The sequence below is a fragment of the Colias philodice genome, chromosome 15 (genome assembly GCF_061535455.1).
Source record: "Colias philodice isolate Cphi_HAF_F1 chromosome 15, ilColPhil1 Martin Lab GWU primary, whole genome shotgun sequence".
Classification (NCBI taxonomy): Eukaryota; Metazoa; Arthropoda; class Insecta; order Lepidoptera; family Pieridae; genus Colias; species Colias philodice.
In genome coordinates this window covers 6,966,187-7,070,687 of record NC_143100.1, presented here as the reverse complement: position 1 = coordinate 7,070,687, position 104,501 = coordinate 6,966,187, and the positions used below count along the sequence as shown (strand labels likewise).

Genomic DNA, 104,501 nt, shown 5'->3' with positions numbered 1-104,501 from the left:
GGGATTGAGTACAAATATTAGAAATAAAACGTAATGAGCCCTTTTAATATTACAACTGGTATACTCTAACTGATTACAATTTAACATTAGATAACATATAACAGTTGTTTTAACAAAATCTATAAAATTATTCAGGTGTAGCGTTCACTGAATATAAAGTAAAAAGAAAATCTCATCCAGTTTCATTCTCGCTAAGTGCTCAGTAAATGCAAATAAGAGACGAGGAATAGCTTTTTTGTAGTCAACAAAGTATAGCGGATTCATGCAAGGATATTCTCGGAGCAATCAGCAACATATACGTTTGTCAGCAGAGTCCCGCGTGGCCCATAGCAGTGCCGTTTTGAATATTGCATTTAGCAGTGTTGTCTCCCCACTGTCTACTCTTGACAACGGTCTCACTCACACACCAACTGAAGTATGATTGTATCATAAATTATTTCATTTGCGAGAGCTAACACGAGATGTTTGTGCTAACTTTTTTTGATAGCGTCATACAATATGTACCATAATATGTACGGTATTATAATGAATCCAAATGAATTACCTACATTAATTAGAAACTTAAATTGACATATATAATCAGTAGAGTATAAACATGAATATTTTAATGTATTGTAATATAATGATACTGGACAGTGGACTGGTGGTGTGTTTAGTTTCAGATCTCGATTCAGAACCTTGACATTTTATTGACGTTTCATTTCGCAACCGACATTGTTTGCAATTGGATTCCAAACAGTAGTGATCTAAGTTGCTGTTAGTGGAGATTGTGGAGTAACTTAGACGGGACTATGGACCGGAGCGTATCCATTTAACTAATGCATTGTCCGACTATTGGTCTTGGTGCAAACGAGGCACTTTGTTCTGCCGACTAACATATTAGCTACGTTCCTTATTCTAACTAAATCTACGACTTGTAACTGTTTACTCTGGCTGCGCAGTTTAATTATCGTCTCTTGATTAAGTTGTTTGCGCTCACTTTTCTAGGTATTACAGGTATAATGTTATTCTGTTATTTATTTTACGTTATAAGTTTTTAATACTTGGAAGAATGATCAATACGTAGAAATATTACGTACATCACTACACAATCGTCAAATGTAGTTTTGAATCGCAACTAACAAAAATTGTTGTGTATCGCGAGAAAAATGAAAGGTTAGGAATAGCAGAGAAGCGAAATAAATAACGACTTCATATACTCTTACAAATAAAAATAAATAATAAGTTTATATACAAATGATTTATATTCTTTATCCGAAAAATTGTTGAAATATATACATATTTTTAAATAATCTATTTAATTTCTGAGTAGGGATATCATTATTCATATAATTACGAATTATTTGCATCACGAACTAAATTAGCAATGAAGAATTACAACGTTTATTGAAAAGTCCTTCCAGTCGAAACATCTGTAAATGTAAAATATCCAATAGTTACAGCTCTATGTTTATTAATATTACGCACCATAAAGGCCACAGAGCGGTAAAATTCATCAAGATATTGGTAACACAATTTATTTCATGTTTGGCATAAAAGGGGCGCAGCAACATTATTAGTTCCAATTAACGTGTAACCTCAGCACATATATGGACAATTAAATGGAGAGATACCTTACTTCCATTAGGAGTTGCCGCGCTGTTTACATCAATTAATTGCCAGGTTAATTTTAATGCTCGCATACAATGACCAGCTCATAAATGGCTATTTCATTACAGCATACACTAGACAGGCGTGGACTCGCAGTATAAAAATATCCCACTGGGTAATATAAATTGTTTCATACTGTTTGAATAATCTGTGGTTTATGTATGGCAACATCAATACATTTCTAATCCGTTCAACCATTTTAGCGTGAAGGAATTGCATACACATTAACACCTACAAACATTCAATAATTGTATAATAACAATGCTGTATATGCCACATAACCTAGGTTTCAATGCGTTAACTTGTTTTATTTGAAAAAATGTATTTTATATTTTCCACATTCGACACATTTACAACATGAACCTATTATTAGATGGTTTACTATTTTTGTACATAAATATCAGATGAAAAAGCACCGTAATACAACCACTACTTTTTATAAGCAGCATTCCGAATCTCTCGTGTATTTATCCACTTTTACGTTTATTCTAAAAGCATTGAGCTGTAACATTGTCTACCTTTACAATATTCCAGACAAAAATAAAGCCATTATCAATGTACCCAGCTTAAATGAAACTTCAACGGTGTATGGACGTTGAGGCAGGAATGCAATGCCACAGGTCGTCTTTTTATGCTTCCTTTTAATGTTATTTTCTCGTTTATGACACTATAAAGACGATACCGGCCACTACGCGTAATGAAATCTTGTGTTCAATACCTGGTGATAGCGTTCTTGCTATTAACAAATATAAATGTTCGTAGAGCAACGTTCTACTTGTAAGGGGGCTGATCTTGTGTGTTGAAAATGCTATAATAATCGCTACTTGTAGTGCAACATTTTCTCGCTGACTCTACAATTATTATCATTCGATTTTTGTAATAAGGATATTGTCCTTATTATCTCTCAAAGGTAATAATAATAATCAGTTCTAGACTTACTTATAAAATAAGTTATAAAACATAAATAACTGTTTATATTTTGGTAACGGTATTAATTAACAATACCAATAATATATTATACCAATAATACCAACAATACCAATAATATATTTTAGAAATATTAATCAATTTATTTGATACAGCAAACATCCTAACTCCTTTTCTAAAATCCAATTAGTGTTATTTCTGTATAATATAGTTTGACTTTGAAACTCGTCAAAGTAAACATCTGGCATAGTGTTAGCACAGTATTAGCGTGTTGGGCCCGCATCCAATAATAGTTTATCTTCTATATCAATACACATCAATATTTATCACTAAATAATGCATTATTAATTGTAAAACAAACAGGTAATCGGTGACTTGTATCCACAGATATTTTACATCTAAAACGTTACAAGGACCATCAAAAATATCCAAATGCCAAAGCCAAAGATATTATAATATCTAAATTACATAAGTAGCCTTTGTAAATTTGAATAAAAACAAAATTTCTGAAGAATATTAAAAATCAGCATAAGTAATAAACATAAAACTTTTTCTTGGCAAGGGCTTTAATGATGGACGATTAAGTCGCTTTCTGATGAAAGTATTTGAATTTTAAGATAGTTGTAAGTAATAAGAAATGAGACTTCTGCTTAAGCACTTCTATAAAATTAACTACTTTTTAAAAGAAAATACATTTTACGAGAAATATAAAAGTAGAGTTCGGTGTCTCCGCGGGCGATTTTTTCAGAAAATTATTATAAAGAAAAGTTTTATTACTGTTTAAGGTTTTCTACTCTTTGGAATATGTTACGTTATTCCGGTATATTTAAACTTTTTGTAAGTTATGTAATTTTGTTACAGCTGACTAAACACTGTGATAGGGAAAATATTCTATACGCTGAGCTTGACACGTAAATAGCAATCGCAAGTTTTATAAAAAAAGGCAAAAGATTACAATAATCCTAGTAAGATAAAATTTTATTTAAAATTAACTATAGGTACTTGATTTCGTTTATTCTTATGTTAAAATATAAATAAAAAGTAGGTACTATTCTTTCAAAAAATACTCGATCATACTTTTAATGACTTGATCCTACACGAATAAAACATATTCATAGAAAAAATTACAAGCTATAACAAAACTTTGGAAGAAATGAAGAATAATTTTTCCCAACTGCTAAGACGGGGAGCGTACATTGCATTCGGATAGGGAAAATATACTTGTATCACTTTATCGTTGGAATTGACAATGTCGTACACGTTCGCTCTTTAATCCTCAACTGTTTGAGTTTATGCCGTATTTCACACTATATTTAAAAGAAGTTTCTTTTTTATACATGTATAATAGTAAGTACGTGTTTATATTATAGAAATGTGAAAACACTTAGGTATATAAGGATTGGTAATTGTAGCCTGTAATGTACACAAATGACCAGAATATTAATGAAACATCAAAATAATATCTAATAAATTAGAAAAACTTTATTCAGCTAATTAATGCGTGTTTAAAAACAAGAGGTAAAATATATTCCTGCAAACATAATATGTCAGGGATGCTCCACAAAGTTTTGGGCGGTTAACTTTTCTGGTCTCTTACCCGTAGCGGGATTAAATTTTAAACTTGCACTGACTATCCTCATAAAGTTGATGAGTTGAATTTATGCTTCAAGAGGACTTGTATGGTTAATTTTTCATTTGATTCACATGGTCTCATACGTATAAAACATTTAAAAAATCATATAATTCATAATTCAACGCGAATTTGCATAATTGAATCGTAAAGAGTATATTTCTTTTTTCATTGTCATAGTACCTACAACAACTATGGTATTAAAATATATTATGTCAGATTTTTTATGATTATTATTAAATCTTTACCATTTTGTGCATGCTACCAAAGTCACTTACATAAACAATTCATCATATTTTTTCAAGAAGTTGTTCACGAGACAAATATATTCGCTATTAGAAAACTTTGTTAATTCAATGTTGCCGAGAAATAATATTTAATATTTCAAGCTAAACAAGTCCTAGCAACTCGGACAATCTTCCTCTATTATATAATGGATTGGCGTTATTGCACAAGTTCGCGACTTTATTGATAGAGTTGCCAAAGTAATTTCGATAGACAGCAATGTGTTCCATTGATATTATTGGAGACATCAAATGATGATATCTGTAAATAACAAATGTGAGGAATCACAAAGTCTTCTTCTCACATGTGTAACACAAACGTGCTAATCGATTGGTTTATTTCGGTTTCAGATGGTTATATGATAAGTTTTACTTTTAATAAACAGAGTTAAATTTAATTTCTTATTCATATAATACTAAAAAATTCGATTAAATTGCAAATAATTATATTGAAGATGAAACTATTACAATAATTCAAACTGTGAATAAGTATCTATCATTTGCGTTAAATCTATACTGATATTTTAAAGCTGAGGAGTTTGTGTTTGTTTAAACGCGCTAATATCAGGAACTACTGGTCCGATTTGAAAAATTAATTCGGTTTTAGATAGCCCATTCATCGAGGAAGGCTATAGGCAATAAATCATCACGCTAAGACCAACAGGACCGGAGCCAAGCGGGTGAAACCGCGGAGCACAGCCAGTGTAATATAATCGCTTAACTTTTCAAGCTTTTATTGTTGGAAAAACTTTGCAAAGAAAAATATTCATGATGAATATAAATTAATGTCGTTTTGTTATGTTACTAAATAAGTTACAACGCGGCGTACGTAATAAAATATAGTAATATACAAATGGAATAAATAAGCAATATGAATCAAGTTTGTTACTTAATTCGTTTAAACTTTAAAGCAAACATAGAAAACCAAATTGCATAATAAACAATCATTGCATAATATAATTAAACTTTAATTTCAAATAGCTAGGTAACACCATAGATAAGACTGAGTGTATTAAAATTTAAAACATAATATGTTAAGCTTTTAAAATTAGTGGACTCATGGTTTTGTTTTCCACATAAAAATTGGTTGTGTCCGTATTTGGAGGGAAGCGAGTGCGTCTTAAGTGTTGCTAAATCAATACCGTTTTAATCGCCTCTAACGAAATGGCTTCGGTGCATTTCATCGGTCGTTCTAAAGAATTTTCTCTTTTTAATATGAGCATCGATTCCAATTACAAAAGATCAAAGAATCGCCGCGCGGCCCACTTCGTCTTTGTTCAAACGAAAGATGAATTATTCAGAGAGCTGGAAACGTTTCAATTGGCCAGCTATAAAAAAGGAAACGGTTCGTTGCTTTTTCCACTAAATTAAAATTTTTCTTTATTTTCGATCACGAAATTTTATTCGTCAATGTTTAATTTTCAAATGATTTTCAAATTTCGTTCTTTCGTTGGCGTTAAAGAAGGGTATTCTTTACAAACCTGTCAAGGCGAATATTCATCAGTGAGCTTTGGGGTGTTGTTCTTCAGATGTAAGCGTTTCCAGGTAATGTAGCAAAGTTGTAGATTTTCTTTCGTGTAGACTTTGAGTTTTTTGAAGAATTTCTTAAGTTGTGATATTAATTGAACACTCCATAGCAACACGGTAGTAGCCACGAGAAATAGAACTTTTTGTTCTTTATATATTTTTACACAATAATTAATTAAGCTAAATTAATAAAGATCTAATTTTAATTTAACTTCTATAAAATAAATTTGTAACATCTCTTTTACAATCGTTTAAGATATATACATATTATATTCATTGACACAATTTCAACCATTTGTAGAAAAAAAGTAATTTTAAGTATCATTAATTGATGGTCACGACACCTGCATTTGGTGATTGAGGGAGCAGCCTGTACGGGAAATTATTAAAACATAATTTATGCTCGCAATTTGTACGTTACTTCAATTCCTTGTGTCATTCATCATGTCTGCCGAAAGCGGAACGATTAATTTTGACAATCATCAGTAAAAACCATTCAGTTTATGGATGGTGCCACACAAACAGCCACTAAGACATATATGAGTATTAATTTTAAAATAACAATCATTGTTGACTCGGTTTATTGGTTTGTTTATGGTATTTGATTTGGCTATGGTAAGAAATATCTAAAATATTGAATGTGTATACAAAAGTTTATTGCAATTGGACTACCTAATTATTCATCTCAAATAACAAGAAAATTAGTACGGGATACAATTTAGTTGTTGTATTTTTAAATTTAATAAATTATGAACTTTAATTAAAAATAAACGTCTCGCGTAATTAATTTAGAGAACAGCAATAAACTAAGCAGATAACAGTTTTCCACCATAACCACAAAATTAACGACAAAATCATATAATTTTAGATGATTTCGCGAAGTATATTAAGATTTGGAAAGAGATATAGATAAGTTGTTGGCAATGACGTCCCGCTCGCTTCCTGGCTTGGCTTCCGTTGGAAACCCCTCGCTAATTTTATTTTCGTACCGCCCTAATTCAATAATGAACTCGAACAATATTACTTTTCAAAATTTAAAACTGTTTAGAATATAAAATAACCTTTAAGTATCTAAAATTCTAAGATTACAAGGGCTTTGTTATGTTGCACGACTTTTAAGTCGTGCAACATAACAATTTTTTAGGTTTTTAAACCTGGAAAATATTATAAACCTGACTCAACAAATAATATTTTGCTAACATAATATAGGCAGGTACTGAATTAAATAATAAACATAATACGAGTATAATAATATGTAAGTTCATATAACAGCTAATTATTATTAGGCTATTCAATTCCTTTTAAATATTCAAGTAAATACATATTATAGTTTGTCATCTGACAAACTATAATAAAATTAACATAATTTATAATAAAATTTCCTAATTATAAATGTTATTCACTATTCATAGAGCTTTATCTTAACAACGACAATAAAAATTATACAGAATTTTATTATCTTCCGCTTTGGGTTCATAAGTCATAATTCAAAAGAAATATTCATGAAGAAACTTTAGTTCGAGAGTATTTATGGCGAGAGGAAAACATCCCACATCCTTATTTTGTAGTAACCTAGTGATGGAAATGGTAACAATGTGATCGTTTTAATAAAAAAGGGGTTTCTGAAGTCGGAATTAACACTTAATTCCAAAGTCCGAGAAAAGTCAAGGTTCGATTAACACCCAAACTGCCGAAAATTTTCCAATCAGCCTCTGTAAATTGGAAAACTTTTATATGCGTTCAAACGTCCAGGTACCCATTTCTTTCGTGGGGTGCAAACTTTTAGACCCACAATGCTATTTGTGCGAAACATTATGGAAAGTAACTGATTCCAACGTTGTTAATTGCAATGTTTTTATAAGTTTTTATTTTACACGCTTTGTTCGTACATTCACGGATGTATTTCGGTTCGAATATCGCTATCAATAGACACAATTTTCAAGCACTCGCTGGCATTCGATTGGACTGAAATTTGGCATAACTATGCAACTTCAGTGATAATGCACTATCGGTGAAAATATATCTATCTGATGTTATAGCCGAAAGCCAGATATAGAACTTTAACTGCGTTTCATAAGGCGTCCTGTTTCGCTTTCATAATTACGTATTGGTACTTCTCGAGAAAATATTTTATTTAAATGTTATGCTTTTCTTTTTGACACCTTAAAATGAAGCACGATAGTAGAGATTAAAATAAAGCCTTTTCACGCGCTGCGGTTTGCTAAGCTCAGTTTGAAATAATAAACGAATTATCCAAAACTATCGTCAATTTGAACTCAATAACCGAGCATTATAACAATGTTGTTATTAGTGTTGGAAATTGGTTTTTGGCTCGATATCGTGCGCGACCGCACGCCGTTTCGCGGTCATTAGCAATTTTGGCAAAGCTACATCAACCGGCTTCTAACTTATGACTTTATGAGATTCCCACACGGATAAATAACTTTTCGTGTGTGTAAAAAATATTAAAATAACTGTAATAGTTTTAAAACACCATATTAATATACAGTACGGCTCTAGGTAAAGCAATTGGAACATCAAGAGTTTTTAAATTTTTAGAAGAATAGCAAAAAATCTCAATTTGAAATGTCTTTTAATGCCTATGTCGCAGCGATACAAACGACGCAACATGCAAGTAAGGTAGGCACGTATATGCAAGTAAGCAAAGAGCTTGTTTTTTCTTTTCACCTAAATAATATATCAACACATTTTCACTTTCCTAGTTCCATGCCAGCGTTGCTAAAAGACCTAACTAACATTTAACTCATAACAAAATACAGAGCTTAAAAGCAAATGAAAACAATAACCTTAATGAAGTATCGTCGTCACTCGGAAGCTGTGGTTTTCATGTAAATATTACCTGCTAGTATTTTTAATTACATATTAGTATTCTAGTCCTGTACACCTCGCTCTCATTAGTACACCTTTGTCTTTACAGTTTATTAACACAAGGGGACGTTGGTTTCTGTACAGCTTAATCATAATTATGTAGGAATTCAGCTTGTTTTCCACAAAGCGTTTTCATGAGAACTAAAAATGTGGGTTGTGATTTTTAATCACACTGACGCTCATTGCCCTCTTTTACTAGATTGTTTTAATGTTTAGTCTTATAATTAATATTGAAATACATTTTTACACCATAATCTCTGAATATTATCCTAAAATATTGTGAGACAGATAGCAATCGAATCAAATCATATTGTTATTTATAAAAATCGTTAAATGAAAAATCGGTTTGCAAACAAGAAGATCAAAATGGATAAGACCATACAAAAATTCTAAGATAATACATACATTACAAAGAATATTATTAAAGTGAATTTTATAGGAAAACTAGCGGCCCGCCCCGGCTTCGCCCGAGGTACATATGAAAAATAGATGTTGGCCGATTCTCAGACTTACCCGATATGCACAGAAAATTTCATGAGAATCGGTCCACCCGTTTCGGAAGAGTATGCAGACTAACATTGTGACACGAGAATTTTATATATAAGATATTCGAGGCGTTTTTATTCAAAAGTTAAATATCACAGCTAAATATTTTTTTTTAATATATGAGCTCTTTAGATAATTAATTGTAACTTCACATTTCGTAGGAGTGGGCAGGATTTAGAGCAGAAATATTATAAATTTGGAATTAAAGAGCCCTTAGTCAAATTAGAGGGTGCACTTGAGAATATTACGGAAAGGTGGTCTTAAGCACTTCACCGACCCATTCAAAGATTTGATTTGAAATTATCTGTATGGGCGTACAAATATATGAAGATATATGTACCTTATAATATGTACCTAGTAGTTTTGAATATTTTGCAATTAGTAATTTTGTAAGTATTCCAATTAATTATTATTTTACATTCTATGTATTTTATGACAATTCATAGAATATCTAATGAATGGATATTTTAGAAGCAATGAACATTTGATTCGAATGCAACATAATATAATGACAATAAATGAATAATAATATCGTTAATTAAACACGAATCAAACGAACCCAAACTCGATAAAGTTAAGTCAATTAATTACTGAATTACTATGGCCACCTTCCGATTCCATCATCAAATCAGCAGCTCTATGTCATGATAATTTTTCATCGCTATCCAATTTACATACGTATACAAAATTTCAGCTCAATCGGTAACCTGGAAGTGAAGCAAAGTTACTTGATAGATTTTCAATTAAGTCATCGAGATCAGACAAAAATGATCATAAAATAAAAACTATTGGGCCTACCCGAATGAAATTTTTGTGGGACCAATTCGAAATTATTCCGCATCATCCAAAAAAAGAATCATGTAAATCGGTTCAGAAACCTCGGCGTAATCAGTGTACATTCATTAAAAAATATATATACTGGTCGAATCGATAACCTCCTCCTTTTTTTTGAAGTCGGTTAAAAAAGCTTACATATCGTAATTTAAAAAGAATTTCCTTGCCTAGCATGCACTTATATTTATAATTTTATCCATTGTGTATGGTTCATTATTTATATTAATAATAAATTATATTATGTTTAATAATCTTTTGAGATTTTAAATGAAAATTTTCTTTGTTAATATCTTTTCAATCACTACATAGCAGGGGCGTGCACAGAGAGGCCGGTCTGCCAATCGAGTATGTTGAGAAACTTCACTTATTCGATGGAGGAAATCACCTTCCTTCCTCCACAGTTGCGTGACCCCGACGTGCATTGAACACGCAGTTTTCTTATGAAGGGCGCCGGGCGGTGGAACGGGGAATGTAATCCATCGTCCGGTGCGGTGAGGCGACTTGAGACGTGTTCCGCTCATGCCGCCAACGGGAGGGAAGAGCAGGCAAACCACCTTTCCTGTTCTTGGCTTGCGCCTGGCCTGGAGATGGGCTGCCGCCGAGGGGGTCGCGGAAGAATTCCAACAAATACCCGCGGCCCCATCATTAAAGCGGCTCGACGGAACACAGTGGGGTTTTAGTCGGTAAGAATCCGACATAACCCACGGCTCCTTCCCCGGGGGCCGTGGGTATCTTTGGAAGATTTCCCCACTATAAAAAAAAAAAAAAAAAAAAAAAAAAAGGGGCGTGCACAGAGTTTTTGGACAGGGTAGGCAGAAATATTGCAATGATAATAAGTCATAAAAACTAATATTTCATATTGCAGTACTGATATTTGATTGGAGATATATAAGTAGTATTTCCGCAAAATAATGGAAAACATATCACGAACATAGGTCATAATATCACTACATAGTATAAAACAAAGTCGCATTCTCTGTCCCTATTTCCCTATGTCCCTATGTCCCTTTGTACGCTTAAATCTTTGAAACTACGCAACGGATTTTGATGCAGTTTTTTTTAATAGATAGAGTGATTCAAGAGGAAGGTTTATGTGTATAATAACATCCATTAAATAGTGGAGAAGTACTGTTATTTTTGAGGTTTCTAATGTGATGTCGTAAATAATTACATTTTATCCGCTTACATTGCAAACGTAGGCTGAACCCTACGAGTTTTATCAAAATAATGTACTAAGTATTGTACACATTGAAAAGGTCTACAGAAAAGTCCGCGATGGCATATGTCTATCTCTTATGGATAACCCACAATAACTTTTTTTTGTCATTTACTTTTTACGACAAATAATGGCTAATTTTCGAAGCGATTTTAACCAATACAGCATTAATCCTTAACCAATTAAATACCTTGAATACATTGTTCATTTAATATAGATCTATATGGCCCTTTACACCGTATGATTTAAGTGAATATTTTCGAAGATATTACAGATTTAAAAATTGCGGGGCGTACCGTTTGCGGCGGTACCGGCCGGCCGGGCCGCTATGTTTTTATATACAACGTTAAAAGTTATTCTGTAGTGTATTTAGTATCAGCATTGCACCCGTGCGAAGCCGGGGCGGGTCGCTAGTTATCTATAAAATAATTGTCAAAGTAGGTATGATATCCTAACTAGTATTCTATAATATTATGTAATTAATGATTAACTTTACCTTTGTGTATTACAAATTCCGGTATAGATCCATTTATAGATCGGCCTTTTTCCTATCACTCTCTGTTTGATAAAAGTTTATTCATAAAACAAAAATAAGAATTTTTCGTTAAATTAGGTATGCCTTATTATTATCTTACAAAATACACTGATGATATACATAATCTATTTAGTTACTCTCAAAACACTTCACTTGCAAATTGTCGTAGTAAACATTATTAATTTTCTCAAAAAACAAATTTAACCTCAAAGTAAACGTTTGTTATTACTAATTATTTCCAAAACAAAACAAACGAATAATGATACTATTTGCAGATGGTCTTTAGTCTTTACCGCTACAAAATTGTATACATTATCACACTTCTTAAATTGGTCGCATATTCAACTTCAGTTTCGACCACAGACATGTATCAAGATAGACTAAGCGAGTGTATGTACTTCCCGTGTCCAAACTAAGTTTATGAACCTTACTTGACGCTGGCCTACACTCAGTCCGCGCTTGCAGTTCGCCAAGGAAAGACGTGAAGCTGAATAAAGTAAAATGCCGAATTGCGCCGTTATAAACTGTAGAAACTCCACAGCTGTGAGTGGCCGAGTTAGCAGAGATGTTTCCTTCCACCGGTAAGTAATTTTCTAATCAGAATATGCACTATTTATTTTAAAATCAAATAAAGAATATCTGTGAAAAACGATCGTGACAAACACGGATACCAAATCATACGAAATGATTCGGAATACATTGCGGCTTTTACTTGGCACGGTAAAGATCGCGTCGTATGATAACAAGCAATGAATAGCGTCTTCTCATTTTTCTGTTCTCATTTTTCTGTCCAATTTTGTGGTTAATGATGTTCATTTGATGCAACAGTTCTCGATTCTAATCGATTTTATAATCGAACAGAAAAATGATAATTTGAAGGAGCAATTTTTCAGAAAAAAGGGCATAGATTTTTTTTGTCATTTAATACGACTTGACCTAGAACTTTTAAGTATTTTAATACAAAGGTACTAAAAATAAATATTATGACATGGACGCCATTAGTTAAAGTGTTATCTTGGGAGTTTTTTAAGAAAACTCCTTATTGCTTAGACTATGTTTGTTTTTTCACTTTTCCAAGTAACCCGAACATAAAAGGAAAATGGATCGATGCAACGGGACATAAAGATTGATTGATTGACAGTTTCATTACTTTCTTTCGATGGCCTCTCTAGTACGAAGTACATGGTAACTCAATGGGCATATGTAAGAAAAAGCTAAAACACATTAGTTTACTTGTTAGAATATTAAAAGGTTTATAACTTTATTTTATCATCCCTCTGTCTATGGTAATTATCATTTTTCTGTCTTGAATCGATTTTGTAATCGATTACGATTCATTTATTTGACTACCTCTTATGGCTGGTTCACACTTTGATTAGTGCGAGTGCAGGTGATGAGTAGTACTACGTGTGGACAGCGACTGTTTAGTGCGAGTGTTTAGTAGGCTGTGTAGTAAAGTGAATAGAAGCGTATTCTATTTTTTTGCGAGTGGACTGCGAGTAGCCACGTCCCGCGCGCCCTCCCTTCCCCCTCACTCGCAGTGTGCCTGCCTAAACACGTCTGGACAGGAGTGTTTAGTGTTTAGTGTTTAGCGTGGTGTGTAGCGTCGCGAATTTCACCATTGTCCTGCACTCGCACTAATCACCTGCACTCGCAGTTGAATTGGACACTACTCGCACTACACACCTGCACTCGCACTAATCACCTGCACTCGCACTAATCAAAGTGTGAACCAGCCATTAGACATAGATCTAGTTTGATCTGATTTCTTTCGATTTACTTCGATGGGATAGGACGATACTAGAATCGCCGCGCGAGTGGCGGCCTAATCGATTTAGCGTAAAATGAAATTAACATCACTAAAAAGCGCTCGTGACGTCATAACGCGTCAAGGTCAGTACAAAAAATATGACACGCTTGGTTTTCATACAGATCGCGGTACTTGCGTTGTCTACTTAAATATACATGTCTGTGGTTTCGACTTTCGATGTAGTTCCGAATTCGGTTCGTACCTAATTCGTATATCTTCGTAAAAAGACACTGCCTACCTTGTGTGTTTGTGTGCGTGGTTTTATTACATCAGTGTGCCGTGTTTATAGGCACGCACACATATAAAATTTGCGTAGACACGCAGAGCACACATATAAAAACTTAGACACGGATAGTTTGTGTCTTTGCCGTCCCGTGACGTACTGGGTCCTGTGGCGGCGCTAGTGCAGCGCATGAATAGTGACTTGAGCCGAGCCGGTGTTAAAGAAATTAGATAATAATGCTACCAAAATACCGATAGATGGATCTAAAATATATTTGAAATATATTTTTATTTCATAACTACATTGCGCAATTAATAAAATTTAATGACGCTGTGAATTTCATTTATGCATATAAAATATTGATCAGAGTTTGGTAAATGGTAGGGTAGGCAGTGTCTTTATGTCTTTATGGAATGCACGCCACTGCTACATAGTATAAAACAAAGTCGCTTTCCCTGTCCCTATGTCCCTATGTCCCTATATCCCTATGTCCCTTTGTACGCTTAAATCTTTGAAACTACGCAACGGATTTTGATGCGGTTTTTTTTAATAGATAGAGTGATTCAAGAGGAAGGTTTATATGTATAATAACATCCATTAATTAGTGGAGAAGTACTGTTATTTTTGAGGTTTCTAATGTGATGTCGTAAAAAATTACATTTTTTCCGCTTAAATTGCAAACGCAGGCTGAACCCTACGAGTTTTATCAAAATAATGTACTAAGTACATATTATACACATTGAAAAGGTCTACAGAAAAGTCCGTGATGGTAGGTATATGTCTATCTCTTATGGATAACCCACAATAACTTTTTTTTGTCATTTACTTTTTACGACAAATAATGGCTAACTTTCGATGCGATTTTAACCAATACAGCATTAATCCTTAACCAATTAAATACCTTGAATACATTATTCATTTAATATAGATCTATATGGCCCTTTACACCGTATGATTTAAGTGAATATTTTCGAAGATATTACAGATTTAAAAATTGCGGGACGTAGCGTTTGCAGCGCTACAGGCCGGCCGCCCGGCTATCTATTTTATACCCGTGCGAAGCCGGAGCGGGACGCTATGTTTTTATATACAACGTTCACAGTTTTCTGTATTGTATTTAGTATCAGCATTGCACCCGTGCGAAGCCGGGGCGGGTCGCTAGTATTTAATATGACCTAAACTAGACTCATCATCGTCATGTTCCGAGGCTCTACAACCGCAAATGTTCAGGACTTTCTTCCAGCTTTCTAGATTCTACTCTTTCTCCTTTGTCTGGGTTCCCATTATTTTTACACCTTATTTAAACTGAAATATTACGAGATTACCTATTGATTACCTATGTAAATTGGACCGGGTTATTTATATTATGTAAGTATAAATAACCTACGAATTATTATATTACTTGAACAGTAGCTACAATTAAAATGTCCCAAATAAATTACTCTTATAATTTGATATTTTTATTCACTGCCCGTAATAAAACTTAATTTCGCGTAATTTAATTCTTATCTACTGCGGCAAAGCATATCTAAGAATAAATTTCGTAAATTATTCATGAAGAAAGTTTTAACGGCGACATGATTTTAAAACCGACATTTGTAAGCCTTGGTAGGTACGCAGATTTTTCAACCTCAATATACCTAGTTTTTATTATGTAGAATGTAGATCAATATACATTAATAAAAGAAGAAGTAGGTATGTGATGAAGGTACCTAGTTAATTAAAAACAGTAGGCGCCGTGATGGCGCTCCTGGTTTCCTGGAGGAGATCCTGGTTTTTATACCCACGTGAGGGAATGTATGGGCTCAGTTATAATTCTCGCAGTCGTAGGTATTTTTATTTATTTAGAACCTGGACAGATAGAGCTAGCTAAAAAAGACAGTGAAGCTAATCCACAATTTTAGGTATTTAGTTAGTGAAAGTAATATCTTTAAAATTATGAAAAAGAAACACATTCACATACACAGTTCAATAAGAATGATGATAGGATACCTGTAATACAAAAATCGGTATCACACACGTCTTTTCATAATATGTAAATACAGTAACAGTTGTTCGTTATTCATTTAATTCTGAATCTCAGCTTTAATTTACGCTATAAGATCGGTTGTTTCAACTTCAATAACAAAGTGAAATAAGAAACTAAACAGTGGATTCGGAATCATCGTTTACGTTAGACGTACATTTTGCTATAAACAGCTTCAAACATGCTTACAGCCTGAACAAACTCCCAGTTAGTTTTGCCTTTAACTAACAGAACATTAAACTAAATGAATGTACAAGAGCATTACCGCAACGTTGCTTGTTTTACTTTTGGTGTTTTTACTTTTTCCGTTTTATTTGTGTTCCACAATTGGAAGTTGTGTAAAACATGTTGATTAAGGATTAAAATACACATAATTGTTGCGTAAAGTAGTTATATGCTAGAACATTTAGTTAACATTTTTGTAAATATATTTTATTATACCAAATGCATGCAATATCAGTGAAGGGCAAGATTCAGCCTAAATATCAGCATTACTAGTGATTGAAATACTGGACCTACCTTATAGTAAGCAAAATTTAATGCCGTGTACTCACTTGCATATAAAGAAATCTATACTAATATTATAAAGAGGAAAAGTTTGTAATTATGTATGTATGTATTGTTTTCACGCATAAACCTCTTAACCGATTTTGATGAAATTTGGCACAGACAATCTTTAGACCCTGAGAAAGAACATAGGCTACCTTTTATTGCGAAATATGTACCACTACATATAATATAGAGAAAGGCAAAATCCTTCCTAAATCATACTCATTACTTTAAACGGTGCGCTTTTCTTCACCAGAAAATTAACCATAGGTACACTAAATTGTAGTTATTACATCGCAGTAAATCATTACATTTTATCGTGTTTTACATAACATTAAGAGGGGTTAAGAGAATTATTAGCCCTTGTAAAAATAAACAAACATAAAAACCATCACAGGACATCACTTTTCTTCACCAGTCGTGATGAAAATGATTCACTAAACATCAGATAGTGCGCAGTAAATGATTAATTGTTTCGAGCGTGATTTACAGGAAGCCTATTGTGATTTAAATGCAAATCCGCTTATGTGACAAGCGTGGCTATTGGCGTGGCTACCGGCCTCAATAGGAGTCTAATTTGTGCAAAGCAATCAAATTTCTATTAATTACCACGTCCTAATTATCTGTATCAGTTTATGAATTATAGAGCAGTAAGCCAAATGTGAAATGACGTGATAAAAATTGATTACAAACTGCATTTACAATATCAATCTATGTCTTTTTTAATATTTTAAATGTATACTAATTTCAAGCTATAAGTTTCAAATCGTAATGTAACATACAATATAGTATATAATAATATTACCTTTAATTTAAATTGAAAATAATAATTCCTGTAAGAACGATGTGGAGAGCAGCATACATATTACGCTAAAATCGAGAAATCTAATTAAGTTTTCATAAAAATATTTAATTATACATATTAATTTAACAACCAAGATTTCCCACCGTCACATTATTACGTAAGCTTATTAATGCTAATATATGACTGAGGATAGCCTGAATATCAGGAATAACGATGACGCTCGGAACGCGTCTGAAGATTCATTGTGGTTAACCGCAACACGCTGCTACATGCCAGCGACACTGTCTCTATTACCCGTGTACCGAAATATGTACCACGCAATCTACGTACATCCAATAAGAGGAATACCTGATGCATTGAGAGAAACGGCACGGCTGTTGAAACCTCCAGTCTCTAGATCTAATCGTACCTAATAAGTGTTAATTTGTTTTAAAGCAACTTATCTAGCAACTTTAGTAAAAATCAGTATCTAATAGTACATAGATATTATACTCTCTATATCTTGTTATCATTAAAAATTACATATCATATCTATTATGATAGAGATTTATAAGATGCTTCTAATGTCTACGTTTCACTCAGTGGATTAAGAAATAAAATATATCATTCACTAATTTCATTTATTAGATAAATAAAATTACGATTATTCTAATTTTCCAGCCTGACTTCTGAAGAAAATATATTGTTAATACGGATAATATAACTGATAAATTACGTTAGTCTCTTTACCTATTTATATTTCTCTAATGTATAAGTATAAAATAGAAATATTTTATATCTTACCTATTTTCTATCTAATATAAATATTTTACAGATTTTTGATAATATGGTAATATTATCAAAAATCTGTAAAATATTTATATTTTATACTTATACATTAGAGACTAACGTAATTTATCAGTTATATTATCCGTATTAACAATATATTTTCTTCAGAAGTCTTTTTTCTTTCAAGTACCTTTTTTTCTCGGTAGAGGCTGGAAAATGAGAATAATCGTAATTTCAAATAACCGGTTTATTTCTAATTAAAGCTATATCCTTAACAGATAATATTAGGTACTTAAATCTACTTTTATTATATTTATCAACGATCAATCCGATAAGACATAATATTTGTAAATATCGCCCAAATATTGACCTTTTGATTGGCGAACGTGAAAATAGTGAGTGAGCAGCTAGAAAAGCTGTATAGGAAACAGGCGATTGAATTTGAAACAAAGCTAACGAACCGTTGAATCATGTAAACAGGGGCAAGACGACCGTCTTGTTTACCTAAAGAGCCTTTGCTTCATTAGGATCCAATTTACTGACAACAAATTAATCCCCTTTCGCTTGTATTGTACTTATCCGTGGCGGAGTGATTCGGCGATCAGATCGTTTGCTGCAACCCGATACTTTTAAACACTATTAATGATATCCGCTTTATTGATGGTGCTTCATAATAATTATTGTTACTATGCTACTTGATGTGTTTATAATAGACTATCTTTGCAAATAGATAAGATGCTCGAACAAGCATTATTGTTTGAACGTATTAGGTTGATAGTTAAATATTTTTTACTTTTTGTAAGTACACTTTTCTTCGTACGACTTTTTTCATTAAAAAAATCCAAAATATGACATCAGTCTAATTAACCATAACATGCAATAAACAACAAAAAAAATATTTATTGTAAAATAACTTCGTTATTGCAACGTTTCATATCATAATATCCCGACGACAAATAAGAGGCATTTATTATTATAAGTACTACAGTCAGGAATAGTATTACTAACTTCATACCGGAGTCCAACCATTGCAATAATACATTTACATAATATTTTATCACAGTTAGCCGAACTAATACCTATCTCATTCTACTGAGATATATCTACCTAGTTTTAGTTATAAATCCTGAAGTAGACATCTAACATACCAGACAATAAAATATATCAAAGGTTACAAATAACATTAATAAATAGGTACTATCTACTATCTAATAAATAGGTACTGTCTATGTATATTATGTTTATGTAATTATGTATGTAATATATTCAATAAGTATGTATGAATAATATATTTAGTATAATATATGTTTAGTATGTTTATGTATACTGTATATGTATATATTTTATTGTAGTTATATACATATAGTGTTTTATGTATTATGCTTTGTTTTAATTCATTTTAACGTTATTATTGCTAATTGGCTACCTTAAGTTATAATTTGTCCTTTGCCTGAAGGTTGCCTGGCAGAGATGGCTTTGAGCCATAAGGCCGCCGTTTGTACATTTTAAATTGTTTTGTTTTATGTACTTTCATTGTAATTTATTGTACAATAAAGAGTAAATAAATAAATAAATAAATACTATAATATAGTTTAACAAGTGATATTTAATTAACTTTTGACATTTCGGATAACAATAGTTGAATTTCTAAATTAATAACCCAATACAAATTAATTTATAATTCAATACTAACCTTGCCGCGTATTCAATACGAAGCTAATAAAGGAATCATTGAATAAGCTCCAAAAGCAAAGAGCTAAGGAGACAACAATACCTTAAGAAGGAAAACTTTCTATTATGTAGATTAAATTATACGGCACTAAATAAGCAATGTAATGCAGAGGAATTCATTATGTTTATCAAGATTCTATCGCTATTAAAAATAAAGAAATGTTAGTCAGCTCTAGAACTAACAATAAACCGAATGATACAATAGATGTAACGTTATGCAATTGAATAATGCAATGTCAAAAATCTAGCTCTCCAAATTCGCAGAACAAAATCTAATTGCTTGTCGAAATTTGCAAATTAATTTAAAATACGTGAGCGTCGAGTGAAACAGTCTTGTTTGTAGTACCTGCAATAAATTGCAATTAGGAAAGCTGCTGTTGTGTCTTGTTATCGAGTTAGCAGCCTTCAAGCCCCTTCCGTAAAGCACTTCGATATAACTGATCTACAATGAATACATAAACTTTTGTTTTGTTACCAGTATTCTGTCACGTACTTGTACCTAATGACTAATCGTTGTTGATAGAGGTTTATTTTTTTTTATTTAATATAAGTAGTCTGTTAGAGTAGGTCGGTGCCTAATATCTATTATAAAAAAGTAAATATTTTATTTACTAATGGTTTACTGAAAACTTGTCCTTGTAAAAAGGTGATAAAAACAGACAAGAAACAGTTGTAATCGATTCAATAAAAATATGCAGATTTTTATTCCAACCCTAAAAACAAAAGGAAAAAATGAATATGAAATTATTTTTCGAGATCTTGTTTCATTGCTTAGATCCAAAAAGAAACATTTACAGTTAAAATAAACGCCGAATATTTCGTCGTAAATCTGTCAGCAAAACAATTCGTACCCTTTCACGAGCAATAAAATGCTACCAAGAACAGGCTACGAAAAAAGTATCATAAATATAAGATTTATTTATATTCTTTCAGTCACGACCCTTTACAACTAAACCACTGGAAGGGCGAAAATTTAATACGAAACTCTTTAACGGTGAAGAATTCGCAACACATTTACAATAAATTAATTTTTAACATTCGTTTGGGATTTCAAAAGACCTAACTTTAAATTAAAATTCATTGAGACCGTAACAAGTTTTGCATTCAGTCATCGAATGTTTCCGGCTCTTTACGCTATTGATTTTCGAGTTCTTTGATCTATTCTAATTTCAAAAGCTCTCCGTTGGTTCTCCGTAGTACGTACCTACTGAGCCAATAGGAATAAAGGGAAGGAGAGGAGTATTTCGATTAATATCGTATTCCAACTCGTCGACTGATATTATTTGCAAGCTTTTCGTAATCGACTATCCGTTTAGTTTAAGCTCTATTACCTATCTATTTTTATTTTATCGCGTAGAGACTTATGTATGTACGAAAGTACTTACCCTTCACGATTCATAATATCATTCCCTAATTTTATAAGGAAAAAATTCAACAATTTCATAAATATCACACATTATTTATTAACACATCAAAGACAATCCAATTCCAATTGACTACATTACTAAATTCAACTCACTACATATCGAGAATAAACATCCATACCTGCACACATTACGCTAATTACCAAATTAATAAGAGACCATATGACAGTAGTGTTGTGCTCTAGTTGATTGTGTGCGCTTTACAAAGAGAATCCGCATGTCACGGCTGTCAGGTGCGACGGGCACCCAACAGATTCATACGATAGCCTCTGCTCATTGTATGCCATGTAAGTGCATAATTGACAGAGGCTTAAGCCAACCGCAAACTCTAGAGATTCCATCTACTTCATTATTAGATAACACGCGTCGCATGCTTCTGTATCGTGGAATAATTTAACAATTAATAGCATTTTCATATAAAATTCATATAAGTAATCATATTTTTAAGGAGGAAAACTATTTTTTATGTTAAATTTTTTTCACATAAAAATCAACAACAAGCTAGTCTGTTAAGCCAATAAAATGTTTATAATGCCTCTTTAATATTGTCTGCCATTAGAATGAAGCAATCGTGATCAAATAAATAAAGATAAGGAAACTTAAACACAGTTATAAAAGGCGCTAGCGTCGGCAGAAATAAGACATTACCATAAGGGTTCCCGAGAGCCATTGAAAATATTATGATGATCTTGACCTAAGCTGACTTATGGTTCCCTGCCGATTTAACATTACACACTGGCGAGGAAATAGAAGCTTTCTAACATTAGATTATTGCTTCATAGAGTCGACGTATTATATTATAGCACTTAATTCATTCTTTGATGAGATCCAAAAGCGATCTACAAGAACTCAATATAAAATACATAAAATAAAAATATAACATACGATATCACATAAGTTCCAGTCAGGCTAGTTTTCCAGCGTACAACAAGAACACCTTTAATGTTTTAATGAAAATATAAACTAAAAGGATGCACTTTGCAACAAGGTGTTAGGAGCTGTTTTAAACTTACAGCCCTAAAGCGCATCTTTGAGTTGAAGCAAAAAGGCGACGGAGTTTAAAAACAGGAAGCCAACAGTTCAGAGAAGTTAAGTGGAAAGTTAGCGGTCTCAGTTTTATTTTTATTTATGAACAGTTTGGCCGAGCACTGATGTAAGTAATGCTCTCTTTAGCACTTAAACTTTGCATACGCCAGAACTTCGTACAATTTATTACCACCGAAATCAATCGTGACAATGAATGCAAATTGAAAATAAACGAACATTTTATGGTATCTTTAAAGTTTCAATGGCTGTTAAAAGTATGGCGAACACGTTTTATCGGAAAGCGCGAAAAGGACGATAATGGCGGCTCATAAAGAAACTGAACGGGCGCCGATAGATTCCGCAAGTTACCAACTTTTCGGCGGACGTACCGTCATTACTCGGGATCGGACTGGGGTTTGCTGTCCACTGCCCTTAATGTTACTCTCTATCGGATATATACTGCTATCGGATTCCATTTTAAAAACGCTAGTCATTAGAATTTGTTTTATTATAACTGCTCAAGGAAAACAGAGTGTCCGTATGTGGAATTACACAGTATTTATTTATTTTTCAATAAAAATATAATTAATTAACAAAAGATTCCTTTATGTATAAAGCATGAAAATAACTGTGTTTTGATTCTACGTGTTATAATATAATGGTGAAGTTTTAAATTCAATTTTTTAATAAAACAGTACTTATCTAAATATATCTTTGATATTTAAAATGTAAACCTTGACACATTTGTGTAACGGACACCAATAAAAGTACAAACTCCGGTATTCATATTAATACGATTGGTAAATTTTATTACTTTCCTTGGATGTTGTTTTTACAATGCAAACAGCCATACCCATAGGTCCGCTTTGATTCTCTGAACGTATTAGCATTGGATTTGAATAGAACAAACAAAGGGATTGCTCAAGACAGTATGCTTTCGTAGGCAATTGTAAATTCAGCGTATCGTAAAAATCCGAGCTCTAGAATACTATCAAAGTATTATCTTTTCGGATTTGTTTCAGACTAAGCGTATGGAGCTCAACATAAATGTTTATAAAGTAACCTGATTTATATACGACAATAATGTTGTATAGTGCCGGTGTGGAACTAAGGTCTCTGTAATGTTAGCAAAACTGAAAAGTGATTGAGAATAAAATAAAAATGCCGTTTGATAATTTTATAAGTCATACAACTTTTACATTATAGTTTATGGGTTCGTTTTTTGGAACTCTACCACTCCTTTTAGTTAATATAAAAGTACTTTAAAACAAATTAATATTACATCAATATAAAAATCGAAAATGTCTAAACTCTTCAGAAATACAAATGTTATACCTACATCTATATAATATTATTTAAGTGAAAAATATTTGTTTATTGAATGTTCTACTTATTTCAGTTGCAAGCTATAAATATAACAGCATTTATTTCCATCAGTTTAACGAGTTTAGAAAGCAGAATAATGTATGCCTTTGAACAAAAACTAAATAAAAAGCAAAACCTCTGACAAATCCCACAGAGGACGACAAATATAGTAGGCAAAACCGAAGTCAAGCTTCTACGTGTATTGATAAATCCTACAATCGTTTTGGCTTTGCAAATACGCTCTGCCGATGCAACTTGCTCCTTGTATTACATTCCCTTTTAGAAGATTACTGTTTTGTTGTAGATATCTACACGTATTTCATTTTAGCCTTGATATAATAAAACATTAATAATAAAATCTAAATAAGATTTGACGAAAAATAAAATTCTAAAAATAATTAGTTAAAACTTAATTACGCCAACTATTTTTCCAGGAATGTAATTACTTTTGCAATAAAGTTCGTAATTGAGAGATCGAAGTCACGTTCTCTATTCGGCGAAGGCATAAAGCTTCCTAAGGGCGTTTGTCCACTACAAGGAATTTTACGGTCCGGCATTCCGATTTTTTACGGTCCGGTATGGCACGCCATTAATCTATATACTAGCTTGTGCACTATACGTAATTTTACTGTCCGACATTTTACTTTTCCCTATTCCGGATGGTTTTTTGTGTCTACGAGTCGCTGTAGGTATAATTGTTTTCGAATGCCCACTTGCTTGGATTTTACTGTTTTTACTGCATATGCCAATTAAAAGCAAGCTCTTGTTTTACTTTCTTTTAGTTGGCAATGAGATTTGAGAAGTCGGTATTGTTATTTTATATACATTGACCAAGCCTATAATTATTATCTAAGTAAGTGTTGGTAAGTTAAAGTTCAAGTGGGAATAGCTTAATTAGCTCCTCGTCACCGATTAAAATAAATAAGTGAAACACGCATTTTAAATCTCTTACGGAACTTTACTTTTTATTATAACGAAGTAATATAATTCGAAGAGTCGAGTCGAAGAGTCGAGTCGAAGAGAGAGTAAGATCTGTCAAAGTCTGTTGAACGCGAGTCATTACGCTCCGTAAATTTTAATCCCATTTTCGCAAAATGTCGCAGTCTAAGCTGGAGAAAGTGGTTTCTGAGCTGCACAAATCCATTGTCGAGCTCACGAAAAAGGTGGAATCGTTGGAAACTATAATAAATGAGCAGAATACTTTGATTAAATCTCAGGCGGATTCAATATCGAAGTTAACAAAGCAGCAAGCAACTGATTCAAGTACCTCCAAGTTGCAAGAAAACAATGAGGTGTCATTAAAAAATAGGCCAATCCGAGCCGCTAGACTTCGTGTACCATTGGTCGCCAACGACGTGCGCAAGAAGCGTGATGTCCTGCAGGGCGCTGCGTCAACGAGCGACGCCGCTTCTGCGATGAGTGCGAGCGAGGACGACTGTGCCAACTCCCTCGCACCTATGCAAAACGCGAACACTCTCATCGACGCAAACGCCGTACAATCAACGGACAATAATAACTGGATTCAAGTTAAACATAAACGCCCAAAAAATGTAATGCGCGGGAATGCAGCCCCGGGTAATTCGATGATCGAAGCTTCTGAAAGATGGAAATACTATCATTTGTTTTACGTAAAGGCGGGAACCGCTTCCGAAAAAATTACTGAACATATAATGAAAACTTGTAAAATCGATAACTGCACAGTTGAAGTATTAAAATCGCGAGGTAATTATTCGTCTTTTAAGATTGGCGTACTTGCAAAAGTATCTCAGCTGATTATGGATGTCAACAATTGGCCGGAGGATGTTTGTATAAAGCCGTGGCGCAATAACTTTCGTAAACAAAGTAGTGATCAATAAGTTTTGTTATCTGACTATTACCTATCAAAATTGCAGAGGTTTACGCAGTAAAACTACGGAGTTTAGAAAGTCGGTGTTTAATTCTTCATCACACATCTTTGCATTAACAGAAACATTTTTAAACGATTCTGTGTGTGATTCGGAGTTATTTCCCAATAATTATACAGTTATAAGGAAGGATCGTGCAAATAACACAGGTTATGGAGGTGTTTTATTAGCGGTACGCAGTGAGTATTTAGTGAAACGTATATACGATGTAGATGGGCTTTCAAATGATAAAGAAATAATCCTGGCTTTGTTATCATACAAAAATATTAGGTATTTGTGTGTTGTAGTGTATATTCCTCCGAGTTATAATGATAACCAATTTTCGAATATCTTATTTGTGATAGAAAATGCAATATGTAAATTTTCACCGATAGATGTACTCATTTTAGGAGATTTTAATTTATATTCCATGAGCAGGCACTCAAACGAGACATTTAATTGTTTTACAGCCTTTTGCAAACTAAATCAACATAATAGTGTTTTAAATAAATCGGATAGAATGTTAGATCTTGTTTTGAGCAGCATGTCATTGCAATGCGTATCTGTGAGCGGTGATATACCACCTCTCGTACCCATGGATGCACACCATCCACCACTCGAAATAACAATAAAGTGTAGGCGAGGTACAGCCCTCGTTAGTAAGGATGAGGAACCTCCTCCATCCCAGGAATCTTTAAACAAATCTTATCAATATTTTTGTGACTGGAATTTTCGGAAAGCTGATTTTAGTTTATTATATTCTATTTTTGAGAATACAGATTGGTCTGATATTTATGCTATAACAGATACAAATGAAGCCGTTGACTTTCTTTATTCTAAAATTTGCAAAAGTTTAAGCTATTGCGTACCTTTAAAAAATGTTAACAAGCCAGTTAGTCGTTACATTTATCCTACTTGGTATACGGCGGAGATAATTTATAATATTAAAAATAAATATTATCACCACAAAACATACAAAGCAAGTGGTAATTTAGTTAACTTTGAACTTTTTAAATATTATCGTGCCTTTGTAAAGAAATTGATTAACAAAGCGTACCAAGATTATACAAATAGAATTGGTAGTGAGATTTGCAATAATCCTGCAAATTTTTGGAAATTTGTCAAAGAACTTCGTAAAAGCAGATGCGCTACGGGTTCATATAATTATAACAATAAAACTTTAGTTGGACAAGATGCTGTAAATTCGTTCGCTGAATATTTTAGTTCTGTATTTTTGCAAAATTCTCCCCGCTTAAACGCCGAAGATGCTTTACAAATTTCTGATTCAAATTTTAATAATTCTTTATATGTACAAATTGATAAATTTAAACCTTCTGAATTAAAACTTGTCAGTAAAAAATTAAAGTCGCATTCCGCCGCCGGACCGGACGGTATCCCGCCCTTCGTAGTTAAGGATTGTATATCGGTTTTTCTGAGTCCCTTGTTACACATATATAATTTATCCATCCAGCAGTCATTATACCCCACTGTATGGAAAATTTCCCGTGTGACTCCCATACAAAAAAATAGTGATAACTGTGATATAACTAACTACAGACCCATAGCCGTGTTGTCGACATTTGGTAAATTATTTGAGATGCTACTTAATAATAGAATTAAACGACAAATTGAACCTCATTTAAGTGATTGTCAACATGGGTTTAGATCCAAGCGATCGACCACAACTAATCTCACAAATTTTTTAAGCTATGTAAACGCACGTATGGATGAAAAGAAACAAGTTGACGTCGCCGATTTTGATTATCAAAAAGCTTTTGATAAAATAGACAACGACATACTATTACATAAATTTGCTCTGTTTGGCTTCAATCCGAGGCTTTTACAATTTTTCGCTAATTATCTAAAAGATAGGAAACAGTACGTACAGTTAGGAAATTATAAATCATATATGTATTACACGAGATCGGGTATAAGTCAAGGCTCGAATTTAGGGCCAACCCAGTTTTTAATTTTAGTAAACGATTTGCCAAATGTAGTCAGCACCGCTAGATGTCTGATGTTTGCTGATGACCTCAAGTTATACTTAACAGTTAATAACTTTACCGATCACCAAATGCTTCAAAATGATATAAATTCTGTTGCCCGGTGGGGTGTAGAAAATAGTTTGCTTTTTAACACTGAAAAGTGCAAAATGATGACCTTTTCGCGCTCCCTAGTGCAACAAAACTTCAATTACAAACTAAATAATTTAAATTTACAGCGTGTTTCAAATATTAAAGATCTAGGTGTGACCTTTACAACTCGCTTAGATTTTAAAGAGCATATAATAAACTTGTGTAACAAATCCCTAAAAACGCTTGGATTTATAATCCGTACTAGTCATAATTTTGATAATATAAAATGTGCCATCTCTCTTTATATCGCATATGTACGAAGCAGCCTCGAGTATAACTGTACTATATGGGACCCCTACGAACATAAATATATTTTAATGCTCGAAAAAGTCCAAAAAAAATTTTGTAGATTTATTTATAAAAAGATGTACGGATACTATCCATACATTTATCCCTCCTTATTTGTTTACGGCATGACGGGCTTTATGTCACTGGAGTCACGACGCAAATATTATATGTTAATACATATGTACCAACTGTTACACGGGGGCGTGGACAACCCAGACGCTCTAGAGCAGATCTGTCTAAACGTCCCGCCTAAGATCATGTACAGCGTGGCGGGTCCTCGGGACGTGGGCCTGCGACGCCTTCGCGACTTGTTCACCGTCCAGTCGGGAGGGCGAACGAAGAGTGGTGGGAATGCTCCCCTTATACGAGGAATAAAGCTGCTCAATGACATGCTAGCTCACAGCAATGAAAGCGATATATTTTGTATAAGTTTGTATAAATTTAGAAATATGATATTGTTATTTCTCAGTTATGAAAAGTGATGTAATTTTGGTGACTTGTAATGTTTTGGGTATACATACATACCTGTAAATTACTTGTGATGAAAAATAAATAAATAAATAAATAAATAAAAAATATAATATTTCACCTTCTATATTTTTTACTCGTTTCTTGTAAAATACAAAAACAATCATTTATGATAGCATTATACCGCCAAACTTCCTTGAACTGTACCGCACTGATCCGAGTAAAGACGGACAGGTGCACAAGCAATTCATCGGTTTTTTCATGCCACACCGGACCGTAAAAAATCGGAATGCCGGACAGTAAAATTCCTTGTAGTGCACAAGCGCCCTAATGTCGAGTGAACTGTCCAACTCCGACCATTTGCCGCGCAAACTTCTCTTGTACACCTACAATTTATAAAATAGCGCTGAGAATTAACCCGTTATCGCGTAAAAATAGAGAATACTGACTTTTATGTGTTGGTTGCGCTTTGGTGGTGCGTGAGCTGAATCCATACTTGTTAGGGACCTGGATGCTTAAACATTGGGTTTAAAATTTATCTTCCTATTAAGTAAGTATAACGCGAATCATGTAAAAAGAACGCTGGATGAAAGTGATTAGGTGTGTTTTGGCATGTATCGAGTTTAGCACGAAAGTTATTTGCTGCTTATTTTATTTTTGAAGTAGGCTCTCGAGTCGTGGCTTCGCAACTACATAGTTATTATTCTTATACCACCTCATAACACCAAATAGACCAATAAATCGCCAATGCGCAGCTTAACCGTCAGCGTTCTTTTTACATGACGCGACCTATAGGTAGGTAGATCTTTAACCCTTCTTCAAATTATTTAAGCAGCAAAAACTGTGTAGTTAACTACTAACTTATTTCGAAATTTTTAGAGTAAAAAAAAAGAAAAACTCATGGATTTAATTTATACTTAATACCTATTATGATACATTTTTATATGATCTTAATACTATTATAAAGGCGATAGTTTGTAAGTATGGATGTATGGATGTTTGTTACTCTTTCACGTAAAAACTACTGAACCGATTACAATGAAATTTAGCACACATATAGAGGGTAACTTGCATTAACACATAGGTTTTATCCCGGAAATCCCACGGGAACGGGAACTATGCGGGTTTTCCTTTGAAAACGCGGGTGAAGCCGCGGGCGGAAATCTAGTAGAAAATAAAGCATTTGTATTCTATAAAACTAAAAATTTAATAAACTTTTACCATTATATTACATCTTAATTATTTGCTAAAATAAATGTTTTATACCACCAAAATCAACATACAAATTATTGCCACAATGCCACAAAGTTATGTTACAGATTTACGGTGTTGTCGAGATTGTTCGCGGCTGGATTCAGATCACGTTTCATCACTTCGGGTATCAAATTTACATTGAACGCATATATTTGTGGCAAGCGAAGGTAAGCCCATTTGGCATTTGTAATGCAAGACATTTCAAGACGCAACGAGGCTTGTTGTTCACCAAAAATATAAAATAATTTGGAAAATCCAAAAGTGCACGCCTCATAATTTTTTTTAATAATTATTTATTAATTATTATTTTTGTTTATTTAATAACAATTAAACCACATCGAATCAGACCCTGAAAAATGAAAGGGTTCTATTCCTGAGCATACTCAAGCGTAAGAGAAAAAAAAAGACTCGATTAGTAAAGTATTTCGGTCGCTATCGTGTTAACAAGAAAATCCTCCGCACATACAGACACACGGACGTCCAAGACAGAACTTTTTTAAACTGTTTTTTAACTAGTTTAAATAACAAAAATGACATCAAAAATATCATTAATGATAAAAAATAGTGTTTTTTCTTAATATGTGTGTGTATGTATTATCTTACAAGTGCAATGTATGATACATAAAGACATTTTAAGTTTGAAAAATCAGATGTTTTGCGCGAAGTGACAGTAGTACCCACCTCAACGCTTCGCATATGAGGCGTGCAATAGTCAAGAAACTTTAGGTACTGAGGGCTTGCTTCGGTAAGCTGATTGCTAAATTAGAGAAGCTACCTTCAGTTTAACTTCTTCTCATAACCTTTCACATTAAAGTTTTGCACAATTGCAAATTGTATAATATTTAAATTCAAATTTATAATCTCTGTGTTACAAATTGTCTCAATTAGAAAAAAACAAGCTTTGCTTAGGTAATTAATCAGATCGGTAAAGTTTTTCAAATTTGATAGATGCTTTTTAAATTGTGGAATTTTACTTATAACGGAACGGAAACTAAACTTGGCTGTATTGTAAAATTTTATAAAATGAATAAATAAAGCAGACAGTAGTTAAAAAATGCTTTAGCATTAAAACATAATGTATTCATAATTATTATAACCGATATTTCGAACGCAATAAAGGCTGCACTAACAGTTTAATTAATATGTCCGTAACCCTGCTAATTCTATAGAAAAGCATTCCGACCGGCGGTTTTAATAATAATGAATAAATAGCAATATAAGTCCATTGAAGTAAAAGCATAATACTTAACATGAGATTGAAGATTATGAGGCGTACTAATAGCATGATTATGCTGTTTTTTATATTCAATAATTTGTATTGTTTGATGGTGTTATTTGCTACCTGAAAATAATTTTATTATCATTTAACAAACACAAGCCAAACTTTGTAACTTTTTAAACGCCCAGAATGACAGAATTCCCAGTGGTCCCTACATCACGTTAATTGATACCGTGCATACCTATTACATTTTAATATCTGTACTATGTGATATTTATACAACAAACACGTGCCTGTCGCTGTGAAGGCAGTGTTAATGGAGTTAGTAATTTGCATAAACACATTTGCTCAGATTTTGACACCCTCACTATGCTTGACATCTCAAATCACTGACAGCGCTGTAGCTTGGAAATTCTTCCTTTGTTCAAACTTGATGTACTAATTACTAATGGTAATTTCACTCCTATCCTCCTATTTTTAAATGATGTCTACCAAACACTCTTCAGATACTTTTTCAAACTTTTGAAGCTTCTTTAGAAGATACTTAACCAATTAAATTATATTACTCGTAGTCTTTGATTTGACATAAACAAAATAAACAAATTAAAAGTACTTCATAGTTATTCCACAGAGGGACTTCATTAGAAAAGTTTGTTACTCTCAAAGCCTAAGCCGTCGCCGGTATTAATAAAGTTTTGTTACGGAGCCGGTGGAAAAGAAACGTGTTAATTATCTTAGTTGAACAAGCCTTCCTCATCTGTCACGAACTAGTGAAAGGCAAAACCAATCTTATGCATTAAAAGTTACGAAATTTTTATGGTATTTTTCAGTATCAAAAGAAGCTTTAACAGTTGTTTCACTTTAGTTAGTTAATAATAAATATTTAATAATTATTTTGGTTTTTAAATAATAGGAGAATAGATACTAATTTATCACATAAATTATTATCAGCCATTTTGTGAAAGGAAGCATCTGAAAAACACCAAAAGTCTAATACAAGTTACAATATTACATTGTAAAATAACCTGAACATTTGACTTGATTTGTACCCAAGCAAAGTCCTCGAACAGGGATAAAGTGATAAAAGCGAGTATACAAAAGGCCTATACACAGGTGATAAATTTTAAACTTAATGCGTTCGCGCTAAAAATGAAGTAATTTGTTACGTCGACAAGAGGAGATGAAAAGCATTATTTTACTAGACGTGTTTATTAAGTTACGTATTTATCAAACAACCTGGTGAAAATTGAACGCGTAGTCCAAGTAAATATACAGAATTTAAAACTCTTGTTCGTAATTTATTATAATAAGCAGTCTTTGGATTTGAATATAAAGCAGGGCAAAATGTAATCTATTGTTGAGATTTTGGGAAATTTGTCTTTATAATCGTAAATATACCATAATACCTATCTGCGTGTCAAAATGATGTTGCCTATGTTTGCTAAATGGCAAAAATTCTATATTATAAGTATGTGGGGGTATTTTTTTTGTGGTTGTTCCCCACGAATTTAAATATGACAAGCTAATGCTTACATAAAAAATGGAAGATAAGCAAGAATTATTCGTTTCGTTCTTTACAAACTGTAAGTATAAAGTCTGAACTGTCTCGTGCCTATAAATTAAAAGAAGCATCTAAAAATATGGTGAGATTATGAAATGAACAAAATTATACATTATACATTTCACTGATTATTTACAGTAAACGCCCAGAAAAAGCTTACGCTTTTGCATCTTTTGGAACCCTATCCGTGAAGAAAATCAATCCCCAGCACATGTTGATACAACGCGGCGCCGGCGACCTTATACAGCTTACAATTAAGTTTATCGCTATTTTTATTGAAGGAAAGGAAACGATCTAATTTAGTAATAACGTCGCGTCGAGTCACCTGAGCCGAGACGCTGTTCCAAGCACCCGGTGCACTGATGACTGTAATCAAAGAAAACACGCTAATTAACTTCGTGCCCCGGGCCCGAAATATTTCTTGCGCCGACTCACATATTTTATGGCATTTTACTTTAACGACGTTGACATTTAAAATTAAAATCTTAAACGCTTATTTGAGGCAGATGTTAGGGGTTTATTTTGCTATATTTTTAGTATATTATCTTTAAGAGTTTTTAGTTTCCTATTTAAGTTTTCTTTTGCTACTTATGAATTTTAAACATAACATATAAATTAAACAAATTAACTGAGAATTTTAAAATCCCTATATTTTAATATCAATAACAAGCGGAAACAAATTCTACGACTACTTCTTTCTTTTATTTAAAAGTTATTATAAAATATTATATTTTAGTAAGAAATCGCTGATTCAGTCTCCGACAGGTGTTTGCTCTCAAATCAGTCGTTTAAATAAAACTGTTTCGTTTTTTTCGTCGGAAAACTCAATTCTCGTAGCTTCTTGAAATACGTTTAGTGATGTTTATCTTTCTTACTCAACATGCCGGTCTTTAGTGATGCTTGCCATTCTAGAACAAATAATTTTACTATGTACATACATAAATTCTTACTTTATTAACAAACAATATTTGTCCGCAAAGATTAAGGTATAGTAGGTAATATAATCCCATAAACTCAATCTATACAAATAAATGTCTTTTGTCAAGGTTTTACACTCCCGCTACTATATCTAAAGCTAGATATGCTATAGCATACTTAAAGACCTTAAAAAATGGAATTTTGATGCAAAAAAGCAAATTATTATTTTTTTGTGTTTACTCTATCGAATACATAAAAATATATGTATCCATAATTACACGTTATTCTATACGTAGACAAGTGATAACTGCGTTAAAAACAACCGACTTCAAACTTGCACTTGCAACATTTACAAATACAGACAAAAATGCTCATAAAATAAAAACTACTGGGCCTATCCGAATATAATTTTTATGGGACCAATTCGACACCATCCCGCATCGAACAAAAAAAGAATCACGTAAATCGGTTCAGAAATCTCGGAGTAATCGGTGTACATACATAAAAAAAAACATACCGGCCGAATTGATAACCTCCTCCTTTTTTTTTGAAGTCGGTTAAAAATAAGTTTCAACCTACATAAGTACGCAGAGTGATTGATAGCTTCACGAACTCGACTAGCCGCAAGCTTATTAGCTCCAGGCAATCATAGACTCGACCAAAGGATCTCTTTGGAGAAACTGTCGTATTTCCTCATAAGGGAGCAGAAAATGCCGTCATAACTTACGGTTACTCCACTCCCTGGTGAGCAGTAAAGATGCCCTTAACACTAGTCTTCATTTTCCAGAGACTACACTGTGATGAAGTTGCGATTTTCCGCTCGCACAATAAAATATTGTAATTTTTAGAGAATTTACTCTGGATTACTGTATGCTGAACATATATTCCGCACATGTTAGCTGAGGGTTTTTTGTTGGAAATGAATGAATGTAGCTCACGGTGCGTACTCAATTGATTTATATGAATGTGGCGGAAACTGCAGGAGCCGCATTATGCTCTATAAAACGACAATAAAAAGCTTAAAAGCAGCCGATGGTTTATATTTTTAATTTATGTTTTTTTTTATTATAAATTGTTATAAATCTATCTTTCTCTTTTAATTTTTAACCTATTTATAGACTAGCTGATAATGGCATACGTGATTAGGGCCCCGTTGAATGGATTTTAAATAGACAAGTCTACAAGTTTTCAACAAGAAACTTACCGATTTCCTACTAAATTAACTACTAATCCAACTAACCCTTATAATTCTCTTTTAGGTAATAAAAGTATTGCAAACAATATTTTTTAATTGGAAGTAGATCATCATAATATTATACAACTATACTGTCTAGGTTTTGTTTGGATAATGCATCTGCCCCTTACCCCACTTGGGGACACGGGACTTCACTATACTGTCTAGGTAGGTAACCTTAACAACCGGAGTCTTTTATTGAATAATAACAACTTATTTGTACGTCAAAAAGTGTCAATCACGTATAGCAATATAACGAAGTCCTCAAACAGCCATTCGGCTCAATGATGTGGGTACCTAATATCTCCTTTCTCTATTTCCTACTTAACAGGTGCTGTGTTTCCCACGTCCACCCACTAAAGGTTATTGGGCCTGCTTTCACGCTTTTTATTGCCTAAACGTAGTTTGAACTCAATTATTTTTATGGTCTAGCAAATTGCTATTTTGTTGCTTTATCATGATTATTAAGAAAATAATGTTCCGCCAGTAAATAGTTAAGGTTATATGTATGTGCAGTGTGCTGTTTCAATGAATTGTTTGTGTATCAGTGGAAATAGTTTTACCATATCCATCATTTGTCATTGGAATTTGAGTTGAATATCAAATTATTTTCTAAGGGCCGATTTTTCAATGCTTGGATAAAACTTATCCGTCCAATAAAGTATTACACGATACTATTAAAATGTCACGTAAACTGTCAAATACGGGCAATTAGAATACGTTTTTAAAATGGTAGTTTTATACATTATTCATTATTTATAATAAGTTTTATCCAAGCATTGAAAAATCGACCCTTAATCAACGTACCCAATTCAGTGTTATGTTTGCGTAGATACTAAAATTAAATAGGGAGTCTTTGTGGTAATTTTTTTTTTCGTTTAAATCCTCAAAATTGTGTGATATTGGTCCAGATATTATTAGAACATTAAATAAAACATTTATTAGAATCAATTCCACTTAATGTTACGTAAAGTTTGTTGTCTAAGAATTAAATTCGTTTTTTTTGTAGCATAATTATTATAAGTAATTCGCTGAATTGATCATCTTGTTTTTTATCAGGAATTACTAGATATTTTACTTTGCTTGTTAAAGGTGAACAAAGGAAAAAGAACGTGATCAAAAATAACCTCTAGTGTAAAGTTTCGTTTACATAAAAGGAAAGGTTATTTCAGACGTTTTATAAAATCTCTTATATAAGATCTCCATTTTTGTACTGAAAGTACGTAATGATTAATTTATTTTTATGTATTTCACTTTTGTTTCAAATTCATATAAGTACCACTAACATACTCCAAAGGAAATTAGAAACATTAATGAGCTTTTACTGTTTTATATCTCATATATAACGAAGGTACACACGTTCTTTTTATTCGCATTTTAAGTAATCATATTTTTAGTTTCAAACCTCTAGCAGACACAAAGGAGTCAAAGGTAGGCTTTTAAAATGTTTTTGCGTAACTCTTTGAAATCCACCTCTTTTCGTGTCACAACAATCATGTGCACGCTCCAGAAACGCTTTGGTCATGTTAATTTTTGTAACCACACTCTCGACAGGCCATTTTTAATCAGAGCACAAAACAATGTTTTCCTATTATCTTTGTACTTTGCGAATCATGTGCTCTGGATGAGTGTCAGCTACATATTAAAAAGCTCTAGCAATTTTAGTTATCCCAATATAAGTTTAATGGGACAATATATTTTGATTTGATGTGTGTAATTGCACGCCTCATAAGCGAAGCGTTGAGGTGGGTACTACTGTCACTTCGCGCAAAACATCTGATTTTTCAAACTTAAAATGTCTTTATGTATCATACATTGCACTTGTAAGATAATACATACACACACATATTAAGAAAAAACACTATTTTTAACGTTCATGATATTTTTGATGTCATTTTTGTTATTTAAACTAGTTAAAAAACAGTTTAAAAAAGTTCTGTCTTGGACGTCCGTGTGTCTGTATGTGCGGATCCTTTTTCTTGTTAACACGATAGCGACCGAAATACTTTACTAATCGAGTCTTTTTTTTTCTCTTACGCTTGAGTATGCTCAGGAATAGAACCCTTTCATTTTTCAGGGTCTGATTCGATGTGGTTTAATTGTTATTAAATAAACAAAAATAATAATTAATAAATATTTATTAAAAAAAATTATGAGGCGTGCACTTTTGGATTTTCCAAATTATTTTAATTTATAATGTAATCTTTCTAAGAGGGTTAGCAGGACACAGAATCATTCCATTGTGCATCAATAAATAGCAACAAAATAGTTATACTTATAAGTGTGGGACTTAAAGCTGATTTCACTAGAGAATCTGCTTGACTTTATTTCTGAAACTTACATTTTTCCTATAAATGCTATCTATACATGAATCTATATTGCTTTTTTTGAGTTTGTCTAAAATGATAATTTTTTGAAAACACATCAAAGTACATTACGAGAAAAACTCACAGGAGACATACATACCTAATCAGCATTATCTTAGTCTGCCATTTGATACGTTCACAAGCACCTAGTTCTCAGTTCGATAGCGACGAAAAGGTTTAATGCACCCTGAGTAGGAACAAATCACAGTGACCAGATCGGCACGTACGAGATACGGGCTCCTACATTTCCCGTTGATATATTTCGACGTTTCTAATGCTTTTACATTATAAAACGAAATGGCTTGTTTCACGCTGCTCTTTTTTTGTAAAACGATCTTAATCTAATCAGCATCCAGACAAAATTTAGTATAGTCCGCTCCGATCACGGATTAAGTAAACCTTTATGCACACAAGATAGGTAAGCTAAAGTTAACTGTTCGTACAAATTGATTTGTCAACATTTGTTGGAGAGTGCAGTATTTGATTATCACAATGAAGGTGAAAGTGAAAAGACCAAGCCGGTATAGTATAATATAATACCGGTCATCTTTAATGAAATTTGCAGCAAATTATACACTTATTAAGAACCATAAATTATCTATGAATCAAAAACTTGAGAACATGTCAATTATCGCTTATGATAAAACAATGGTTAATGATTTAGTTCCATAAATATATTAAAATTAATAAAAATCATTTCTATCCTCGTTACATGTACCTATATATTATAACGTACTTTCCGTAACACCCTACTTCCTCTTATACGTTAACAGACCATTTAAATAATAGTTCGATCATATTTAACGAAGCGCTTGTCAATTCAGAGGATCACACTCGTCCATCGCATTATGCCGTCGAACAAAGCAATTACGGAGAGCGCATTGGCTCCAATACAGAGGCTGGTGTAAGCTGGCCCACGATCTAATATTCATCATCGGTAGACGTGCCCGTCTACATGGCAAAGCATAATGCGTAATTAGATACGGCAAATGTTCCCTAGGCTCGTGCTTGCCGACCGCATGCATTATGCACGAATCTAAATTGAATGTGCTGTTAGCTGCGTGGATGAATCTACTATGTATATATATTTTAATTTGGGAATTATACCGCAAATCTTCCACAGTTTTATGATGAATGATTTATACTCCATGTTCAACGGAAAATTATTAAAAAATAAAAATTATAACAACAAATAGAAGTGATAGTTTTATAAGCAACAGTAAAGCAAATTTGGTTTTGAACGTGCAATCCCTTAGTTTGTTGACTGTATTTTTACATAGAAACTAAGGCATAAAGGCAAAAGGCAAAGAAATGTTTCCCATATCGGGATCAAGTTAATGGAGGTCTAAAAATTCAATAACATGTAAATGCCCTTACACTGCCTAAGAGCAAACTTTAAAAGGAACTTCTTGACGGAGCAAATTGACTGAAGAGCTTTGACAACGTTGTAAGCTTTTAGAATTTTCCTATATCAGTTTCGCCATCCTGTACATCAAGTATTTAAATTATTTCCAATAAAGCTTTATCCTTTCACATTTTAGTTCGGTGCATATTGAAGTATTTTTCATTACCTGAAAATGTGAATAGAATAAATATAGAATTTCTTTTAATTGAATAGGGGTCGGTATTGGACGAATTTTGTTTCATTTATTTCATATTGAACTAGTGGATATTTTTATTTTATAACATTAATTGATATGTAGCTTTATTTGAAATATATACGACTAAACTCTAAACCAAACATTGAATGTGTTTAAAAATAAGTTAAAGAAATGGCTGATTATTAATTGTTTTTATAGCCTAAAAGAATTTTTTGACCTTAAATGATAATTGCTAAATCGATTGTATAATATGCATGTGTAGTGTATTAGATCTAGTACCTATCTGTTTTACGCATATATTTGCATGCTTTATACAAAGCGAAACATGTTGAACAATTATCTCTTCACACCTCTCTGTACCATGTTTTTGGCAAATAAATGTTATTTTATTTTATTTTTTATTTTAACCATATGGGGCTGGAAATGTAAGAAAGTTGCCCGAATACAGGCGGTCTCTTGTCATTTTTCTCCAAGGAATGAGAATTGAGAATAATGGTATAAAAGTAACAGGCTTAACTGATAGAATGGACGGCTGGGATTATTGCGCATCCACGCTCGAGATTACACCTCGGGCTATATTTAAGTGTGAGTTATGATCGCCTTACTCCTGTTCAATCTCGTTGGCGTCTATGAGAAAATAGTATTGCTGCGACGCTGCTGGACTACTAACGTTGTGTTAAGCGGGAATCAGAAATGAAAGTTGTAAATGTTACTCAACAGTCGCTGTTCGTTCCATTCTTCTCAAGAGTTATTGTTACTTTAACACTGCATATAACGTTTAATGTTCTTCAGTACGGTTCAAATACGTATGGTATTTATTAAAGCGCTATTGCTATTGTACATAAGTTATCCTCCTTGTTTAATTCCTTAAACACAATGGTGTACAATCAAGTATATTTCATTTAATTTCTTTTTGATTTCTATTGTTTAAAATTTAAGGTACTTGCCGGTGAGTAAAGATCGTCACGATAGTGGTGTTACAATTTTTGAATCTAAATAAAAAGTATATTTGATCGAAATTCGTGATCTCTATCTGCTCTACAATGAAGCTGTCATATCATAAAAACAACATAGACGGAATAAATTCTCTCCACGCTGATACAAACTAAGCAAAGAAAGCAGGCAAACAATTTTGAAGGTACATGTTAGAAAAATATGCGGATGCCATTTCATTTCGCCTGCACCTCGTTAATGCAATAATGCGCCGCCTGTAGCGATGCTCTTTTATTATGCTAACAGGCGTTGTAATATTTTGAGAGCGTCACCGCCGGTGACACGTTGCATATTTAAACAAAGGCATCACGTCGGGACAACGCTATATTGTTTTACCATTAAGCGGTTCTTTTAATACCTGCTTGGATCTAATAGCCATTTCGTTATATTGGATCAATCTCTGCGAGCATTAAATAGGGTTCATGTCGTAGTTAAATGTCCTGCTAAAAATTGTATTTGATGCGCTATCCTTGCCGTGAAATTTATTCTACTGGAATAAATTGTTATAAATACATATAGATAGATTTTTTGTAATATGGATTTAAAATTTAAAGTACCTACAACGCAAATAACAAATTAAATAGAATTATGTATGTAGTAATAATAACCTTTAAATCAGAATTACGCAATTTGCAAACCGCAACTACGCAAAATGTTTAAACAATATTATAGTAATATTTAAAATAACACAATTAAATATTTGTTTTTAAACGTTAACATAAAAGTTTTCCTGCAGTTATTAAATACTGCGAAGGATAAATATGACATTGTTATGGTTTGAACGACATTGTAATTTTTAACTCAGTTTTCATTTTGATCACTGAATTTATAATTAAATTAAGTGGGTTTGTATTTGGAAGTACCTAGTTACCTACAGTTTCTAATTAAATTAAATAAAAAGTTTTATTGAATACTAATTAAATTTCTATGATTATTTCATTTTTATTTAAAAACGTAATTCCTTATACCATTAAATAATTCATGTTGAAGAAATAATTCGTTTGATTTGAAGAAACGACATCATTGAGAAAAAATCGTTCCAAGATCTCTCGGAGAGCGGTTGTTTTTGACAGTCGGGACACATCGCGACCTGAACGATTTACATATTACGTGACACTTTTCCAAAGCCCGTCATTGACTCCTGGGCGATAGACTGAGACATTGAAGAAGATATTGTTTCTCAAATGCATCGGAAAACCCTTCGCGTGAATTGTTTTTTCCATCAACCCTACTGAAAATTCTATCAACGCTCGTGAATTCCAACGACATTTACCCGTATATAAACTCTATCAGCCGTACAAATAAACGAGTTATAACATTTTATGCAAAGAATAAACTAAGAATAAGGAAAAATCATACAAATAAACACGAAATAAATGTAACCTAGTATAACTTCGTAATAAGTATTCATACTAATGCTATTCCGACCTTATTACGGCTACCACCCTAGTATAATAATATAATAACCGAGTTATAACATATCTTTTAGTACATTGTGCTGTGTTTTACAAGTTTTAGAAGCAATTTTCAATCTAAATTTGAGATAATAGCAATGAGAGTAATACGAGAAGTAGAAAAAGTTGAGCAAATTAATAATTTCATTACGTACCTATTGAAATGGAAAATTTTGTATGAAATGTCAAAATATACGAAATTATGAAAAACCCTTTTGATATTTATAATGATTTATTTATTTACAACATGCGCCAAACCATACATACATAAAACTTATTTCTAAACTTATCACAATAATATACACTTTCGTTGAAAATATAAATCTTCTAAGCCTGGAGTTGTATGTTTTGAGTACCAGTTATTTGGCAACTCTCTATCTCAAAGTGGGTTTATCTTCTGTTCTCCAGATATTGGATAGCGTTATCTATCATTTGCTTGCATATTTAATGATATATTTAAATTATTTCCAATGAATATTTAAAAAATAAATAAACAGAACATCGTATGATGAAACTTCACAACAAATTCGACGAAGTCAAACGAGCGTCAGCAAAATGACAGCACCAAGGCTTAACCGTAGACAATTTCAATGTTTTTCATAATTTTGTGAATGAATTGCGACGTTGCCGCTTCGCGCCTATTGCATAGCGTGAGCATAGATACATCGACGTTATTCCAAATTTATTTGTAAGAAATTATGACATCCTTATTCTTTATTTATTCTTATCATATCTATGCATTGCATAAGGTTTGAATAAGCAAGTTTTTATTTGTACGGCTGTATTTTATTATCTTGACATAAACAAATCAGACGTTTCATAATAATGGCATTCGCTGTGCAAATTTAATTACAACATATTCGAGCACAAGCATATTGATTAATATTATGAGACATACACTAAATGCCTGTTGTATTAAATTATTTAACACAAAACAAGGCGAATACTTTGATATTACGAAATTTACATCTAAGAAGTTACATGTATACCGTGTCTCGAGGAATGATAAACATCGCTGTAAGATATCACTTGCTTTGATGATTTAATTATAAGCAACATTCTGAGCTCAATTTTAAGCTATTCGTATATGATATGTATTTCAATTATCGACTATCCTTTCTCTATACGGATGAGTACATTTGTGGGTTTAAAAAAAGCGCGATATGCAAATAGGAACATTAAAAGAAACATGAAAAATTATAATTGAAGACTTTAATTTTGAGAAAGAGCTTTTTCTTTTCGTCTGGAGATATTTATACATAAGTGATACAAAAAGATAATCTACAATTATAAAACGGAGGCACTGTATTTTATATTAGTTAAAATTTATAAGTTTCTTACAGTACATACATATTTATTTATTTATTTATTTACATAATATTCTAATACACTTAGCTAATACATAATTGTTTTTAATTTTTAAATTCAAGTGCAATATAAAACTTTGATCTTCATACACTTCATATAATTACGTAAGTGCTTTAATTATCTAAACTAGAAAGAGACCAGGAAAATCCTCATTAGAGCTTTTAGTTTGTATCAACAAGTTCTCGTTATTCCTAGAGTAACTTCAAACAAATTTATAACTCATCGTTCCCTAGCAACGCCAATGGGTTTCCTAGCAACACGAAAACACTAGAAACAGTTTTGAGGAGCGACTCTCTTTTCTCTTTTATTTATTAATTTGTAGTTCTGTATTTGTAGCACATAATATGGGGGTATTTATTTCAAAAGCTCTCATTCTAAATATGAAATTTATAAATGCACGTTGCTCGCTAAGGCTTACTCCGGATTTAATCATTTTGGATAATCTATACTAATATTATAAATGCGAAAGTAACTCTGTCTGTCTGTTACTCAATCACGCCTTAACTACTGAACCAATTTGCATGAAATTTGGTATAGAGATATTTTGATACCCGAGAAAGGACATAGGATAGGTTTTATCCCGGAAATCCTACGGGAACGGGTTTTTCTTTGAAAACGCGGGCGAAGCCGCGGGCGGTAACCTAGTATCTTAATATATATAAATCTCGTGTCACAATGTTTGTCCTCAATGGACTACTAAACCACTAAACCGATTATAATAAAATTCGCACATCATGTGCAGTTCGATCCAACTTGAGAGATGGGATAGTTTAAACATGGAGGTACCACGGGCGAAGCCGGGGCGGACCACTAGTATATAAATATATTTAAATATCAATCTAGGCTACATTTTAATACAAATGCAAGTGCAGTTATTAAAAATAATTACTCTGTTATTCTGCGACACATTTTTAGATATTCATTATTCACCCCATTATACATCCTTTTATTTTCAACGTGTGAGTATAAAATAAAAATAATTTGGAAAATCCAAAAGTGCACGCCTCATAATTTTTTTTTAATAAATATTTATTAATTATTATTTTTGTTTATTTAATAACAATTAAACCACATCGAATCAGACCCTGAAAAATGAAAGGGTTCTATTCCTGAGCATACTCAAGCGTAAGAGAAAAAAAAAGACTCGATTAGTAAAGTATTTCGGTCGCTATCGTGTTAACAAGAAAAAGGATCCGCACATACAGACACACGGACGTCCAAGACAGAACTTTTTTAAACTGTTTTTTAACTAGTTTAAATAACAAAAATGACATCAAAAATATCATGAACGTTAAAAATAGTGTTTTTTCTTAATATGTGTGTGTATGTATTATCTTACAAGTGCAATGTATGATACATAAAGACATTTTAAGTTTGAAAAATCAGATGTTTTGCGCGAAGTGACAGTAGTACCCACCTCAACGCTTCGCTTATGAGGCGTGCAATATTAAACTTCCTATGTGATATTGTAACAGACGTACCTTCTTACGAACTCGGTAGCGACTTTAATTAAATCCAATTCAAAACGGAACTCGATTCAAATTGGTTAAGAAAAACCTACCAAAGCTAAAGCGAGTGTATTACGAAACTCTCGAATGCATTTCAACTGCATTTGCTTAAAAGTTGTAAATATTAAGGGAAAACTCTAGCCAATTAAGCAAGCGGCCGTATTGCTTCGAAGTTTCGAGAGTCTTACTTGTGCTGTTTGTTCCCTGAATAGAATAGAGCGTATTGCCTTTTGATTTAAATGAGCAAACCTCTTTTGGAATACGTACTATAAAACTGACTGAAGGTACTAAACCTTTAGTCAACGTTGAATAAATAAATCATTTTTATACTACTGTTTATTTATTTATTTCATTGTTAAAAATAACCCAAGTCAACGAACGCAATTCTTAATCTTAAACATATTAAATTGACTGAAGTATTGTAAGACTATATGTCTTATATATAATAATTAATGGAATCAATGAACCTCCTACTCTATTCATTACATCTTATAAGCGTATACAATGTTGAAAATGTAGGCTTAAAAACAAAGCGCGAGCGTCGAGTTTTAACGCGACACAGTACCTGCCCGTGAACAGATGACTACACCATTTGTTGTCGGAGGGATGTTCTGGGCATAACAGCCCTGTTTAATTGAGCTATTTGTGTTAGTCCGCCGTGACACAGCCGCAACCTAACTTTATATCCTGCTATTGTTTACGCCCGTGTTTATCTAACTTATCGATGAATTAATCCCAACTAGTTGTGGAAATACAGTGAAAAACATTTTCACTTTTGCCAAAATATTTTGTTGGTATATTTATCTGTAGGTACGGCTCTATTCTTTATTTTCTCAAACTATGGGTATTTAGAAAGATAAAGAACTAATAATTTTTATTCTTTTATTTGGGTTTAATACACACAGTACATTATTAAATTGTAAATGAAAACCATTTTTCTTGGAACAAGGATTTTAGAAATAATGTATATTTAGTAATCATTATTACATAACATAAACACATTACTTACTTGACGCAAAAAATTAAAACCATAATTAAAATTTGCATCGAAAATCTAGACAGCAATTTATTAAGGAAGACTATAATTTACCCGGATTACCCAGGCAGGCAGATAGAAAGTAAATTTCTGAGCGAAAAAGTAAAATTTGTTTTGTGTTGTTCCCGAGAGCTCCCTCGGGCGCCACATAATTCGAGAGCTTAACAAACGACCGGGATCTCGCATGGGTTTCCGAGGAAATCATCACGTTTCCATATTAATGTGACCTAACCTACACACTTTTCATGATATCCCATTATTTTTTGACACCTTAAAATTGTTTGAGAAAAACACCTACTGTACCGAATTATCGCCAAATTTTGCTTTACAAGCTTTCCGCTCTGCTTTTTTTCAAAGACAAAACTTGCATAGTTTCTGTCCCCGTGGGATTTCCGCGATAAAACCTATGTGTTACACCAAGTTACTCACTATATGTGGGCTAAATTTCATTGTAATCGGTTCAGTAGTATTTTCATGAAAGAGTAACAAACATACGTACACATACATCCATCCTCACAAACTTTCAAATTTTTAATACACAGAGTACATAATTACAGTAGGATAGCTGTAGGATTAATAGGATAGGATTATAGTCATTTAAATTTGAGGAATAATAAGTTTCTACAGGTACATTATAATCAAAGACATCAAAACAATAGATAGACTATACTGGACTTTATAAAAAATATTTACAAGGATCCGTGAACCCATCCAGGGAATAAATAATAAAGGTTGATTTCATACTGATTTAAAATAATAATTAATCACTGTATATTATATTAAGTACAATATCTCTCTAATAGATGGCGTTAGTAGTAAGGGACTAGTTTAGGCATTGCATTGTAATCTAGTACATACTCCTTATTGTTGTTAAAAGGTTCCATAGATGGCGTGAGTTGTACAGTAACTTGCAATAATATTGTCATTAATAATTATTACTTTCTGAATTTGAATTTGTTCATTAAGGGGGGTTAGGCGGTCAGCGAAAATTCAGCTATTCGGGCCTGAGGTAAGCGGTGAGGGGGTCCGCCTTTAGTATGGAATCAACGTGCTCGAAACTGAAAATCGTAAGCGCCATTCACATTTTTATCAAAAAGTGAATGAAAATATTTAGTATTTTCTAAATCTAAAACAGTCACGAAATCGAGAAGGTAAATACCTATGTATTTGTGATTTTATATGAATTATTATCGTAAAATACAGTTGTAATGAGAATTTATATGATATTTTAGAGGTAACTTCAGGATTTTTTTTTATCGAGCAAAATTTTTCCAATCGTGTTTAAGAAACAGTCATCCCATCACACATACGTTCTGTAATATATTTTAGAAATTTCAGTGCGAAAAAACTTCAATATTTTCAATTATAGCTCATAGAAAACAGTCCATTTTTCGGTTTTCACCTACTAAGGGCCCTTAACTTTCGTTTTAGCTATCTACTGTTTCAAGTTCAAGTTTCTAGTAGTCTATTCAGTTACTGATGATAAAATATGATGATCATATTATTAATATATCTAATATCATGATCATGTTCATATTACGAATTATAACAATACATATTTTAATTGATTTGTATTTAGGAACAACAACGTTACAGCGTACCTATTTAAAAGCATAAGAAGGTTTATTACACTCCAAGAACTTTAATTATTTGAAAATATTAACTTGGGATCCTTCGAGGCCATACGAAGACGTCTTCGGACCGATGCTGCAATATACTGTCAGAAAGTTCTCCTTCATTTAGTCCGAACTTAGTAAGATAGTTTTCCGCCTGATTTCGGATTGTTGCAAATTTAACGCAGTCAAAGCGCTGCTCCGATCGCAAAGGCACTAAATTAGATACCAGTTTAGAAACTCTTCGCTGACTTAGAATTATTTACCAATAAAAATATCTTTCTGGGTTTAATAGTACCTACGTGGAAATAAATTTAGAGTAACGTTCTGCATTCTTACATGTTTTAATTTTATCTTCACAATATTATGGCAACTCGAACTTTATTATGAGTATGATCTCCTACTACGCATTCGGAATATCGAAATTATTAAATTAAATGTCTTAACCAAAACTACGATTTTAAATTAAGTCAATACATAAAATGGTAAATGGGATTTTTGTTATTGGTACAGTTAAATCAAAGCAAACGAACAGAAATCAAATACATTACTTAGTATACATTGAGTTAAGTAAAATACAAATTAAAGTCATTGAACTAAAATTTTCAACTGAGAACTATGGCCGCCAAATCGAATATATTACAATTAAAGCACAAAGATCGCCGGGTCTATTTAGGACAGGTGTCTCTACGTCAAGCAGAATAAATAGCTGCGGTGCGGTGTCTGCCGGAAGGTGTTATCAATTTGTCGCACTGAATGAGATTGTCGCCGCTTTCTGTATTGTGTACTTAGCTTTTATAGTCCATTTTACAAGGAACATCTTCGGTTCAATCATACACGCTCTATCTTAAGCGCGTCACACACGGTGAAGATACTATAATATTTTATCTTAAGATACTGTAATATTCTATATTATATTATAATATTCTATATTACAGTATCTTAAGGTATCCGGTATCAGCGTTCTGACCATCATTTTTCTTTTTGTCATTGCGTACTAAGACCCCTGTACAACCGCCATCCTGGTACAAATGACCCGAAATTTTGTGGGTATATAAAATATTACAGTATCTTAAGATAAAATATTATAGTATCTTCACCGTGTGTGACGCGCTTTACTATGTAGTATGTACATGTATTAACAGAGGCTCTTCGGCGAAGGACATCTGGCTTTCATAAAAGTATGGACTCTTTTGTATGTTATCTAATTCCTTCATCCTTGTGACAAATTCAAATTTAAAAAAAATACTTATTCTACTAGACATATTTTATTATTTTTCGCTATAGAAACATCTTTTGGTCTTTAGGAAGATCTGATCTAAATTCACCTACTAGATACTAAAAGTAGTTTTAACTTTAGTCCGAATTTTCTCTTGTCAGAGTTATGAGTTAAAAAAAAATATTTATTATTTATAATACACATATGAAAAAAATATAATTATTATTATGCAAACAAAAAAAAATAACCTATTCCAGTTACTATTCCACTGTTATTTTCAACTATGACAAAATAAAGAGGATAACGGATGCACAATACCGCCTAAATTCAGGGAATGTATTATTTGCTGGCAACACCACGGTTATTTAAAAGCATCGTCTTTATAAACAAACCGGTTTCATACATAGTACTTCAACAAGGAAATTTTTATTGTGCGGTATACCGCCACTATATAAACTTGTCTTATTCTGAAGCTCTAAAGTAATATTTAAAATGATTTTCAAGAGTAGTATTGTATTATTTTGTGTATTATTCGCCGTTGGCGTTCTTGGAGGAAAGAAAGGTATATTTATTATTAAACAGAAATACATTTTAGTCGTTAACTTTACAAACATTTATATTGTTGAGTTAAAATTTATTCAAATAATATCAAAAGCTGTCCTTAATGAAATTGATACAATTAGTTTACAATGTGATTAATAATATAGGATACAACATAGTAGCGTATCATGAATTAAAAAAAATAAACATTGAGTAAAATAAATTTAAAGTTTAAAATATTTGAAAATCAAAATTGTTACAGCTCTACATTAAATAGGTTACAGTTACAGTAAATTAAAATTAAATATTGAACTAATTTATATCTCTATTTCGTACTTTTGCTAGCATCTTCAACAAAGGAAGCCCAGGGAAATGACCAAGGTAATTACGGTGAATTAAAGAATTATGAAGGATCTAGTCGTAAAGTCAGACAATATCCTTACTATTACGGCAAGTATTAAACTTTACCAATACAATCATCATCACGGGATGGCTACTAAAACGGTGGTATAATTGGAACAAACACACATTTTTCCTAACAAATTCTTTGTATTTACATGTATTTAATCTGTTACATTGTGTCTTTGCTTTGTTTTCGTGCGCAGGGTTCAATGATATTCTTTTGAAACTTCTTATAAACTACATTTTTATGTACATTGGAGAAAGGCCATCTTTCACGTTATCATAGAAAATCATTGGGCAAAAGCAGTAACCATTTCACCGTCATTTCGATTTCCTGTTCTTCCCCTTAAAAAATTTCAATATATACTTATCCAGTAATATAATTTAATTTTGAAAATAATATTGTATAAATATTGTATTATATATAATAATATTGTATAAATATTGTATAATAAATATTATATTGTATGTTTTTAAGATGAATTTTCATTTTTTAAATTATGTCATTTCTTAGATCTTCCCTAAGTTATTTAGAACTATAAAAATGTAATCACTGAATATAAGTTTCTTAAAATCATTTCATTTACTTACAGATGAATATGCAAGTCAAAATAGTTACGATCAGACACAGCAAATCTATAACAATCAACCGCAAAACAAGTAAGTAAAATTATAAATACCTATATCAAAGATTAAAATTATTGCGTTCCCTAAATCTGTGCCTCCAGTGAATAAGGGAGTAAGACGAGTTATTCCCTTTGGTTTTTATTGCACCATTGGATTCAGCTCGTCAAAATACACAACATATCAAAAGGTCATATCTCTAGCTGCGTCCTAACCCATTTTTTCGAATGAACCAAACGGTATAAGTAGGGTGTGATTAACGGTATAAGTTACCTTATCCATCATTTTAGGCAATCGCAAAGGAACTATTCGTCTCGAGTCAAAAGTACCCACGAACACAAAGACGTATGTGTAGTTATACTTTTTGAATAAAGACTTAATTCATTTTGTTCCATCAGTCCTAACACTATTTTAGTATAAACGCATTTGTGTCATTTTTCTAACATGAGCATAAAGGAACAACTCTTTTAGTGTCATTGGTTCAAGTGACGACATGAGACAGTTTGGCATTAATGCCGTGTTGCTATTGGTCTATTAATTGAATACTGCACGGAAACAACACACTATACCTATTCCTTATTATTTTTAAATCGTTTTTTTCAATAAATCTCCAACAACAAATCTTTATATTTTTTAAAAAAGGTATTTATCAGTTAACTTGGGATACTAATATATTTCTATGGAAATAAGGAAATTAACTTTTTTTTGCAATAGATATTAAAAATACAGTTAACACATTAAGTGCATTTAATGATATTATACTCTTTGTTTATATAAATACAGAACGATAATTGAATCATCTAAAAAAAGCCAACAAAAATGTTAAACTTATATTTTCTTCTTAATATAATTGGGTAAGTTTTTAAAAAATAACTCGTTTTTAATCTTTTTTTAAAAAAAATTATCTAACTACAATAATCAAGACAATAATATTATAGTCTATAATAGTCGCATAAAAAAGTATTTATAACCAGTCTTGACAATTATGAATATTGTTTTCTCCGCATATAGCGCCACTGTGCTTTGGTAATTTGTCTTTTTTATAGGAAAAAATCCGCAATATCGATACTTCTTTGGTCCTAAACATTTTATGGATACTCTGGTACCACATATTTTGGAAAAGTTGGGCTATTGTCACGTAGAGTCTCTTCAAAGTGCGTGCCACAAGTCGTATTTGCATCCAAGGCACCTTCAAATCTGTGCTTAATTTTTTCATAAAATCTTTGCGGCTCATTGTATTTTCTTTATTTATCTACATTATTTTGATATTATATGATATAGACATTGTTAAAATTCTATATCATGCCGTAAAAAATCGCCACTGACCACCTATAACTTTTCCTGTATTAACTGAACATACAGGAATATGGTTTTCGGGTTTCTCTTATCTCTTTATAAGTAGTGCTTGTATCCTCAATGTATACCACCATGACATTGTGGCGTTGCCACTTTTATTATCTATATTTTACGAAACGGAACGCACTTGATCGAATTTTAAATTGATTCGACGATTAATTTTCACTAGGACAATAGTTAATACGCAAAACGCAATACGCAGTTGATACGTATTTAATACCAATAATCAATGATTGTCTCTTGCTAACCTGTACAGACTGGACTCATTGTGGTGACTGGTGAAACATTGTATAGCATTAACAACATAGTACTGTATTATTGAAAGATCGATTAAACGTTTATTTTACAATCTACGACTTTCATTATACATGGGTTATAACAAAACCCCATAACGTATTATTTTTACTCCGGACAACATCTTCAGCCACCCAATCCCCTTGCTTGAAGTCCAAATCCAGCGGAGGACAATAATCGTCATTTACTAAAATTGAAGGTTTTTCGTCCTAGTGTAAAAGTTGTCTGGATCCCATTTTATACTCAATCTATAGTATAATACTATAGATATCATGTGAAACGTGACTTGGAAAAAAATTATTCAAATAAATCACAAAATAAAAATTTGAAACAATCTTAAAAGTTACGAAAAGCCCAATTATACGTCAAAATGACGCACAACATCCTCTTTACAACCAAATGGCGGAATTTACCTGGATGAGCCAACTATGTACTGCTAGGTCTCGACGGCTAATAAGTTGGTTCTGGATTTTGCAGCGATTCGATGGTAAATATAGAAGAGTTCATACGTCAAATTTACGTAGATTGGACTTCTAGGGTTAAATGCATAAATACCTAAATGTTGCTTTGTTTTTATTATCTAATAACGATAAAAAAACCCGTTGATTTCATTCGTTTTTCAAGCTACGTGCATAGTTTTTCCACTAAAATGCCTCAATTGAGTCATAAACTACACAAATTTCAAGCATAATAAGTCACATCATTTCTATAAAACCAAAACTGGCAATAATATAAGTCGTGTTGTGTGATTATGAACATAGTGCATAAGGGCATAAGTCGTTATATTGCAAAGAGTAAAAAAAAAATTATGTGAATACATTGAGTTATTCCATGAAGTACTCGTTCATAAGGCCACAACTACAAAAAAACACGAAAAAAGTATATTTATGGGGTTGTTAGAATATGTGTTCATATGTAAAAATATAGTTTGACATCATATCTTACACAAACAAGCTTAAAATTTTGAATTAATAAAGATTTAGTATTGATATATAGTTTTTTGTCTCTCCTGAAAAGTGCTGTTTTTGAGTTATTCCCTTATTCACTGGAGGCACAGAAATTATACTACCTAAATAACTTTTATACAAAAAATTTACAAAGTGTTCTTCAATACTCTATGATTTATACTCTATACCTAATTTATATCTAGGTGTATACAATGAACTATATGAACTATGTATATTGTAAAATATTTTATATGTAAATACTTGATTTCATTGCGATTTAAATTGAGTCGCTCTTTACTAATCTTTGATTACAAACGTTCCTTATGATGTGCAATATTTTCTTTTTGTTTTGTGGAGGCCTTGCCTTGTCTATTAATGTTGTTCATGGGAAATGGGGTATATATACAAATAACAGGTATGATTTATTCACAAACTTTAGAAAATGCCATCAATTTAATAAAAGAATGTGGAGATCCTATAGCTAACTTCCTGGTTCAAAATTCGTAGTTTGTAAATTTCAAAATATTAATGATTTATTTATTGATTTCATTTAAAAATAGTAAAAAAATAATGTATTTAAAATTTAAATTGCAATACAATATTTTCGTCGCCATACATAAAACGAGCAGTTGCGCATGAGGATAACTTGGCTATTTACTTCTCTAAAAAGTGACGTCAATATGAATACATCCTCAATATGTTATATTTGTAAACTGGTTTATGCATGGTTTAAATTTCTTCATATGTTTTTATTTTAAGTTGGTTTATCGAAAATGAATAAATGTATTTTTAAAGTTAATATTTACCATATTTATTTTCAGAAATGATTACGGTCAGTCCGGACAGAATGATTACTATGGCCAGAACACAGTAAGTCCTTGACTTTTATATTTTGGAAAGACATACCTAATACATACGTGAGCAAAATAATTACATCTGTTTGATAACAATATCATATGGTTAACAATTATTATGGACCATGTTGATAATTATACATTTTTAAATAACGAAATTATTGTTAGTATACAACAGCTATAAAGTAAAATTTCTGAATTGGACTCGTCTAACTTTATTGTCAGAGCTTTTTAATTTATCGTATATGAATGAGTATGTTGACGTGAAATTAACCTAAGTAATATATTTGTTCTGTCACTTTTAGCACAGATTAACAGGAAATAAACCTGTGATCATAGGTAATGGTCGAAAAAACACAAACGTTGTCGCCATATCAGGAAGCGACCCTTCATACATAGTGGGATATAGTCAAGGTGAAGAAGATTACGATCTCTATAATGATAAACGAGGACAACAGTACCCAGGCTCAAAAAGTAACAGTTTTATTGCGGTAAACCAAAGACCTGGTGAGCCAGAAACTGTTATACTGTCGTCTAAATCAAAAAACGGACATCAAAGTACTATATTTGTCAATCAAGAAGGAGCCGATCAAAATCCAGGTCCGTACAACAACTTACCAAATAATAACAAACACTATAATGGCCAACAAAACTACAATCAAAATGCATATTATAATACTCGTCAAAGCCAAGGATTTAGAGGTTTTTGATAATATTTATTTAAGTATTAGTTAGGTTCATTAGGGAATTGAACCCCTAAAAATATGTCAATGATTACTTTTGAATTGTCAAGTACTAAAACTGAGGTACACAATACTATACTTTTAATTAAGACAAAATATAATTTGGAAAACTCCCTGAAAGTTTTCGGATTCATGTACAGAAAACTGTAGTGTCATATAGTATTTTTAGGTATTTAGAAACGTTTTTATATCACTAAGTGTTTGTTATGTAGGTTTCCTATATTTATTAGGTACATTCAAAACAACCTAGATAGAAAATAGAAAATATTTGCATTTATAAATCTTTCTAACAGGATATATAATATTACATACCTGCTATAATCATTTTCAAGTTACTTTTATAATCGATCTTTTCCAATAAAATTTCTTCACTTACTTTTGTAAAACACACATAGCAGTACAAAGATCAGTTAAATTATGCATGAGTGCATCATGAAAATAACTATGTATATATTTAAATTTACACATTAAATAATTAAAAAAAAATATTTCTTTTTATTGATTTTTCTCATGAAGCTGTTGTCAACAGTACACCCCGAGACTTGAAGCTATAATAAGTTACCACTTATCGTATAGGTAAATATTTATCCACTCTGTGCTTATACCAAATTGATAACTTAGATTTTTTCAACCTCAATAGAAATCTATATATAGAAATCTATGTATATCAATAGCTAACCTGAAGGTAAATATAGGTAAATAGGTACATATATCAATAGCTAACACTACAGTTTGATTTGACTAGTTACAACTTACATTTTAATTCAAGTCAAAATCAAATGAGAGATTGTTTCGCTTTTTTTCTGTCAATTAATTATTTTTTTATAATCAGATCACTGTACCTTTAACTGTACCTTTTTATAAAATTAGTGTAGATTTAGAGACTTAGTTACGTTCCAAAAACTAGAATGCGATAACTAGTAGAATGAAAGAAAGGTAACAAAACAAAATTCTACGTTTGAACATTTTAAGAATGGTAAAATATAGGTAGATATTGAAATACACATCATATTAATATCTTACAGTTTATTATTAATGAGACATCAGTTTGTTTAACATTAACAAGTTATTAAAAAGTTGGTAGGCATCTTCCATCAGCAGTTCTTTTGAAACCAGTGGAACACCCGCCTCCAAAGTTTTCACGACCGTCTTTTTTTTCTGTTGTGCTAGCAGATGCAACAGTTGAAGAAGGTTCCATAACATCTGATTTCACAGTACTGGGTTTTGTTTCTTCTGTATCTGTACTGGGAAAAACAATTGCCGTTTCACTCGTATCCACTTTTTCAATTGTATTCTCCTTTTTTTGTGGTGTGGCTAATGTTGTGCTGGTAGTTATTTCATTGCGTGGGCTCGCATTGGTTGGATGTATTACTCTCCTTATGTCATCTCCTATTTTGTGCGATGTTTCATGTAATGATTCTGCGAAATCTCTCAAGAGCCCCGCATTCGCTAATGCACAACATAGAATAAGACAGAGTCCAAATAATAAATTGAATCTCTTCATTTTAAGCACAAATATTCCACACAAATAACTCAGCCGTATTACTGGCAACTGTGATCAATTTACTCAACTAAATAAAGATATGTATGTGACCTTTTGGCCTCGGACCAACGAAAGCGATAATATGGCGTTTCCAAGAACAATTTGATGTGGTAGGTAATTTAACCTAACTTACTCAAATTTTTATTGGATCTGAAATCAATATATTGTACATATGAATTAAAATTGTTAAAAAATAAAATTTATTGAAATAATCTAAAAACCAACCTTCATAACTTTTGTCTACAGTTTCTATAACGATCACGTCTGTAGCCATCAGGACAATCTAAGTCCGGCACTCTTATGATTTGGCTTGCATCCACGCTTTCCGTCGTTGTTGAAGTAGCCATTCGTATTTTATCATGAAAATTAAATACAATTCCCGATTCTACTGATGTCACAACGCCCAACAATAAAACTGCTAATACTATTGCAAATTTTACGTCCATTTTAATGAATCGTAGATAGCAAACTGCGTCATACAAACAATGGGAAATGGGCAATCCGCTCACTATCAAAAAGGACTTCGACATACGCCGTGTCTGTCTTTCACCTTTCCAGCTTCACATGAAACAATGTTTGGAGGCACATCAATCATACTTGTATCAGATTTATCATCTGTGCCACTATTTCTTTTATTTTTCTCAATAACACTTTGTGCGTTTGGTTTCAAATGTGAAGACAGTCCAAGAATGTCTTTGAGAGGATTAGCGAAAATACTAATAAAATCTTGAGAGGAAAATGGTAACGAATTCACACCTAACAAAAATTGAACAATAATACTGAACACTACTATATGCAAGAACGATCGCGTCATATTATATGAATAGACTCAGAGAACACAATTCGCTTATCAGTCACAACTTCCAACCGGTCAACAAGAATCGTTATCTATTCATATGATTAATATTTAACCTCGTTATATATTCTAGCACGTATCATTCTTAGAAATGATTAAAATGTTGTATTCAAAAAGTTTTATATTACGCTGATTGTGTTTTGTAATCTCATACACCTTTTTAACCACATTATCACTCATAATATCTATTAAATAGAAACACAACATGTTAACATCTATCTACCAACCTTATCTATTCTCCTAAATAAGGAAATAAACACATTTGCGTACGTATTTATTAACCATTACATTGTGTTTCATGGCTATTCGAATATTCTTTATTCATCATTGTAATATCTCATCAGAAAAGCTCGCAATACAAGCTCACCTCAGTGATTCCAACCGCTGAGGGAAAAAGATAGTTAATTTTGATCCAGATTTACGGCTAGGTAAGTTTTAAATAATTATTAAGGTTTTTGTTGTTTGTATATTCAAATATTTGTTATAAAATACAGAGTCGCACAACTTATTAATTCATTGATTCGCGTGATATTTTATTGTTTATCCATTCTGATAATAGTAAAATCCCAAGCATCCTTTGATAATAATATTGCCGCTTAATGAAATATGTCGGAAACGCAGTGTGAGCATCAAAGGAATTTCATAATTAAAACGTCTACCCTTTTGGATCATAATATCAGAAGCCGAATTTCTATTACAGATACTTTTTAACGTGCATTGAAATAAGATATGCATAATGTTATGACAGATATTATGTACAATCATCTCATAGTTCAGATTTCATAGTTACATGACGTCGTTTAAGGCTTTCTAATTCTTATCTATCGAATGATATAACGCTTGGGATTGCACAAATCTCACGTTTTTGCCAATGCGATAAAATAAATGTATTGTTTCACTTTAGTTTCGTGAAGTAGATTTGTGTATCCAATATTTTTCCATGTGAATATTTGCGTACAATTCAAATTCAACGCACATTCGGACGCAGAACGTTTCACCTGCCATAGTTTATTACCTATTCAACGGACTCGTACAAATAAAATTATATAATGCATAAGCGAATGGCGAATGGAGAGTTTGATTTACGAGGGAGCGGGTGGCCGCCCGAGTTACGTGTTGAATAACTAACATCAAGCCATTGCCCATTGGAACGCTTTATCATATCTTATAGGGGATGGGACCCTACTGCAGCCTAGGCCAACAAGCTCAGTTACCTTTGTATTCAAATTAAATAAAAACACATAATTAGGTATAACAGATTACAACAGTTCCAAAATTTGTGAAAGAAAGGTGAAAATTTGATTAACAGCTCACAAGAAAGGTGAAAATTTGATTAACTTGCACACTGAATATCATGTTATATATATGATATTCTGTGTGCAATTTATATATCTTTTATCTAGGAATGGAAAACATGCATAAGTGCACATAAGTGCACATAAGTGCTATGCATGCTTTCCATTCCTTTTAATATTATGTATTTTAATTTGTAATGGTACATTAAATTGTTAAATAAAAAATGTTGTGTGGTTTTATGAAACCACGGTAAAAGTGAAACTTAGGCACAAAATTATCGTATTTGTACGATAATTATCGTACGGTTCGACCGTCACACGACATGCGCTATACAGACCAAAAAGTTTGAGACGATGTAATAAAAGTTTCACTTTAATAAATAAAATAAAATAAATTCGAGATAAAAGCAGCTATGATACTATAGAGTTTTAGACAAATTAATGCGTTACAACAAAGTGGGGTGTTCAATTTTAGCATCAGTAATTAATAACCGATGAACTACTAGCAGATAGTAGATAATATTATTTATTAATATTCTTACCAATTATTACAATCCTCTACCAATATAACATCCAAATTCAATTATTTCTCGTTTCACCTTTTCATTTGAACGTCCATCAAATGACCTTCACTATACTGCACACTAAACCAGTTTCATTATTATTGATACTGTCTACAAGCCTTGGGAGTATCCTGCCTCCACATACTCGAATAATTATTAATAATTATTATAAAAATTTTAACAATTTTTATTCCAATATATTTAATATTATATATAAAAAATCACTGTTTCTTTCTAGGATCAAGACTTTATTCGAACACAGGAACCATAAACAACATTTTCTTCTATCCTACAGTGGTGCTTGGATTCATTATTTTATTGGCATAAAAACATTGTGTACATTTAATAAACATATAAATGCATAGTAACATTATTTGTTTAATACCTATTACATTTATACAGCAAAATACATCCTTGTTTGGTATTTTACAAATTCTTTTTTTTATGCATAATGATTACATTTACTTATGATATTATAAATAATAATAATATTTAGTCAATGATTTTTGCCTATAGTTATTATAAATAAAATCAGATTAACTATTTATTGCAACACTAAATATTAAGTACTACTATTTTCATATTTTAAGAATTATCGATTAAAATAGAGCTGAAAACAAGTAACAAGTACAGTCAACCAAAAGGTTCAATATTTTATTTTTATTTGTGTCAATCAAATACAAAGAATATATAATTGATAATCTTGTAAATTAAACACACTAAAATGGTAATGTAATGCATAACAAAATAAAATACCCATTTTATAATTATTTATTAACAAACTGGCTTATAGTGCTACACAGAAGACGATGCAATAAATAATAATTAAGAAAATACAGCAATAAAAGTTCAAATATACTAAGTGAAATCGTTCTTTCATTAATGATTTCTCTTTTTTATACTTAACTAGCGACCCGCCCCGGCTTCGCACGGGTGCAATGCTGATACTAAATACACTACAGAAAAATTGTGAACGTTGTATAGGTATAAAAATATAGCGGCCCGCTCCGGCCTCCGGCATCGCACGGGTATAAAATACATAGCCGGGCGGCCGCAAACGCTACGTCCTGCAATTTTTAAATCTGTAATATCTTCGAAACTATTCACTTAAATCATACGGTGTAAAGGGCCATATAGATCTATATTAAATGAACAATGTATCCATGGTATTTAATTGGTTAAGGATTAATGCTGTATTGGTTAAAATCGCTTCGAATTAGCCATTATTTGTCGTAAAAAGTAAATGACAAATAAAAGTTATTGTGGGTTATCCATAAGAGATAGACATATACCATCGCGGACTTTTCTGTAGACCTTTTCAATGTGTATAATACTTAGTACATTATTTTGATAAAACTCGTAGGGTTCAGCCTGCGTTTGCAATGTAAGCGGAATAAATGTAATTTTTTACGACATCACATTAGAAACCTCAAAAATAACAGTACTTCTCCACTACTTAATGGGTCTTATTATACATATAAACCTTCCTCTTGAATCACTCTATCTATTAAAAAAAACCGCATCAAAATCCGTTGCGTAGTTTCAAAGATTTAAGCGTACAAAGGGACATAGGGACATAGGGACAGGGAAAGCGACTTTGTTTTATACTATGTAGTGATATCTGAAAATATATATTTCGATGAATCATCAGGAAACTATGATTTTTGCATCATTAGAAGTAGTAAATAAAAGACGAGCAATTTAATTCATAATTAAATTAATTCTGATAATAATCATTAGATAAGATTATTGAATAGATTAAGTTCAACCAAATGATATATGTATGATAACATCTTATCAAATGTTATGTTTGATCCCTTCAGCAAGAACTACTGATACGTCTTGGAAAGTATAGATATTTAATCAATTCTAATTCAAATTACGTGGAAAATTCAAATCGATATAAGCCTAAGGTTATCTTGAATGGAATTGTTTCGAGGTATTATAAAATACTTATAGTTTTAGATATTTTAACATCCCCAAAAGTTCCTATCATGCCATAAACATAAGAAAGTCAATCTTCTCAAATACTGACTTACATAATAATGTGCTTACTTAGGTGATTACTCTTTCTAACGGTAATCATAAAGATGATGAGGAAGAATGTCAATAATTTTTTATGCTGCACTTATGAAAACTTGGGTTCAAGTAGTCTTTTTGTTCTAATTCACACAAAAATTTCCATGATCCTGTAAAGTTCATGTTTTTATGTTTACGCAATCTTAATATGAATGATGTGGTATGAAAAGAATATAATGAAAACTGAAATTGTTTTGTTGTTGCATCGTTGTATTTCTCTGAAGCTGAACGTGCATATGAAGACTACGAAGAATCTTGACTACTTGTAAGATTGCGGTACCGTCGAAGTGTGATACCTACTAAGGAAAGATGGAATTTATTAAAAAGTCATTAGTTCATTGTTTATAGTGTTTCTATGCTCGATTACCCAACCTATACCTGTTCGCAATACGCTCGACTGAGGTGCAAGTGGTAAATTATGAACTCTTAAGTATAATTCAAAGTTTCTTAAGGAATAAATATAAAGCCCTGTTTCATTTGTGAAAATTTATTTCTATGAAACCTTCATCTTTGAAACCGCCAATACAGTTGTATTTATCAACAATAACAGGGGCCTTAGACAAAGTGACAATTAAAAAACGATAACGAAGTTAGAAAAGGAAAAATGTATGGGATTGACATTAGATAGACCACGTGATCTAACGCGGCGTATGTCAATCTCATACATTTTTGCCTTTTCTAACTTCGTTATCGTTTTTTAATTGTTACTTTGTCTAAGGCCCCAGAATCTTTAAATAATAAAATATAACATAATAATATATCTTATGTTGGATTTACCTTGAAAATAAATATATTTTAAAAACACGTTTTAATGATGTTTAGCCATTTTCATCAGGATAGATAAACTCATGAAATGAATATGCAACTACACAGATTTTAAATTGCTATTTTCTTATCAATATCATCATTATTTTCATATTCTTGTAAATAAATAGGAAATTAGCTGGGCCCACACAGAACGAGCAGCCTTTCTAGGCAATTGCTGCGTGAAGTATATCTCGTTTAGTGTAGACGTAGCTCAGCCGATCATTTTCCTGTGCAGCACACGCGTTTTCCTCTATGTAGGTCCGCCTTATTAATTATATTGTATTATTTAAACAGTACCAGTCAATTTCCTCTTCAATTTTAATTATATGTACAATTTGCCCATGTCCCAGTTACTATAATGGTTTTCAGACAAACATTGCTTCGATAGTACCTAAATTATTATCCCTAAAGGAACCTTAACACTATCACTTCTTTGGTAATATTTGAATTTAATTTTATTCAGTCAATGTCAGCAATAATTGCACTTTTATTTACGAAAAACTATATCGCCTTTTATCATCACTGCATAGTATAGTTCACTGTCTATGTGTCTATGTGCCCTTATGAATGCTTAGATCTTTAAGTGTGCAACGGAATTTGTTATTATTCGATACATAGAGATTAAAGAGGAAAGTTTATACATATTACTAGCTGTGCTCCGCGGTTTTACCCGCAGTGCTCCGCTCCATTAGTAAGACGACCAGATGAATTAACCTTTTACCAACCAACTCTAGATTATGTTATCGCTTATGTACCTATATTATTTAGTTTTCACCTTGACATGTTTATCAAGATTTATATTGTTTATATATGCTAATATTATCATAACTAATTTATTTGTTAATGATAATATATTCTACAATTTACTTATTTATGATATTCGTACAATCCATTTACTATCTTCATATTTTAAAAACTATAAACTTCGTTAAGGAGTTCAATTCTGAGGAGTTCTATAGGCACTTTTTCCGATGTATTTAGAAAACGGCGCTTTTAGAGCAATTTTACGTCACTATCACAATGCACTTTCGCATGAATTTTCGTCTCTTTTGTACCTATCGATAGAAAAACACTCATTTTCAGCAACCAACGATCAGCAAACGTTGACCAGATTCAGAAATATAAGCCCCAAAAACAGGCATGAACGATTGGCATTATCTTATATCAATATTTTCTTTTTACTATCTAATAGATACAATCATGCTTACCTGTAAAAAGTATTACTGAAGTGAAAAAAGAGTACGCATTAAATGCTTTTTTTATTTCAAGCAAGTTAGCAAAAAACAAGCGTCTTAAATACGAATAGAAGGGATTTTAATATCCTTAAGTAGTGATGATACTGGTTTTCTCTCTTATAAAAGACTTGCAAAGTAATCCCAAGAAGGCGTATAGATATCTTGCAAATCTGCTTGAGTCATCGCATCCTTTACAAATAAATAGGGTCCAAGAAATGTTTCAAAAGCGGTTTCCATCTCAAAAAAGGGATTTTAACCTAAATTTACAAACAAACATCGATTGTAATTACATTATACGTAGGATATACTTCCCAAAAATTTACTTTCTGTTAGATATGATTCATATTTTTTATAAATTAAATACTTAAACAGAAATTAATAAAAAAAATTGCCAATTTATAAAAATAATAATCAATAAATTACAATTATATTAGGATAGCTGGAAAACTAAACATTATCCTCATTGTGAATTTGCATAAAATATATCCTGCAAAGGTTTGAAATGGAAATTCTCATTTCCAAATAAAATTAATTAATGCGGTTAAAATGCATCGATACTCCATGTTAAGGAAAATGTTTTGTGTGATATGCTTTTCCTTTTCAATATTTAAATTAATTATTATATTATCATTATATTGTTAACTATGTGACCGGTCAAAATACCAATATGTTTTGTCACTAATGAATACCAATTTATGTTATCAGACCTGCATAATTTACCTTATTGTAATGAGAAAAGAATTAAAACACTCATTTCAACAATTCACATTTATTCATTTTAAAAAACTGACTAATTGTTTGACTATCAATGATAGTAAAAGACGGAATATAGTAAAGCATTATTATTTCAACAATATTTAAAATATACAAATAATATTATTTAAACTTAATTCTCCTTAATCCCGCCTTCCCTTGATGTGTTTAAACTTCTTATGCTGAAAATAGAGATTGTGGCACCTTAAGAGTAATTTTAATTACTTAGAGTGATATCAAATTTAATTATACTAATGAAATAATTATTTCGGCTAATAAATAAATAAAACGAATAGGTAAATTTTGACCAAATGATAACATCTTATCAAATGTTACGTTTGATCCCCTTATTTCTTATTAAAGATATATTTTAAGTCAGTCCATTTGAGTTCTAAACTTAATTACCAGGATATTTATAAAGAAATTTAACTGTTAGAAGCTATTAATATAATGGGTACCTAAATACATTGTTATAGAAATCTGAATATCTTTGCAAGAACTGATTTTTAATCATAACAAATACAGATCTACTTACTTGAAATCCAGAATGTTTATTCGACTCATTGCTGTCGTCACTTTCCTCGGAAGAGGAAGATGATGATGAAGAATCATCATTTTTATCTCGGCCCTGCAGTAGACATGATTTTAAAAATACAAGATAATTCTTGTGGAGAAAACCTGGATTGATGATACTTATCAGCAAATAACTATAATTGATATTACCTACATAAAAGGAATCTAGAGATTTTTAGCCCCTATGTTTGAAGCTTTATTGAGTAAGTCAAATTAAAACTAAGCTCAACCAGACCTTATAATTTTAAATCTTGTATAATTACTGCACACAACATATTTGGGAAATAAAAACCTAGTAATAAATTAACACAAAAAGTATCTACCCAGCATACTGCAAAACAATAACTCCAGAGTATGATAAAAAATATAAAACATGCTTCGCTAAACCATGGATTCAACAACGTTTCTCAATCCGCACCAAACTTAAAATAAAAATGTTGAAGTAGAAGTTGGGCAGGCATTCGTCATTATTGCTCATTAGAGCCGCAATCCAGCCTCGCTTGAAGAAACTCGGCGTAATGCGAGCGTTCTCTAAACAAATTGGAGTGTTTCCTGTGTACTAACTACTTCACTAAAAATACCAATGATCCTACAAAGTATCCAGTTTTGTACTGGATGACTATGATGTTATTTAATTAGCACTATCACACATTATAGATTAAAATAATTTGGAAAATCCAAAAGTGCACGCCTCATAATTTTTTTTTAATAAATATTTATTAATTATTATTTTTGTTTATTTAATAACAATTAAACTACATCGAATCAGACCCTGAAAAATGAAAGGGTTTTATTCCTGAGCATACTCAAGCGTAAGAGAAAAAAAAAGACTCGATTAGTAAAGTATTTCGGTCGCTATCGTGTTAACAAGAAAAAGGATCCGCACATACAGACACACGGACGTCCAAGACAGAACTTTTTTAAACTGTTTTTTAACTAGTTTAAATAACAAAAATGACATCAAAAATATCATGAACGTTAAAAATAGTGTTTTTTCTTAATATGTGTGTGTATGTATTATCTTACAAGTGCAATGTATGATACATAAAGACATTTTAAGTTTGAAAAATCAGATGTTTTGCGCGAAGTGACAGTAGTACCCACCTCAACGCTTCGCTTATGAGGCGTGCAATAATCAAGTTAATTTGTTGTAAAATCAGAATATACCATCATCAGGTATAATCCAATTTTGATATTCTCATTTAGTTGTTTATTAGAAATAATAAAATTTAAAAAAAATTAAATTTCCTTTATTCACATGCATCCGCTTCTTGAAGTTGTTTTCTTTTTTTGATAAAAAATATTTAGATACTATTTGCTGTTTATTTAAAAAAAATCATACCTTATTGCAATCATTGTCTTCCTCTGAAGATGAAGATGAAGATGATGATGACGAAGATGATGAATCATCTTCTTGACAATTTAGCTTACGATTATTTCTTATTATTATTATCTGAAATGCAGAAATAATTAAAGCAAAAAAGTTATTTGTTCGAAATAATATTCAGTTTGCAAGTTGCCATCTCTAAAACCATCTAACAAATGTTAATATATCGACCAATCACCATCCACATCAGATATTTCATTTTATACAATAAAATTACAGAAATCGGATGAAATATTCATTTTATAGTCATTACCTCGTCACTGTCGTCATGATGCGAGTGCCTTCTGAAAAAAGATTATCTTTTAGTGCATCATAACAATTTTAATTGTGTATTCAAAGCATAATTTTGTTGAATAGGGGAGTAAGTTTTGCATCTGGGTATTTATTTTATGAAAAAAATAAACAATAATATTAGATTTTTTTTAATACAAGAACGATATTCGATTTTTAACGTATTTATCTGTCAATGTATAAATTTTTACACAATTCATACGTACCGTGATGGAATACATTCAACAACAACTAAGAGAACAAGAGTGAAAGTAACAAAAATTAAAGTTTTCATTTTTTTAATATAAATTATAAATATGCGCAAAATCTTGTCTACTTCGAAATCACTCCTAACACCGACTAAAATAGACTTGATAAAGTGGACTTTTGAATAAGGTCGTATTGATAAATATTAATTTTGCAATTAACCCTTTTAGAGATTTAAGTCACTGACACAAATATTATTGCACACATTATCTCAATTTTTATTCTAAATTAGATCAATGTAAGTAAATAGCATTGACATTTCTATATTAGTATGTATTATATACTCACTAATATCATCAATATGTGTTTTGTAAACATGTCACATAATTTGTACCAACATAATATTATGGGCTTTGAAGTAGCACTTAGAAGAAAAATATAACCTACTAGCGGTCCGCCCCGGCTTCGCCCGTGGTACATATTTCGCAATAAAAGGTAGCCTATGTTCTTTCTCAGGGTCTAAAGATTATCTGTGCCAAATTTCATCAAAATCGGTCCAGTAGTTTATGCGTGAAAACTAGGGATGTAACGATACATGATTTTGCCGATACGATACCGATACCGATATTTGTAGTAATGTATCGGCGATACCGATACCGATACCGATATCAATGGCTTGGTAGAAAAATAAATAGTGAATTATGCATAAAAAGTTACCAACATTTAACAGAGACAACTGTTAATCGTATTCTTTTAAATAAAAATGCCAAATCAAAAAACAACAAAACCATTTATTTTAGTACTAGCGGTCCGCCCCGGCTTCGCCCGTGGTACATATTTACGTTTTCTCTACATAAGAACCATCCTCGTACTTCAAGGAATATAATAGAAAAGAATTATCGAAATCGGTTCAGCCGTTCACACGTGATGCCGTGACAACGCGAAACGGGTGCAGACCCGCCGCCTTTTTATAGCTCCCGCCGCGAAGCGCGTCGAACGCGGCAACTGATACACAAAAATAATCCTTATGGCATGATTCTGTATTCACGCGCGATGACTTATAGCGTATTTCATGTATAACTTTGGTGTTTCTACACCGATTTACATGATTCTTTTACTATAACCTGCCCAGGAGTATGAAGAATAATTGTGCCAAATTTGGTTAAAATCCGTCGTGTAGTTATTGTTTCTATAACGAATATACAGACAGACAGACAAAAATTTTACTGATTGCATTTTTGGCATCAGTAGCGATCCCTTATCACCCCTTCATAGTTTTTTTTTAATATATTTCATGTACAGAATTGGCCTCTCTACAGATTTATTGTAAGTATAGATTATTATTTTACGAAGTCAGTTAAACTTTAAGTAATACACATACAATCAGTACCTAATAAAAGTTTACTATTGGTAGAGTTTTTTCAGAAAACAAAGTGCGCACGCGCGGGCGGCCTCCCGCATCGTTCATTAATCATTGGGCATTTGATATCAAAAAAATTGGTTGTTTGTAAAGTAGGATTACGATCGATATGTTTACGTGATAACATAATGCAGTGGCAGCGCTCGAGATGAAACGGGAGATTGGTCCGTCTCTCTCTCGTTATACCTGCGATCGCGCTCGTGAGGTTTTGGTGTGACACAAGTTTATGAACATGTCACCCGACTAAAACGATTTTAAAAACGTTATCACGTTAAAAATTAAAAATATTCAAAATTATTTATATCTTTCCTTTACATAAACAAATTTGTGATTGGAGCACTCTTAGTAAGCAAATAAAATGCTTGTGTCAGTAGGTTCCGCTCTTCCTTAACACTATTACAGAAACAGAAATAAAACAATATGAATGAATACAATGCAAAAACATAAAAGAAAAGAAAGAATTTAATAAAAAAATATCGGTATCGGCTGATTTATTATCGGCGATACCGATATATCGGCTTGCCGATATATCGGCCGATATATCGGTATCGGTATCGGTATCGTTACATCCCTAGTGAAAACATATATACATAATGAAAACATATAAACATATATACATACATACATACAAACCTTTCCTCTTTATAATATTAGTATAGATAGAATACGTTTTTTAATTTAATTTTATAATTAAAAGTAAATAAATGTCATAATTATAGGTTTTCTTATATCTGCAAAAACCTACTTTAAACGATAAAATAAATGTCACAAAATAAATATATACCTACACAAAAATTATACAATATATTCAGCACTAACAAATGATAAACATTACATGTTAGCTACATAATGTGTACCTACTTAGTGTATTATTAATTACCATTTCTTTCTACTTAGTTGAAAAAAATCAAATCATTAACCAAAATGTTTAAAATACATACCTACCTAGCAATACATATTGGTTGGGAATGTGTCCCAATAACCACTTATTTAATCATTTTAACCGACAAAAAAAGGAGGTTCTCAATTTTAACGCATTTTTTTTCCTTCCCTTCATTATTTATACTTCAAAAAAGATACCGTTCAAAGCATAGATCACGTAGTTTTAACAAATACAAATTTAATAAATATTACTTTTGTTTTCTTTGTGTATGGTTAACTACATATTTTCCTTATGGTAAATTTGAGGATAAATATTTTCAACAAAGGCTTTAAACTTTAAAGCAAATATAATTAAATATAATGAGGTTAAATTATTCATCGGTGTGTCATATTAAGGATAAAGTGTTATGCAAACTATACCATAAGCTCAAACAACATCGCGGTTTCCTTATAGATTTGCGTAATAACTCGTTTAATTTGAGGAAAATCTAATAGAATGCAATACATGTAAATTAATATTGTGCATCATCATCATTATTATCGTAATCATTTGAATTAAATATTAATAGTAATTAATTTAATTGTTTAATTAATTTATGTCCACTTGTGGGGTATGGGACAGATGCTGCATCTGTTTCACTATGCGGTGTTCTTTATGGACAAGAAATGGATCACACTTCTGTGCTCTGCCAGACTGAGACATTTTTTGTACTAGCCCTCACTAGAAATCTAGCCCAGGATCTCTTGGTTCACGCTCAAGCGTCAACAACAGCTGCACCACAAACTGCACACACACAAACCCAAGTGGCCATATCCTCTTTAAAGTAATTGAAATTATTTTCATTAAAATTTCACGAAAAATAGCAAAAAGATTAATTGCTACGATTAAAATACGATATACTATCCTGTTCTTGAATGGAAAATTAAATGGGATACCTATATAATAACATATTTGACGTTTTATGTATGTGAATTCCACTTGGAAAACCAAGACAAGTTATGTTATATTTAAAAAAAAATTATTTCCTCGTATATCGTAATGTAATTGTTTTGAAAAAAATCACTCATAGCACATAATACAGGATGGAAATTTTCGATAGGCCCTGAAGGGAAAGTACTTGAAATGCTGACCTCCTAAAGGACACACCGCTTGTAGCGCCTTTAGTCCGGAGGTTTAAATTTAGATACGTAGAGATATATTACACCTAAACTTCTGTAATCTTACTTTTTCTTATTTATTATTAAATATTATTATTAAATATTATACAATGTAAGTAAATTTAAATGTTTGTAGGAATGATTTCTTCAAAAGGTGAAAATATTTCATTTAATAATAATAAATAACTTTATTGACATTAAAAAATAGGTACAGCTTATATATGAATCCATAGGCTCCTGAATTAGTTAAATACTGTGTCTCAGGAGCCACAGTATTTAGTTATATATAATTAGTAAGAAATAATGAATATCACAGTATATTCTGCTACGTACTTTATAAACATTTGCACAACAGCATCGTCATAATAACCATAATTCAAACCAGTTTTTAAAGACTTAAAAAGCGTCTCGTGGTGATCAAACGGACGATCGGTATTTTTGTTTCGTAAACGACAACGTAAATAAGGAAAATATTCCGATTATTATTTAAAAAAGCCAAATAAATTGCTAATACATTAAATATTTCGAAATCAAGGCTGATTATTATAATCTTATGCTAAAAACGAGTTTCAATGGCGCAAGAGGTTATGTAATTTAAAAAAAGGACTCCTCAAAAATGCAGTATGTAGGTAGGTATTCAAGCATATGAATATACCTAAACAAAACATTGTTGATGTTTATTTTGAGATATATAATTTTCATGACTTCCCCCTTTCTCTCACTATACCTACATGTTAAAAGTTAAATAAAACTAGTAAACTTACTTATAAGTTCACTTTATTTCCAATAGTTACTTTAGGTACCTGTTTTTCATACTGATATAAATCTTTGACAATTTTGAATTTTTATTGAATAAAGGGAACTTTGAAATGGCATTATAAATTCAACAGTGTGCAATCAAAGCGCCACTGGCCGAAGAAAAAAACCTTAGCGGAAAACTCGTTCTAACTTTTCCTATTTTTCTGCGTTAATTTCACCTGAACCCATTACACTTTACAACAATTCTTAGTGCGAACGATTCTATTAGGATGTTTAAATTGTAATTTTAAATGACTTTCTGAACTTTCAGCGACAAAGAAATAGTAAGAGATCATTTAAAGGAACAAAGGGGACAGGATTTATTACTGACGGATAGATTTTTATGGGGCATTGTAATGATACCGTAAATTTTTGAATATCCATACTAATATTATAAATGCGAAAGTAACTCTGTCTGTCTGTCTGTTACTCAATCACGCCTAAACTACTGAACCAATTTGCATGAAATTTGGTATGGAGATATTTTGATACCCGAGAAAGGACATAGGCTACCTTTTATTGCGAAATATGTACCATGGGCGAAGCCGGGGCGGACCACTAGTATAGAATATGTATAAATATGATCAACAGATTATAAATTTATATGATCAACAGAATCGATTCTAAATTACAATCTAGTTAAATATAATACCAAAAAAAAATTAAATGAGATACCTTTACGTTGCTGTTTCAAAAAGAAAAATATAAAATCGATCAGCTTCAATAGCCAAAAAGATTGAATGAAGGAACCGATATGAAATTGGTACTAAAGTTGAGCAATGAAATGTTAAGGGTGAATAAGTTAATTGGTCCCCCGAGCGTATCGGCGAGTCTCTTGTGGTACAGAGGAATGCATTTAAATTGGATTTTAAGAGTAGAAATCGCCAGCGCTCCACCTCTCCGAGCCTTGTTAGAGTCAATCTCAAAGTTTACGTAAACGAATAAAGCTTCGCTGTGAAACTGAATTTATTGGTATCAATTGAAGATGTATTCGCGGTAGGTACGCCTGATTTACGTAAACTCACGGTATAGGTATATTATACGTCTACATTTTTAACATACTGTTTTAACATTCGGTTTTTGACTATCAAATAACAAAATTTTTATTTTAGCTCTTATTTATTCACAGATTACAATCCGACTATCATAATACCTATTCATACCCACGTTTATCTGTGCGTAGTCTAGAGAAGGGAAGCTGTTTTCTTTACGAGCTATTTCGCTTAGCCAATATTTCTCTGCGACAGTACGCGCTATCATAAAATAAAACGAAAAATTCCTGTTCACTTCCTTGAGCCACGGTCGTCATGAAAATCATAAGAGGCAAGATTTTATGACCGTCGCGGACAATACGTATGGTTAATAATAAATACAATAAACATTTATATTGCATATGCAGTAAATATGTTATATCCATAGACCATATTGCTTATGAAATATATTTTGACTTAATGTTACGAGGTGAATAACAACATAATATAATGTTAAAATAATCTTTTAATTTCTATCTGAGTTGAAAATAATTTGACTAGTGAAGTTTTCTCTTAACTGCTGATTGATATTTTCTTCCATCCAGTAGATTTTCACCGAAAATAATGCTTTGGAGCGCGAATTTCTTATTACCTAAATATGTGATAAAAAACTCACGCTCTTATAGCACATATTTAATGAAGTATATTATCTATCGACTTGGTAGGTAACTAAAAGTAGGTGCAGATAATTTGTGTACGAGCTCGAGTCTGGTACGACAAACGCATAGACCGGGAGATACTGACACAAAATTTCGAGTCATTTGTAACAAGGATGGCGGTCCTACAGGGGTCTTAGTACGCAATGACAAAAAGAAAAATGATGGTGTGAACGCTGGTACCGGTGTCTTAGTCGCGTGGGCGTTTGTCGAACTCGTCGGAAAAATAGCGAAAGTCAAACGATTTGTAACACAAAAATTTTAGAATTTACCGATAGCCCATAAAAAAGTAGTAGGCGGTAGTGTCATGCCATACTTTTCCGGTGTGACTTACAGCCCGCCATACCGACGCGAATGTGTTGATTTAAATAAAACAATCATTCAACCATTTGTACCAGGCTAACTTTTGCACAGGTAACTATCGTCGTGCAGCCATTTACGAAAATCGCCATGCCATACTTTTCGGACGATTCCAAATGGTCGCCATACCGCCGAAAATCTGCAAAAAAATTTTATTTCGCCAAACTTTTTGTACCAGTATTGCATTTGGATTTTTGGAGAGTATTTGATAAAATGTGACCATTATTATATTTGCCATACTTCTAGTAGGGGGAAAAAGTGCTGTTATACTTGAAAACTTAATTTATTATTAATTTATATAAGTGAGGATTTCCAACACTTAGATCTTTGAAATTTTGTATTTATATTTGTTGATCCTCAAACTTACAGGAAAAATAAGTGCCATACTGTTACAAATCGTTTGACTTTCGCTATTTTCCGACGAGTTCGACTAACGCCCACGCGACTAAACCGCCGGTACCAGCGTTCACGCCATCGTTTTTCTTTTTGTCATTGCGTACTAAGACCCCTGTAGAACCGCCATCCTGTTACAAATGACTCGAAATTTTGTGTCAGTATCTCCCGGTCTAGCATATATACTCCGCCGATTGTGTCGCAGCGCCGCCCTCAATTGTTCTACATGAAAAATTGCCTATTCGAATTGTTCGCGAACAAATGCGTACCGTGCGGGTCATTACGCTTTGTTTTAAGAGTAAGTACGACAAAAAATTGCCGTAGTAAAAAGCTAAAATTTTTCGTTTCCGCTCTCTTTAAATGAGGGTACTAGAACGTTGTATAAACTCCGGCTAATTGTTCCTGAGCCTGAATCTTTTTTAATCTTTTAATTTTCGTAAGAAAAATTCCCTTTATGTGAGGGCTTATTTGTTTGACAAGACCATTGTGAGCAACGTCGCTACTCGCTGCCCCTACAACCGCACTACTCAATGAGATTGGCTGTAGGTATAATTATTTTACTCCAATAAGGCCCGATTTTTCAATGCTTGGATAAAACTTATCCGTCCAATAAAGTATTACACGATAGTATAAAAAAATGTCACGTTAACTGTCAAATACGGACAATTAGAATACGCTTTTAAAATGGTAGTTTTATACATTATTCGACGAATAAGTTTTAACCAAGGATTGAAAAATCAGCCCTAAGTAGAAAATAAGTATGTATACATACATGTATCAGTTCTATAATTTGACTCTAAAGTACAGAAATTAAATTAAATTCTACTATTTTACCTAATACTCTTCAGTTTACCAACACATTTCTAAAACAATACTAATTTTATTGAACACTAGCGGTGTGCCCCGGCTTCGCCCGTGGTACATATTTTGCAATAAAAGGTAGCCTATGTTCTTTCTCAGGGTCTAAAGATTATCTGTGCCAAATTTAATCAAAATCGGACCAGTAGATTATGCGTGAAAACCATACATACATACATACATACACATATACATACAAACATACAAACCTTTCCTCTTTATAATATTAGAATAGATAGAATAGATAGAAATTTTAGATACTAGGTGATACTAGGTACTAATAGAATTAAATAAGTGTGTCGTTTCTCTGACATTTTATTTTCTCACTTCTTCACAATACATAACAAATAATAATCTTATTAAAATATAAGCGTCAGTATGTAATCAATGCATGTTTAAAACTCTACGTATAGAGTAGCTGAGGGAGATGAATGGCCATTAATTAATTAAGCCTGGCCCTTGGTGATTACACCCTTAGGATCCATTACTTAATTAACATTACTCATGTGTTGATTTCGAACCAAGTTTTCAATGGAACATTATCGATTAAATTGTCTAATATTAGGTATGTAATAAATACAATACTTTTATCGCCTTTTTCCGATGCTATTACTCAGGCATTTTACTGCGATTTCGCGATAATATCAAGATAATAATGTTATATTTGCTTTTCTAATTAATTCTGTTAACACCGAGGATGTATTATCTTTATTGGTGTAATATTTGATAGAAACATTCTTTAAATTCTAAATAATTTGATTATCAGTAAATGACTAAGACAGGCTTGAGTCAGTAATATATTTTAATCATAATATATTTCATTTTTCACGACTTTTACCAATTTCAACCATTGATTCAAAAAGCACTAGGTATCCATAACCCTTAATTGGGCGCGCCTACAAAGTTGCATAAGCGGTCGCGTGGGGTGTGTAGCACCCCAGAATTAGGAAATAAAATAAAATACGAAATACATGCAAAATCAGACTTTTATTAATTAGAACATTTGCACTTACATATTAATCAACTTTTAAACATTTTTAATAATATAATTAACTTATTTTTTTAATATGAAAAATATTTTTTACAAATCCTAGTTTTAACCGTTGCAATTTTTACAGACTACAATTATATGGTCATTGCACACATGTTTATAGCATTTAAAACATTCAGTCTTTGTTTTCCTGTCCTTACTTCTTGGACATACATGGCACCTTTTGTATGATTGCGATCGGCCTGCTTCAGAAATAGATTCTTGGTCCGAAATTTCATGCTGTCTTTTTAGTCGTTTTTGCAGCGGTCGTGGTAGTGTGGGTATGCTGGCTCTTGATATTTGGTGAGGTTTGACTAAATCAACAGCCAGTAACTTTAGAAATAGTCTTCGGGATATATTGGGGTCAATTTTAGATTTGTATATTACATAGGAATTGATACCTGTGATATTGAAAATATGAAAAAATATCACCATCGGCCATCTTTTGGTACTTCTTCCTAAATTATAAGTGGCGCACATTTGGTCGTTCGTATCAACTCCCCTTTTGGTTTTATTATAAAAATAAATAATTTCGGGCTTTCTTTTCTCACCCTTTTAGTCCACGTGGCATTTTACTGGTAACCTAAAACAAAAATATCACAACATAACCTCAAAAATTTCAAAGTATTATAATTGAACACTGTTTACATTTATCACTTGCAAAATACAATGTTTTAAAACAGAAATAATAAAATTACCAATTGGCCACTTACTCGGAATTTAGACCACACAAACAGTCACCTGGGGTGTCGTGCACCCCAAACACGCTCACCGAGCCCAACCGTCCACAACCGAGCGCCGCTCGCAACTGAATCGTGTACGTTTTACGTGTTTACGAAGCTACCTGGAAGAACAGCGCGCTAAATTCAAATTTTAAAAAGTTGTGAGCCTGGAAACCCGCTCTGGGGTGTATGACACCCCACGCGACCAATTAAGGGATAAGCATAATAAGTAGGTAAAACATATCTTTATAATATTACTTTTATTTTATAAATCATTGATTTATTCAATATTCATATGCTGCTTTAATATTTATAGTTATAGTTGCAAAGTTAACTTTTCTTTATTCTTCTTTATTTTATATATACAAATAAAGTGTAAACGAAAATGCCGGTTAAATCATCCAATAAGAATTTCCCTAAATAATTCAAGTCAACCTAATTGGTTGTTATATTTTTTAGTCTGGCAAGAAAGCCGTTCAGTAATCTCAGTATTAAGAATTATGCGTGACGAGGGATTTGTAACGTGTTTTTCGCGTATTTTTAGCCCGCGCGTCGCGTTCTAGCACCTTCTGGGATTCCATTCCGAAAAACCTCCATAAATATTTCTTAAAGTATTTGTATCTTCCTTGGGGTATCGTTAACACAATGCTTTCATTTTTCGAATGTATTTTTCCGCTCTCGCTGTACAAGAGTTGCCACTAAAATTCAAAAAGTTATATTATTAGGTAATAAATATATGTTTTGTTTTTTTTATTATAATATCTAGATGCATTAGGTACCTGTACATGCATTAGGTTGCTATCAGAAAGTTTTAAGTTAAAAGAACCTATTTTATTTATTTATTTATTTATTTATATAAGGCACAGTTACAGGATATAATCTTAAATATAAAATTTTGGCAAACATGTAGACGGACCCGCACGTCATAGACTGCGTAGTTTCAGCTTTCTAGAACCATACATGTTATTCAACATTCTATTCGAAAAACTTAATTAAAAAAATTATCTGTTCTAATGTTAAGTTTACTATATATACCTGTGTAATATTATGTAAATTGGAAAATTTAATTGTAAAGCCCATACAGTATCTATGTTTCTATTTATTAAATATATAGTATTGTTTTTAATAAAATGCTTATTATTTATGCATAAATAACAGATTAATTTATGCCTGGTATCAAAGATAAGAAAAATATATAATATAGAGTTCAATTGTCATATATATTTATCACCGCATTCAACACTCAAAATAAATCGCTGCTATCAAAATGCGATTATACTAACTGTTTACAATCTCATAAAATAGCAGACGTCGCCAAATCTAATTTCAGAGGATAATAAACACAAACAGCGACATTTTACAACCTACGCCATTATGTGAACAATTATTACCGTTATAAGTAGATCTGTATCTGATCTGATTTCATTACTTTCTTTATAATTAATCATTCCCAAAATCATTCAAAATCATCAATCTTGCATCTTTTGCCATATCATAATGACATTTATATGAAAAAGAATTTACATAAAATAATTTTGAGATCATCATTATGAATTCACTTCTTGTTTAACACTCTACAAATCAATAATTCACTATAATGAATTATAACACCTATCAAAGGGAACCAGTAATAAAATGTTATGAGGAGAATTTGTGATAAGTATTCTTTTTATGTTCATAAATAATGTATTGATTGAAATAGATAATTTATTTTAAAACATTATATAAGGAAAATGTTAATAATTAGTATCTTTATGATAATGCTTGAGGAAACAATAACCAGTAGGTATCTATTAACTACAAGTAACGCAAAATGATATAAACTGACGTTATTAATAAGGAAGACGATTCATATGCCTACAAGTCGGTCTTCAAGTGTTGACAAAGCAAGAGCACAATATTATGATTAATAATATTAAAATGAATCACATAATTGTTATGTGTGGTTGTCTACTTTTTGCTACATGTGTCAATTCCAGATCAATTGAGTAAGAACTACATTATAGAGTACTAAAAACCACCTTTCTATAATTTTTAAAATATTGTTTCAAACGTTCAATTTTTTTTATTTGTATAATTTTTCAATTTTCAGAAAAAGCAACAATATCAACATTCATCCCGTAGAAAAGTTTCTTGAGGTACATTCAAATATAAACTGTATGATGATTTTAATAAGTTTTAAAACACAAAATTTAATTTTTCGTGTGATTTTAGGTAAAAAACAGATACAAAAGGGACTTTTCATATGAAGAAATATTAAACAGACTTCAATTTCCTGTACGTAGATTTTTTACGTTATAACCATAAGTATAGTTTAATATTTTTGAAAGATATAGGTATATAAAGTTACAGATTGTATGATCAGATTCATATTATTTTAATTAACCAATGCTAACTAGCAATGAAAAAGCTTTTTAAATGCAAATCGTAAAAAATGTATCCACGATTCCGATCAAATTTGAGACAAACTTAACTTTCTCATTAGAAAACTATGATTGAACTTAATTTGCAACAATATACCTATTTTTTAATTATTAATTGCAATTTTGAATAGGGTAAAAGATTTGGAATTTTTCCATCACTTTGCTTTAAAAGAATGATTCCTCTTGAGTCTAGAATGTTGATCCCTTGCTAATGTCAACAAATGTTGTCATTGCGATTTTTTGATTATTTGTTTGATTTTTTCAGGACGTGACATCTACTAGTTATGTAAAAAAAATTATCGGTACTGGACCATTAGCCAACAACATTGTTATGGTCGGCTTCGGTAAGGATAATAACAATTATATTTCTTTCCGATAAGAAAAGATTAATTGTATGTTGTTTAAAATACTTGTGAGTAATGTGAATATTGGAATTAAATTTAATAATTATAATAAACGTTTTGTGTAACTTATTTCATTTTCCTTGTTTTTCCTCGAATATGGTACCTAGAGAATATACAGTTCACTTTGTTTTTGTTAAATAATTCAATATACTTTTTTATAAAAGATATTGATTATGTAATGAAAAAAGTAGATATTTAATGTCAAATTTAAAAATTACCAAAATATGAAAAAATTTAAGGTGTTGGAAAGATACGTACCTATTACTATATATATAAGCTACTATATAAGTTTCAAAGGAAAGGAACTAAACATCGAAAATAGGCTTTCGTCGATTGTGCAGATGCGAATTTTGAAGTACTTTGGCCACATCACCAGAAATATTCCTTGGAGAGACTTGTGGTGCAGGGACAAATTGAGGGCAAAAGATCACGGGGCCGCTCACCTACACGTTGGACCGACCTTATCGGTAAAACGACCCAATCCAGCAATGCTACCGATCGTGAGAAATCGTATTGTTGGACAGGGAGCGAACAAAGAAGTGACCACATCTAACAAGAATAGAGCACCATCACCATAACCACGACCACTCTGTCAAGAGTGTACGACTAAGAAGAAGGAGATATTATAGTATTGTACTATTCTAATCTTAAAGGCCACAATTCGCTCTGACTTGTTTTATATTGACTCTGTTACAAGATGATAAGAAAGAGTTATATTGTATGATTATAAAGTAATATACAAATCAAATTGAAGTCGGTGGCCAAAAAAACCAAAACATTATTATGAGGCACTACTATAGTAGAGCCAATTTAATAGGCAACATTTGACGTCTATCAATTTTATCTTCATAGGGTGGTAACCTGCTTAAAAACATCGATTAAAATGAATTAATCGATACAGACTTGAAACATTTGTCAATCGAACTTGAAACACATGTCAATAATTTATGATAATTTTTGTTCCCAAGTAATCGATGCATTCGATTCTAGATGTCAGATTTCGATTTTTAGAGTAACGTCTCTGGTATTTTAAAAGAATAAAGGTTTATTGACACAAAATTGAAGCGACGTCAGTTCTTTAAATCAGAAATTGTTTATTATGTTTAGAATGGTTTATCAGTAAAATCAAATCCTAAAATCACTTGTATCGGTCATTATTATTATAAATATGTAATCGTAATTGAAAAAAGTTAAACAAATGTGTAGTTCTAACAAAACGAAATATGATGTTATTCTATGTCGTGTTTACTAGGTTACGTTGTTGAATTTTGTTGAACTGTCAAATGTTGCCTATTAAAATGGCTCTACAATAACTTTGTTTTTTCCTTTTTCAAGGCAGTGTAAGTTTTTGTTAAAATTTGTTTATTTTTTTTTCTATTCAAGGTTCAATTTTATGTAAGTTATACGGTTTAAATGTAGACCATTAAACGCCAGTTCTAAGTTCCTTTCAATTTCTCGGGGTTGTCAATGTCAAATTCTGGTCCTGTTTCGAACCACGTTGAATATGCGCTACCTAAGCGTTCTATCAGATGATCGGCAAGTTGTGAACGGCAGAGGCTACTTCAGCCGTCGCCACCTGTCGACGGCTGCTGTCGACAGGATTCAAGGAATCTTTTGTCTAGGAATTTATTTTGATATAATAATAATAATTTAAGAACATTAATTGTGTCGTACATGATTTCTATGTAGCTTTAACCATTAAGGCTGCACACGCGACGGAAGCTTAAAAAATGGAGTAACTTCTCCCGTTTTCCCAATATTTCCCTTCACTGCTCTGCTCATATTGATCGTAGCGTAATAAAAAGTATATTATAACCTGCCTAGGAGTATGAAAAATAATTGTGCCAAATTTCGTTAAAATCCGTCGTGTAGTTTTTGTTTCTATAACGAATATACAGACAGACAGACAGACAGACAAAAATTTTACTGATTACATTTTTGGCATCAGTAGCGATCCCTTATCACCCCTTCATAGTTTTTTTTTTTAATATATTTCATGTACAGAATTGGCCTCTCTACAGATTTATTATAAGTATACTTAGATTAAAAATATTTCATGTACAAAATTGGCCTCTACAGATTTATTATAAGTATAGATTAATATAATTTCATTTACTTTTAGGCTGAACGAAAACTACTACTTAGAAAGTTCGGTAAGTGTCGACTTTCAATATTCGCTTAGTAGGTACTTCTTATCTAAAGATAATAATACATATGTATATATATCCATGTATAACATTCAATTTCAATTGTTTATTTTATTTGCGTTTGCCTCGGTTCCACCAGGGACTTGGTTTTATTTAGATTTCACATTTTTTAACAGTTAAGTATTATGTTGTATCCAAGCGGAGATAATTAATTCAATAAAGCAAATTTCAGTAAAATCCGTTCAGCCGTTCTTGAGTAGTGATGTAAGTGACTAACGACTTTGTTTAATATACATATATTTTATATCTAACAGGTATATCTATAAAAAAATAATCGGGATATAATAAATAATATTTCATCTCATTATATCTTGTTTATTTAAAACTACGATATGAACCATAAAATATGATTTACAAAATTAATTCCAAGCTATGATTAAGATTATTTTAATACAGTTTTTTATTCATTGCAGGTTCCAGGTCAATGTCATAACTGTATTATGTAGGAAATGGATCCAATAATACCAATACTGTTTATATAAAAAGTGATTCTCCTAATCCTTAAGATTAAATGATTTTATCTAAAATATACCCTAAATATAAGAAAATAATAATATAATAACCACCATAACTGTAAAATTTAGCCAAAAATAAAAAGACATCAGATTTTAAAATACTTTTACTTCACAAACACAACATAATCAATTTTGAACTTTGCATAAAAAATGAACACATTAAAAAAGTGTAGTTAATTATTTATTAAGTTGTGTCATATTGCTCCTGAATAAAGTAACAAACCATTGAAAAATGATACTTGTGGCTGTTATTATATTTTGTATGTTCTTGGATAAAAAAAAATGTGATAAATTATTTTTGTACAAAAAAAATGATTTAATTTCACTCTATTACATTAATGATTCCAAATAAGAAATCACAGAAATTATTGTTTACTTTGTATTCTTGCTCTAATTTCTAATTTTTACCTTTGAGATTTGCGCAAATCCTGCGTTCTGATGCATTTTAATCACGATGTAAGAGATTTTTGTTAATACATATAAAAATTCAGAAAGGTATTGTGTTTAATTTTATAATAAAATCTTGCTCTCTTATCTATTTTCCTATCCCATATGATATTCCTCAATTCCCGGAAGATACTGCACCCAGATTACCTATGGGGTTTGGAGACCTGGCGAGCGAGCAGGACGTAGGTAAATTGATTTTTCAATATATCTGCGCATATTGTTAACATCACCACTGCTCGAACGGTGAAGAAAAACATCGTTATATCATCTTCACTATACCAATAAGAGAGAAAATATTTTGTCTTTATTAATTTCTAACGAATTTACTACTACAGTAATGTCATTCCTGTCAAGTCAATATTAAAATAGAGTTCGAGTTTGAACGCCTCTTTTGTAAATTATTGTAGTGCTGGTTAACGCATGTAAACACACACACAATCTATACATATAATAAAAACGTAAGAAAGTCAAAACTGTAGTGTTTTTTTTTAAGAATACTTGAAATTGATATCGAAGCCAAAAATATAGTTTTTAAAATTTTTGCCTGTTTGTCCATAAATAAAATCGAATAGAAATACAGAGGTGGCACTATCCTTTTCTTATATGGTTATGAAATTGGTATCAGGATATTAATGTTTTCTTTAAATTGTGTGATAAATAAAGACAGCTTAAAAGTTCTCCAAGTAAAAAATATTTCACGATTTGTTTAAACTGTTTTGTGTTTATTCACCAAATCGATCCAAATAAAATTTAGGTAGTATGGAAATCTTTCAAATTTCTGGATCTGGAATGAAATGAAATAAAATATAATAGTTTTATCTTGAAAAAATCGCATGCAATTGCCGTGAAGAATACAAACAAAGTAAAGTCTAATCTCTAAAAATATACTTATTTACGTAAAGACCCAGATAGAGCCAGGCCAAGCATATAGTTATATTATCTGTATATAAAAAAAAACTAAAAACATGTTCTGCAAGTAATAGAAATAAAGTAATAAGATTAGGGTTAACGCAACAATCACATACATCCATACTAATATTATAAATGCGAAAGTAACTCTGTCTGTCTGTCTGTCTGTTACTCAATCACGCCTAAACTACTGAACCAATTTGCATGAAATTTGGTATAGAGATATTTTGATACCCGAGAAAGGACATAGGCTACTTTTTACCCCGGGAAAATGACGAATTCCCATTTTACCAAAGTAACCAAGATAGACATAAGGCTTTTTCCGCGCGGATTTTTTCCGCAATTCTGTAACACATGGAAGCGGTGCGAATTATTTTCGCGCGACCTTTTCTGTAGTATAAAGTTACTATGAATATTATGTCCGCTCTGCAGAAAAAACCGCGCGTTTTGATCAATCGTGCAACGACGCTATCGAGAAGATGCATTCATTTTAACACACTTTTATTAGCTTCAGCTGTATGTTTGTATGTAACCGACTCCTATAGACTCGATTTTAACCCATTTTAAATTTTTACACTTATAAAAAATTCAACTGACAAAAATCGCGCGAATTTTGATTGCGCAATTTAAATCGCAAGAATAAAATCCGCGCGGTGAAATATGCGGACACAGCCTAAGAAAGGATTCTGTCAAAACCGTCAAAACACATTTTAATCATAAATTTTACTGTGATTATAATTTTGATGTATAAACCTACCAAATAGTATATATAATAGTATCCAGTTCACATCACTTTATATGAGAAGCAGATACCTACTTCAATTTAGGAGGTTTTACACAGTCGTTTATTTCAATCAAACTTGAACAAAGTTTTGGCATGTATTAATCACAGAACATATATATTCTGGGTATTAATTTTTGTGACATTTATTGTGAAAAGAATATTTATTCTTGAATAAAAGCATTTTTGGTGTAATCAGGTCTAAGAAGTATACGCTAATATGCCTGGAAAACGTAAATCTAATCTAGCGCGTAGGTCTAGCAGAGCTCGAGCTGCGAAAATAGCTAGAAGCCAAGAGTCCGAAGAACAGACCCAAACCCGTTTGGCTTTAGATACTGAGAGCCATAGGGCTCACAGAGCTTTTGAGACTGAAGAGCAGAGTCAAATACGACGTATTTTAGATGCTGAGCGCCATAGGGCTCATAGAGCTTCTCAGACTGAAGTTCAAAGTGAAACGCGTAGATATTTAGATGCTGAGCGTCACGCAACTCAAAGAGCCGCTGAAACTGAAGATGAAAGACAGGCACGAAGACTTTTAGACGCTGAGCGACATGCATCACTAATTGTGTCAGATTCCCATGATGAATCACAAAGACGGCGTACTTTGAACGCTGAACGTCAGGCACAAAGAAGAACTGCTTTTACACTGCGTTTTACACATGGGATGCATTTCAAGACGCAGCTTTTAATTATGACCCTATGATTGATTACATTAATCATCAATTAGTGCTCATTGGTCGGATGGATAAAAAGTGCACACATTGTGAAGCACTAAAATGGAAAGACGAAACTCCCGGCATGTGTTGTTCTGGTGGTAAAGTGTCACTCCCATTACTTGGCGAACCAGAAGAACCTCTAAAATATTTTTTGTTATATGACAACAATGAATCACGGCGATTTTTGAGTCGTATAAGAAAATATAATTCGTGTTTCCAAATGACATCTTTCGGAGTAGACAATGAAGTTGTTATGCCTGGATTTTCACCTACTTTTACAATCCAAGGACAGATTTATCACAGGATTGGCTCTTTATTGCCTACAAATGATCAGCCGAAATTCTTGCAGATTTATTTCATAGGTGACGAAAATTGTGAGGTCGACCGCAGGTGCCAAAACATTGAAGGAGTTGTAAGGGATACTGTTTTGAAAATTCAAAGAATGCTGCACAATCACAACCACCTCATTAACACTTTCAAAACATCATTAGAAAGAATGTCAGGCGAAGATTATCCATACTAATATTATAAATGCGAAAGTAACTGTCTGTCTGTCTGTTACTCAATCACGCCTCAACTACTGAACCAATTTGCATGAAATTTGGTATAGAGATATTTTGATACCCGAGAAAGGACATAGGCTATTTTTTACCCCGGGACATAGGATAGGTTTCATTACGGAAATCCCACGGGAACGGGAACTATTCGGGTTTTTCTTTGACTGCGCGGGCGAAGCCCCGGGCGGAAAGCTAGTACATAATATTACATATAATTAAAATTAAAGTAGAACCAAATTTAGAATCAAGCTATAAGTGAAAGTTTCTTACAAGCTCAAAATAAATTATTGTTATCAATTGAAAACGGTTATGATGTTACGGTGAAAACTTGTTTGCGATATAACGGTTTTAACACGTTATATGTCCCTGGATTCGCCCGTGTGCTCATAGAAATTTAATTATCAAATACACATTATATCCGATGTTTCCTTTTCGACGAAACAAAGATTTTTAATAAATTTTTTTATCATATAATTATCACGTATATCGATTAAAATAAAAAAATATGCCGCATGTACAAAGAGCGGGAAGCAATATCTTCAAAGTAACCTAAAAAGTACAATTAACTTATCACAACAACTTTGACCCTTGTGGTGTTGCAATAAATAATATTTAAATACAAAGAGCACTATTACAGACTAGCAAAATTATGACAAGCACTGGCAGATCTACAACATAGGTATAATAGAATCCCAAATTAAATAATCTTAGTATATTATTATCAATCGTCCACACTCTACTTCTACTGCCTAACCTAACACGACAATATTATTCTCATCTCATAATTATTGTTTACTAATGGTTTCCAATAAATACATTTTCTTTCATTAAATTGTCGTGTTGCAAAATAGCAAATGTGATGGTAGCAACACTGTGTAAAGTTGCAAACCAGTTCTTACTAAAATCAGTTTGAAGTTCCCACTGACGTCCAAGACGAGGATAAACATCGTACATGCCGTAAAGTCATCAAGTTACATCAATACAGTGAAATAACCTTCGAATACAAAATAAATTTTAATAAATAATAAAATGAAGAAGCTACTGATAGTCGTGATATCTTTGTTATTATTAGTAAACATTTGCTATGCGAGACCTATGCCGGGGTGAGTTTGACTTTTATAATAACCGTATTTATATCAGATTTCTTATTAACTCGAAATCGTCATTTTATACGTGTAAAAAATACCAGTATTTACTATGCAGTTTAATCAAAGTAACAGATGAATAATACAGATAATAAATATTATACGATTGATGTTAATAGCAAGCAATTTATATTTAAAAATATATTTTATTTGGATGTTACAGCACATTTATTTTATAAATTATATAAAAAAAATAATTGATAATTTTTGTTTTCTAGGCCCGATGACTGGGAGGAGTTTGAAGTAAGTATTTTACTATTAAATAGGAGTTAAGTATAACAAATAGAACAATAAATAGCAGTTTAAGAATGATCAGTCCCTCGTAATATAATTTACTAATTCGATGAAAGTGAGGCTGAAATCGACGTTATACTTATGTGCCTTATAATATACGCCAATTCTTCGTCATCATCGGGAATCGAACACAGAACCCCACGGTTCTAAGCTCACGCGTCACCAACAGAGTGCCAAGGATGTGGTCGTATTAAAAAAATATATTTATTGTTTCACTTCAAACATGAGATTATGACCTCGTTTCAACGTTTAAAAACTTATTAAAAACTTATTTCAGGTCGACAAAGATGGTTTTCCAAAAGGCTGGTTTTTCGGCAAGTGCGATGGCTGCAGAGTGACAAACATAGGAAATGGACGAGAAAACACTAACACGGTGTATATTAAAACATAACAAATAATATTTAAGTAAAATCTTTTAAGTATTAATATTTATTTTTTTAAATATTCATTAAATACATACTAAATATTTCAATGTTTCATTTGTAAAAAACCTTAATGTTAGTAGATAATTGTTAAATTAATGTTATGTAAAGCTCTACGTCATATAAAATAAAATTTTACAGTTCCACTTTCTTTTATTGTATCCTCGCTATCTATAGCTTTGTTTTCAATATATTTTATAAAATGTGTTCAATAATAATTATATTGATTTGCCCTGTCTTGAAATTGGAATGATGAAAACTTATCGTTTTATACTTTTATAACAATAGTCTAGTAATAGCAAGTAATATATAGTAATTTAGATGTAAGCTGCCTATTACTTAAGAAATTAATTAAATTTTAACGTATTACCAATATTAAAAACGGGGAATAACAAAATTAAAAACTGAACTAGATGCATCCTTTATTCGAGAGTATAAATTATTTTAGTTAAATACGCAGAGTACATGTAGGTACCTAGGAATTTATGAGATACTAAATGTAACAAGTAGAATAATATTGTATGTTATAAAAAATGTAACATTTTAACATAAACTAAAACGTATATACGGTGTTTATGAAAACGGATATATACAGAATATTTTTATACTACTACCTACCCCTATGGCGCTGAAACCCCGAAGTGGGTCTTGGCCTCTGAGACGTGAATCTCCATCTTTCCCGGTCCTGAGCGGTCTCCTCGATCTGTGTGGACTCGCCTATGATCTTCGCAATTACTTTTCGATGCTGCTCACTCTGTTGAAACCACCTATTGAATTATCATAATTACATACTATGATATCCAAGACGTATACAAAACGCAAGAGCTGCTATTCTTTATATTATAAGTATTTATAAGTATGTACTTCTTAAGAATATGTGACCAAGAAAAATGAGAAAAGGGTTCAAGGATACTTAAAATATAGTTTTTTTGAAATTAAAGACTGGACAGATTTGTTAGAAATTTTTAAAATGAATGAAATGGAATCATCACTACTGGACATTTTTACATTTTATAAGTATAATTTTTCACATCTGTGAATAACCAACGAACAACCAAACAACATCGAATTAATTCGATATACAATAATACAGTCGTAAGGTAAAAGCACCTAATACGGAGGTATTTCACAATATTTGAAAGTAAGTAACAAAAATAAGCATTTGCAAGTCTTTCTGAAGGTGCCAAACCACTTGATCGTTAAAAGTGGAACTTAAATTTTGTATTTCTATTGAGTCTATGTTTATTTTCATGATATTTCTTATTTTAAAAAGATATTTAAATAGTCAGGTCGATTTTCCCTAATACGGAGGTATGATCTTGGTCAGAGCCTATTACTGCGGTAGACGGCTCCTAAGTCCTAATACGGAGGGTCAGAAATTGTATTAATTGAAGTTCCGTACAAATAATATAAATGTGTTAGTAAAGTAAATTGTAAGTTTTTCTTTGGTTGACCATTGGTTTGATTACTTTGATTCACTTTTATTGTGTTTCAGTTATGCTTTTGGTTTTATCAAAAAAAAAATCACGCATATCAAATAAGAATCTACAAAAAAAAGACACAAAACTTCTTATTTATTTACGCAACCCTAAATCTGGTAATTTTATGTTCTATGAATAGGGCCGTAATAGGAGATCATATAACCTAATACAGAGTTACCTGGAAATAACTACCACCGTAATAGGAAAACTACTCGTGTTTTTAATAATCCTAATTCTGACCAATCAAAAATTCAATAAACAAGAGAATGTAAATGCTTAATCAAACGATAACAGTTTTTTGGCTCAGATGTGTAAAACTTAAATCAACAGTTATACAAAATAAATGATTTGTGATAAATTAAAATACACCTTCCTATTTTTACCCCTTCTAAGAAACAAACATTTTGTACTCAACCATTTTCATATTTAACTGGATTTCTAATTTAATAACACATACCGCAGAATATGGTTTCTAATTTATCAGATTAATAATTATTTCAACTAATCTTGGAACTAATTCAATAAGTAAATAAATTGAAAGTTATAACCGTCGAGCCGCTTTAATGATGGGGCCGCGGGTATTTGTTAGAATTCTTCCGCGACCCCCTCGGCGGCAGCCCATCTTCAGGCCAGGCGCAAGCCAAGAACAGGAAAGGTGGTTTGCCTGCTCTTCCCTCCCGTTGGCGGCATGAGCGGAACACGTCTCAAGTCGCCTCACCGCACCGGACGATGGATTACATTCCCCGTTCCACCGCCCGGCGCCCTTCGTCAAGGAGGCACGTTGCGACCGTGTAAAGCGGCCGCAACACGGCGACGACGCTCAATAAGACGTCTGCGCCGGATCGGGTCCGCGAGGATCCCTCTCGCGCACCCGCTCTGCCTCCTCTTTCTGCCCTGTATTTTCCTATTTCGGAGTTATACAACCGTATTAGGATTAATCTATTAAATTCGTATCGTATTACGGCGGTATTTTATTTCTTATTTTTTGGGTTAAAAATGACTTACAAATATGAAACAAGGTATTTAAATAGTGAGTGTAATAGTAGGAAAATGCTATAAACAATACATATACAAACCTGAACGGCTTATTAATACGAAAAACTTAGTTTATAAATACATATTAGTGTACTTACTTTTGTTGTTCCGCGCTTGTATGGAAACACCTCTCACGTCGATGCCGTTACATAGCTTGATTGATATTGTTGTGTTGTCTATGTGCTATACTTGCAAACGTTTTTTTAAGTCATGAAGTAATAAATTTGGAATAAATAGTTTACGTTTTGGTGTACTTAGAATTAATAAAACAGGAATAAAACTCGAAAATAGAAATACCACCGTAATAGGAAGCGATTTGGACTAACGCCGTATTAGGAGCTTTTACCTTAGTCGTAATAGTTGAAATTATTATTTTAGACGAGTAAGCTACCATAATTAACATCTATGAAAAACGCGAAAATGATACCATTGCACCCAACTTTTATATCCGTCGTTAGGTGGGATTCTCAAAAACTGAACGTGAACTCCAAACTGTAAATTTCATTTAAACCCCTTCATTAACGTCGCTTTCGGTGTTATCTTCTGGCATGTTTCTGAGATACAGTTAGAAAGACATACAGTAAATGTGGGCCCTTTTCAATTATTTTCTGGTATGCTAGAGGAGGCAACAGAGCAGACGTCTCACCCACAGTGCCAGAGACAGTATGTTGCCGGCCTTTCAAGTAGGATTATACTCTCTTCTTGAAGGTCCCCAGTTCATAGTCGTTTGGAAATGAGAAAGTTTGTTCCAGATATCTGTTGTACGCGGGAAGAAACATCTTTTAAAGATCGCAGTTGTAGATCGCCAACAGTCAAGGTGAGGGTGGTATTGACTATTGTTATCGATGTCGTGCTGTCTGATGGTGGAATTTTCTGCTACTTGAGAACTCTCAATAGTTCTCTTAGAACGCAGACTTATGATGTAAAAAATGGGTTTACCCTGTGTGGTTAAAAATATCTCCAAACATATTTAAACGCGAACATTATTAAATTATATTTACGTAATAACAACCAAATATCTAATTGTATTCGGCTATCACAGGAAGAAATTAGTTTTCCTGTAGTGTATATAATAAACTGTACGGGAATTGGTCCTTCATTATGTGCGGCAGACTCGCCTAATTAACCATTAAATTAAAATTATTTTATAAACAAAATCATGAAAATACTTCATATATTAGTGATAACGCTTCTTTTCTGTGTAAGTTTATTTGAAGCAAATCCTATACCAAAGTAAGTAAAAAACTGAGACGGGGAATTCCATAACAATTTTTTATGTTTATTTATTTTATTTTAAACTAGCGACCCGCCCCGGCTTCGCACGAGTGCAATGCTGATACTAAATAGTAAATACTGTATAGCGGCGGCCGGCCGGTACCGCCGCAAACGCTACGCCCCGAGATTTTTAAATCTGTAATATCTTCGAAAATATTCACTTAAATCATACGGTGTAAAGGGCCATATAGATCTATATTAAATGAACAATTTATTCAAGGTATTTAATTGGTTAAGGATTAATGCTGTATTAGTTAAAATAGCTTCGAAAATTAGCCATTATTTGTCGTAAAAAGTAAATGACAAAAAAACAAAAAAAGTAAATGACGTAAAAAGTAAACGAAACGTTGTATTTAGTATCAGCATTGCACCCGTGCGAAGCCGGGGTGGGTCGCTAGTTTCGCAATAAAAAGAAGCCTATGTCCTTTCTCGGGTATCAAAATATCTCCATAACAAATTTCATGCAAATTGGTTCAGTAGTTTAGGCCTGATTGAGTAACAGACAGACAGACATTGTTACTCTCGCATTTATAATATTAGTATGGATATGAAAAATTATTGATAATTTTTGTTTTCTAGGCCCGATGACTCGGAGGCGTTTGAAGTAGTAAGTATTTTTTTTACGAAATAGCAGTTAATTATAACAAAGAGAACAATTGTATAAATAGCAGTTTGAGAATGATCAGTCCCTCATGATATAATTTACTAATTCAATGAAATTGATATTATACTTATGTACCTTATAACAAACGCCATAAAATTATGCATGTATGGTATAAAAACAGACTTACTTACTCACGCAACTTTCTCTGCTTTCGAGCGGAAAGGAGACTATTTTTTGTGGGCCCACCAAGACTCGGTAACGTATAGTAATAAAAAAAAACGTGTAATAATATAAAATTATATTATGAATTTTGAAGCTTCGTTGTTTTACAAACGAAACCGGAATCATGAAATCGAATTAAAAAGCCTTATTTTGATATCATCCCTGCTGTAGTGCTGTCAACAAACCAAGAACAATGGCCAACATAAAAAAAACTGGAACGAAACGTTTTTATCGATAGAATGAAAATAAAACAAAAAAGCGAAAAAAATTGCCTTCAATAAACCACTTTAGAAACTGTTTTTATTCTTATTTATATGGAAGAATATGATTGATAGCGATTTTAAATCCTGTCATTTATCAAATAAAACAATTTTTTTCTACTCAGCTAAAAAAATCCGTGTAACGAAACGTTATATCTATTGGCTGCTTTGATGGAATATGTCAGATTCGGGATTCCTCCTGTCGTAGCCCCCTGCGTCAATTTGCAATGAATGTAAACAATGTTTTTTTTACCTATTTTAAAATGAAATTGCTACAACTTAAGAGCGTTTAATATTACAATTGAACATGAATAATAGAATAGCTGTGCAAATGGATACCTATCCTAATATTATGTACCTACTCCTAGTCATAAAATATCACGTACCTAAATACCTACCTACTTAACTAATAATTTCTTATTGAATCAGTTTTCCCAATCGCTAAAATCGCATCAAGGTCCAGTAATATGAGGTACACCCTGTGGGTACACCCACTTATATCTATTTTCTATAAGTACCTTCGTTGTGTCCGATTTCCGAGCTTGGAATCGTGACAATGTAGGTATATGATGTTTTCTAATATTATTAATTTAATTTAATATAATATTAAGTATATTTATTTATTCATTTATTTAAATATATTGTACCCAATGATTCGGATGGGTCACACAAGACAAATCGCTCATTATCAGTTAGTTTTTATGTAGTAATGAGGTGAATGTTTGCACACGTATTTCCAAAGATTCCGGTTAAATCATGTAAAAGTAATGTCACCACTTTAATCTGGGGACTTCAAGGAACAAATTAACACACATTTCATTAATATACGCTAAGAAATTGAGGTGGGCCTATTCTCCAAACAAAAAAAATTGTCTCCTTTATATCCCCATTTTAGAAACATATATATATGTTAGCGCGTTTAATTTAAAGATAAAATTATATTTTAAAAGTAAATCAATTGATGAACTTAATTAATTATTTTAATAATAATCAAATGGATAAAAGTATTAATAATCATTTAATTATCAAATAATAATAATATTACATGTCATATTCAAAATAACGATCAAAACAACACAAATAACACCTGCGCTGACTCACACAGTCACGCCACTCGAATAGTCGTCCTATAAATAACGGTCGTCTGCAGTTGCGAGTCATTCTTGTGCCGACTTTGGTCGAGTCAAGATGTCTAAGAAATATTATATCAGTATTTAACAGTATTTAATTACGTAATACGACCACGCTTTAACATCAGAAGTAGAAGATGAACCAGCCCTTCCTCGGAATCCTGGCAGGCTGGCACAAATTCTTCCATCATACTACGTGACAGTGTGCAACTGTCACTGTCACTATCATGACAGTATACCACTGTGGACTTCTACCTTCGAAAAAAATTGGATTGAATTGACTTCAAGTAAACAAGGATGAAGGAACTCGCACAATGTGTGTTTTCTTGTGCGTTGTGTGAAGTAAATGTTTGTGGTGTGGAATAACGGTAATGTAGTTCATCAATATTATAATGTGATGTGCAATCCGGGCGGTTGTCCAGGATATTTGAGCCTTTAATTGTGGTAAGCGAACGACGTGCTTATGTCACAAATAATAAGTTTTTGATCCCATGGAATTTGGATTCAATGCCTTCGATGGCGCCCAGTGTAAGCTATTGTGGTGATAAATTATTATTTTTCTGTATTTTGACGATTGAAAAACGCTTCTAAGCGAAGTCCATTTGAATAAATCAATATTTGAGTTTGAGTTCATCGTGTGGATGTGATGGTGTTCTATAAGGTCAGTTTGGCCGAGCGGTTATGTTTGTGTTATAATACATTGTCGTTTTGACATCACGAGATAAATTACCGTACTCATTTCAAATGAACGTACGAGAACGTTTTGTGTTATTGTTTTACTATGGCCAAGCCGGATATAACTTGTGTTTTAACTTTTAATTATGTTCCAGGACTTATGGATCACTTGAGAGTTGAGATACAGATGAGATACAGAAGCCGCTGTTCGCAGCTGGTAAAACTCGTTGAGCTATCGAATCCTATGTAAATCACAATAATACTCGACAATGATTGCTATGAAGCGAAAAGTACAAGCAATTGCTAGACTACTATTGTGTCCTATGTACTTACGTGTAAGAATAGTACCAAAGCCAAATTTAGATGACCGTGTTAGCGGTAATGGAAACTAATTATGATAATCGACTGCCACTTGTCTATACGGGTCTTCTGTGACTAGTCTGACAACTGGGCAGATAATAATACAATTGAATGCCACTTGTCTGTACGGGTCTTTTGTGACTTAGTCTTACAACTGGGCAAATAATATAATCAGATGCCACTTGTCTGTTCGGGTCTTCTGTGACTTAGGCTGGCAACTGGGCAGATAATAATAGAATCGAATGCCACTTGTCTGTACGGGTTTTCTGTGACTTAGTCTTACAACTGGGCGATAAATAATAATAACCTGATTGTCACTTGTCAGTATGGATCCAGATAGTGGTTTAGTCTGACAACTGGACAAAGAAACGAATAATAAGAATATTATGTACTTAATACAAGTCTGAATGTCACCAGCTGAAGTGAATTTATACCATTGATATTTTGAGTTTTGAATTACCGCTCAGAGCACGAGCTTTTTTCAGAATGGCCGTGTTAGCGCGTTTAATTTAAAGATAAAATTATATTTTAAAAGTAAATCAATTGATGAACTTAATTAATTATTTTAATAATAATCAAATGGATAAAAGTATTAATAATCATTTAATTATCAAATAATAATAATATTACATGTCATATTCAAAATAACGATCAAAACAACACAAATAACACCTGCGCTGACTCACACAGTCACGCCACTCGAATAGTCGTCCTATAAATAACGGTCGTCTGCAGTTGCGAGTCATTCTTGTGCCGACTTTGGTCGAGTCAAGATGTCTAAGAAATATTATATCAGTATTTAACAGTATTTAATTACGTAATACGACCACGCTTTAACATATATATATCATTGATGCACCTCTGCTATATTGACGGAGCTGAATTAAAAATATGGTATAAACTCTAGTCTGTCTCTATATACCTATGTGAAGTCCCATGTACTAGAAGTATTACCTATGCATAGTGCATACCAATAGTTTATTAATCAATTTTCTTCAGAGACAAGTAGGTAATTAGCCTTCAGTGCCTGCACATTTTTTTTCGTCATCATCGGGAATCAAACAAAGAACTCCACGGTTCTGAGCTCACGCGCCACCCACTGTGCCAAAGAGGCGGTCTTATTAAAAAAATATTAAAATATAATGAAAAATTAAATGACATTAGTGTACAAATGTTACTATTAAATTAAATATTCCCCATTGTTTAGTACTTATCTTTAATATAAAAATGAATCGAAATTTTTTATCTTAAAAATGAACCATAAAAAGCATTTAACTGATTATTTAAAAATAATAAATGTATACAATCTTATTTCAGCATGTCAAAGATGGTCCTCGTGGCTGGGATGGCTGGATCGACACATGCGATAACTGTTCTGTGACAAACGTAGGAAATGGACAATATAACACTAACACGATCTTTATGAAAATTAAAAAATAATATAATAGTTAAATACATTACATACTAAATATTTTAATGTTTCATTTAAATAATAAACCTTAATGTTAGTAGATATAAATGTTAAATTAAATCTACTCATACGCTGTCGCGCGAGATAATAGGTACGTAGTTAATATGCTCGTGTTTAATTCTTATCTCGTGATAAAAATAACATTTAAACATGGAACAGTGTGAATGTGGTGAATATCAGTATCAGTGCAAAAATATACTTACTTTAGTTATATAAAACATCCTCATTGACTACATTTATCTTTGGTTTTTCTTGTAATGCTGTTGTACAGTGTACATCTATAATAGGGTCAAGCATTAGAATATTCTTACTTTGTATTTATTTTTAAGGAATGATGCTCGATCTGTCGATGTACCCCAATAAATAAATAAATGTTATTAATGTATAGCACTACGTCATCTATACATATAATAAATCTGTAGAAGGGTCAATTCTGTACATTGAAAATATTGAAAAAATAAATAGCAGGGGGTGTTACTGGATCGATACAAAACCCAAATATATGATTAAAAAATTTTTTGTCTGTCTGTCTGTCTGTCTGTATGTGAAGACATCACGTGAAAACTAACGGTTCGATTTCGATGAAACTTGGTATAATTATACATTATTATCCTGTGCGTAAAATAGGATACTTTTTATTCTGGAAAAATACGTAGCAAAAAAATAATCTTAATTTTTCAGTTTTATCCATAGACGTTGTTCTGTAGAACCGCGAACACACGTTGGGTATTATTATAGGCCTAGCCGTATTTGGGTCCAATAGATATTTATAAGATGTTATTGTCAGAGTTACTCAAAATGGAGAAATAAACCATCCACGCGAAGACCCACATCCGCGCGGACGGAGTCGCGGGCGGAAGCTAGTATAAAATAAAAATTTTCAGTTCCACTTTCTTTTATTAAATTTCATCGCTATCTATAGCTTTGTTTTCAATATATTGTATAAAATGTGTTCACTAATATTTATAGTGATTTGATATTTATCTTGAAAAAGGCCATAAATTAAAAGATTGAAGGAAATTTATCGTTTTATATTTTAATAACATAGTCAGTTATGTTAACTGCCTATTACTTAAGAAGTTTATAAAATTTTAAAGTATTATCAATATTAAAAACTGAACAACATGCTTTATTCGAGAGTATAAATTATTTTAGTACCTAAAATACGCAGAGTACCTACAAGTACCTAGGAGTTTATTATATTATACTAAATGTAACAAGTAGAATAATATTGTATGTTATAAAAAATGTAACATTTTAACATTAACTAAAACGTAGGTAAGTATATAAGGCGTTTATGAAACCTATTTCTACCGGGTACACTTTGGTGAGTGCGCTGCGGAATTGCACGACCTAAATAATATATTTTATAATTCCGCCATCCCCGTTTTTCCATCGTTCGTCGAGGCGCACAGATTATAGGCATCGCCACATGGTTGACGTTCCATGTACCCGGACAAAGCGGTTCGGATCGTCATTCTTTATTCGAACCGCTAGGGACTGGAACATGCTTCCTGAATCTGTGTTCCCCGATGAGTACAATATGGAGGTCTTCAAGAGGAGAGTGAACAGGTACATTCTAGGGCAGCGCGCTCCATCTTAGGCCACATCTCAGCTTACCATCAGGCGAGGTCGTGGCCAAGCGCTCCCCTATTGTACTGTAAAAAAAAACCTATAAATACAGAATATTTATAGTTATTGTTAAAGTCTAGCCTGGTTTATTTATTTATTTATTTATTTTGAAAACTACACAGCTTACAGTTTGACTTACTCTACTTATATCTATGATACAATACGCCAATTACGAGTTTTACAATTATTATCAATTACATGTATATTTAAAACAGTAACTTATTAAAGAGTGGTGAGTTGTGTGTGTGGGTGAGTGCGTGCGTGCGTTTGGGTATGTTTGTGTGTATATATGTGTGTGTGCAGGATTAAAATGTGTTAAGTACGTTAGATAATATTTTAATTACATTGGTTTTAAAACGATTGCGAGGGCTGTTAAATATGTCAAGAGTAGAAAATTTTTGATTGTATATCGAAGGCAGGCGATTAAAGAGTGAGTTCTTCATATATTGGTTTTTTGTACGTGGTATAAAGAATAAAGGAGTATTACGTGTTCGAGTTAGAGGGGTGTTAAAATATATATTTTCTGTTAATTGGGGGCAGTCTAGTTTGTTGTTTAGGAGATCATAAAGAAACATAATATCTGAAAGAGTACGTCTGTCTTCGAGAGTATTCATTTTAAAGAAAATGCAGGATTCTTTGTAGTCCTTAAAGTTATGTTTTGCTTTAAAACTAAGATGCTTCATAAATATCTTTTGTATTTTTTCAATTTTGTCTATATATTTTTTAAAAAATGGTCGCCATATTATACTTCCATATTCTAATATGCTTCTGACGTAACTATGATAAAGCATTTTTAAACACTGAGGGTTTTTAAAAGGTTGACTTGTTCTTAGGATGAAACCAAGGGATTTGTATGCTTTACTGGACATGTACTCAATATGGGCGTCGAAGAAACATTTATCGTCCAGAAGGATGCCGAGATCCTTTACTGAAGTTGTTCTATTAATTAACTGATTATTGATACTATATTCGAATAAAATAATGTTACGTTTACGAGAAAAGCTTATGGTTTGGCATTTTTGAATGTTTACACCGATGTTATTAATTTTAAAATATTCTCCGAGATTATCTAGATCAGATTGGAGTAGATTACAATCGGCGGTACAAGATACTTTACGGAAAATTTTGTTATCATCGGCATACAGTAAGCAATTTGAGTTCTTAATACAATGTGTTATATCGAAAAGGAAAATGTTAAAGAGTAAAGGTGATATATGGGATCCTTGTGGAACTCCGGAGGTGACGTTTATGAAGTTAGATTTATGACTTCCTATGACTACTGCCTGACGACGGTTTCTAATATAAGATATTACCCATCTATGAAGATTACCCTTAATACCTACAGCATTTAGTTTCCCGGCGAGAACATTATGGTCTACTCTATCGAAAGCCTTTTCGAGATCGGTATAAATGACGTCAATCTGAGCGCCGTCACTTATGTTAGTTAGTAAATAGTTAGTCAATTCTGAAAGGTTTGTGTTAACACTCCGAGACTTAAAAAATCCATGCTGAGATGAAGGAAGACATTGCTTACAATAGCTATACATAAAATCATTAACTATACTGTCCATAATTTTACCGAAAATATTTAAAATTGATATACCCCTGTAGTTAGTAATTTCATTTTTTGAACCTTTTTTAAAAATGGGGATTACACGTGCATCTTTCCATTGTTTGGGGTAGATACCTTCATCCAAAGATCGTTGAAAAATCAATTTTAAGGGAACAGCAAGCCCGTTTACGCATTTTTTAACAAATATAGCAGGAATCCCGTCTAAGCCTGCGCCCTTTTTACTATCTAGTTTTTTAACCGCATTTGTTATCAGTTTATCTGAAATTTTAATTGAATTAATTACGTTAGAATGGGGCTCCTCTGCGTATGGTTTAGGATCGTAGGAAGAAGATTGTATGAATACGCTTTGGAAAAAGCTATTAAAAGCGTTACATATATCTGCACCACAAGAATAAGTCACTCCATTATATACCATACGACATGGCAAGCTGTTGTTTTTGCGTTTGTTATTTACAAAACTCCAAAACTCTTTAGGATTATGAATTATTTCTTTTTCGCACCTATTAATATAATTTTTAGGGTTCCGTAGCCAAAATGGCAAAAACGGAACCCTTATAGTTTCGTCATGTCCGTCTGTCCGTCTGTCCGTCTGTCCGTCTGTCACAGCCGATTTACTCGGAAACTATAAGTACTACAGTGATGAAATTTGATGGGAATATGTGTTGTATGAACCGCTACAAAAATATGACACTAAATAGTAAAAAAAAGAATTGGGGGTGGGGCCCCCCATACATGTAACTGAGGGATGAAATTTTTTTTTTCGATGTACATACCCGTGTGGGGTATCAATGGAAAGGTCTTTTAAAATGATATAAAGTTTTCTAAAAAACATTTTTCTTAAAGTGAACGGTTTTTGAGATATCAGCTCTCAAAGTCGTAAAAAGTATGTCCCCCCCCCTCTATTTTTATAACTACGGGGTATAAAATTCTAAAAAAAATAGAGGTGATGCATGCTAATTAACTCTTTCAACGATTTTTGGTTTGATCAAAGTATCTCTTATAGTTTTTGAGATAGGTTGATTTAACTGTAATTTATTATATTTGCTGCTACGGAACCCTTTGTGCGCGAGCCCGACTCGCACTTGGCCGGTTTTTTAAAACATTCTTCTTGTAAAACTTTAATCCTATTTCTTAGTAAAGCAAATGCTGCGTAATCATTCGGGTTTTTAAATTTTTTCCAATTTTTATGAAGTTTAGACTTCTCTTTAATGATATTAATTAATGATGGGGTGTACCATTGAGGGTACTTAAAACGTCCAGAAACCCGCGCAGAGGGTACGTATTTTTCTATGATTGAGTTAAGCTCTTTGTAAAAACCATTAACTGCATCATCAACGGTCCCGTTAGTAAGAATTCGGTGCCATTCAATCTTCCCGAGTGCCGAGTTAATTGACATAATATAATATATACAAACGATTACAATATTTAAACTTTTCTGATTCTAATCTAAATCAAGCATATTACTATTATAATACATAATATATTTATTGTATTATAAATGCAAAAGTTTGTGAGGATGTGTGTGTGTGTGTGTTTGTTACTCTTTCACGCAAATACTACTGAACCGATTATGTACAATGAAATTTAGCACACATATAGAGGGTAACTTGGATTAACACATAGGATATGTTTTATCCCGGAAATCCCACGGGAACGGGAACTATGCGGGTTCTTCTTTGAAAACACGGGCGAAGCCGCGGGCCGAAAGCTCATAAATATCGAAGGATTGGAGAGCTACATAAATATTATATCCTATGCATATCAATATGTGTAGTGCCCAGCTTAGCTAATACGTATACCTTCGAACACAAAATGTAGCCGGAACCACAACCACAAAAAGCACATCATCATCGGTCAGTGTGAACGTATTTTCCTTGCCGACGACGACGAGCCGCTATTTGATCAAGCCACGTTCACACTGACCGAGCTGCTACGCGCGGAAAATGATTCACGAGACTACTCGATCTGTGTGGACTCGCCTACGATCTTCGCAATTACTTTCCGATGCTGCTCACTCTGTATGAAACCATCTATTGAATAATCATAAGTACTATGATATCCAAGACGTATACAAAACGCAAGAGCTGCTATTCTTTATATTATAAGTATTTATAAGTATCTACTTCTTAAGAATATGTGACCAAGAAAAATGAGAAAAGGGTTCAAGGGTACTTAAAATAAAGTTTTTTTGAAATTAAAGATAGACTACAAGCCCGCATAGGACAAAAATATGGGTCAAATGAACCACCATGGGACATATCTAGAACGATAGCAGAGCAAAAAATAATAAGATTCATCACTATGCCGTCACTTGTAAGCTGTCCAACTGAGTGCAGATGAGAATTGAAAAGCACAGGTAGACTCGGTAAATTTTGGTCATATATTTTTGTACGGCATTCTTAACCATCGATAGATCCATTAAAAATAATAAGAAACCGCTCAGTGCCGTACAAAAATGGTGGTCCACCAAGTCGGAATTTTTATTTAATTTCCGAGAGTTACCGGGGGTAAATTTGGTCATTTGACCATGTACGGCATCTGTGTCATACTATTGCTATACTGCTTTTAATCCATTATTCCGCAACGCCGTACAAAAATCATGGGGACAAGGGGAAAAAATCGAGAGTTGTAATCCCCTCTCTTTCCCCACTCCAGGGGGTCATTTGACACAACACGAAATAAATTTATTTTTAAAGTATTTTATGCATAGATAATATTTTTTCATGTGCCGTACATTTTCGTTGGTTCAAAGGGGAAAAATCTGAAAAAGAAAAAAATCCATATAACGAAATATTTGCTTTATATTTTTATAATACAATATAAATATACATTAATATTAAGAAGCTCGAGGTGGTTAATTATCACCTTGGAAAGTCGGAGTCAGGTGGAATGGACTCCGTTAAATTGATGAACTAATAAAAAAGCTATGAACGAAAAGATGTGAATTATATGCAATCAGTCCATGAATACAGGTAAAGTCACAAGCAAATGCTAGTAATATATACATATTCAAAATGTACAAGTAAAGCGCTTTCAAATGATACCAAACACTGCATATTTATCTTAACTTTATTTTTTTACTCTGTATGTTTTGTCCGCTAGAGGGCGCCACATGAAACCCCATATAGCCTTTAGCTAGCTGGTCGTTGGTTATCCAGTGAACAATTCAGACGCCTCTAATGATATGTCATTTGTCGAATTCTGATAAGTAGTTTAGAAGTTACGAGGGAATAGATGAACATACATACATGACCTGTAAACAACCATAACCCTCCTTTTGCTTTGCCGTAGTTGGGTAAAAATATGTTAATGCCGTACTGTATCAAATGGCCATAAAGCACTCTTAAAATTGTAGCTTTCGTCGCTTTCATCAGCCTAAAAGATGTGGTCTGCACAAAAATGTACGGCATCGTTTTTTCCTAATTTATCTATGTTAATACTATTTAAAACAACGGATAAAGTGTAGAAAACTATTATATTTCATTAATCTACGATGTTTAAACTTTAACAAAATTTCTGGTTTTGCATTTCTCTATAACTTTTTTTAGAACGGTTTCTTTTGAACGGCAATACTATACAACAATTGAATTTTACAATATCATGTTAAAAAAAAAGTTCCCGTACAGGGTCAAATGACCTTACAGCTCTTTATATCAAGAATTCGATGAAATTAAGATGATTATTGGTATACATTTAAAAGAACAATTATTTTTTGACGGCATTGCTTTTAATAGTACTTTTGAGTGCTAGATAATGTTTTGGAACCGAAGCCGTACTTAGTCAAATGACCCCCTGGAGTGGGGAAAGAGAGGGGATTGCATCTCTCGATTTTTTCCCCTTGTCCCCATGATTTTTGTACGGCGTTGCGGAATAATGGATTAAAAGCAGTATAGCAATAGTATGACACAGATGCCGTACATGGTCAAATGACCAAATTTACCCCCGGTAACTCTCGGAAATTAAATAAAAATTCCGACTTGGTGGACCCACATTTTTGTACGGCACTGAGCGATTTCTTATTATTTTTAATGGATCTATCGATGGTTAAGAATGCCGTACAAAAATATATGACCAAAATTTACCGAGTCTACCTGTACTTTTCAATTCTCATCTGCACTCAGTTGGACAGCTTACAAGTGACGGCATAGTGATGAATCTTATTATTTTTTGCTCTGCTATCGTTCTAGATATGTCCGCTGGTGGTTCATTTGACCCATATTTTTGTCCTATGCGGGCTTGTAGTCTAAGACTGGACATATTTGTTAGAAATGTTTAAAATGAAGGAAATGGAATCATCATCACAACTGGAAATTTTTACATTTTATAAGTAGGTATATTTTTTCACATCTGTGAATAACAAACGAGCAAACAACATCGAATTAATTCGATATACAGTCGTAGTCGTAATAGTTGAAATTATTATTTTAGACGAGGAAGCTGTCATAATTAACATCTACTAAAAACGCGAAAATGATACCATTGCATCCAACCTTTATACCCGTCGTTACTCGTTAGCTGGGATTCTCAAAAACTGAACGTGAACTCCAAACTGTCAATTTCATTTAAACCGCTTCATTAACGTCGCTTTCGGTGTGATCTTCTATCATGTTTCAGAGATACGGATAAGAAGACATACAGCAAATGGACTCGCCTTTTCAATTATTTTCTGGTATGCTAGAGGAGGCAACAGAGCAGACGCTTCCCCCACAGTGCCAGAGACAGTATGTTGCCGGCCTTTCAAGTAGGATTATACTCTTCTTCTTGAAGGTCCCCAGTTCATAGTCGTTTGGAAATGAGGAAGTTTGTTCCAGATATCTGTTGTGCGCGGGAAGAAACATCTTTTAAAGGTCGCAGTTGTAGATCGCCAATAGTCAAGGGGAGGGTGGTATTGACTATTGTTGTCGATGTCGTGCTGTCTGGTGGTGGAATTTTCTGTTACTTGAGAACCCTCAATCGTTCTCTCAGAACGCAGACTCATGATGTAAAAAATGGGTTTACCATGTGTTGTTAAAAATATCTACTTAGTACTTACATATTTAAACGCGAACATGATAAAATTATATTTACGTAATAACAACCAAATATCTAATTGTATTTGGCTATCACGGGAAGAAGTACTTTTTCCTGTTGTAGGTATATAATAAACTGTACGGGAATTGGTCCTTCATTATGCGCGGCAGACTCGCCTAATTGAGCATTGAATTAAAATTATTTTATAAACAAAACCATGAAAATACTTCATATATTAGTGATTACGCTTTTTTTCTGTGTAAGTTTATTTGAAGCAAATCCTAAACCAAAGTAAGTAAAAAACCGAGACGGTGAACTCCATAACAATTTTCAGTTTATTTATTTTATCTATACTAATATTATAAAGAGGAAAAGTTTGTAAGTATGTATGTATGTATGTATGTATGTATGTATGGTTTTCACGCAAAAACTACTGGACCGATTTCAAAAATTCTTTCACCATTAGAAAGCTGCATCTTTACTGAGCAACATAGGCTATATTGCATTTTCAAAAAAATTTGAGATCCTTACCAAAAATGCAATAATGTAACCTAAGGTGTAAAAAAATCCTCAATAAAAATTCTGTCATCGCGTGCGCTGCGGAATCTATTGAAGATAGAACAAAAAAATGTTCCACGGTATTATAGAATGGATCAATATCTACAAGAAAGTCCGCGATACCATATGTCCATCTTCAGTAGTTATGTTACTACCACACCCCGGACACTCCATACAAAATGATCGTTTTGACAGTCACACTGTAGAGACTGCAAATGTGTGTGTTAACGCTTTATGGTTGGCACATTTGTGACTAGCGTAAAAAAAAATTCGCGTTTTTCTGATGAAATACATCCGTAAACAGCACAATATCTAACCATTTTCTACGAAAAACGATAATCACAAATCCAAAATAATAAAATTACTTTAAGTCAATTTGATTAATGTTGTCAATCTTCGTTGCGTATCGTCCTTGCAGAAAAATATGGCCCATTTTATGTCTGATCGCGCGGGGGTGAGGTAAGTTTAATTTTGGCGGGAGGCGGAGAGTGTCCGTTCTGTAGCGTTTAGCTACTATTATGTATTCTGTGTTACTACAACAACTTTTTTACGTTTTCAAAGTAAATAGAAGTGCCGACAGTAATCAAACCATGTTATCCATACACATATATTAATCCTTATCCCATTAAATGATGTTTTATTATAGACTGTTTCAATACCAGCAAAATACTTTTTAAATGAAAAGAATTGGATATTCCATTCAAAAGATATAACGAATTTTTAAGTGTCAATCTACAGAAAATAGTAGGTATACTGTTCGAGCAGGCCGTAGTGCGGGGGTCACGGAGGAATTCTACCAATATGCGTCTTGACGGAACACAGTGGGGTTTTGGTCGGTAGGAATCCGACATAACCCATGGCCCCTCCCCCGGAGGCCGTGGATATCTATGAAAGATTTCCCCACTAAAACAAAAAAAAAGGCCGTAGTGCGGGACGGGGTAAAGGTGATTTTCATGTGATTAAAAATTAAACCTATAGTCCGACCTATAGTAGACTTTTCACTGTAACGATATCGCTATCTATGCGGGTGAAACCGCAGGGCATTGCTAGTTTTAAATATTTCACTTACACTTTTATTGTTGCTAATTATTTTAATTTTTGTTGTTAACATTTGTAAACATTTGCTAAACGAGACCTATGCCGGGGTGAGTTTGACTTTTACAATAACCGTATTTATTTCAGATTTCTTATTAACTCGAAATCGTCATTTTATACGTGTAAAAAATACCAGTATTTACTATGCAGTTTAATCAAAGTAACAGATGAATAATACAGATAATAAATATTATACGATTGATGTTAATGGCAAGCAATTTATATTTAAAAATATATTTTATTTGGATGTTACAGCACATTTATTTTATAAATTATATAAAAAAAATAATTGATAATTTTTGTTTTCTAGGCCCGATGACTGGGAGGAGTTTGAAGTAAGTATTTTACTATTAAATAGGAGTTAAGTATAACAAATAGAACAATAAATAGCAGTTTAAGAATGATCAGTCCCTCGTAATATAATTTACTAATTCGATGAAAGTGAGGCTGAAATCGACGTTATACTTATGTGCCTTATAATATACGCCAATTCTTCGTCATCATCGGGAATCGAACACAGAACCCCACGGTTCTAAGCTCACGCGTCACCAACAGAGTGCCAAGGATGTGGTCGTATTAACCCTTAAATTGTCACCCCTAGATAACTTGTGTTTATAATTTCCAAATTTGGAGGATGTGTTGGAATTAGGATAGAAAAGAGGAAAATGAAAAAAAAAATTAAAAATTTTAATTTTTTCTATTGTTTTCACTATGTCACATAAAACGGACATTGCCAATTATATGTACATGTTCGAACCGTCACATATAACGGACATTGCAC

General features: G+C 32.3%; 5 protein-coding genes and 2 long non-coding RNA genes across 10 annotated transcripts; 5 read left to right on the top strand and 2 right to left on the bottom strand.

Annotated features, from left to right (window-relative positions):
• Positions 1-24,811: 24,811 nt before the first annotated feature.
• Positions 24,812-25,861, top strand: LOC149482310 (uncharacterized). The gene is made up of 2 exons (XM_089704253.1): positions 24,812-25,487; positions 25,658-25,861. Exons 1-2 carry the CDS (start codon positions 24,860-24,862, stop codon positions 25,726-25,728), a joined length of 699 nt encoding a protein of 232 aa, XP_089560379.1. The 5' UTR covers positions 24,812-24,859; the 3' UTR covers positions 25,729-25,861.
• A 22,412-nt stretch (positions 25,862-48,273) lies between these two features.
• Positions 48,274-54,127, top strand: LOC149482309 (uncharacterized). Of its 3 annotated transcripts, none has more exons than XM_089703896.1 (5): positions 48,274-48,445; positions 48,769-48,804; positions 49,419-49,485; positions 52,868-52,916; positions 53,206-54,125. In XM_089703896.1, the coding sequence occupies exons 1-5, from the start codon at positions 48,376-48,378 to the stop codon at positions 53,608-53,610; spliced, it is 627 nt and encodes a 208-aa protein (XP_089560022.1). In that variant the 5' UTR covers positions 48,274-48,375; the 3' UTR covers positions 53,611-54,125. The 3 variants fall into 3 exon arrangements, with proteins under 3 accessions (XP_089560022.1, XP_089560021.1, XP_089560023.1); XM_089703895.1 differs by having other exon boundaries at positions 48,769-48,873; XM_089703897.1 differs by lacking the exons at positions 48,274-48,445; positions 48,769-48,804; positions 49,419-49,485 and adding an exon at positions 52,323-52,461 and having other exon boundaries at positions 53,206-54,127.
• A 525-nt stretch (positions 54,128-54,652) lies between these two features.
• On the bottom strand, positions 54,653-55,336 carry LOC149482308 (growth-blocking peptide, long form-like). The gene has a single exon (XM_089703800.1). It carries the CDS (start codon positions 55,145-55,147, stop codon positions 54,713-54,715), a length of 435 nt encoding a protein of 144 aa, XP_089559926.1. The 5' UTR covers positions 55,148-55,336; the 3' UTR covers positions 54,653-54,712.
• Positions 55,337-62,792: 7,456 nt separating this feature from the next.
• Positions 62,793-65,612, bottom strand: LOC149482307 (uncharacterized). 2 transcript variants are annotated; one of them, XM_089703801.1, is made up of 5 exons: positions 65,232-65,612; positions 64,988-65,018; positions 64,690-64,800; positions 63,310-63,402; positions 62,793-62,956 (listed from the first exon to the last, which is right to left on the bottom strand). In XM_089703801.1, exons 1-5 carry the CDS (start codon positions 65,297-65,299, stop codon positions 62,918-62,920), a joined length of 342 nt encoding a protein of 113 aa, XP_089559927.1. In that variant the 5' UTR covers positions 65,300-65,612; the 3' UTR covers positions 62,793-62,917. The 2 variants fall into 2 exon arrangements, with proteins under 2 accessions (XP_089559927.1, XP_089559929.1); XM_089703803.1 differs by having other exon boundaries at positions 64,988-65,015.
• A 10,757-nt stretch (positions 65,613-76,369) lies between these two features.
• On the top strand, positions 76,370-77,417 carry LOC149482306 (uncharacterized). The gene is made up of 4 exons (XM_089704536.1): positions 76,370-76,507; positions 76,612-76,657; positions 76,734-76,796; positions 77,208-77,417. Exons 1-4 carry the CDS (start codon positions 76,422-76,424, stop codon positions 77,319-77,321), a joined length of 309 nt encoding a protein of 102 aa, XP_089560662.1. The 5' UTR covers positions 76,370-76,421; the 3' UTR covers positions 77,322-77,417.
• A 6,954-nt stretch (positions 77,418-84,371) lies between these two features.
• On the top strand, positions 84,372-85,383 carry LOC149482305 (uncharacterized). The gene is made up of 3 exons (XR_016316737.1): positions 84,372-84,581; positions 84,842-84,866; positions 85,195-85,383. It is a non-coding gene; the product is annotated as an uncharacterized LOC149482305 (long non-coding RNA).
• Positions 85,384-88,771: 3,388 nt separating this feature from the next.
• Positions 88,772-93,852, top strand: LOC149482304 (uncharacterized). The gene is made up of 3 exons (XR_016316763.1): positions 88,772-89,088; positions 89,710-89,737; positions 93,699-93,852. It is a non-coding gene; the product is annotated as an uncharacterized LOC149482304 (long non-coding RNA).
• Positions 93,853-104,501: the final 10,649 nt, after the last annotated feature.

Excerpts from the sequence above, each read along its gene's own strand:
- LOC149482308 (XM_089703800.1), bottom strand. The coding sequence starts at position 55,147 with ATGAAGAGATTCAATTTATTATTTGGACTCTGTCTTATTCTATGTTGT.
- LOC149482309 (XM_089703895.1), top strand. The coding sequence starts at position 48,376 with ATGATTTTCAAGAGTAGTATTGTATTATTTTGTGTATTATTCGCCGTT. Across the intron at positions 48,446-48,768 it reads CGTTCTTGGAGGAAAGAAAG|CATCTTCAACAAAGGAAGCC; the intron begins GTATATTTATTA and ends TACTTTTGCTAG. Across the intron at positions 48,874-49,418 it reads ACAATATCCTTACTATTACG|ATGAATATGCAAGTCAAAAT; the intron begins GCAAGTATTAAA and ends ATTTACTTACAG.
- LOC149482307 (XM_089703801.1), bottom strand. The coding sequence starts at position 65,299 with ATGAAAACTTTAATTTTTGTTACTTTCACTCTTGTTCTCTTAGTTGTT. Across the intron at positions 65,019-65,231 it reads GTTGAATGTATTCCATCACG|AAGGCACTCGCATCATGACG; the intron begins GTACGTATGAAT and ends ATCTTTTTTCAG. Across the intron at positions 62,957-63,309 it reads ATAAACATTCTGGATTTCAA|CATAAGAAGTTTAAACACAT; the intron begins GTAAGTAGATCT and ends CTCTATTTTCAG.
- LOC149482310 (XM_089704253.1), top strand. The coding sequence starts at position 24,860 with ATGTCGCAGTCTAAGCTGGAGAAAGTGGTTTCTGAGCTGCACAAATCC. Across the intron at positions 25,488-25,657 it reads TGAAGTATTAAAATCGCGAG|AGGTTTACGCAGTAAAACTA; the intron begins GTAATTATTCGT and ends TCAAAATTGCAG.
- LOC149482306 (XM_089704536.1), top strand. The coding sequence starts at position 76,422 with ATGATTAATAATATTAAAATGAATCACATAATTGTTATGTGTGGTTGT. Across the intron at positions 76,508-76,611 it reads GTCAATTCCAGATCAATTGA|AAAAAGCAACAATATCAACA; the intron begins GTAAGAACTACA and ends TTCAATTTTCAG. Across the intron at positions 76,658-76,733 it reads CCGTAGAAAAGTTTCTTGAG|GTAAAAAACAGATACAAAAG; the intron begins GTACATTCAAAT and ends GTGTGATTTTAG.